General features: G+C 36.5%; 2 protein-coding genes across 2 annotated transcripts; both read right to left on the bottom strand.

Annotated features, from left to right (window-relative positions):
- Positions 1 to 31,120: 31,120 nt before the first annotated feature.
- LOC110577016 (homeobox protein MSX-2-like) lies at positions 31,121 to 95,434 on the bottom strand. Its single transcript, XM_021686245.1, is given in 6 exon segments — positions 31,121 to 31,850; positions 31,852 to 31,949; positions 60,630 to 60,781; positions 73,964 to 74,097; positions 86,820 to 86,983; positions 95,348 to 95,434. Coding segments are annotated over 6 exon segments (1,365 nt in total).
- A 28,645-nt stretch (positions 95,435 to 124,079) lies between these two features.
- Positions 124,080 to 124,669, bottom strand: LOC110577157 (protein BRAWNIN-like). Its single transcript, XM_044921201.1, has one exon. The coding sequence runs from the start codon at positions 124,667 to 124,669 to the stop codon at positions 124,466 to 124,468; it is 204 nt and encodes a 67-aa protein (XP_044777136.1). The 3' UTR covers positions 124,080 to 124,465.
- Positions 124,670 to 144,179: the final 19,510 nt, after the last annotated feature.

Raw genomic sequence — 144,179 nt, 5'->3', positions numbered from 1 at the left:
AGGAGGGCCAGGGTGACTTTTCTGCTTCTACCATTTTATCAAACTTCTTCAACTCAAAATATTCAATATGCTAAGTTGCCATATTTTAGGGTAGTGTGTTCTAAATCCCAACATTTATGTACTAAGTAAGCAAATTAGCATACATAGAAAAACAATAAGTGATTAGAGTTATTACCTGGATTTTATTAAGGACATTTTAATGGAGAAGAAAGCTTTGAGCATGGTTTTGAAGACAGGTGGAAAGGAAGGAAACAAGGTCCTCAAGCTCAACAGAGATAACACACAGCAGCTCTGTCCACCCCACCATTCCTGTTACTTAGAGTTAAGCACACTTTTTTCTCCCCCTCCTCTTCTCAACACACACAAACACTCACTCACAAATAATCTTTTTTTTCTGCTTTATTGAGATATTTTTGACCTCTGAGCAAAGAGTAAATAATGTATCTTTCACACCTTCTTTATTGGACTATAACCCAAATAATTTTATATTTTGAAATTAATTCAAAAATAGCTGAGGTGCCCGGGTGGCTCAGTTGGTTAAGCATCTGTTTTCCGCTCAGGTCATGATCTTGGGGTCCTGGGATCAAGCCCTGTGTCGGGCTCCCTGCTCAGTAGGGAGTCTGCTTCTCTCTCTCTCTCCCTCTGCCCCTCTCCCCACCACACGTTCTCTCTCCCTCTCTCTCAAATAAATAAATAAAATCTTCTAAAAAATAGCCAAATACTATAAAAAACATATTTTTAATTTTGTATAAATAATTATGAGATTTTAAAAAAATATGAAAACCTTCATAATACCATATATATAACACCATCCAGGATAAAGCAGGCGTGTGTGTGTGTGTGTGTGCGTGTATTTGCACATGTGTACATATGGTATGCATATGTGTACATGTTTGGATACGTATATGGGTGTACACACATGTTTAGGGATATGTATACTAGGATTGACCCTAAAAGGGTGGGGGCAATAAGAAACTCAACTAGCAAATTGGGACAGCCCCATCAAAGATAAGTACACTAAAAAAGAGGCTATTGGGGTTCATTCTTAACATGTGTTTTTGGCATACCATTAAAGAAAACAAAATCATACTAAGTTTTACTGATTTTCAGGAAAGGGGTAACCCCACAGTCCTCTTAAAGATCAAAATAGTTTTGTATTATTTGGTGGGGCGTGATACTTGTTTTCATATTACAGAATTTTTTTTTTAAAGATTTTATTTATTTGACAGAGAGAGACACAGTGAGAGAGGGAACACAAGCAGGGGGAGTGGGAGAGGGGGAAGTAGGCTCCCCGCTGAGCAGGTAGCCCAATGCAGGGCTCGATCCCAGGACCCTGGGATCATGACCTGAGCCGAAGGCAGGCGCTTAACGACTGAGCCACCCAGGCGCCCCCATATTATAGAATTTATTATATGATTACAACTGAGTGTTTTTTAGTTTGTCATTCAATTGCATGAAAAACAAATTCATAGTTTCATACCTCTGGGTAGATGTTACGAATCTTGAGCTATGGTAAAAATGACAATAATTTTCTTTCATACAATGGTAATAAGAGAATAAAAGGGATCCTTTGATGATAAATGCCACTTTTGCAACCTAGGTTTCTGTTCGGTACCAAAAAGCTGAGGAAAATATGTAGAACATTTTATTAAAGTGTCTATTCTTTCCATCAGTCTTCATGAAAGCATATTTTTTTTTATCTGACGTTACCTGGACTCTTCTGCCCCCTTTAATCTACTAGTTTAATATGATTGGGGTTAATTGTCCCCCACAGGACATGAAATAGTTAATAAGTTACTGGAGTTTGGTGAACTTATGCTAAATGAAAAGAGCAGCTAAGATACTTGCAGAGTTTGGGAAATAGAGTTCCCAGGAAGTACTCCACATTCCCAGATGGCTAAAAGCATTGAAACATGTGTCCATACTCAGCAGATTTTTAGGTCTATTGATGTTTCTAGGTGACTGTTGTCAAAATAATAACTTCAAATCATGGAGAAATGATGTACATCTGTGCAAATCATTTATCTATAAAAGGGACATATTTATAATGATAGTGTAAATAAAATGGATTTTTTAAAGAAAACATGGGTTTTGTGTATTTACTCCACATTAAGTATCATGGTTTGTGTCAGTCTAGATGTTGTTTAACTCTCCTCCAAAGAGGTAAATGCATGCTGTCCTCTTGCTTTCCCATCTGCACAGCAAAGGCAAATAGCTCTTTCTCTGAGAGGAGATAGAAAATGTTTCAGCTCTCACTCAGAAAAAATTTCAGCAGCAGAGATGTATCTACAGTCCTCTCCTTTCAGAAGGGCACCTGTTTTGTTAGAAAACATTGCATTAAACCACACTTATGTCCTGCCTTCCTCCTCCCTCTTGCCCTTCTTCCCCGCCTTTCTCTCTCTCTCATTTAACTTAAAAATTACATCTGTCCCTCCTTTAGTTGCTCCCAAAGTGTAGTTTTCTGAAGGTTTGAGTTGAGAAGCTGTGTAGAATTGGCTAAATTAAATTTAATGAAGGGAAAAAATACGACTTTCTCTAAAACTGGGTTCCCTAAATTTAATTTTGCACCTCTATTTTTAATCATATTCTTAATTATGCCTTATGAAAAATATAATATTCTTACAGGAAAAAATCCAGGATATGCTGGGAAATGAGTGTTCACACTATTATGTAATTTTAATACCATTTTTTTTTTTAATTTCTAAAACAAAAATACCTTATTAGCTTCAAAATGGGGACTGGGGCATTTACAGAAAAAGAATGGGGGTTTTTGAATAGACTTTTCTTCAAAGAGATTGAAAATAGCTTCTGATACTGTGAAGATGTGGGAGGGAAGTAAATGAAAGATGCTGATGAACTCGGTGTCCTGCTGGTAAGTCTTTGCCATAGAAGCTAACATCACTTTGGATATTCAGCTGCCTTTGATTGTTCACATGCTGGGGGAGGGAGGAACCAAAGGTCAAAGTTGTTTTCAGCACTGTCAGAGCATGTGCTGCTATTTTACAACATTCTGTAATGTATTTTTTCCACATGATTTCAAAAAGCATATGATGTCTTCATTTTCATGTAATGATGAAGAGCAAATATAATATCTGATAAAATAATATATATTCATAGGTAAATAACTGTGATGAGCAAATGTGGATGAAAATGTACTCGAACTCGCTCCTCATGCCCAGAGAATCTGCTTAAATAATGTGTGCAGCCTGGGAGTTAGGATTTGTTAAGAACTTTCCAGAAGATTCTGACGTACAGCTAATGCTCAGCTCACGGGTTTGAAATATATGTAGAATTCCTTTGAAGGTGACAACCACACACACACATATATAATCTCACATTATGTGCAATTTCAAAATTCTATATACCCATATATGATAACCCTCATTTAGTAATGATAATTTCTTCAGTAATTAACATCATGTGGTTAATTGTCTCTTCAATATGGCAGTTCCCAAGAAAATGTAAGAAACAATCTGGCAAATTATGATGCACATGTGTATCGTTCATCCATAGATGAAGGACCAGGGCTGAAATAGATTTCACACAGAGATTCTAGCATAAAATGAACTGCAGTGTTCAATGATTGATTTTTATCTTGGACTTGATTCTCAGGAGTTCCTAGTTTACTTATCATGGAAAGAAAATGTGTATGGGCAGATTAACAGAACACACCCTAATAATTAGCAAATTGCAGTCATTCTGTAGTGTTATTGGTTATTTTCTTATAATTAGCTTTGCACTGTTAACATCTTACTGGTTTATAACTTTGATTTTGTATCTATTCTCCTAATCAATGCAGAATGATCCATTAGAGAGTCCCACTTTAGAAAGAAAGGATTTATTTGAATTACCTCTCAAGTGGTTGTTTAACAAGTTAATTTGCTTGCTAGTTGGTTGGTTTGTGCTTGCTTGTTTACTGTTGCCTTTTTTTCTTCTGTTTTGAGCAGCATTCCAATATGTGTTAGATGCTAACCTATTTAATAGATTTGATAAAGTTTGTTTTCCTTAGAAACATTAAGCTTTGATCAAAATGCTCAATCTAGAGATTGAAAAATACAATTCTGGCAAAAATGCAGTGACGTAAATGGAAAGAATGGGGGCTTTTAAGTCCGTCAGACAAATTTCAAACTCCAGCTCTCCAGAGGCTAAGAGCATACATAGACTTGGCAAGTTTTGTAACAACTCTAATCTCCATTTCCTCAACAGTGAGTAGGGATAAGTAATATCTGCTTTATGAGTTTTTTTGTGAGAATTAGAGATAAGATAGTTCAAGTGCCTAGTACTTGGTAAATTCTCAATAATAGTTATTAATTAATATGTATCACAATGCATATTATCCTGCAATGTGCATTTAAACACTACAGTTGCTATTTGAATGTAAAAACTGACGATTTGTAAAGTGATACTTCTGTTTATTTTGTTTAAATGATAATCCTTACTTAAGTTTATGAATTTATATCTTCATTTATTTTGCTTATACTCTAATCCTTCCTAGAATTAGAATCTCAGATTTTTTTAAGTTAATACATTATATAGAACAGCACTATTTTTAAATAGCTCATGAACAGATGATTGAAGATTTTAAACATTTTTTATTTTATTTTAGAGAGAGAGAGAGCAGGTGGGGAGGGTGTGGAGGGACAGAGGGAGAGAGAGAATCCTCAAGCGGACTCCCTGCTGAGCACAGAGCCCTACTCCAGGCTAGATCCCATGACCCTGAGATTATGACCTGAGCTGAAATCAACAATCAGATGCTTACCCAACTGAGCCACCCAGGTGCCCCAGATGATTAAAGATTTTTTTTTAAAGATTTAATTAATTTATTTATTTGAGAGAGAGAGAGAGAGAGAAACAGCATGAGAGGGGAGAGGGTCAGAGAGAGAAGCAGGCCCCCCGCCGAGCCGGGAGCTCGATGTGGGACTTGATCCCAGGACTCCGGGACCATGACCTGAGCCGAAGGCAGTCGCTTAATCAACTGAGCCACCCAGGCACCCGATGATTAAAGATTTTAAAGTACTGTTTAAAACATTTATTTTTTAACCCTCCTTCATCAAGTCCAAATATGGCAGGTTTTACTAAACTACATAGGTAAATGTTTATATTCATTTATTAAACAACTATTTACTGCATACTTATATTTTGAAAACTTCTGTGCTGGAAATTCCTATGTAACTTCCATTTTTGCTTAGGAGGCAGCTATTGAACAACAAAGAATGAAATTATTTTATTAAAACTGCGGTACATGCTAAGAAAGTAATGCAGGATGGCATGAGAAGTTTACAATGGAGGGTATGACGTAATTTGGTGAGGATTGGTAAGGCTTCTCTGAGGAAAATATATCTGAACTGAGCGACCAATAATTTGTAGATATTAACTGGGTGAAATGTGAGTGTGTTGAGAGGGGCCATTTCTAGGCTGAGGTACAAAATGGACCAGTTTCTTGTGGCAAAAAGGGAAATAGCAAGATTGAGGAATTTCAAGAAGGCTAACGTAACTGTGAAGCAGAGAGTGAAGTTTAGAGTTGTTTGAGAAGGGGCTGGTGATTTTTTTCTGCAGAGGATATGTAGGCTTTTGTAATGTTTAGGATTTTTTTTTTCTTTATCTCATGAGCAATACTGAGCCATTGGACACACTGTTTTAGGCGGGGGTAAGGGAAATCTTAAGAATGGGAACAGAAAAGATATTTTAGGTGTAGCTAAAGAGAAGCAAAAACATACCAGAAATATTCAAATATAAAATTGATAGGACTCAATGCATGAGAAAAAAACGGTGTACATACTGTTAAATAACAAAAATTCAATTAAGTAAATTTTAAAGATCTAATTGGCTTTATTAAACAATTCCTGGATCTGACAGCATCCCATCTAGCCAATAGAGGGGTTCTCCAAGGAGTTGTACAAAATGGAGGATTTTTATGGAAGGAGAGTGGGGCAAGAAGGTTATTAGCAAAAGGATTGTTCCAGGCAATGTAGCTTTTCTAGGGGGGGGGGGGGGGGGGGAAGCAAGGGACCTTCACAGAGATCGCCTCATCTTTCTTTGCAGGATGGCAGATTCATTGGCATGCTGATGGAAAAATTCCTGACTGACCAGTTAAGACTACATTCCTGGGAGAGGTTGAAATTGCAATTAGATTAGGTTTTAAGCCCCGGTTTGGGAAGTCCATCTAAGTGCCACCATTCTGGGCCTGTGGTTTTCATTTTAATGCTACAAAGGGGCAATCAAGCTTGAAGAAACCCAGTCTACACATTGAAGCTCTGTCCACAACTTCCAGAGCATCAACCATCCTTTGGTTCTAGCACTGCACCCATAGGTGATATCTCTACTTTGGATGAAAAGCCCACTGAAAAGCCCCAAGCTGATTCTGAAAGCAGGCTCCAGGCACTTTGAACAGAGAAATTGAGGCTCAGGTAGCTAATGAATAGTTGGGAAGCAGGAAGCTGGCAGACTCTGGGTGGATACATACCTTTGACCCACAGACTTCTTGCCCTGTAAAAGATACAGGACCAGACAAGGACAAGAATGGGATCTTGTAAAGCATGGTGCCCAGGGCAAATGCTACTATTGTTAGGGTTATTTTAGCCATTTTGCCAGTGTGTAGTGGTATCACACCAAGGTTTTTGTATGGCATTGTGCTGATGAAGTAGACAAAATTTTCAGGTGTATTGGTCTTTTGAATATAATCTTTGAGAAGTGGCTATTCAAGTTTTGCACTTTTTTCCTGAAAGAGTGCCTGCTTTTTTTTTTTCTAATTTAATTATATGTGATTTCATTCTGGATATAATCCCTTTGTTGGTTATTATAAATACCTTCTCCCACTCTGTGACTTTCCTTTTTACTTTCTTAATGGCGCCATTTCGATGCAAACCTATTCATCACTTTCTTTCCATATGGTTATTGAGAAGCTTTTGATTTACCTTTAATACAAAAATATCATATGGAAATTATATGCCTGGAATGAATATTATCTGAACAATCAAGTTCAACATTTTCCTTCACCAGCTTTTTCTAACAATTCTCCCATATGTTGTTGAATTGCTGTGAATTGCTCTTAGATTATAACTATTCCACTTGTATCCATGTGATTCACTTGTCAAACAGCCTACGAACATTGCATTCCTTTTCCACACATTACACACACACATTTATTCACACTGCTCATAAACTCACACACACACACACACACACATATGTTCTCATACACTCAGGCACAAACCCATATGCTCACTCACATACTCAAACACGCATACACACACTCCCACTCCCACCCCCCACATACACTGTGTTTCTCAGTTTATTTTTTTGTGTGTTTCCCTAGTCTAGAGCAACTGAAGGATTATTGACTCTCAGGAGCTTTTCTCGTAACACAATTTTTAAAGATCCCTTTAATTATGAAATCATATTGCTTTTGAAAGTTGCTTCTATATAGGAAATCCCTCCCATCATTCACTCTAGTGAATCTGCTGACGTTATCAGGGGTGCTGTTACGGCCAAAGCATCAGCTCCTTTCTGAAATAGCCTTACTCTGAGGCACAGAGTATTATTTGGGCATGAGGTTGGAGTCGAGAGAAAATGTTTATATATTGCTTTTGTTACAAATGAGTAAAACTGAATTACAAAGGCAGTTCAAATTATACCATGAGTTAAGTAGGCTACTTCTGACCCATCCTGAGAATTGAACATTTTAAAACATCTTCAGTAAAAGAAAATATGTCATGATTTCCAAAACTGACTTACAAGTAGACCTTTTTTTCTATAGAAATAAATATGTCCAAAGAATAAAGTAGTTGTGATCTCAAAAGTATTCATTAAAGATTTAGCAAGTCTACATTTTCATCATTCATCCTAGAATATGAGTTATCAAGGTGGTATTTAAAGTGCAAACAGGCATTTCTTATAAATCCAAATGCTCATGAAGGGAGGTAGTGGCAGAGAAAATAAAAAGATCTAAGAACGTGGCATATGCTTTCCAAACCCGAGAGGAGACAGATTCCAATTTTCCATTCTTAAAACATCTCCTCTGTTCATATCTCTGCCTGGCCTCTTGAATTTACTACATGGATTTCATGACAGATGTAAACAGCAAGGTTAAACAGGGGCGACAGTTAGTCCTGCATTTTGTGGTAGATTGTTCCTAGAACATTTGCCTTTGTTCTGTTGTTTGATTTTGGTTAAGAGCTGGACCCTTGAGGTTCACCAAGATATGCCCCAGAGTCTGTTGTCCTTCCAACTTATCACCTGACAGCACTGATTGTATAGTGTAATTAAAAGTCAAAGCTAGCTTTTGGGATATAGACTCTAATGAAGGAGCCATCTGAAATTAGGACTTAAATAATGAAGGTTTCAGGGACATGGACGCTGGTATTTGTTATGCATTTTAGTAGCAGAAGTTCGCAACTAAATGGAGGCTAACTAAACCCCTTGGACACATTTCAAGTCACGTCAGTTAATTTTGGTCCCCAAGGAACCTGATAGGACATGCAGCTTAGTACTGCTTTTTTCTATCTTAATTACCACATTGAGTTGTGCTAATATAGATTAACTTTGGAGACATGTTCTATGATTATAGCTGGGAAAACATTGTTGGCATTTGTTTTTAACTCTAAGAACATCAGATTCTAACTCAACCTTAAAAATAATTATAAATTTGAAGATAAATTCTAAATATTTTGAAATCATTGAAAGTAATTATTGCAGATAAGACAAAAGTGCAACTGGAGTTTTCATTTACACAGAAAGGACCAGAAATTCAATCAATTTGTTTTGTTTTAGAGAAAAATAATAGTGCATTTAAGAGAAAAAAAATTCAAGGTTAATGTTGTTTCAGTTGGCAAATAGGATAATCATTTTATCTCTGTATGGTACCATATATTAAATATTTAAAATACCATTAGTTCAGAGTATGGGGCTAAATAAAAGGATGGCATTTTAAATTCTATTTAATTACATTTAAATGTAGTTTACAGATTCTGATAAGGCAGACAGTGGTTAGGATTTTCAATCCCAATGGCACTGCAAACATACTATGGACACAGTGAGGAACCAGCTTCATATTGCTATGTAATTATCTGAATGGATTATGTATAGCATATATTTCAAAAAGATACAGGGCCAGAATTGAAGCCTGTGGATTGAAGGGCCAATATATCAAAACATGTAAGTTTGAATATTATCCCACTTTCATGAAAGTGACAGATGGTTGCTAGGCCAGTTCCTTTAGTCAGTGATATTACCAGTCCAAACCCAGTTGCATTGCTCTGTATGGTGCTAATTCTCACAACTGCTTTGTGTGTATTTCTGAAAAAAGCGATACAAATATATAAAGTATTTTTCTAATTGCTAACACTGTCAATAAACCTATTTAGTAGTAGTGTGCTGATATTTTTTTACTGCATATTGACCAAGTTTAATAATATGTTAGGTTATTCGTCCAGTAGAGAGGCAGTATCTAATCCATTTACCAGGTGTTGTAGCTGAAGCGTGAGAAAGTGAATATTACCCTTCTCACTCATTTATATAGTCATGCTAGTTCAACTCTGGAGAGAAAATATGGAAAATGCATATCCTCTTTCTGTACGCTCAAGATTAATTTGGGGTTTATTTTATTAAACAATTTAACAAGTATTAAGTAAATACTTTAAATGATAGAACTATTGAGTTAATAAAAAAAAGCCATCAGGATCAAAAAGCAATATATATGTAATTTCCTACATTTGCTCAAGAGAAATATACTAGTTAACCATCTTGCTCTCTCCCTCCAAAGAGGAATGTAAATGGGTACCAAGTGTAGAGGCAGATGAGATGGTTGAATATTGTGGAATATGGTTGGCTACATCTTGTGAGGTGTAAAATACTGAACCTCTGAATGCAATCAGTATAATCACACACACGCACACATACACATATGTTATATCCATATCTATTTACCTAGCTGTACATCTATCTATACCTACATACATAGAGAGAGATTAAAGGAACATATTCTTTGTTATGTTGGGCATATCTTTATTTTGTAATGTTACTTATTTCTGAATTGGAGAAACCCAGCCAATGTTCCACACATTCCCATTTTATCTATCATGGCTTCTTTATATTGTAGTTTTGATAAACTGAATTGGACCCCATAACTGTTCACCTTGTACCATCAGTCTCGCAGTGTTAATGCAGACCTGCTGTTACTAGCCCCTGATACTGCCCATTACTTGTGCTTGAAAGAAGACATCAAAAAACTGATGAGATCACACCCCCAGCTGACAGCCCAAATGCACTTTTGAAAAACAACCCTGAGCAGAGAACCTAGTTATGCCGTGCCTGGACCTGTGATAGATGGAGCTGGGAGACAATAGATGGCTATCATTGTAAGCCACTAATTTTATGGTAATTTGTTATGTAGCAATAGAGAAACGATGCAGGTTTGCTTATACCTAACACTTTTGGGCACAACTAACCTAAGTCCACATTGCATTAGCTTAGGGAGAAGAAATTTACCAGAGGTCCCAGGTCACCATGGGAAGGACAGGGATGCTGTTCATCTGGGATGCAGTTGGGACCTGACACTTCCAGGACACATTCTGAATCCTTCACTGCTCTCTACCTCTCTTTGTTGGCTTCACTGTCTTAGACCACTTTCTTCACAGTTTCAACACCAGTGAAATTATCCCTTTCCTCAGCTTTTATGGAAGATTTATCAGTATGTTGGCCCCATCTGAATCACAGTGGTGTAATACAACTAGTCAAGTGTGGCATCAGGGAAGATTACCGGTTGACAACACTCTTGAGAACCACATGTTTAGCATACAAGCAAAGTCCTGGGACAAAAAAAAAAAAAAAAAAAATCTGTTTCTAGAAGTACAGGGGAATATTGGGCAGAGAAAAACAATAGAAACAGTAGAAGAAACAAATATTCACTCAACAAATTTTCATTAATATGTGCCAACTACTCTCTAAACCCTGAAGATACACCTCACAGATACTCTGCCATGATGATGCTGATTTTCTAAAGAGTGGAGATACATATTACACACATCAACAAAAAGAGGTATAATAGAATAACATGTATGAATAAGTCTAAGGTAAGAAGGTAGGATTCAGAGATACTCTAGGTGACAGGGAGGAGTCCCTTTTCTGTCCTGAGCCGTTTGCCAAGATTTAATTTGTGGATTATGGCTGAGAACTTCTGTTTGTTTGAAGGCAAACCTTTTCAGGATCCAAAGACTTGTGAAAGGTTCTAGAGGGGAGGGGGTAGGGGGATGGGTTAGCCTGGTGATGGGTGTTAAAGAGGGCACGTACTGCATGGAGCACTGGGTGTTATACGCAAACAATGAATCATGGAACACTACATCAAAAACTAATGATGTAATGTATGGTGATTAACATAACATAAAAAAAAAATCTAGTCTTAATATAGGCAGTTTAAATTCCACATCTACAGCTTCAAGCCTTTTTTTTTTTTTTTAAAGCCCCAAACCCAGATTCCAAAAACCAAGGGAGTCCTCTTTATAATTAATATGTGAGAGTTTAAATAATTTAGTGGTTATGAGCATAAAATCTGGAGTCAGATTAGTCTGGTGCAGCCCTGACTTGAGTCTTTCCTACCCAGGTAACCTAGGAACCTCTTGGGGAAGATCACTAAACTCTCTGACTCAATGTTGCTCATTCTAAAATTGGCATAATTGTTCTTGTTTCATAGGGCTACAATGAACATTACATGAGATGATTAATATGTGTGAACCACACTGAAAGGGGTCTGGCATACAATAATTGCTGAATATTTGCTAGCTTTTGTAATTATAAGCACAGCTTCAGTTTACCCTATTTATTATTGCTTCCCAATTATTAAAATATGCATATCCATTAATATGCATATCCAAAACCATGATTTTATTTATGTGACTCAAAACAAAATAGAAAAATAATAAAAAAAAGAAAAATAATAAAAAATAAAGTACCATTAGTATATATGAAAAAAGATTCAACTTCACTAAAATTCAATAAATGCTTATATTAAAATAACAAATACTTCCTCCTTTTCATCTGCACAAGTACAGAAGATATGTCAAAAGAGAGAATAGTCTTACCTAATAACTAATAAAATAAAGATTTTAAGTTATGATACATTCATAGATTTAAAAAACCCAGTAATTACAATAATGTTTATTATACATTTTCAAAAGTATTAGCCCATAATTATGTTATAATGGCAAATATTAGTAATGAAATAGAAAATTGTGAATTCAGTATGATCCAAAGTGCTTAAAAATATAAATTAAGGGGGCGCCTGGGTGGCTCAGTCGTTAAGCGTCTGCCTTCGGCTCAGGTCATGATCTCAGGGTCCTGAGATCGAGCCCCACATCGGGCTCCTTGCTCGGCGGGAAGCCTACTTCTCCCTCTCCCACTCCCCCTGCTTGTGTTCCCTCTCTCGCTATGTCTTTATCTGTCAGGTGAATAAATAAAATCTTTAAAATATATATATATATATATATAAATTAAAAACACACACATATGAGAAATAGTCCAAAATGTTAACTCGCTACCTTTTTTCTGAAGAGTGACATTCTTTTTTACCATTTTTATATTTCATGCTTTCAAATTTACTACAATAAATACACATTATTTTATGTTAAGAAAAATATTTTAAAAATGAAATGTGAAATGGTTCCTTACAATCTATAGTATTCCAAACATTTGGGTAGAAGTTTCCCCGACTTTGTATACTTCAGGATCCAGGTAATTCACGGACGTCTTTCATCTCAATCATTTATTCTCAAATGGAGTTATTCTAGGTATTTTAAGCAGGGTGGAAATAAATGCAGAGAATGGGTTGCAGAGAGGCAGGTTCTTCTCTGGAGGGACAGAACTGACTCACTAGGGAGGCCATCGCAGTCCTGGAGGCTGCCACAGGAGGACATCGTAACAAGGAGTGACTCCTGGAGAACGGCTGCTTCTCGGGTCCAGAGGATGGAGAATGAATGCCTACAGTTTCAGTTCTGAGATCAGATCAGGACCCAGAGGGATGCAGAAGGCCTTCTGCCATAGTTTTCTTGGCCATTAAGAGAAAGATTACATTTTTCTTCTCAAATGTTTGCTCTATGTAAGTCAATTTTTTTATTATTGTTTTTAATGATAGTCTTTTTTAAAAAATATTTATTTATTTATTTGAGAGAGAGAGAGGGGTAAAAAAAAGCACAGAGGGAGAGGGAGAAGCAGACTCCCCGCTGAGCAGAGAGCCCCACATGGGGCTCGATCCCAGGACCCTGAGATCACGACCTGAGCCGAAGGCAGACACTTAACTGATTGAGCCACCCAGGTACCCCTAATGATAGTTTTTATCAAGAAATTCAAAAATATTATTTTGATATATGTGTACACACACACCAAATCATATCCCACGATAGCCAGATCAAAAGTTGTAATGCAAAATATAGAGATTAAAATGAAGATTTGATTAAGTAATTTTGTGTAAATTATAACGATTAGAACCAAAATTACATTATGGAGTTATATCACTGGTTCCATCGACAATTTAAAAATTAGCCATTCTTTGAAATACAGTATGTTAACATTTTTTTCCTTAACTATGCTTTTATGTCCCTTCATTTATCTCTAGATTTTGTCATATTCTGCCTCCCTCTTTTACAGTTCCCTTTATCTATATTGTCCTTTTAATTCTCTGCATTGAATTCTCCAAGGAAAGGCATAGCAAGCTTCTAAATTTCCCAGTATCTAAAGATGAACTTCTTCTCCTTTGTCACTAATACCACCACTAGACAGATCACAAAGAATACACTTCTACTTCAGGTAGCTTTATCACATTTACTGGATTCTTAGTTTCCTCCATGTGTATAATACCCTTCTATATATCGTGCCCCTCCCAGCAAGAAAGGGACCTGAAGAAAGCGGAATTCACACCTTCCACACTCAACCCGTTTGGTCTCACATACTAAATAAAATACTGCCTGACCAAAACATGGCATTTCTGCAACATCTCCTTAACTTTGGACTAAAGGCAGTATGGCTAACACTCCACTGATTTCCAAGATTGATTTGGCTGGCTGATCAAGTGTAAAGGTGTCTGTCTCCTTCTCCCTTCGTTGCTTCAGGAGGTCAAGAGCAAGGAAAGCTTTCTCAATAAACAAGCTCTATTCTTCAGTCACTGGACTTGACAACCACAATCTCCTTCTAGAGCCTTCAAATATATTCTCATCAACTATGAATTGGCATAAACACACTCATAGTTTCATTAGTTTTTAATTGCTTTAGACATTACATAATCACTTACATGACTTTGTTTACATGCTAGTTTTAGGCGAGCCTGTTTATACCAAATTATGCTATAAAACATGATGAATAAATTTCAGATTTTTTCTAACAGATTTCTAAGTGTAGTAATATTCACAATTGGTTTTTTTTGTTTGTTTTTTTGTTTTTTTGGTTTTTTTAAAGTAGGCTCTGCACCCAATGTGGGGCTTGAACTCACCACCCGGAGATCAAGAGTCACATGCTCTACTGACTGACTGAACCAACCAGATGCCCCCACAATTGGTTTATTAATGACTTCCCTTAAGAGATCCACCAAAAAAATCACATTTATACATACTTAAATAATGCTTAACATAAATGAGCTCTCAGTCATTCCATACGTTTTCCCATAAAGGTATTACAATTTACTACTAGTTCTTAAAATACTATGTATGTGAACCCAAATTGCATTTGGTCTCTTGAGAATTGTTTTTAACTCAACTACATTACCTTTTCCATATCATAAGTAATATATGATATGTTGGAACTTTTATATGGCCTGGTTTCAATACTGAAAAATTTCGATCTGAAATATAGTTTTGTTCAAATAATTCACCTGGATCAACAACAAAAAAATATATGTGTTGGGGGCGCCTGTGTGGCTCAGTTGGTTAAGCAACTGCCTTCAGCTCAGGTCATGATCCCAGGGTCCTGGGATCGAGCCCCGCATCGGGCTCCCTGCTCTGCGGGAAGCCTGCTTCTCCCTCTCCCACTCCCCCTGCTTGTGTTCCCTCTCTCGCTGTCTCTCTCTCTATCAAATAAATAAATAAAATCTTTAAAAAAAAAATCTGTGTTCATTGCCTACCAGGCACTGTTCTAGGTACTGATTTTTTAAAAATTTCCTTTAAAACTATTTTGCAAACTTGTAATACTGCTATATTACATTTTTTTGTTTTATGTTGAATTAATCACCATACATTACATCATTAGTTTTTGATGTAGTGTTCCATGATTCATTGTTTGCGTATAACATCCAGTGCTCCATTCAGTACGTGCCCTCTTTAATACCCATCATCAGGCTAACCCATCCCCCACCCCCCTCCCCTCTAGAACCCTCAGTTTGTTTCTCAGAGTCCATCGTCTCTCCTGTTTCGTCTCCCCCTCTGATTCCCCCCCTTCATTTTTCCCTTCCTACTATCTTCTTTTTTTTAACATATAATGTATAATACATTATATGCTATATTACTTTTATAATTTAAAAAATGCTTATAGTATTCTCATAGTCTCTAGGGATGGGAAAGTAGGATGTCATTACTATATTATTACTGATTATACTATTATTGCTGATTCATTTTATTTTTACTTTATTCATCATCCTATATACCACTTTTGTAAATTGTGAATCAGCACTTAATGATTAACCCTATTTTTTCACAGATTTTTGTACCACTAAATAGATGCTGCAACTATACAACCAAGAGATATTTCTACATTGTTTCATTCATTATAACGTGTGCGGCATTTTAATTACTACGTAGAATGCAGATTTCCCCCAAGGGTACCCACTGTGGAAAATGTTTAAATGTAATCACAATAAATCTTCTTATCCTTGTTACTTAAAACATTCATCATTAAAACTCTGGGTTTTCTTGAAATACTGTCCCTTCCAGATCTCATTTCAGTAGTCATGCTTGAAGAGAACAACAATAAAATGGGTCCAAAAAGAAATTTTAGTTAAAAGTTATGAAGACACTTTCATAGTCTGCCACTTACCATTGTGTGTGCAGGCCATGGACATTTTTTATGATTTTACAGTTATCTAATTTACTATTTATAATATAGGGAAGTTCATTTATTCTCCAGGCATCTGAGCTTTATCTGTCTTGGTGAGATTTTTATAATTTACCCAACAGATTAAAATATTTCAGGAAGAACAAAGAATGTAATAAAGAAATAAAGGGAGTCTGAAAAATCAGAAAATAGGAAATATAGTAGTTTGAGTAAAGCAACTCTAACAAGATTATTATATATATTGTGTATATATATATATATGTCATGAACCATCTACATTCAATTTGTGGTATCTTTTTAAATAACAAAAACAACCCATAGTCACATTCTGATTTAGTTTATTAAGCTATTTTCAAATACAAACACAAACAGAAATGATAGAGTAAATAGTAATAGTATACCAGATTACTAAATACTAATGATAAGTAAGTACACAAGTAGATATTTTTAGTAAAAATCGTAAGCATAAGCATTTTCTAAGGTTATTATAGACACAATATGTAAAAAAGCTCTAGAAACCATCTGAAGGTTAGCATTGCATCAGATAATAAATTTTAAGTTTTTGCATGGCTTTGAAGAAACCTATAAATACAGCTAGGCTATGTAGTGTTACAGTGTTCATGACCTTGAGTCAGAGAGCAACCAGCGTCCACTAGTTTGGAGTTAGAGACAAAGATTTCCAAGATCTTTTTATAAATTACTCTTTCATTTCTCATTTATTAGCTAAATTTTGCAAAAATTCTAGGTCACCTGATGAATTAGTTCATTTATTTTAATGAGGTATATACAGCAATCTATGAAAGATAAAAACCCTTTAAGCATTGCAAGTTCCTAAGTATAAATGGTATTCCTGACAGCAATCTAGTAATCAAGGCTTGCAAAGCTGTAGCTTAGAAAATTTATTTCTTCCTCTTATGGACATTTTCAATTAAATATAAAGATTTTTTTGCTTCACATGGTGGTTTTAAATTGGTATTTCATCATTTTATGTATTGCTGGCACTGGCTCTGGGTTATTTAGCATTTATTAATAATTTCCATTTTGACCTTTCCCAGGTTTTGCTATTTATTAGGTGTTTTTGCACTATTGCAGAGATGACTGAGCAGAATTGGGGAATTTTTTTACCCCTTTTTAAAACTTCATACTTTATTTTTACATTGACCTTTAAAGTTGGTATATAGCTAAGATTTGAAAGTTCTGTTTAAAAACCACCCTGCTGAAACATCAGACAATCCCAAAAGTTCAAAACGGATTGGCTGGCGGATGGCTGAAAGCAAAGGAGACCAGGAAGAAGAGAGAGAAGCCAGAAAGGAACAGGGAATGTCGGGAGAGGGAGGACTTTGGCTTATTCCCCATGACGACCTGTTCTCTAAATCATTTCTGGCTTAGGAAGGCAGGAAGCACCCTGTGTATAAATAAGTTGGTTTGATGGAAAGTGATTTCTGAATATATTTGAGTGTATTTGGAGAAGGGGCATTTTATTTTTCCATTTTGTTTATTCTACCCTGAATGGATCACCCTGTTCTCATTTAGTTAATTTCATAAAACAGGTCAAATTTGTTCCAGGTTAAAATCTGTGGGATCTTTTGGTTTTCAGGATGCAGTCATTGATGGGTTTATGTTTTGTGCTTGGTTCATACTTGGAGTTCCAATGCCAGAGATGACAAAATTGCTCAAAGAATAAAAGCTGTCTGACAGGAGGTCAGAGGGTTTATAATTCTTTTATTGCTTGTGTCCAATAAAAGCCAATAAACACGACTAATTGTATTCTGCGGAATCCCATAAGATAGTGGAGTAATGCTCTTCTTCATTTGGAATTTTTCCTGACTGCTCATATTTTACTAAGGCTTGGCATCTCTAAGAACTATTTGTTACCTGCATTTTCTAATGGACAGCAATGTTCTCTTTTTCTTCATTAAAGTGTCATCCAATGAAAGATGTAATCTCGTTTTTAATCAAGCAGCAAAGTGTAGCTGATTATATGTAACAGAATAGTTTGATGATTATAGGGCTATTTAAAATAAAAAGGCATCGTTGACTGAGATAAACTATAGTGTAAATAACCCATGTGTAGTAATAAAATGGCCTATTATGTGATAGATGGTGCCAAAGAATTCAAGTTTCATCAAAGAGCTATATTTCAAATTTTAATCCAATTTACCCTCTCTTCTCCTATCTTCGAAGTACGGAGACTGTATCTTGAGTTAAGCTTAGCAATATGCCGTTGAGCCATCATAGCTAAAATCTTTGGCAAAACTGTGAAATGTATATGTTGTCTTTGTAAAAATTAATAATTTATGTTGATTTTGAGTTTCAAAAGTGAATTCTCCAAACTCTGCTAGAGTGTTCTGCCAGGTTTTGTGCTGCAGATATAATTCACAGTGAGTCACATGTAGAGTTCCTATACTCAGAACCGCCTAGGAGCCTGTGTTTATCCTCCATTAGTATTTGCTTTATCATGAAAAAGCTTAATGTTGATATTAACTTTGAGAATGTGCGTGTGCAGAAGGAGGCAGGGTTATATTTATTTGAGTGAATTAACTGTTATAATTGTAGAACTGGATTCTAATGTGCTCTGTCATGTTGTATTTTCTTTTTAAAAATAATTTATTAAGATAAAATTTACACAACATGAAGTTAACCATTTTAAAGTAACAATTAAGCAGCATTTAGTACATTTTCAGTGCTGTGTAGCTACAATCTCTCTCTACTTCCAAAACATTTCTGTCCCTCCCCAGTAAGACCCTGAACCCATTAAGTAGTTTCTCCTCATTCCCCTACACCCCAAACCACAGAGACCACTAACCTGTGCTTCTGTCTCTACGGATTCATCTATTATAGATATTTCATGTAAATGCAGTCATATAATATGTGACTGTTTTGTGTCTGGTTTCTTTCACTGAGTATAATGTTTTAGAGGCTTATCTTTTCTCCTAAGAAAACATCTATGCATTACTAAATTACGCTTATCCTCAAAATGTTTGAGAGCGGACGTAACACATGCTGTTAGTCCAGATAGACCTGGGGCGAAATCTTCAAGTTTCCAGTTACAATGCTTAGGATATAGTGCCTGTTATTTAACCTTTCTGGGCCACGTGCTCTTGCACATAATTAAGAAAGAAATATCTGTTTAACAGGATGATTTTCAGAAATAAGTGACGTATGTTTAAAAAGTTCCGGAACGTACTAAGTCCTTGATTTTTATTCCACGTGGCTTACCAGAGATAAAATTGTTACAGAATCTTCACAATTCAATGACTTGACCGATATTCACTCAAATATTTCTGTCAATATCTATTACCACGTAGGTAAGTTAATGATATTCATTTTGCATATATAAATTTTATTATTTTGATTCTATCTATAACGATATTCTAATTTTTAATATTTTATTTATTTATTTATTTATTTATTTATTTATTTATTTATTCATTAGAGAGAGAGCATCAAGTTGGGGGGGTATGGGAGGGGCAGTGGGGAAGGGAGAAAGAGAATCTCAAGCAGACTCTGTGCTGAGTGAGGAGTGTCCACAGGACTGGATTCCATGATCCTGAGATCATGACCTAAGCTGAAACCAAGATTCTGACACTTTACTGACTGAGCCACCCAGGTGCTCCTTTAATGATTTTACTTCATAAATTTTAGTAAAAGGATAGATTAATGGAAATTACTCTTAAAAAATCACAACATTGCTCTTTGGTTTGCAGCCCATTTTGCTTGAATTGTAATACTTTTTTTTTTTTCATTCTGACCCATTTTATAAGATTTCTGTGTTAATGGTGAAATTTTTCCACAGAAGACAATGTATTTATTCCTTAGGATAGAAATTTCAACAAAAGCAAAGTGATTTTAAGTCACAAAGCTATTTCTGCTTTACACTGAGATTGTTATTCAAAATTACACACACAGTTAAACTGCTTTTATCGATGCTAAAGAAAAAATCTTGGGGCGCCTGGGTGGCTCGGTCGTTAAGCATCTGCCTTCGGCTCAGGTCATGATCCCAGGGTCCTGGGATCGAGCCCCTCATCGTGCTCCCTGCTCAGCAGAGAGCCTGCTTCTCCCTCTCCCACACCCCCTGCTTGTGTTCCCTCTCTCGCTGTCTCTATCTGTGTCAAATAAATAAATAAAATCTTATAAAAAAAAAGGAAAAAGAAAAAGTACATTTTAGAGGCTTTATTATGACACAAAGGACAACAGGGTTTAATTTTTGTAAAATGGAAATCTGATATTTGGTCTTGTATATGAAAATGGTCAAGCCTCAGCCCTAATGTTGTTTACGCCTCCACAGTATATCAGAGCAAAAAGACTCTAAATATAGATTGCAGTTATAAAGAACAAACAACTTAGTTATCTGTCCTTATCAAAGGGAGCTTGTCACTATCTAAACTATAAAAAAAAAAGTCAGGGACTGTTTTCTGGAAATTTTAAATAAGTGACTCCCCACTGTGTTCAGGTATATGTTGATTTTTTTTTGTTCCGTGGTTAATTTTTATTTTTATTCCTTCTTTTTTCTTATAACTATTTATTTTAGCTCATTTCTTATTAGTTCATGACTCATTTGATACATTTGTGGAAATTTAATCTGTTCTATGTCATTTTACCTGATAATTTCATTGAAATATTTCATCTGAAATTCCTTTGAAGCCCATGAGAAATGAAATATCTTTTTTTATACTGTTTTATTGAATTTTATGATGATCCTCCCTTAAGGAAAATCACACACACACATACACACATATTCTCAAAAAAAAAAAAAAAAGCAAATTAAAGTTGCATTCCCTGATTTCTAAACTAGAAAGTGAAACATAATTTCCCTCTGAGCTTGGTCGTATGCTATCAGTTCTCAAGTCATTTTTCTTTTTTTTTTTTTAAAGATTTTATTTATTTATTTGACAGAGAGAGAGACAGCGAGAGTAGGAACACAAGCAGGGGGAGTGGGAGAGGGAGGAGCAGGCTTCCCGTCGAGCAGGGAGCCCGATGCGGGACTCGATCCCAGGACCCTGGGATCATGACCTGAGCCGAAGGCAGACACTTAACGACTGAGCCACCCAGGCGCCCTCAAGTCATTTTTCTATAAAATGTCATTTCTTTAGGATGAATGACCACCCATCATCAAATTATATTTCAAGACCACAGTTCCTTAATAAAGTACTTATCAGGTTGATTTTTAAAAGCTTGGGAAATAGTTATGGAACATATTTACTGTTGGCATTTACTCAAACTCTCAGCTCAAGATTTTGTTTCTAAAATAGAAATAATATCATGCAATGTGACTGTATACAGTTAGTAATATAAATAAAGTGTGTGATCTATCTTCCATATGTATGCACCAGATGCATACATATTAAAAATATGTTAATTTTCTCCCCTGGAAGAACATTTTATATATTCCACATCATATTTCATTAAAATATGTGTAATGATAAAATATATGTACAGTTTTAAAATGAAACTTCAAAGGAAGATTATGCTAAAACTCAAATGTCTGCTTGCTTATTATGCACTTGTCACGAATCTAAAAATTATTTAAAGGTTAGTTTTCTAATCTAATTGCACAGCTAAGAGTTTAAGGTCATCATAATGCTAGAGTTGAAAAAAAAAAAAAAAAACAGTCTTCTAGCCTTGACAGATACAAGAGGCAGAGACAGGAAGGGACTAATTTGAATTGTACATAAATACAAAGTAAAATAAAATAAATGGTCTCGTTGGTAGTACACAGGCAATAAGATCAGTTTTGATGTCCCAAGTTAGGAGAAAAAAATCTTTAAAAAGAATTAAGTTATTGGGGCGTGGGTGGCTCAGTTGGTTAAGTGGCTGCCTTCAGCTCAGGTCATGATCCCAGGGTCCTGGGATGGAGCCCCGAGTCGGGCTCCCTGCTCGGCAGGGAGCCTGCTTCTCCCTCTCACACTCCCTCTGCTTGTGTTCCCTCTCTCACTGTGTCTCTCTCTGTCAAATAAATAAATCAAATCTTTAAAAAAAAATTAAGTTATCATTTTGAATTGTAGCCAAAGAATGTTTTTCTTTCACTTTGAATAAGGCTACCAATCCAAGGAGAGTAAGATGTGAGTCTGAATTGGACTCACATAAGGTGAGATTTATCAGGGTTCCATAAAAATGGGGTTATCCAAGATTTTAAAGATGCAGAGGATAATCTCAATATCAGGACTCACAGAAAAATACTACCACTGTATTAAAATGATCCCTTAATTATGGATGCTGGATTTTAATTCCAAGGGCATTTTACAGCTGAATCCATTTTGGAAACTTATCATAATTATGTGAGGGAAAAATCACACTGTCAACAATTGCTTGTGTCTGATGAGGCACTTATCTTTTGATGTTCAGTTACCTTCTGCTTGTTAACCTTGTCGTGGAGGGCCACTGCGGAGAGCAGCAACCAAATGCAACCCCCGGTAATTACTGTAATTCAGTGAGAAATGTAGTCACTGGAGGCAGGCAGTTCTACCCCCACCGTCAACCTTGTGCAACTCAAGGAAAACACAAACATGGCCGGGCTCAGACAAATTAGGCATGAACAAATGTTTCACATTAAGTGAGTTAAAGGACCTTGCTGAAAATTACAAGGGCTGCTTAGGAAAGCGATGAATCCCATTATGGAAGTCATAGGTCTAAAAGAAAGCAGCTTGTTGGAGATCCATATATAGCTGCAGGATGTGGACACCTTGGTGAGAGCAGGTCCCATCCTGGACCCAGTTCTCCCGCACAACCCTCTCGGGGAGGAGTAGTCAAAGTCATGAGTTGGAGACTGCTCTCCTAGAAATGTAATTAGAAAATAAAATGCTGTTTTGTATTACCTCAAGCAATTTTGCTATGAAAAACCAGGAAGAAAACAATCTTACATTTCACTCTGAGTTTAAAAAAGCTCTATCTTTCTGGCAATGCCTGATTTGAATTCATAGACTGCACATTATAGGGCATATGTGGACATTTATACCTCTATCAGAAATTATTTCCATATTACGATAAATAGGCTTGGGATATGGGTACTTCTAAATAACTATCTTTATGAAATATATTATTTTAATATGCATTTTCCCTGCCTTCCACTTCACTGGCAGGTGGGCGAGAGGTTCCTATTCTTTAAACACGAATGAGACTGGGCAGTGCTCCACTTAGCTCTTTCTCCTGCTTCAGTGATAATGTAATTCATAGGAAATTCTGCCTTAACTCTGCTTTGTAGTATTTTCTAACGCTTGCTACACTCTGAAAAAGTGCAGTTTTATTCAAGTCCATTCTGCTGTGGAAAAAAAAAATAAAATGGAAGTGGGGAGAGCAGGAATAAAGATAGACATAACACACAAGCAAAAATATGTTGATAGAGGGGTTTAACAGAAAATGAAGTCAGCAGGGGTCTGTGTTATGTACCACCATGAAAAAATAGAAGACAGATCAACACCACCCTATGCTTTGCAGGCTTCCATTAAGGGAGTTTGTGTGTGTGTGAGTAAATGGTCTTTAAGTCTGAGCCTTTTTTGTGGTTTTGACTGTAAAAAGTGCTGGTGAGGATGTAGAGAAAGGGGAACCGTCCTACACTGTTGATGGGAATGCAAACTGGTGCAGCCACTCTGGAAAACAGTATGGAGTTTTCTCAAAAAGTTAAAAATAGAACTACCCTACGATCCAGCAATTGCACTACTGGGTATTTACCCAAAAGATACAAAAATACTCATGCAAACGGGTACATGCACCCCAATTTTTATAGCAGCATTATCAACAACAGCCGAATTATGTAAAGAGCCCAAGTGTCCATCAACTGATGAATGGATAAAGAAGATGTGGTGTATATATGCACAATGGAATATGACTCAGCCATCAAAAAGAATGAAATCTTGCCATTTGCAATGACATGGATGGAGCTAGAAAGTATGATGCTAAGTGAGATAAGTCAGTCAGAGAAAGACAAATACCATATGATCCACTCATGTGCAGAATTTAAGAAAAAACAAATGGGAAAAGGGAAAAAAAGACGGAGGGAGGCAAACCAAGAAACAGACTCTTAATGATAGAGAACAAACTGATTTTGTGATGGGGATTAAGGAGGGCACATGTTGTGTGATGGGGATTAAGGAGGGCACGTGTTGTGATGAGCACCGGGTGATGTATGGAAGTGTTGAATCACTGTATTGTACACCTGAAACTAATATTACACCATATGTTAACTGGACTTAAATAAAACCTTTTAAAAAAAAGGATATATAGACATTGTTCCTGCCCTATGATTCTAGTGCTGAAATCAGTCTAGTTGATGCTCTCTGTTTCTAAATGTATTGTAAAAAGTAAAAAAAAAAAAGATACCTGTTTAATACCATGAGTTTTATACTAACATGTTATATTTGTTAATGGTAAACTGAATCAGAAGGAAAAAAAGTTGAGTGAAAAGAATTGATTACATAATCTATCCCAATTTCATCAGTTGCTCATTGGATATAGGATACAGTCAATACTTGTGAATGTCTCTCTTCCTTTTTTTCTCTTCATCTGTGGGCCCTCTTGGTGAGCAAAAAAAAGCATCCACCTTTTCTTCCCATTTTCACATTTCAGTTAAAAAATCTTCATGATGAACATGTTACATCTATCTTTTATTTTTTATTTATTTACATTTAAATACTTTATTTATTTGTCAGAGAGAGAGTGCGTGCATGAGCAGGAGGAGTAGCAGGCAGAGGGAGAAGCAGGCTCCCTGCTGAGCAAGGAGTCGAGATGCAGGACTCGATCCCAGGGCCCTGGGACCATGACCTGAGCCGAAGGCAGACGCTTAACTGACTGAGCCACCCAGGTGTCCCTACTTCTATCTTTTAACGGAATATAGATTACTCACATTTGAACTGGCTTGAACTTGTATGTCAAAGTTTAAGTAATTTGAGTCCATAAGTATAGTTGATGTAAAATACATTGCTGTAAGTTTAACTAATGACCCACAGCTAACACACATATGTTTCATTGGTATGAAATACACTAATAGTAATTTATAATCAAAAGGCAAGTACAGGAGTAGTAAAACATTATGTGACATCCTCAGAAGCACATTGATGATACCCGAATACTAGAATCGCCACTATTCTTGGGCCTGCATGTGTGGGAAGCGAGATGCTCCTTTGTCAGTCATTGCTAGGCCACTACGTTTCCTAATAGGATGTTTTTATTAGCTTACTGAGATATCTTTGGCAAATAAAATTTATATATACTTAAGGTGTACAATGTGATGATTTGATATACATCGTGAAATGATTCTCACAAATTAGCAAAGACACACCTCACATAGTTACCAGTTTTTTTTGTTTTGTGTGTGTGTGTGTGTGTGTGTGTGGTGAGAACATTCAAGATCTACTATCTTAGCAAATTTCAAGTATGAAGTATGGTATTATTAACTAGAATCACCAGGATGTACATTCGATCCTCAGAGCTTATTCATCTTATAACTGCAAGTTTTTACTCTTTGACATACATCTCCCAACTTCCTCCAGCTGCCCCAGACCCTGGCAACCATCATTCTATTCTCTGTTTCTGTGAACTAGACTCTTTTAGATTCAAGCAAGATTACATGGTATTTTTCTTCCTCTGCTTTATTTCACTTAGCTTATTGTCCTCCTGTTTCATCCATGTTTTCGTAAATGGCAGGATTTCCTTCTTTCTCACTGCTGAATAATTGAATGTATATACCGCATCTTCTTTATCCATTCATCTGTCTATGGGCATTTCAGTTATTTCTGTATCTTAGCAATTGTGAATAATGCTTTAATGAACATGAGGGTGCAGCTATCTCTTCGATTAGAATTTCATTTCCTTTGGATATATAACTAAAATTGGGATTGCTGAATCATATGGTAGCTCTATTTTTATTCATTTATTCATTTTAGTTAACTCCATATTGTTTTCCATAATGGCTACACCAACTTACATTTCCACTAAGAGTGCACAAGGGTTCCTTTTTCTTCAAACGCTCACCACATTTATCTCTTGCCTTTTTGATAATAGCCATCCTACAAGATTTGATGTGATAGCTCATTGTGGTTTTGATTTGCATTTCCCTGATGACTGGTGATGTTGTGCGCCTTTAAATATACCAGTTGGCCCCTTGTATACTGGAAAATATCTATTCAGGTCCTTTGCCCATTTTTTTTTAATCAAGTTATTTGGCTTTTTGCCACTGAGTTGTAGTATTATGTATTTTGAATGTTATCCACTTGTTGGATATGTGGTTTGCAAATATTTTTTTTTCCCATTGTGTAGGTTGCCTTTTCATTTTGTTGATTGTTTCCTTTGTTGTGCAGAAGCTTTTTAGTTTGATGCAATTCCACTTGTGTATTTTTACTTTTGCTGCCTGTGCTTTTGGTATCATATCCAGGAAATCTTTGACCTCTTTCTTGGGGGCATGTCACCCCTGTAATCCATGTGTCCCTTCCATCCACAGAGCACAGAAGGCACACAGAGAAATCCTTTGTCTAGTGGATTTTTCTTGTAGTAAATTATTATTACTAATTATATTATGTAACCTAACCTTGGATGGCTTCTGCCTATCTGAGGTTTTTCTTGCTCCTTCTCTTTTTATCTAGAAATTTGTCTACTGCTTATTGTAAAGAGTGTATGACCACTCGCCTTCTTTTTAAATTTTATCTTGCCTGCCACTCTTTGGTGTGTAATAGATTTCAGTTGAAGTCTCATGACCAACTTGGACTTTGAACTCTCCCATTTTAAGTAAAGAACTATTAGTTTAATCAGTTAGAGCTCTGGTACCTAATTTGTATCTTCTTACAGATTTGAAGAGGATTGTCTTGCCTTTCAGGGATTTCTTTCAATTTGGCCAAAGTTGTATTGTATTTGACTGTTATTCTCCATAGACTCTGGTCAGGATTGTGATGAACTGATATTTTTCTTCTTGAAAACTTGAATTTTGGGGGGTCATTTTGTGTACCATAGGAGAGAGAATACTTTTTCTCTACCATATTCAACAAAAATGGAATTCTTAAAAATACTAAATTTACCACTAAAATCAATGAAAAAGTTTTTGTGATCCTATATTTTTTACAAATAATACTTATTATTATTTATGCCACATAATATGAGTCTATTCTTATACATATTATACCTAAACCTCTCCTTAAAACTCTGAAAACCATGTCTGATTTTTTTTATATTTTATATACTAATGAACGGAGGCTCAGTGGAACTAAGTATCTTGCCAGCGTCTAATTAAGAATTAAGATACAATAACCTGATAGACAAGTAATTTATCATCTTTACCCAAACTTCCTCTTTGGTCTAACTTCTTCTCCCTCTCTCATATGAGTGATCCGTTCTTGATACAATGAATAAAAACAATTCTCTGAAAGGATGATCTCTCATGAGTACCTGCTTCAACATAGCCCCTAATGAACACTAAATCTAGTAGGTGATGTTTTCCCTTGTGCTGCATGCTGTATCATTTTAACAACATAGCCAAAACCCTTTTATCTGGCATTTTCAGAATGTTGGGCTTAATTTGCCCATTCACTTGGTATAGGCTACATCATTTATTCCTTAAAACTTTTTACACTGCTTTGAATAAGCAAGACGTTTATGTCATTGGTGCAAGTCCCAATTATTGTGTCTGTTTTGTCCAAGTTTATTAGCATTTTGTGGAATCTTCAAAGGATTTGGTTAAGATCATTTAATTTGTTAATTAATGTTATATTTTGATATTTTTATGCTTTGTAACACTTTGTTGCTTCTTTGCTGGTGTGGACATTTTGGTTCTTATTCTATGAACACTTTTACCTCATTCTTTTCAACTCTGGTCTTATATGATATCAAAATCCTCACTTTTCAGCGAAGTCTTCTTCTGTGCCACAAGGGCAGATGGGATTTGAGACATAGCCTGCTTTTCTTGATATCTGTCATCTAAACATAATATGAAATCAAGAATCCATGCAGTTGTTCTGACTTAATTTTACCTTGTCTTTTTCCCCCCATAAGTTATAAATAGATGAGCTGCCTAACATGAGCTGAGAACAAAAAGAGGAGACGAGGGTTACTGGTGCTGCGTGCTTGTGATGTGGTTACTTGAGAATCAGAAAACTTATATTCTCATCCCATGGGATCTTAGGGTAGCCAATTAAACACTGTGGTCTAATGTTTCTTTGTAGGAAAAATGAAAGAGGCTGGCTTAGATTACTCGGAGGTCTTTTTTAGTTAAAAACAAAAAAAACAAAAAAAAACCCCACTTTAGTTTCATTTTTTGTATGTAGAAATCTTTGAAAACTGTGAGGTTGAACTGGAAACTATAAAACATGAAATACAATGTGTCTGGGGCATAGGATGAATCTAGCCCAGAGTGAGGGTTTAGTCTGGTCTAAGTAGGCCAGGACTTCACTGACAAATCTTGATGATTTTATGGTAATGGGCAGAGAATCATTAAGGGTTTTGAAACGAGTACTGACTAAAGGAAAATGAAAATGATACTTTAATATCTGGGCAGTGTGGTGTAATTGAATAAGAAACAACTAGAAGTAAAAAGAAGAAGAAAGAAAGACTATCAAGTATTATATGGAAAAACATCCACAAGGTTGAAATCTAATCATTTCCAGCACTTTCTTATCTGTTTTGCAGATAATAAAGAATTCTGAGAAAGTGATGGGAAATACTACCTAAGCAAACAATATGACAGAGCTGAAAAAAATAGTAAGTTGTAGGGGCATCATAGAAGATCTTTAAGAACTGGGCTCCCACCCACCCAAATAAGTAAGCCCTTTTAGTAATATCATACTAGTAAATATTTCTCTCCTCCTTTTTCTGCACCTTACTCACAGTTCCCCAACACCAATATAACAGGTAATGATGCTAAGAAGAGTCAACTAACAAAAATGGGCCAAACAATAGTCTTTCTTAGGAATAGGGACTACAAAAAATGACTTTTGTTATTAAGTTTTTGGATGATTAAACTGGGAGAAGACGTAGCTGTTTTTTTGTCATTTGCAGAGGGAAGCAACTATTTCCTGGATATAAACAAGACCAAATTGGGACTAGACTCAGCATAGTGTCACTCTAAAATAAAAATATTACAAATCCAATCCCCAAAGCAAAGAAAACCAATGTAATACTTTAATACATGTCCTTGTAGGTGCCTGGTGGGGAAAAGGATTTTACTACGTAAGAAATTTAGAGACTTTCTAATCACCTCATTTCCACACTCTCTTCCCAAAGTGACACTGATCATGTCTATAGCTACAAATCAATCCTCCCTCTCCCTCCATCATTTTCCAAGATGATTCTGTGCCACATGGCTGTAGCTCCATTATTAATTCTTCCCTATGCAGCATCATTCATATAAAATGCTCTAATTCTCAAGACTTTATCAAATCTTTTTTCTTCCTTGTTTCAATAAACACAAGGAAAGCTCTGTAAGCTACAAGTTTGGAAGAAGCGTATTTGTCTTCGTGGGTTGGAGCTGGACATGAGAAGCGGGGCATAGAGAAAACTCTCATAATACATTACATTTGTTTTACCTGACCCACAGAGAAAAATATGTCTAAAGTAAGAGGATGTCATAGAGCAGGTGCACAGGGAAGAGGGACCCTAAGACTCAAGAAAGAGAGTAAGAGGTTCCTTTAATTTATGACACTTCACCCACAGTTACATTCTTACTTTTCTGAGGCCCATCTGGACTTGGGGAAGAAAGTGAGACACCCTGGACTTATTTAATCCCCACCCCTCCTGGCTCGTGACTCCTAAAATCAGAGGTGTTCAGTTACTCATGATATAAGAATTCTTTTTTTTTTTTACTGCAATAAAACAAACGTTTAATTTAATTCAGAATAAGAGATAAGAAATAACTCTTCAATAAAATATATAAAATTATACAAGGCACCCTTTCAAAGGGAAAAAAGGTTACGGGGGGGGGGGGGGGGGGGGGAAAGATGGAGAGAAAGATGAAGTACCAGGGAGCTAAATGGGCTGTTTGACAACACCATTTTTAGCAAGTCAAAACATGGCTTTACCCTCTGCCCGCAGCATGTTAAAAAGTATATAAATTTTTCTAGTAAGTTTAGCACATATGGTAGGTACACACACAGAGAAAGCATGATTTTTTTTTCTTTCTGGATCTATTCATTGTTCAAGAATATTTAGCATATAGGTAATGGTTACAGTATATATATATATTTTTTAAGCAGAGAATTAATTACACTCCCCGCCCCCCAATCACCTTTGCAATGTGTGAGGACTGACTTGTACCTAGTATTTCACAGAAACCATCAATTCCCCTGACATGCTTTAACTTTTTACTCTCCAATTGTCTGAAATGGAGTTAAGCAACAGCCTTGAGAGGAATTAGGAAGTACTTCCAAGTCCCACCTTACCCCAAGGCATTCTCAGGATTCTTCCCATCCCCCTTTTATTGATCTTACCAAAAAAAAAAAAAAAAATTAAAACTTTAACAATCTGTAACAATGTGGACAGAGGGAAAAATATAAGGCCAAATATGGTAGTATCTAATGAGTTTTAAATGCATGTAAAAATGCAAAAACACGATGTGTCCTCGTCATTTTGAGGAATCTCTCCATATCTACTTCCTATGCATCGTGCCTAATTCTAACCTTTGTTTTCCATAAGCAAAAGTCAATCATCCCATCAAAATCACCAAATGTCAGCAATTTTAGCAAATAATTGGTCTCTCCTATAAGAAAAAACAAATGGACTTAAGCAGTCTCTTTTAGGAAGGTGATATATAGAAAAAAGTATACATATGTGCATATAAATTTTGCCTTTCAAAATAATCTGAATTTTTATGTCTGCTGTATAAAAATGTCATTATATTTTATTATATATATATATATTTATATAGAAAAACCATCAGAGCCAATCTTTGTGAAAGGAGGAGGGGGCATCTAGAAGATCACACCAAGAAAATGGGGCTTGGTGCCTCCAGCCTAAAGAACAAATTCGAACTATGTCTGTGGCCCTGTGGGCCTAGCCGCTTAGGGTGGCGCATGCAAGGTTTGCAGAGCAGGAGCACAGGCTTGGTACTGCCTTCTTGGAGAGGGAGGGGTGGATCCATTTAAACAAACATCCATCACGGAGTCTATGGAGCTGGTCTTCCTTAGGATAGATGGTACATGCCGTATCCGACTGGAGTCGCATAGAGTCCGACGGGCGGGATGGGGAGCACAGGTCTATGGAAAGGGTAGGAGGCTCCATATATGGATGCTGCTTGCAGGGGCGAGTTGATGGGGAAAGGGAGGCTGAAGCCAGAGGGCAGCATAGGTTTTGCAGCCATTTTCAGCTTTTCTAGTTCTGCCTCCTGCAGTCTTTAACCCTTGGCCCTTCGGTTCTGGAACCAGATTTTGACCTGGGTCTGTGTGAGGTTCAGAGAGCTGGAGAACTCTGCACGCTCTGCAATGGAGAGGTACTGTTTCTGGCGGAACTTGCGCTCCAGAGCCAGGAGCTGGGACGTGGTGAAGGGCGTTCTTGGCTTCCGATTGGTCTCCTGCTTCGGCAGGGTGCAGGTGGTGGGGCTCATGTGTCTTGGCGGCGGCGAGTATCTGCTGGGTTCCTGCATCCATGCGGCTCCGTCTTCTGAGTTTTCCGACTTGACCGAGGCGGTCTCGAAGGGCTTGACCGGCGGCCCGGGGCTGTGAGCTTCTCGGGCGCCGTGTCCAGGCAGTAGCAGTGGCCGCAGGGTGGCCCTGGCGGAGGCGCTTTGGCCTGGCAGTGGGGACGCCTCTTTGGGCGGCTTCTTGTCTGACATGAGCGCCTCCACGCTGAAGGGCAGGCTGGAGACCTTGACGCGGCGCTCCTCGGCGGCCCCCTCTGCTCCCCCAGGCCCCGGGAGGCCCAGCCACCATCGCCGGGCCCTCCTCATGACTTCTCTGCCCTACATAGCTTCCTGCGCGCAACTCCCCGTATAAGAATTCTGAGGCCAGCTTTCTCTAGATAGAAGTCTAAAAGTTTATCTTTCAAAACTGGAGAGATTCAGGTACCTCATGAGCTGTAGTAATTATTCTCCAAGTTAAAATCAACTATTAACTGCACTTAAATCAAAGGAGAAGTAAAATTAAAACTGAGACCAGGAGGAGGAAATAACTACGTCATATAGACGACTATCATAACCTTTAGCACCTACCTTTCAGAGCAAATACAATCTATGTATAAATCATATATTTATGAAACTGCTTTCCTGCAAAATTTAATATAAACTACATAACAATAGCCACTCATCTTTTTTACATGCTTTCCTAATAGTATACTTGAAAATTTAACAAATTTTATCTTAAATGTTTGAGGGTTTTTTTTTTTAATCATGGCGAGACTAGAAATGTCATTATATTGCTTACTTAATGCTTATATTAAAAGTTTGCATAACAGAATTTTACAATAAGCTTATGTATTGCTTATATATGTGATTAAAATTATCATCATCATGGTGATAGAACTGCTACAAAACTATCATGATTATCATCATAGTGTACTATCTTTATTCACTTAACAATATTTAAAATTATCTTGTTTGCATATTTTCTACCTCCTTCCACTTGACTGAGAGTTTTGTGAGAGCAGGGGCTTTGCCTGCCTTGTTCTTTCTTTTTTTTTTTTTTTAAGATTTATTTATTTATTTATTTCTTAGAGAAAGAGCATGAGAGGGTGGAGGGTCAGAGGGAGAAGCAGACTCCCCGCCGAGCAGGGAGCCGGATGCGGGACTCGATCCCGGGACTCCAGGATCATGACCTGAGCCGAAGGCAGTCGCTTAACCAACTGAGCCACCCAGGTGCCCATGCCTTGTTCTTCCTATTCTTCATACCTAGAACAGTTGCTAAGACTTACTGAGGCTCCATGTCAAATAGTCCTAAAAAGATAATAGGAAAACCAGTCATTGTGTGTTTCTGATGTTATACTATCTATCTATCTATCCATCTATCTATCTATCTATCTATCTATCTATCTATCTATCTATCTATCTATTTATCTCTCTATATATATATCTAAATATCTATCTGTATATATCATACAATATATGAAGTGTTCTTGCAAAAATGTTTAATTGAAAGGTGACCACTACATCAAAAACTAATGATGTAGTATATGCTGGCTAACTAACCAAAGCTCTAGATTTAATTTCCAATTTACAGAAAAACAGAGCATATAGACACTGTGGAAACACTAAATACAATGTGGAAACAATATATAAATATAGAATAAGAAACATTCCATTAGGCAGATTGCCTGGGATCCCCTAAAATTAAGTGTTTTGGGGAAAAAGGTGTAACTCTATTTGATTTAAAATGACTAAAAGTGGAAATATAACATATCAAAATTTATGGGATGTAGAAAAAGAGATTCTAAGAAAGAAGTTCATACTCAGAAATGCCTACCTCAAGAAAAAAGAGTCTCAAATAAACAACCTAACTTTATACCTGAAAGAACTAAAATAAGAACAAATGAAGCCCAAAGTTAGTAGAAGAAAGGAAATAACAAAGATTAAAGCAGAAATAAATGAAGTAGATACTAAAAAGACAATAGAAAAGATCAGTGAAACTAAGAGCTGTTTCTTTGAAGAGATAAACAGAATTGACAAGCCCTTAGCTAGGCTCACCAAGAAAAAAAAAGAGAGAGCTCAATAAATTAAATCAGAAATGAAAAAGGAGATATTACAACTGATACCACAGAAATGTAGAGGATAATAAGAGATTACTAAGAACACTGATAGGCCAACAAATTGGACAACTTAGAAAAAATGTATCAATTCCTAGAATCATGAAGAAATAAATCTGAACAGAGCAATTACTAGTAGGGAGATTGAATCAGTAATTCAAAACCTCCCAATAAACAAAAGTCCAGGTGAAAGCTCTACTGTTGAACTCTACCAAACATTTAGAAAAATTAATACTTATCCTTCTCAAATTTTTCCAAAAAATAGAAGGAATTCTTGTAAACCCATTTTATGATGCCAGCATAACCCTGATACCAAAACTAGACAAGGATGCCACAAGAAAAGAAAATTGGGGGCCCAAATATCCCTGATGAACATAGATGCAAAAATCCTCAAGAAAACATTAGCAAACTAAATTCAATAATACCTTAAAAGTATCGTTCACAGCGATCAAATGGGATTTATCCAGGAATGTGAGGATGGTTCAACATCCACAAATCAGTCAATGTGATACACCACAATAACAAATGAATGATAAAAATCCTAGGATTATCTCAAAAGATGCAAAAAAAAGCATCTGACAGAATGCAACATTCATTTATGATAAAATCTCTCAACAAAACAGGTACAGTGGGAATGCACCCCCAACATAATAAAGGTCATACATGCCAAGGCCACAACTTGAGTACATCTTATGAAACACTCAGTAAGAAGTACCCAGCTTAGCTCTCTTGAATTTCTGACTGCTGAGCCTGTGAAATAATGAATGTCTATGGTTTTAAGCTGCTAAGTTTAGGGTAATTTGTCACTTCGAATAGGTAACTAATGCAAACCCTTCAAAAAGTACTTTGATTTTCTGCACTAGATTTCCTATGTAAAGCTTCTGAAACAAAGAATGTTTATTTCTTTGATATTTTCTAGAACACCAACAATTCCATCAGTCTTGTATAAAACTGTTCAAAAGAAGTCTTATTTACTTACTGCATGCCTATTAGGACATCCATGACCTAAACTGAATTTCTAGAGAGGAACAGAAGCATAGAGTAAAAGGAATAAGGAGGAAAAGGCAACAAAATCAGAAAGAATTAGAGAAAAATAAGTAGGCAAAACGAAATGAGGAAAAATGTTCAGAGAAGTCAACAAAATGTTTGTCTTTGATGATAATTGCTACCAAATAATTCACATTACTCTTATTTTATTCTTGAGCCAGACATTTTTGCTTTGTATTACTTTATGTTATTTTTTTACCTGCCTCAACTTTTACAATGAAAATTTAAAGATCCAATCATTGAAGATAAATAAATAAATAAATAAATATCCAATAATTGGTCTCAGATAGGAGTAAAGTAGTAGGTAAAATATTTGTATGTTTATACGTATATAAACATATAAATGAAAATTTAAAGATGCAATAATTGGTCTCAGATATGAGTAAAGTAGTAGGTGAAGTATTTATGTATTTATATTTATTATACTTATTTACATTTAATATTTATATATTCACCATTTTAACTTCTGGTTTGTAATTGGCAAATACACATTTTTTTTAAAGATTTTATTTATTTATTTGAGACAGAGAGAATGAGAGAGAGAGAGCACTTGAGAGGGGGGAGGGTCAGAGGCAGAAGCAGGCTCCCTGCCGAGCAGGGAGCCCGATGCGGGACTTGATCCAGGGACTCCAGGATCACGACCTGAGCCGAAGGCAGTTGCTTAACCAACTGAGCCACCCAGGCGCCCGGCAAATACACATTTTTAAAGCTCCATAATTTCCTTTAAACTCTTAATGTTATGTTTTTCCTAATGGACAATGATAAGATCATCATTGCTCACAATCTATACACGTGTGGCATTTTATAAGAGAAATGAAGCATTCACCTTGTGTTTCCTTGAGCTTGCAGGGAGTTTGGCAGTGTTTGCACCAGAGACGAGCATTCCGTTTGGGGACTGAATTCAAGACTGATGTACTTTTCTTAGCCTTACAGACCAGTAGAAATATCTACAGGGTAGGGTGGAAAATTGATGGGTAGGAGTAAAGGTGCCACCATGACTCCGTTTGCTTGTAAGTGTATGTGACATCAAATTTATTTTACTTCCACAAAACTTAAAATTAATTCCTTGGTATCTCCCTGTTGTCATTTCTTTGTAAGACCTTATATGGAGAGGTTAATGAGGAAAATTGTGTTTTCTGAAATGATTAGGTCAGCAGCATAGATAGAATAGAAATAACTTCTCTCACTCTTCCAAGTATAGCAGTCTTAACATTTCTGAAAATGGTAAAGACAAATAATTTGAGTACACTCTGAAGACTCAAACAAGACAATACATGTAAGTAGAGAAAGGTCATTTGTAACTTCTAACCATCTTAACTGGTTTCAATTGCATCTCCTTAATAAAGGAGACATTTGCTGAGGGTAAGGCACTGTGGCACATGAAGTATAGGGACTATATCAAAAGAAAGAATTTCAGTGAGCTATTTTTATTATTAATAATATCAGACAGGTGTTCTTCAACATACCCTCTGTTGTTTTCCTAGAACTAATATGAATGTTAATTTAAATATTAATCTAATTAACGGGGTGTGTGCGTGTGTATGTGTGTGTGCATGTGTGTGTGTTATGCGGTGTGCACTTGGTGCAAGGAGAAATGGTAAACACAAAAAGAAGTCAGGGCTTTTTGTTGTGTTTTGTTTTTTCCATTTAGATACGATTTCCCATAGAAATGACAGTATGTTTCTCCACAAATACTGCTGCTCGCTCTTCCTTGGCTCCTGTGTCCAGGGAAATATCCAGCATTTTATCTGGCCAGAGTTTCACAGAGTAGATTGAACTGATACAAGGGAAGAGCTTTCTAAAGGCTATTTTTGGTCTGTAGTGCCCCGAGAGTCCATTCCAAGGCTCACTTCATGGATTTTGAAGGCAGCAAGTCAGAGAACCTGGTCTAGCTTTTGGAAACTGCCCTGTTTGGAAAGGGCATGGAACATGGGACTACAAGTTGCTTTGTGAAGGGCTCTGGGGAAGATCCTGCACGCATGATTCTTTGCATTGCTGTTTTCACTTTCTGGACCAGGGTTTTCCCACTGTCACAAGGTGGTTATATTAAAAAGGGCAAGATTTAACTGTGATCTTCGAGAGTAAGACCCGTGTTTGGTGTATACTACATTTATACCACAACTCTAAGCTTAGCCTAAACACGAGTTTCCATTGTAAGGTTTATTCTCAAATGTAGAAAACTGTCCTGCCAACTGAAGTTAGTGCTTCGATTTGCAACTGATTATAGAACCTCTGTATTTGGTGGAGGGGAAAACTAAGCCAGTCATCAGAGTCCACAAACTGGTCCACTAATTACACTGAAACGGTAGTTCTGAGCACATCCCACCAGAACCTAATGGTGCCACATGAGGAATATTTTCCTTCTCTCCTGTACCCTGAAACGAAATGTACATTTTTCTTACTGACTAGTTTCACTAACAAGGCCAAAAGGTAGTGAAAGCCCGTCTCTCTCTGAGAGAAAATCATCTCTGATCAATAGTTCCCCTCTGATGCTCGCTCTGTAATGTATATCAGAGCCCGGGCTGCAAGAAGCTGAGTAACCTGCTCCCGCCCACTGTGTGGCCAGGAGCCAGCGAGGCACTTAGCGGAGCTCTTGGTCCTCCACCAGCCTTTGATGGCATTTTATGCATCTGAACATTGGGAGTCTTTTTGACTTCCCCAACAGCAAACATAAATTTCACTCTAATGTTGTTACAAAAGAAAGTCAGTTAAGAACACAGCACTTGTATCAAAATGTTCAAACTGACTTTTAGTGTGTAGCATTCTACTCCAAGAAATACAGGGGTAATTAAAATATAACCAGAAAGGTGATAATGGAATACAATAGAATCCAAAATCATCCTCTATGACACTGAGCTTTGTTTTGTTCTTGATAGGGTATACACAAAATCATAAGTAACATCTGCTCTTAACTGAATGGAAAAGCAAAAGTTTAAGTTATGATATTTCAAATGACACCAGCCACAGACAAGCCAAGGAAGATAAGATGCTGGTAAAATCCTTGGACAGTATTGGAGGAGAAAGATACATTACCAGTGAAAGAGCAACATTTTGAATACAGATGAAATTTGTACACCCACTTGCCTCCCCCGCAACAATAACAAAGCAAATGATTTTGCTGAGCATTACTTAAACCTTGCTTAAATTATCACTTCTAAGTCATCAAATCCATTTATTGTAATAATGGAAAAAGTTATATCCGGCACCAAAATTTGCTTGTAAAAAATAATCTAATAGTTTTCTATTACTGTTTTTGTGGAAATAATGATTTTCATGGCTATTAATATCTGATATATTGGCTTTATTTCATTCTACTTTATTTAACAATTAAAATGCTGTTAATGCTATAAAATAGAAAACTCTATCTGACTCTGAATAAAAATCACTCACTACCTTCCACTGCTTCTTTTGGTCCTTTTAATGTGAGGATATTTACCTTGTGATTCAATAGACAGTGAAAAATATTTCCTTTTTTCTTCAAAATTCTACTTGAAATGTCAAGAGTCTTTCACCTTTAACTGACAGGTTTCATGACCAAGCAAACTTCTTACTGTTGATTAAGAGTGGTTCCAAAATATAGTGCTTGCTGTACACGCGCACGCACATACACACACACGTACGCACACATGCACGCACGCACACACACACAACATAAACGTATGTAATCACCTCTTTCGTTTGTAACATGATGAATTCAGTGCAAGAGTAAGGTATTTCCTGTCCCTCCTAAACTCCTACAGTGTGAGACTTAAAATAGCTGTTATCACTAAAAGATTTTATAATGTGACACAGTCTTATTTCATAAATTTCACTAGTAAATAATATTTTATTGTATGAATGACCCAAAATATATTGATCTAGTCTACTGAAAATGGACATCCAGTGTTTTGTGTTGTGTCTGGGTGCATGTGAGTGTGTGTTTTTTTAGTATTAGCAATGCTTCCAAAAGGGACGTTATTTAACATGTCATCTGATGAGCATGTGTGTATTCTGTAGCATGTATGTATACATACGGATGTGTATACATGTGTGTGTAGTGTGGATGTGTGTATATATGTATATTCCTATATTTAATTATCGGGTTGTATTTATGTGCATGTTTAACTTTACTAGGCAATGCCTCACGGATTTCTAATGTGGCCGTATCATTTTATATGCCCATCAAATGTAGATAAGTGATCCCAGGGGTACCCATCCTTGAAAACACTTGTTACTATCAGATTTTAAAGTTTTTGCCATAGGAAAAGTGTCAATTTTCTTTTTCTTTTTTTTTTCTTTGTTTACCAAGATAGTTTAGGGTGTTTAATGGTCATTTTATTTCCCATTCTATAAAGTTATATTTACACCTTTATTCACTTTTCATCTGGTTTATTTGTCTTTTTTTTCTAATTCATAGAAAGTTTTTATATATTCTGGATATGAGTAAATTGTAGGCAAAATGGGTTGGAAGTATTTTACTTTTTTTAAGGATTTTATTTTTATTTTTTGTCTTTTGGTATTTATTAATAAACAGAATATTTAAATGTAAGATTGTGAAATTTATTAATAGTTCCCCTTTTCACTTAATCTTAATTAAAACATCCTTTTAAACCTACTTATAAAAATACCTCTTCTGTTTTACTCTAGAGATATTTATTCTAGCTTTTATATATAAATTCCTCTAATTGTTAGAGTAGGCAGTTAGTTAAGTTCTAACAGGATGCCTGGAGGCCAGCAAAGAGTAAGGCATGGTTGACTATGAGGACGTCAGAGGTCCATGCTGGCAGCACTCTAAAACGAAACTGTAAGAAACCAGGTCAAACCAGACAGGCCCAAGGTGGCTGACAAAGTAGGCCAAAGTTCACAGTGGTCCTTCATTATACTACAGTGCCTACTAAAATCTCCTCCCTAAGGGTGCCATGACAAGAAACCTACGACCAAATAAGGAAGAAAAAAAACCCAGAACCCACATTCCTGGAAGAGACCACCCTGCTTCCAAGAAATCCCTACCTCAAGTGGTGAATATTCCATCCTTTGGTTAACAGTTGTCAAAAGACAGAAACCCAAAACCCAGTGGGCAAAACTCTCCCTTCCGCACCCACTCTCACATCTCCAGAGCTTACTTTGGCTTTAATAAACTTTCCTGCTAGGACTGCTCTTCCACTGTGTTATGTCTGTCCTTGAATTCTTTCTCCTGATAAGACAGACCAAGGGTCTCCTGCAACATCACTTGGACTGGCTGGATCGAGGCCTCAGGGCCTGAGGTTCTCTCAGTCCACCTGGCAACAAAATCATTTTAGTTGTTTGTATGTGTGCTGAAAAGTTCAGTTCATTTAAATCACATTATAAGAACTGTTATACATGATTTGTTTTCTACCATAATGTTTGTTTTCTGTTTCCTTTTTTTTTTCTTCTCTCTCTCTCTTTCTTCATTTTGGCCATTTATTTGGATTGAGTTTCCCTTCAATATTTCATTATTTTTTCATAACTAATATGGAAGTTATACTTACTATGTCTTCATAATTTTGTGGTTGCCTTTGGAATTTTAATATTCACCTAAAATGTTCGAGCATAAGTATTTTTACCTTTTTTTTCTGGACAACACAAAGATCTGAAAATTATTTCACTCCGAAGCCCCAGCTCTCCCCTCCCCCCTCCTAATAACACACAGTGGCTCATAATCCTGGACTTTAGTTCTTTCTACCTTGGTTCCTTTAACCACAAAACCTAGATGTTTTCTTTGTTGTTGGGATTCATGCTATGTTTAACATTTACATTATTTACCATCATTTCATACATATAATACTTTCTTCCTGGTTTACTAAGACCCAGTTTTTAGAATCCTAGATACAGACAAATAAACACAGGCAGATGCTAATGGCATTGTTGTTCACCCTCACAAATGTTTGTTATTTCTGCTGTCAATTTTTTTTTTAATTTCCAAAAGTTTAGCTATGTCTTTTAAACTCATGTTGTTAATATATTATCCAGAGAGGAGTTGGTCTTCACATCTAGTTTACCATTTGGAGAAAAAATGGAAACAAACCCAGCATCTTGAAAGAAAAGAATGGCGGGTAAATTTTTCAGAGGAATATTTATTGTGTAAGATGCCAATATCCATAAAGTATTTGAAAATTTGGGGAAATAAAACAACTTGAAAATTTTAGCAAAAGGTAGTGTGTAAGTTTCCGAAATATCCCTCTGACCCGACGAGTTGGAAATGATGTATGGCAGGGGTGGTGTAGACACTTGGGTATTACCAACAGAGGAATGTCTGTAAGCAAGGCATCTTTGGAAAAATAGAAAGTCCCCAGCTTATGAGAATTAAAATAACTCTTTATATATTTGAAGGCCTGTCACAACAACATAAATTTCATCAGTAAGCAGAGTTTAAAATACCATTTTCTCTGAGTTGATTCGTATTTTGTTTCACTGGTCTGTCATAACAATTACTGATTTCTTTACCTGACAATGGCCATTGATATTAAGGCTTAAGAATGGGATTTTTTTTTTAATGCCACTCGTATACATTCAGAAGGAGATAGAGTTGAAAGTTAAATGTTTCTCACTGAAAAAAAAAAATTCCTTTAATTTTCTGCCCACTAAAGTGTTGCCATCTCATGTCATTTTAATATGCAGTTAACCAGAGGATGGAAATGCTATGATTTATTGTGACAGGGTAAATAAAGCAATAAGAGCAAATCTAATTTAAGCATGCATCACTGAGCATGCCTTTTCACTCCCGCTTGATAGCTAACCAAAATGATCCAATGAAAAATAAAAGGCGAGCTGCATTAAAAGTGGGAGACTGACTGGTTTTTGAGCGCACTAAGAGCCTGTTGTGTAGTTAGGGTTCTGCACCTCTTCCTGACTTCTAGCTGAGAGCTGGGAAAGGCTTATCATGATCTTCTTAAGCATTTTTTCACTTCCTGCTGCTCTTTGAACCATTGAGCGCAGCTGATTCTTCTTTCAGGAAGCCTAGATTTGAAATTTATCTCTCCCATTTACTAGCTGGGGGTTCCTGGGCAAGTTCTTTAACAAGCTACACCTCCATTTCTATGTCTATAAAATGGAAGTACAAATCATGTCAAACTAACACAGGTCTGTGAGTGTTGAATGAGATAATATGTGTAGAGCACTTAGCGATTGTATAGTAGTTATAAAAGCTCAGTAAATAACTAGTCATTTTTATTAATATTAAACTTAAGTATAAGTAAAAAAAAAATGCCTTGAATAAGTGGAGACACTCAATTTAACACCTTTCTCTCAAACAGAAAAATAATATGAAAACAATCTGTCTTCCAACTGCCAATTAACTAGATTCGGGGGGTAAATATTTAACACTCTATGTGAAATGTGTATGACTTTGATGGCTCCCCACATTCAATCTGGCTGGGGTCAGTCTTTATTTTGAAAGCCACAGAAGGTGTTTCCAGTATCACTGTCCTTGTTTTCTCCCTTCTCTCACGTGTCTACCCCGAGTTTTCTTTTCAACATTTTCTTGATAACCTTAATTTCTCTTATCAAACACCTTGAGTAAAGCATTACCACAAACAAAAAAAAGAAAGAAACAAAACAAGATTTTCTCTAAGAAGAATTCTACTTTTATTTCAGGGTCAACACACTCAAATTCTATATGGATTTTGAAAATCATGCTACACTTCCTCTCATTACAAAAGACTGTTTTATGCATGCCAAAAAAAAAAAGAATAGTAAAAACACACTTTTCAATGTAGGCCAAATTGTGTTATTGTGGTGGCTGTTGATGTTCTTATTGAGAGCCTAGAGCATAATTTTGGCTTTTTCACATTCTATAAATGATTGGATAATGTGATAAGATGGTGCTTTCAAGGAACCCTATGGCATTAGTGAATAGAAAAACAGGGCAGGACTGATAAGGAAGGCTGACATGAAATGCTCACCGAGTACCAGGCCCTGAGCTAAGTGGTTTACAGACATTTGTTTAATACAACAACCAGATGAGAAATGTTAGTAACTGGATTTTTTACAGAAGAAACGTTAAGGAATTTGCTCAAGGTCACACAGCCAGAACTTGAAGCTAAACTTTGGACTCATGTTAACTGCTGCTAGTTCTCAGTATGCTAATAATGTTTCCATCGAGGAGCCTGCATTGTTACTGAAGAGAAAACCACCCAGGCCTTAATAGCTAACCTTCTAATGAGTTCGCAATCTCATGAAAATGTGTTGCTTAAACAAATGCTATGATTTGAGTCCATACACACGTACACACCAACTTTGTTCCTACAGATCTTGGTTTTTGTTTTTGTTTTTGTTTTTTTTGCTGCAGTTGTGGTTGATCAAATGTTTCAGTTACAGAAAGATAACTTCATTTACTTCCATATTCCGAATAACATAAGTACACTAAAAATTCTGCTTCACTGAATTTACTATCAGTCTTTTAATGTCCTGATTTTTAAATTTTATGTTTAATGTGGAATATGGGTTGGGTTTCAAAATAAAATCTGAGAACTAGTTCATTTTTTTTTTTTAAAGGATGAAAATACAAAGTAGCTGAAATCATGTAAGTTGTGACACATAGGTTAATGTTCATGAAGCTTTCCAAAAGGAACAAGCCAGAAAAGGAACTGAAAGCAAATACCATCCACTCTCATGTATTTGGTACTAATTCTAAAATGTGTAGAATGCATTTAGGTATTGAAGAGACGATTTACTATTGTATTTATATATTTATATATTATATTGCAGTGGCATCTACACCCTGGTGGCCCAGTAGACCAAATTGCTTATCTCCCAGTGCAAGTCTCAACACAGGAGAGACTATTTACCCATATTTCCTAAAGGAATGAATGTGTGGCTAACCAATGAATGAATGAACTTCTGGGTTGTGTGACTATGAGCAGATATATTTTGCTTTATTTTTCTGTTTTCCACATTTTTACCACCAAGTTTGTATTTTTTTATATAGAGATAATAAATTTTATTTTCAAGAGTCCCTGTGCTTGGAGAAGTGAGAAGTCAGGTTGAATGTCACTAAAGGGAGTATACACATTTATCTCCCAAAGATCCAAGCCCACCAAAGCTGTGATGCTTAGTAACTCAGTTAGCTCAGTTTACACCCTAAATCTCCTCATTAGCATTCCATACGTGAGGTGTAGCATGAAGGGGACCTTCCCTTTTCTAACAGAAACATGAAAAGGAAGGGAGATGAAAAGAGCAGTGAGAAGGAAAACACTTCACTATGAGGAGAAATGCCCTCGGCTAGAGTTCATGATACTTACAAGAAGAATCTAAGCATAATTATGAAAACATCAAAAAATGTATATTTTAACATTGTTTTCACTCCATAGGCCATTTGATGATGGGTGTAAGATTTATTGAGGAAAGATTTAAAAAATTACTCATTAACAACACAAGTTCATACAATGAAACCTCTTCTGCATCTTTAAAGTCCTAGGGTTGTTTTTATCATTACTTTTCATTCTCTTCTTTGAACTCACTGTCCTTTGTCCTGTTATTAAAGAATATCCAGGTCAAATATTTTGTCACTTCCTTTGATGAATCACTCTTATATTCCAGAAATTCCACAGAGCCAAACAGATTTCTCTCTGTGCGCGTATAGATCATTGTATGTGCGTGTGTGTTTTCCTTAAACTGTTTGAGAATATAAAAATAATATTTATTAAGATATTTATTTAATTTTTACTGCTGGTGTTGACAATTAAATATTTAAATATTCATGACGAATGAATGAAAGAAAATACTGCCTCACTTGATAAAATTGGATTTAGATTCTGGAAGATTTTATGGTGTTTAAACACACCTCTGAGACTAAATGCCCTCTGAATTTCTGTAAAATGGAAGATGAAGTAAATTGTTCAAGGTCACATGACTAGGAAGTGGCAAAGCTCTGTTTCCAACTGAGGCAATAGGGCTCCAGCGCCCATTCTCTTTAGCATTATGTGATCATTTTTGTGAAGGTTAAATGAGACAATGCCTATAAAATAATGGTATGTATTTTCTAAAATAAATAAGTTTTATATCATTATAGTTACATTTTTTAAAATAATGCCTGCCAGGATAGAAGGTGTTTGAGGAATACAGCAAATAGATTGGCCTGAACAGCAAATACAGGATGCATAAGAGGACATTAAAGGTAGTAAGTTACATCAATGTAGAAAATACTGTTGTGCTAGATAACAGAGGCTCTTAAATGCCAAATTTAGTATCTTTATTTTAAATGCAACCAAGAGGAATATTTAACATATTTTGTGAAGATGCACCATGGGCTTGAAGGAAGTTATACAAACAGCATGTTTGGGGAAGGGAGGTGACAGGATAACCCATTGATTTTGCACTAGTTGAGGTATTTACATGATTAGTGGCAGTGGATGTGATAAACAGAGGATGAATAAAAGTGTGTACAAATGGAAAGCTGTATGACAATCAAGAACATGTAAGCAGGATTAAAATTCATTGAGTGACTTTTCTATCCAGACTTTGCTAGAAATTCTACATTAAATCTCACCGGAAGTTTATCATATATTTATGGGATTTATTTTCTTCCCATCTTACAGTTGAGAAAACAGTCTCAAAAAACATTAAACAAACAGGTCAAGATCATCTAATAAATACAAGGTAGAAGATGTAGACGTTTGACTCCAATACTTGTGATCTTTCTATCACCCCAAATGCCCCATGCCACATAATACTGGGGAAGGCAAATGTAAACTGACTAAGAAATTCTAAACTTGTTTGAGGAGAAGAATGGTGGCAATTCTAACCAAAGTAGGAGATGTAAGAAGAGGAATACATTTTGATGAGACAACGAAAAATCTTGACTTAAAATTTTGAGTTTAGTGCAGAGATGATTGCGGGGGTTAGACCATTCTGGTGCATATAGCATGTAACTGTAGCTGTACCATATGATACCACTAACAATTATTATGTCTAAATCCAAAACACTTAAGGAGATTTCACATCATTATTTACAGCAGACCCTTGACAAAAGAATAATTTGCCATGTACTTCAACTTGACTCAATAACAAAACTCTTCCCTCCTCCAAAATAGTACTGTCCACTTTAAAGAACATAATGAACAATGAATGCTTTTATTGCCATCTCCAAATCATCAATGAGAGCATGTATATAAATCCTGCCAGTTTTCATCAAACCCAGTTACTGGTTGCTGTGATCTTAGGAACCTATGGATCATTTTTGATAAGCAGATCAGTATGGGAAAAAGTTCTGTAGAAAACATGAAGTTCTTGCAGTTTTGTCAGTCCTTTGCGTGTGTCCATAGGTCATGACATTTTTGCTTAGCCTCTGTGATATTCACAAGTCAGAGGTTCAGGTTCACATTTTTTAAGTGGATCATTTTTTCATTTTTTCCCTCAGGTTCTAGTCTCAGATCATTTGCTTGGTCGTTAGCAGTTAGAAACACACATTTAAAGCTTTTGAGAGAGAGGGTTCTAGAGGGGAGGGGGTGGGGGATGGGTTAGCCTGGCGATGGGTATTAAAGAGGGCACGTTCTGCATGGAGTACTGGGTGTTATGCACAAACAATGAATCATGGAACACTACATCAAAAACTAATGATGTAATGTATGGTGATTAACATAACAATAAAATAAAATTTTTTAAAAAATAAAGCTTTTGAGAGAATACAACATAGCAGGAAGATTATTATGATGACTGTAGACAGCATAATTTTCAACATTTGGAGTGCACTTTGAGGCCATGGTCCCCCAGACCCAAAAGAATCAAAATCAAAGAAGTCAAAGACAGACCCTGCTGAAAGACTCACCTTTTTTTTTTTAAAGATTTTATTTATTTATTTGAGAGAGAGAATGAGAGAGAGAGAGAGAGCACAAGAGGGGGGAGCGAGAGAGGGAGAAGCAGACTCCCCGCGGAGCAGGGAGCCCGATGCGGGACTCGATCCTGGGACTCCAGGATCATGACCTGAGCCGAAGCCAGTCTCACTCAACCAACTGAGCCACCCAGGCGCCCAAAGACTCATCTTTTTAAGCCAAGTGCCTTGCTCCTTGATTTCATGTAATTGAGCTTTAACTTCCCTAGAAGTGTCCATCCAGACACAGCAGGTGGTATTACCACAGCAGAAACCCTGCTCAGCTAGAAGATACTCAAGGGCTAGCCTCCTTTCAAGAACTTTGGCCAGAGAGTCTAAGGATCTTTGCTGGGAAGCTCTTGTCTTAACAACAGATTCTGAAATTTTAGGAACTAAGAAGTTCCTGATCATAGTCTTACATTTCCCTAACCAGGGAAGTAGGGACCTGCCAAAGGGAGTGAATCCTAAATCATGAAAGCCTCCTCGTAGGCCTTTTCTAACTCGATGATGTAAATTAAGGGGAGTCAACCAATGAGTTGTCTTATTTTGCTTGTGAAAAATTAGGGGCATGTTTAGATTTTCTCCTAGCCTGAAATAAAAGGTTGGTCTAAATTCCAGAGGTTAACCCCACCCTTAGTAGTAGGAGACACAAATGAGAGCGTTATCATTCTAGGCCAATACCAGAATAAAGGAAAGAGGAAAGGGTTTTACTAAAGTATGAAGTCTTTATCTGTTGTTTTGGGCAGAAGCAGTCTACCTCCATGTCAGTGCCTTTCCTTCCACATCAATTTGATTTGGAGGTCTTCAGCATCTGGATAGGACCAACTGTCAGCTGGTGCCTTTTTTAGCTGTGTGATATGCACTTAAGGCTTAATACCTTCTGGGAGGTGGTAACTGAGAGTAGTACCCTAAATTTTGATCACATCTCTCAGTTAAAGCTGAGCATTGATTAAAAGGGCACAATTCTTTTCTTTTAAAGATTTATTTATTTTACAGAGAGCACGAGAAGGAGGGGCAGAGGGAAATGGAGAGAGAATCTCAAGCCGACTCTGAGCATGGAGCCCAGTGCTGGGCTCGATCTCATGACCCTGATATCGCGACCTGAGTGAAAACCAAGAGTCAGATGCTTAACCGACTGCGCCACCCAGGTACTTCTAAGAGGGCAGAATTCTTAAAACCACAGGCCCAAAATGGTGTCACTTAGGCCAAGTCACCAAACCTCAAGTTCTTATAAATTTTATAATCTTGATATCTTGGTGTGGGTGAACATGTACACACACACACTCTCTAAAAGTTATTTAAAAATTTAATAATGAGGGGCACCTGGGTGGCTTATTTGGTTAAGCATCTGCCTTCGGCTCAGATCGTGATCTCGGGGTCCTGGGTTCGAGCCCTACATTGGGCTCCCTGCTCCAGTGGGGAGTCTGCTTCTACCTCTCCTGCTCCTCAGCCCACTTGTGCTCTCTCTTCTCATATAAATAAATAAAATCTTTTAAAAAATAATAAAATAAATAAATATTTAATAATGACTATCTACCAGATTTGAAGCTACTTCTAAGTCAATTATTAACAAAGTATGTAAAACTAGATGAAAGTTATATGGAAAACCAATGCATTGAAATAATTCTGTAACTCAAAGGTCTCGATAGGTCCTATCCAATTTTGCTATTTGGGGTAAGCAATTTCTTTTCTCTGAGTTTCACTCCCTTTTTCATGTGATATGAAAAGCAAAATAATAATGCTGTCTTCTGCAAGTTGTTACACAAGTCATATGAGACTATATAAGCAAATATGCTAATGATATACATATTTAAGACATTTTTCTTATTGTCAATATCATGTTTTATTTATTTATACCTTGCCTTTCTCTATAAAATTTTGAAGCGACTTATGAAAATATACTAATAAAGCATAGAAATGTAAACAATATTTACATTCAAAGCAAAGAATAATAAAAGTCAGATGGACAAGACCAAGATTATCGCATTATTACTATTAATAGAAGCATAAAAAGAAATAAGGAGGGGGTAATTTGAGTTCTTCAATTTCAAAAGCATTTTATTTGCCCTACTTTGCTACAGCTCTATTTTATACACCCCTAGAGTTGTGCAATCTATAACACACAAAGGTTGGTTTATGGGTCAAGAGGCAGCTTCATTAAAAAAAAAAATTCCCTTTAATGTTGGTGGAGGGCAGTTGTTACCTAGGTCTTATTTTATTATTTCACTTTTCTAGTAGAGGAAAAAATCAAGATCATTCTAATTTCTAATAGCATAGGGTTTAATATCATGAAAATAACAAAAACAAAACTAGAGACATTGCAGTGGTTATACCACACACTACTTTATTAATACATGATGCCAGTCGCATGCCCATTTCCAGAAATTTAACAATTGCAAGGAATGTAAACGAGGATTTTTTTAAAAAACAACCCATAACAGATGTTTGCAAGATTTTTCCCCCTACTTAGAACATAATAAACATATGGAATGGCGCAATTGCTGAAGCAAAACACAAGGATCATTCAAGAAACAATTAGATCCTGTTCTAAAGAAATGGAATACTTAAAAAGGATGAGTCCTGATGGGCCTATAGTCCTGATGAGCAAATACCTCCAGCTAAACCCTTCATGATTCTATCTCCATTTGAATGTAAATATCACCACAATGTACTCAGATCAAGATGTGGGAGCGCTGTGGAGATTTTCCTCTTCTGCAAGAGAAGAGTGAGTGTTGATAATATTCCCTGTCTATGTTGTAAAACGCCCACATGTGGTAACATTGTTTGCATTCTCTTTCATATTAAAAGAAAGAAGATGTTTCTCATCATCTTAATGTCTTCATTTTTTAGACAATGTTTAGTGGAGCTGAGATTTTTTTAAAGAGTAAAATCAATTTTAGGCATATTTCAAAGCATATATTCAGAGCTGCATCAGGAAGTAAATTTGAGAAATAAATCAGGGAGTAAATAAAAATTATGAATTTACAAGACAGAGTACAGCATAACAGCATATACAAAGAAGAAACCTCTGGAATTCAATGCCACATTGAAAGTGGTTTGTCCTTGAACAACTAATTTTAGTGTAGCATGATTGAACATGGCCCCAAGAAAATGTAATTTTATGTATTACTGTATAAAATAATAGTCTATCTGTAGTTGGGGTGCAGGGGTACATGAGCACCTGGCTCCAGGGGTCCCAAACAGATGGGTTTTGGCCACTTACCACCGACAAAATCTAAAGGAGAGAGGTGTGTCGGCAAAACAAAAAAGGAATTTACTTCAGTGACGCCAACACAGGACAGCGGACTAGCATTCAAAGACTGTCTCCAAAGTGCTGAAAATAATAGGTTTATGTAAGGAAACTGTGGGACAAAAGGGGATGGGTATGTGCAGGTGGGCAGTGAAGGTCAAATGGATCACTGATCACTGTCTTGGAGTCAATCATGCGGTCGTGCAGGCTCAGGGCAGACCCTATTGCTTGAAGGGCTAGTTTCAGTTCCCTTCCAGGGATGCTTTGCCCTGAGCCAAGAGACTAGCTGGAAAGAAGAACCTAATGAGAAACTGCGAGGTCAAAATGGAGGTGGTCCAAGTCCTCTTTCCTATCCTTACAGGAAAGGCCATCTCTTGCATGCATTTATTGCCTGCTGTGTGGCTGCTTAAGAATGGGCCTTGGGTCTGAAACACTTTCTTCCTAAGAGGTAAAAAGCTCTCAGTCTGTGCTGGGCTTACAGCCTTGTGGAGGAATATCTTTTTCTGTTCCAGACCCAATGTGTGCTCCTATGTTTGTCCTAAGTGTGTGCATAATATGGCACCCAGCCCATCCCAACTAGTCTGTCTATTCCCTGAAGGGTGGGGACAAGGTCCTTCACCCGCATCACAAGAGGGATGCAGATGCTCACTATTAAAGGTGATCTTGCTCTGTCTTTCCCCAATTCGAGTAAATCTTCATTCCAACCAGGGCTTGTGGAAGTCATGTCTTGCTTAGCCACCTTGACACATGCAGTGGGTTGACATCCTGAGACAGTTGCTCTCGGTGGCACACATTGCTGTGCTCTCTGCTATCCTCCTTGAAGCCAGACTCCTCCCCTGGAGATGGGACTGGGTGTTATTCAACAATCCTAATAGTACATGCACTTTTCTTTCTTTATCCCAATGTGCTTTTTTTAGAAACCTAGGATTTTACACCATCCTAAAAAATATAAATTTACTTAATCTATGGTCCATACCTGTCGGTCATGAAAATTTGGTTGAATTATTTTTGTACAGTGTATATTATGAAAATGAATAGCTCTGTGTTTTCCAAAAATTAAAGTAGTATTTGAGTGTATGTGTTAGACTACATATGGCTACCATTCTAAGATCTGGCTGTGCTTTCCAGGGGCTGCTAATTGTTCCTTCTCTTTTCCTGTTGAGGATTCATTTACCTGACTCTTAACATCAATATGTATGATCGATGTATTGTTGTAGATAACTATGATAATGACGTCTAGAAAAGGATTCACTAATCAGATAAAAGATATTAGCTGTTCCGTAAATTATGAAGATAAATCAGTTATTTCAATAAATACCATTTTTATGTATCATTCACATGGTAAGAGGTAAGCCTTAAAATAGTATTAATTTGTAATATACTCTGAATTCTCCTTTGTTTTGTTGCTTAGTGAAGTTGGATCAAACACCAAAATAGCATGAATTGTATTTTCCAAGTAAACTTAAATTGACCAACTAAGTACTTTCGTGAACTATTGTTAAGTATAGAGGGAAGAAATTTTAGTTTTAGCTTAGTCAGTAAAAATTATTAGTTTGGGGTGCCTGGGTGGCTCAGTCAGTTAAGCATCTGCCTTCAGCTCAGGTCATGATCCTGGGGTCCTGGGATCAAGCCCCATGAGGGGCTCCCTGCTCAGCAGGGAGTCTGTTTCTCTCTTGCCCTCTGCCCCTCCCCCCCACTTGTGCACTCTCTCACTGTCTCAAATAAATGGATAAAAACTTTTTAAAAAATTGTTAGTGAATGTGTTTGTCTCTGCACTAGAAATTAACCTCTTGAGGGAACAGGCTTTGACCTAGTCAACTCTATGTCTCGTACATAGCATGTTATCACAAAACGCTTGTGGACTAGAAATTAATTGTTAATGCAAATTGGTTTAACTTTATTGATGTATCTTGCTGAAGCATGCACCTTTACCTTATTAAGCTTCCTCAAATTAGATGCTAAGTCTAGAATGGCAAATTTTAAGCTTGTCCTTGAACATTTGCTTCTCATAATTTAAATCCACTTTGGCTTAATGAAATATAGTCTTGTAGGGCCTCCTTGTTTCAACCCACACAAACTCCGTTACTTGATGCCCTTTAACTGCTAATTGCTGTGCATTATTCACATTCATCTGTGTGAAGTTTTGGCATATGGTCAACAATTAAAATACACACACACATGCACACAAGGTATGGAATATATTTTTCCAAGATTCAATCTCTAAAGCTTGTAGGAGACACACTCATAGGATATTGAATTGGTATAATATTAAATATCCTGCCTGATATCAAACATAATTTTAATCTTATAGATCCAAATTATATGCAATTTGATTAATTGCTTATTTAGGCATATTTAAAAAACATATATTGTGCACCTAATAGTTACACAGATTTGAGTCACCCTCTTGCAATTGGGCAATTAGGTTAAAAAAATCTTTTTTTCTTGACACACCTATCTGGCTCAGTTGGTGGAGCATGCAACCCTTGATCTCAGAGTTGTAAATTCGAGCCCCATGTTGGGTATAGAGATTACTTAAAAAATAAAATCTTAAAATTTTTTTTCTCTTTTAATAAACTTGGACTTTATTATTGTAATAATGTGTTTCCTAAATTATATTATAAAACAAGTATTTGTTCATGTAATTAATACTGTAGTGATAAATTTACCAAGTATTTTTGATACTCACCATTCACAGAATTAAAAGAAAAACTATTCTACACTAGATTTCTTAATTTACTGAAACAGGGTTTTTGAGCTCCAAACATGAGATATTGCTATGAAAATAAGCCAGATTAAACAGATCATATGGGTACATTGTGGTCCTCATGAATAACTGGCCCACATAGGGTCAATATAATGTTACTGACCAAGATGGCTTTAACTTTCTCCTGAACTTGACAAGCTTTAGACAGGCTTCTTTCTGACTCCAGGTCCCTGACCACATTTTCCTTAGATCATTTACTGTAGAAAATTTGCAATTGAAAATTCTTTCTCTACCTCTTCAAAATACAACTACTTTTAAAAGATATTGCCCATTTGACATCTCAGGAATGTCTTTCTCCATGTCCAGAGATCCATCCCTGAGAAATGTAATCGTCAAAGAAGATGCCCCTACCTCCCATTTTTCATGGGAGAACAGGAGCCTAACTTTAGCAGGTACCTTGATCCAAGTTATGCAACTACTTCCTGTTATAAAGATATGAGGAAGGTTACTTTCCTTTGGGCAGAGATAATTAGCAAATGCAGATAACCTGAGATTACCCAACCTCATCTTCAAAAACTCTCCAGTCCTTTGTTTCAGTAGAGTTGATCTCAGACAGAGTTCTGACCTCTGTCTCCCATTGCAATAGCCTTGAAAAAAGTCTTCCTTACCTGTTTAAATATATCCAGTACAATTTTGCTTTGATATTACAGATTAAAAGCAAACACATCATTCAACAGAAGAGTGTTTACTCTAGTGTTTTAGCTTCACTAAAATATGGTTCCCTGTTGAAAGGCTTAAAGGTTTTGTTTTTAATCAAGTGAAGTTTAAGTTATAATTTTAAATTAATATATGTATAAACATAAAATTGTTATGAAGTCTCTATGCTTATAGGCTTAGTTTTATTCAACTTTAAAGCCAAACCAATATGTGCATTAAGTGTTAAGCAAAATAAAAATACAAAACCAATCAAATTAAAGTTTACAACATTAATGTGATCCAATAGATTGTTTTTTCCTGTAATTGAACTGCCATTTATAATATGATTCTGCTAGTGATAACCAAGTCAAGACAATGATTCTTCGAAATCTGGACACCTCTATTACCTATATGCCAGCATTTTGCCAAAGCACTTCTCCATCCATAACTTTATATAATATGCTGTGAGATCATTTGGCTTTCACTTGATCCAAAAATACGACAATCTGTGTGATAATGAGCACAATTTTACTGATATGATATCAAGCCCAATTGAAAATTCCATCACTGAAATCATATGGTGGTCATCGGACATAGAAGAGTGAAACAAATGATAAGTTTCATTTATGTAGTAGGAAAAGCCTTGTTCTTCCATTGTGGACCTTCCATGGCTAGCCCTATTAGGAAACACCACAATTACTCTCTCACCCTCCCTTCCATTCATCCTTGGAGAAGGCTTAATTATTTATTGGTCTGTTCATCTGTTGGTTTATTTGTTTATTTATTTATTTAATACACAATTATTTATTTGCATTTATCATTGAGAAAAATGCTTCACTCTTCCTTTAGGTTCCTAGCATAATTGCAGTTATGAATTTATGTTTGGGAAGCCAATGGCACAAAGAACTTGAGTTACTGTCCCACCATTCTTGCTTCCCACACACAGACATGCATATTCTGTGTCAATAAACACCCTGAAATGGGAAAAGAGAAAAGTTGATCTCTTTTCTGAGATCAGCTCTGTGCTTAAAATAATGACAATTTTATTAGCCCATGTTTCTGTGGGGTGATGGATTACAGCAAGGATTTCTTTTGCAAGTCTTGCTAAGGGTTTCTCCTGTCATTACATTCAGATGGTGGTTGAGATGCTAATGCTCTAGTCCATCTGGGATGTCCAAAATGGTTTCTCCACTCACAGATAAGGTGACATGTGGCTTCTCAATGAAATCATTCTCTGACCTTGGTGTCTCCTTCTCCAAGATCTCTTTCCAGCAGGGTAACTGGGGTTCATACATGTTGGGACAGGGCAATAAGGGCTCAAAAGCAAAAGCTGCCAGGCCGTTTTTAAAGCTGAGGCTTGATGCTGGCACAGTGTCCCTACCGTCACATTGTTAAACTAAGCAAGGTACAGTTCTGACCCATATTCAGTAAAGTAGGGCATTATACACGGCATGGAGATAAGGGCATGGAGCTACTTTGAGGGCCATTTTTTTAAAGATTTTATTTATTTGTTTGTTTAAGAGAGAGAGGAGAAGGAGCTGCGGGAGAGGGACAAGAAGACTGCACTGAGCACTGAGTACAGAGCCCAGCATGGGGCTTGATCCCACAACCCCAAGATCATGACCTGAGCTGAAATCAAGAGTCGGTCGCTCACCCGAGCCACCCAGGCGCCCCTGGGGACCAGTTTTGAAGACCAGCTACTGCAATGTGTTTCTTCAGTTTTGGGAATTTCTCTATTGTGATCTCTTTAAAAATCATTTCCTCCCCTTTCTCTTGGTAACTTCTGCCTGGAAGGGCAATTACAAGTATGCTATACCTTCCAACATTTCTTATGCTCTTTTCTGTACTTTCCATCCCTTTTTTATTCTTTTCTTCAGTGTGTATATCTTCTATTGACATGTGTTTCAGACCATCAATCCTGTGTTCTGCTGTGTTGAATTTGTTGTTAATCTACTGGGTTCTTAATTTTAAAACTCTTATTTTTTTCAGTTCTAAATTTTCAGTACAATCTTTTTCTATATTCCAAGTTTCTAATATAATTCTCCATCTCTTTATCTTCTCCATCTTTTCCTTTATTTTTTTTAACAGCTTGATCATAGGTTTTTTAATGTTCTGTTCTGCTAACTAAATATCTGTACTATCTCTGAGTCTGTTTCAATCATCTCTCCTGCTCCCTTGGTTTTGGATTTTAGGGACTGCTGGCTTGCAGTTTGGGTAATGTTTATTTCCACCTCTAACTTATCCTCCCCTTGGCCAGAGTACCTTCCATGCTTTCAGATGAGTGCTTGGTGTTATCTCCATGACCCTCTCCTGACATTAAATGAAGTTGGGCATTGTCTCCTCAGCAAGGCTGGAGTTGCCGTTCTGCTTTGCAGAGGCTCTGTTCAGTCTTTTTAGCCTCCTCATCCTCCATGAAGCCGTGGAGGGGGAAACAGCTGTGTACTTAGGAACCATCACATTTGCATTTTCTTTCTGGTCCCCTGAGACCTCCAAAAGCTCTACTAAATGTTTCTCCTCCCAGCAGCAGACCTCTTCTGGGGCATGGCCTACATTCCCAGCCTCCTCCATAAAGGCAAAATCAGCAAATTCCCTCAGGGAAAAAACACTTCTGCAAAAGTCAGCTCAGTTTTTAGAGGTTCTCCTCTCCCTGGAATTCTGCTGTCTCTAATTATCCCTGTTTCAGCATGTCTCTGATGCTGTAGGCCTGATTTTTATATTTTATCCAAATTTTCTAATTGCTTTTGGTGGAAGTATTGGTCTGCTCTCTTTAACTCTTCTTTACCACAACATTTAGGTGTCACACACTCTTGACTGCCTGGCTGCACCTTTCCTCAAGGGACTGTAATTCTTTCTACACTTTGACATGCTTATTACACAGAATAAGAGTGTTTGGTAGGCTAACTTTCCCATTAGACTGTTTGCTCTTTGAATAGAGAAACACTGCATTATTCATCTGTGTACTCTTGGTATCCAGCAGTTGGCATCTGAGAATGTATAAGAGTTCTTTCTTTTTTTTTTTTTAAAGATATTACTAGGTCAAAATGGATTCTTGTCAACATATTTGAGGTTATAAGCTAAATATTTTAAGAGGGCAAAGTTCCCATAAATATATATGGCATCCCTAAGTTAAGCATCTTGGGATATTCCAGAGGAATCTGATAATGTGAGAATTATCAACACATTATAGCTTTCAAACAATTTAAACTTTCAATAACTTTTTTTAAAAGATTTTATTTATTTATTTGAGAGAGAGAATGAGAGAGAGAGAGAGAGATGAGAGGGGGGAGGGTCAAAGGGAGAAGCAGACTCCCCGCCGAGCAGGGATCCCTATGTGGGACTCTATCCCAGGACTCCGGGATGATGACCTAAGATGAAGGCAGTCACTCAAACCAACTGAGCCACCCAGGCACCCTCAATTTTAAACTTTTAAAGCAACTTTTAGTTATAACTTTCTGAAAACTGAGGAAGCAACTTTTTTTTCCCTCTGGATTCCATAATAACTCAAGTGCTGTCATTTGACCTCTCTTCACTGATAACTCTTACCAAAACACGATACCCTGGATGGTAGGGGAGGAAAGTCCTGAAGAAGCAAAGTGCACTGTGAATTAAAAATTGATTTATTTCTTTGGTTCATTATATATATGGTTTAATGATTTACCAGTGACATAAACAATATCATGTTTTTGTTTTAATAAAATGGTGTTGTTGAAGATTGTGTGTCATCTGTATTTTTACTGTTTCTCCATACTGCAGTTTAGAACCTTTACAAGGGAAAAGGAAACATAATAATTATAGAAATACAAGTAAAACCACATAAAAATGACAAAGTTGAAAAATTGGACAAATTTTTAATCCTGACCTTTGTAGAAAAGTAATAGCTTTAAAATAATTTTTAAAGGTAACTATGAATGAATGACATTATTATTGAGTATAGTTTCAGCTTCTTCAGAAAAGAAGCTTTTCTTGGGATTTTTTAAAAAGATTTATTTATTAATTTTTAGAGAGAGAGGGTACCCATGAGAGTGGCAGGGGAGGGGAGAGGAAGAGGAGAGAGAGATCCCCAGCAGACTCTCTGCTAAGCCGGGAGCCCGCCGTGGGCTCAAGCTCAGGACCCATGAGATCATGACCTGAGCCGAAATCAAGAGTCAGTCGCTTAGCTGACTGAGCCACTCAGGTGCCCCTTCTTGGGCTTAATTTTATAAAAAGAAATATCGGGACGCCTGGGTGGCTCAGTCGGTTAAGCGTCTGCCTTTGGCTCAGGTCATGATCCCAGGGTCCTGGGATCGAGTCCGGCATCGGGCTCCCTGCTCCGCGGGTAGCCTGCTTCTCCCTCTGCCCCTGTCTCTCTCTCTCTGTCTCTCATGAATAAATAAAAAAATAAAATAAAATAAAATCTTTAAAAAAAGAAATATGTACTTTGAGATGTTCAAATAAATGTATATATTTATTTCTAAAAAAAACATAGATAAAATTAGATGAACATTGAAGAGTTCTATTGTTGGGATAAAGATATATTTTTCCACCTGAATGAAGTAAAACATTAATTTTGCTACTTATGAAAGATAGAGTTTGACTAGCTATGGCTATAGTTTTGAGGCTCCTCTGTGTGGATAATTTACACTTATAAGTGTAATATTACACCCCTGATCATGCATGTTGTGGTCGTGTGGATTATCATTTTCATTATAAGGAACCCTTTAAAATATTGATTTAATTTTTATTATGGTGAGTTTTTATCAAGATTCTTTGTTGGTGGGCACCTGGGTGGCTCAGTTGGTTAAGCGACTGCCTTCGGCTCAGGTCATGATCCTGGAGTCCCGGGATCGGGTCCCGCATCGGGCTCCCTGCTCTGCAGGGAGCCTGCTTCTCCCTCTGACCCTCCCCCCTCTCATGTGCTCTCTGTCTCTCTCATTCTCTCTGTCTCAGATAAATAAATAAAAAAAACTTTATAAAAAAAAAAGATTCTTTGTTGGCTATCTTATTGTGCATAGCACCACTGGCTAATATTATTAGATACATATTTCATATAGCATCACATACTTTTAATGCTAAAATACCATAAAAACATCCCATTGCTTTTTGTCTTTATTTACTTCCTTCTTGAATAATTTCACATTGGTTAATATGTAAGCTTTTATAGAATATATTATACATATTTTGATTCATCTGTTTATAAATGTGACAATACATTCAGAGAAAATGATGTGACAGATAATGTACTTCAATGAAAATAACAAAATAAAATAAAACAAAGGGTGTTTGTGACAAGTATCACAGCTCTAACTTTCAAAGGAAAATGAAAGTAGGGGATTTGTCCTTGAAAACTGGTATTACGACCTTTTATTTTATAAGCATTTACTTCATGTTTAATGAGAATATGGCATATTTTCTCTCAGGTTAGGGGAAAATAATAGCTTTAGACATTATCTTTGACCCTCAAACTATAGAGGGGATATGAATAATGATGAAGCAGGGGTAGAGAGCATTTTAAAATAGCCTACTATGTCTCAAAAAGGGGCATTCAACTATTAGAGCTAAGAATAACTTCTATAACTTTGAAATAGCTAGCATAGGTCATTTTCAAAAATGGATTAATTTATACCCTTAGAAGTTTTTTTTTTTAATTTTAATATAAAATCTTTGGGCTACAAGAGACAAGATAACATGTTAATCCATGCACAGGTTTTGCAGAAAAGAAACTGAGGCCTGGAGCCATTAAGTGATTTTCCCCAGCCATTTGCATAGAGGGCACCATGTGATATTCTCATCTCTGTCCCACTGTGTCCACCCTCCTCATTTCTACTTCATGATTTCCCCACACACCCTTTTTTGAAAGAAGTTGATTGGGAAGAATATTTAGCTGGAGATCCACTCTTTTGTCTATACAGTGGTGCAAAAAGAACTTCTCTCAACTAAAAAGCCATAGTCCTCATGTCATTTTGACAAAGGTCACCCAATCAGCATGAAATCATGTTTTCTACAGGGTGAGTGAGACCTACCCCATGGACCTATTACCCAAAGCAAATGTTGAGCCTTGAAAGCACCCTCTGCTTTCAGTGAATAAACCAAAGCCCTCAAGAGGGGTTAAGCTAAAGATAGTAGTTGTGGTTTCTGGTTATTTATTACTTCTGGGACTCAATTTTTTTATTAAGTAAGCTAATGGCTGTAATTAATATTTTAAAACATTATTTGATATAAATTATTAACAACTATTTTAAAGGCAAAACATCTTCTCGAGACATAATGAAATTGTGAGTACACATGAAATTTTCCTTTTTTAAGAAATAAAGTGCAAAAAAAGACCACCTTAAATAGATATATATTACAAATAAAGTCTTATTTTTAACAGTTACAAATACAAATGCAAAATATGTAGATTAAATTAATTGTTCAATGAGTTACATCTTAATTATTTCATTGGCAACATAACTTCAATCAGGAAATCAGAATTTTATAAGATTAGGCTAAACATTACTGCATACGTACATACCTACATACACACACATTTTTATTGTATAGAAAGGTCACCTGCATTATAATAATCCTATTGGCAAAATTGTGGGATAGATCAAGCTGTTACTATTTCTGTTTGGCACATAAGGACACTAAAACATGCAAGGTAAATTACTCTCCTAAAAATTTCACAAGTGAATTTTAAACCAGAGGTGTTCTTGTTGCATTCTCTTTTGATTCTGAGCTCCTTCCATGTTTGTAAATTTTAACAATAATGAGTATTCTAATGACAGTTTCCGTAAGGATTCCAAGTTGAAATGTAATTGCATTATGTTATGCATGCTCTTTTCATTTCTAATAACACCTCAAAAGAGATTAAGTGCCATAATTCTTTCTAAAAGTATGTGTGAGGGGTGCCTGGGTGGCTCAGTCATTTAAGCTTCTTCTGCCTTGGGCTCAGGTCATGATCTCAGGGTCCTGGGATCGAGTCCCGCGTCAGGCTCCCTACTCAGCAGGGAATCTGCTTCTCCCTCTCCTTCTGCCCCTCCACACTCTGCCCTTCACTTGTGCTCGCAATCCCTCTCTCTCTCGCAAATAAATAAATAAAATCTTTAAATAAATAAAAGTATGTGTGAGACAGTGAGAATAAAAAATCTATTTATTGACATATGGCCTAGAAAATTAAATAAAATAAACAACAAATTTCTATTGCCACCATCTAGACTTCATATTCTAATTTTCTGTTTTATTCCTAATTCTTTTTATTCCCTTTAAGTTGTCTCCACTTGTAGAATAAGGAAAGGTAAACATAAATGAAAAGTGCACAACTCCAGCAATATAAAGCATGTATCTGAGAACAAAATACCTAGAGGGTCTTATATGCCAACATTGTGGAAGTGGTAGTATTGCCCAGTGAAGAAATGTGCACATCCGAAGGGACAAATGAATACTTTAGAGGTCTTAATATGAGAACCATTTGTATTTTGTGGATCAGGAATTACCTTTAGAGGTCTAACTGTGTTTGGTCTCCGGCATCCATGCCAGTGATCTCCCTTGTTCATCAGTTTGGCCTTTGGACCAGCAGAATCAGCATAACCTGGGATCTTGGTAGCACAGAATCCCAGCTCCCAGCCCAGACCTATTGAATCAGAATCTGCAGTTAACAAGTTTCTTAGGTGATTTGTGCACACATTCAAGAGTAAGAAGCCCTGAGCACCCCATCAAGCTTCTCTACCTGTCTGCTGACTTACTATCTGTTTGTAGTTTCTTCAGGGTAGGGACACCTGAGCAGGTTTACCAGGATGAGAAATTAATGATCTAAACCCCTTGTTGCACCTGTAAGGGGCCAAGGTCAAATCACACGCTGAACTGTTGCAGACTAGAGACAATGAACTAGATATAGGAGATAGATTACTGTATGTAAGCAGGTGATACTCTGCTTCCAGTCATTGTATCACTCCCTATAGGTGGCTCTAGATAGTCAAAAGGCTGTTGCTGACATAACTAGATACAGATATATAAGGTCATTATGAGAAGGCAGGTACTACATTGACCTAATGGTGTCCGTGACTTAAAAAGAAAAAAAGAAAAAGTCTATAACAAAGGACTGATTTTAGTAATAGACAATACAGTAGAAATAAAAACACTGACCAGAAAAACACCATTCTCACACATAAGTTCCAGTGGCAATAATGATATCCTAAAACTCACCTTTAACCTTTTACTAATGTGAATTCAACAAGAGTTTAATTTAGTCGTATTATGCTTTCTTCTAGAACTCTAATTCAAAATTTTTATCATTTATTGGTGAAAACTTTGCTTTCAAAATTGGACTTCGATATGCATGTGGGCTGGGTTTCGCATATATTTTTCATAGTATTTACTGATCTGTTTCCTGATAGTGTTTGATATAGATACTAAAGACATACTGAGACAGAGCAAAACAGAAATTATTTTTAAACTATTTTCTTACTCTGCTCATGTTACCCAAGGTATAGAAACTGAAAGTAAGCTTAACTTTTAACATGAAAATATCTTTATTCAGAATGAATGCATATCAGCAGAGAGAATTTCTGAAAAAATAAAAGGTTTGATTTATCTCCGTGAAATAATGGCTGATAACTGAAATACTAACAGACCATGTTTGTAGAAAAAGAGGGCCCTCTAAAGTATCAACTCTTAAAAATACAGATGACAAATCCATTGAACCTTTGATAATATTGACTATTTTCACAAAACAAATTCACATAATTTTATCTCAACTACACACATTTCTAGGCAACAAAAGACAACAATACTAATAAAATCATCAATGATAACAATGGCACATATATTGTGTTACATGAAATTCACATGTAGGTTAAGCTATGAGAAGAAATGGTTCCCGTGGTAAGTGTGAGGCTCACAGAAGCACTTAATGTGTCCTTCTAAAAGAGGCTGTCCTATGAAATAAATCTATCCTGTTCTCAAATGACCTTAAAAGGAAATTTGATATTAGAAGAGAGTCACCATATATATAGCCCCCATGTGGTTAGAGAGAAGGAATAAAAATACACAGACATGTTTCTGGTCCTCTAAATTATGTTTATTAAATATTTAGCTCTGGGGCGCCTGGGTGGCTCAGTCGGTTGAGCATCTGACTCTTGGTTTTGGCTCAGGTCATGATCTTGGGGTCCTGAGATGGAGCCCTGCGTGGGGCTCTGCACTCAGTGTGGAGGCTGCTTGTGCCTCTTCCTGTGCTCCTCCCCCTGCTCTCTCTCTCTCTGTCTCACAAATAAATAAAATCTTAAAAAATATTTAGCTCCGATTGATCCATACATATGTATGTATCCATACACATGCAAACATAAATATAATAAAAGTACATTTTTATTCTTTTTGCCATGTTTATTATATTTTATTTCATGCTAATAAATTTTCAAATTCTATCTCAATTTTAATCTCTAAGGGCTATGTAGTAGTATTTCCTCTAAAATGGTAAATATGTATATATATGTGTGTGTATATATATAAGTTGATAATTATTTTTGTTAAATAAAAATACATCATCTACTTTTAGTATTTAAAATTATCATCTAAAATATCTAATGAAATTTAAGAAAGTAAATTATTTTAGAAAATATAATACTTTGCCTCATTAATGTAAATATCCAGTTCCACACAAGATTGGCTAATTGACCCATAATTGGTCAATTACAGCTATAATTATATGCAGTTGCTATCTTGTCTACACAAATAATCATAGGTGACAAATACATACACATTAAAGAAGTAATCATTCTTAAAAATAAAATCTTTCTTTTTTTTTTAAGATTTTATTTATTTGACAGAGAGAGACAGCGAGAGAGGGAACACAAGCAGGGGGAGTGGGAGAGGGAGAAGCAGGCTTCCCGCCGAGCAGGGAGCCCGATGTGGGGCTCGATCCCAGGACCCTGGGAACATGACCTGAGCCGAAGGCAGACGCTTAACGACTGAGCCACCCAGGCGCCCCAATAAAATCTTTCTTAATTTGTGTTCTCCAAGGGCATGTGGATGCATGAAATTACAATTGACAAGCACACATATTTTATACATTTTTGAAGAAATTTTAATCACCTGGAAAAATACTTTCTATGTTACAATATAGACAGAATAACGAGCAGTTGCTATCAAAATCTGATGTGTCTAAACATCTTGTTGTATGAAAACCCATTTGCCTGAAGGGTGCCTCTCACCTGTAACACGGTGCCATTCCCGTGGGATTGATGTCCTCCCTAGTTGAACTCTGGGCTGCTTTGCTATAATGGGAAGTTAACAGAGAGCTGACATAGTAAAAAGAGCTATCACCACCGCTAGTCAGGGTGTGATCTAGGGCAGTTACAGAGCAAATCTAGAATGAATAGCTTACAGAGGAAGGAAGAAGGAAATCTGCTATTTAAGCTTCTCATACCTTCTAGATTATGGCCTTCAGGACAACAGAGAGACCTTCTAAAATTAGCATTTCTTTTTTGACATAACATAAATCAAGCGAAAGTAGTAGTAACCTTTGTTACCCTGTAGTTTACTGAAATATAAAGCACCTCAAAACCACACTGATTAGCAAATACCTTCTGTTTCCACAGATGCTAAGTACTTATTGATTTAGTTTTACCTGCTAGTGGTCATTAAGGCCGGGGAAAAAAAATGACCACAACACCATAAATCATTATCATGCTGAAGCATTGATTAAGTACCTGTGCGTACATGAAGGCATTTGGCCAAAGGAGACGAGGAGAAGCAAGTAAAAATATGACCAGTGGGAGGATGTGATGATGAAAGAGAGAATGTGATACAGCTGTGGGTTCAAGCCAAAATTACGGCTCAACAGGCTCGACAGGCTCTGTGTGGGCTCATCAAGTCTAACAGAAGAAGTGCAAGCACCCCCAGGTCTCAGTATGTGCTGCTGTCTGCTATGGGATTTATCCAAGCAGATTGTTAAGTTTGGTCTTACAGCAAAATGAGATCTGTCTTCAACAATCTGTGCCTCTCCATAGAAAATATTAGCAATAGATTTATAATGTATTTTTGGTCTTTTTTGGTTTAAGTTCCCTTGATTTTAATAAATTGGCTAGAAAGTTTAAAATTATGAACCAGAGGCAGTTATTTTGTGCTGTTTTGGCTCTTAATCCTTAAGAGGGCATGGAATTGTCTAGAATGTCTAGCTTCCTCCTAATTACAGGCAGGGAGAGGGTTCTGTGGAAACAACAAGAACTGATCAGTTAGAATGACCTAAGAAATTCATCTCTGTTTTTAAGGAAGTTAACATAACTTCAAAACCATGGACAATTGCAAAATGCCTTACCTGTGCTATCCCTTACATAATTTTCCCTTAACAACCTGAGACTAAAGGAGAACTACATGATTTCAAAGAAACTGCAGCTCTGCCCTCATCTTCAGAAGAGCCGGAGAACACTCACAAGGGCAAGTGCTTTTTCTTTCCACTCTGCCCACTCTGCACCCTCATTGGCAAGTGCAAGGCCACACACCTTTGAGCTGATTGAAGCATAACAAAACTAACTACCTGCTCCAAGAATCAGACTCTGGCTTTGGGCTATAGCTCAGAACAGAAGTGATCTTTGCTGAACAGAAAGAAAAACAGATGCAATCCTCAGTAACAATCAAGAGAGACAACACTGATGCAGGAGAAAAAAAAAATTATAAGGGCAAGCCGACATTCAAGCAACTGCACAGACACTGAACCCATAAACTAAATGAAGCATTAACAGGTTATACAATTTCAATTTGAGTTTGGGGATGAGTGAAACTTTTTGTAAGGAAGACTCAAGGAAAAATATAGACCAAACTGAACATGGAAATCAAACTTTCGAAAGCCTCTCTTTCACCCTCTTCGGAAATGGGTAAGATTTTGACCTTCAGTGATCGACAGCCGTATGTGCCATGGGAAGAATTTAGTAAGGATAAATGTTTTATGTTTAAAAAATGAATGTCCTGACTCATGATTAAAGCAAATGAGTGAGTAGAATCAAAATTTTCAGGCTTCTAAAACATATTACTGGTTCAAAAAAATATTGGCAATACTTTCTTAGCTTATACATTAATTTGTTCAAACATTGATTGATGCCCATTATATGCCAGGGGCTGTATTAGGCACTTGGTGCCTAAAGGTGATAAGCACCTGTCTCTATAATAAAGAAGCTATGGTTATAAATAAGTATTAAAATAAGGAAACATCAGCAGATAATGATGTAATGATGAGTGTTATCATTTTTTAATATCTACCAGAAGATTTCTTAAATTGCTAGATTTATGTACCATGCCCATAGCAAAATTAAAAAAAAATGATTTTTAAAATCTCCTATTTAAAATGGCATATCTATATATAGATATATATATCTTAAACTACATCACACATAGAAATAGCCTGACATTCCGGTGTTCCCCAATAATTCTTCAGATGGCAAGGATTCATTATATAATGGTCACAAGTGTTTTGTTTGTTTGTTTGTGCTAAAGATCGACTCTTTTGAGCATAGGCGAATGCCTGCGCTGGCCAGGGCCTATCATGTTGAGAGAGCAGAATACCACTCTTGGGCAGCAAGCAATGAGCAATCCTCTTCCTGTAGATAATTCTGTGGAACCAAAAGACTTTGTTTGGAGAAATCCAGACCAAGAAATGAAGTTGTTATCTTTCTCTTGACTGAGGACAGATACTAAGGTAGATTTTAAGAAAACAACTAAAGTCAAAGGTAAAGAGCTTGATTTTCAGGAGCAATTATATCATCCTAATTTAAGTATGTCAGTAAACTTAACTTACACAAATTGAACTATGAGAAGTACCCAGAGGTCTAGAGTAGACTAAGAATAACTGCAAGAGGAAATCATTTTTTTGCCATAAAAAATAAGCTTGCGCCAAATGAAATGAAAATGTTTCTAAGAACCCAGAAATTCGAACTAAGCAAGTCTTCTTTTGATTTTCTTTGTCTTTTCAAACTATACTATACGAGTTTCCATAGAGATTCCTTTTGTAAGCATCTGTTACCAACACAGAGTAGGATGTGTTCGGTTCAGTGTTCTCCCTGGGATGAGTGTGACATCAACTCTTGTTTTAGCTTCAAACCCATTTTAGCTTTAAAATGGAAAACTCTAGCATTCAGCAGAAACTGGGAGACAGAAGAGAGATTCTGAATCACTATGGAATATTTTACATATTTTTTTCATGCCAAGGAATTCTGCTCTGGGGTCTCATTTATGTTTTCATAACCTCAATTCCCAGACCACCCACCTCAGTCTGATTATTTAGCAACCGCTATACTGACAGACCTCTTAGTGGTCACGAATGACATTCAAACTGACCACTGGACACTTTTCAGTGTTATTTTATTTGAACTCTCATTATCATTTGACCCTGTTTACCTCTTCTCCCTTTTTGAAATTCTTCTTCCTTTACTTGGATAGCACTATATTCTTCTGGTTTTCCCTACTTCTATCAGAACTCTCTTTTTAAATGTGCCATCCCAAAGTATTCATTATGTCCTCTTCCCTCTAATTATGTGTACTCGTTGGGCAATGTTTGTAGCCTGACCAATTCATGTTTGTCCTTCAAGAGCCATGAAGTACATCTTGGAAGACTTCCCTCTTTTGATGCTCTAGCTTGATGCTGAACAACTCACAATTATTCCCCTCGAAGATCCCATATCATCATGCACAAATTTCTTAGAAAACCACAGGGAATTATAATTTTCCACTAGTTTATTTTTCATTATCTTGTTTTTCCACCAGATTTTAAGATTCCCGAGACAGGGGTCTCTGTCTCATTCATCATGATATCTCACCTCATTCCCAATTTTGTCAGAATTGCTGGATAAATGATGTAATGTTTGTTAAATGGACGAATCAATTAAAACCGAATAAGCTAACTTCAATTATTGCCAATTAAAGGGTGTGTGATTTTCCTCAAATATTATGGGAATCTGAGAACAGTTCGTATTTTCCTTAAGTTTTTGAGTAGAAAACAAGCATGATGACATATTTCATCAATATATTCTGCTCTGCAGCACATGATTAAACATATACATTTTCCTATGCATGTGATTATATGCAAATGTATAGAAAATGTTTCCAACTGTACTGCTCATTGCATCTTATCTGCAGATCCATGCTTCATGTTGACAAGGAATAACTCAGATGCAAATATTTTACAGTTTCTGCCCAAAACAATATGGATAAAGAGCTAAGAAATGTATTGAATAGATCTCAGTTATGTACACTATACTAAAGCAAGAGTCCAATTGTCTAAAGCATTTGAAGAAAAAAAAAAAACCAGCAAGCTAACACCAAACCAATTAAAACACAGGGCATGTGTTTCTCAAATTAAAATAGGGGCAGGCTTTAAACAAATGAGAGGTTCAGTTGGAAATATGTTTCATGGAATTACTGCATATCCTTTGAAAAGGAATCACATTTGGTCTCATCTGGGCCAGTAGAGAGAAGCATTGGCACAGGTAATAAATAGAAAGTCATACATCATGGCCAATTAAGCCAGCACGTAAGGTAGGTGGAGCTGTGGGATCCCAAGCCAAATGTAGGGTGCAACTAGGTAGCAAGATATCCAGAGGGTATGTAACCTTATGTCAAATAAATAAATAAATAAATAAATTTAAAAACAGCATAGAGCTTAATCAAAATGCCTGTGATCAACATGGACAAAATGGAGTGTTATTCCTAGGTGCAGTTCACAAATACTCATAGCTCATGAAAATGGTTGTTGTAACTTACACAGGTGACACTGGTTTAATGCAAGGGGGTCCAAGATATGAGCAGATGAAGGGAGGTTGATTTATTATTTATTTTGCAATCAATGGCAAAGGTAACATGATTCTGATTTTGGTTTCTTTTTTTTTATTGCATTTTTTTATTATTATGTTATGTTAATCACCATACATTACGTGATTAGTTTTTTTTTTTTTTTAAAGATTTTATTTATTTACTTGACAGAGAGAGATAGCGAGAGCAGGAACACAAGCAGGGGGAGTGCGAGAGGGAGAAGCAGGCTTCCCGCCGAGCAGGGAGCCCCATGCGGGACTCGATCCCAGGACCCTGGGATCATGACCTGAGCCGAAGGCAGACGCTCAACGACTGAGCCACCCAGGCGCCCCACGTGATTAGTTTTTGATGTCCAATTGTCTAAAGCATTTGTTCCTAAAGTAGTGTTCCATGATTCATTGTTTGTGCATAACACCCAGTGCTCCATGCAGAATGTGCCCTCCTCAATACCCATCACCAGGCTAACCCATCCCCCACCCCCCTCCCCTCTAGAACCCTCAGTTTGTTTCTCAGCGTCCATAGTCTCTCATGGTTCGTCTCCCCCTCCAATTTTCCCCCTTCATTCTTTTGTTTGCAATATATTTAGACCACTGGGTAAAATTCTCACATCGTTTTTTGTTTTTTGTTTTTTTTTCAAAAGGAAAATATTACTTGGGACTATCCCCCAAATCCAAACGTAATAAATCAGTCAAAAAGGGTCCTTAGTTGTGAATAGGTACATATAAACAGAAGGGTACATATGAAAAGAAAGTGGACACAAGGAGTGGCAAGAAAGCAAAAATAAATCATCCAGTGTATTTCAGTGTTTAGGAGTAAGAACAGTTCTGGAGACCGCCTAGTTGTAGGTATAAGGGGAAAAAAATAGTATGGAGTAGGCAATGCTTTAAAGTTCACGTGTGAGGACAGGACTCAAAGCATCCCCTCAGGAAGTACTTTTGATAACTCGTTGTGGCATCCTTGTTTACTAGAGTACTAACAGAACTGTCCCAAGGAGAAATCCAGCAAGCTGGGCAAAATCATAAATGAATCTAAGTGTGAACCACGTCACCCTGTTCATCATTGTCCCTCTAACACACACACAGACACATACACATACACACACACACCCTCATACACACATGCACAATGCTCAATAAATGTTTGTGGAATGAATGAATGAATGAGTTGAGTTAATGAAGTCATGTAAAAGACAGACTTAAGCTGAAAATATCTGCTTGCTATTCAATTCCAGAAAAATAACAGGGACTACCAAGAGTTTAAAAAAGGAAGTGAAGAATTTGAAAGTATCATAGGGAAAAATATAAAGATATTGGGAATTATTTTTCTCACCTCCAAAAAGAAATGTATAGTGCAGGCCCATATTTTGCCAAAGCTAATTGTTAAAAGATTAAGGAAGGGCACCTGGGTCGCTCAGTTGGTTAAGTGTCTGCCTTTGGCTCAGGTCATGATCCTAGAGTCCCAGGATCCAGTCCCACATTGGGCTTCCCGCTCAGTGGGGAGTCTGTTTCTCCCTCTGACCGCCCCTCTCCCTCCTCTCATGCGGTCTCTCTCTCTCTCACTCTCTCAAATAAATAAATAAAATCTTTTAAATAAATAAATAAAAATAAAAAATTAAGAAAAAGGCCACCTGGGTGGCTCAGTTGGTTGAGCATCTGCTCTCAGTGCAGGTCATGACCTCAGGGTCCTGGGATCAAGCCCCGTGTGGGGCTCCCTGCTCAGTGGGAAGTTTGCTTCTCCCTCTCCCTCTGCCCCCCTCCTCACTTATGCAATCTCTCTCTCAAATAAATAAAATCTTAAAAAAAAAAGATTAAGGATAAGTAAAGGAATTAAAAAAACACACATCATATTTCTACCCTTTTATATTTTACCACCTACTTATGACATAGGACGCAAACTTGAAAACTGTTATGTAACAACCATGTTCGGGGGTCATTAGGCTATTTTTTCAAAGCGGGGTTACATTTTCTTTAATGTGCAGTCTGTGATGATTATTGCCCTCACCTGTTCACATAAGGATTTAGCTCTTAAAAGTGATCTCCTGACTATTTCTGAAAGCCCTGTGAAGCTATTTCCTGTGTTCTGTGACTCTGATACCCTCCTTCCAAATCAGATCCCCTTCCTCTGATGCCTGTGGTCCTGAGAGGTGCCATTCCACTGAACACAGTTTATCTCTAACGAAACTACAGCTGTCGCAAAATGTTGACCTCTCCTTTGTACAAAACTTTGAAGTGTACTTTTCTGAATTCTACCCTGTACACAGTTAAAAATCATAGTCAGACTTAAGGAAATGATCAGAGATCAAAAAGAAAGTAAACTGCAGAAAGGCTCTACAATTGCTTTTAGATATGAGTGCTTGCAGAGCCCAGAGTTTCTGCCATTTGGAAATGTGTGGTTGACTTCCTGTAGGCCAAGGAGGTGAATGGGGGATGGCGACTTCTGACACTTGTTACACGGGAATTGAGCGTTAATTTATTGTGGAGTTTTTCTAGGGGTCGGGAAAGAGAAATTAATTTTGAGTAGGTACCATCAGATACTGTTAGGTTTTTAAAATATTATCTAATCCATATACATTCATATAAAAAGTTGTCTGTGAATGTTCATGGTGGCTTTTATTCAAAAACTAAAAAGTTGAAATAATCAATATGTTCTACTGATGGATGGATAAACTAACATGTAGCTTATCCATACAATGAAAGATTATACACCCATGTACAGGAACAAAGCACTGATGCATGTTACAATGTGGGTGGCCTTTGAATGCATTCTGCTAAACAAAGAAGCCGTACCCCAAAGACTGCATATTGTATAATCCCCTCCATTTGAATTCTCCAAGAATATAAAAATCCACAGATACCGAAAGCAGATTAGCAGTTGCCTAGAGATGCAGTGTGATGTGTTGGGAAGTGGGGGGATTCTTTTTTGGGGTGATGGAAATGTTCTGGAATTAGATAGTGGTGAGGATTGCACAATATTGTGAATGTACTAGAAGTCAGTAAATCATATACCTTAAAATGGTGAATCTTAGGTCATGTGAATTTTCTTTAAAATGGTGGGAAAATATGAACTAATCCAATATACAGTACAATGCTGTAAGGTAAGTATTTTGAAGATAACTTTTAACATGAGAAAACCTGATGTCAGATAAATTAAATAATTTGTTCTTGAACAGTACAAGGAAACAAAGTGCGGATTTCAAGCTTTTACTCCCTTTATACCACAATGCTCCACTAGATGAATCTTAAGCAGCTTCCTAGTAAATGGGTCAGTCAATAATATATAACAAAGGTAACCTTAAATATGTCCTTCCTGTATTTTCCATCAATATTTTCATAATCCATATTTATTTGAAATTGCCAAAGAGTTCCTCCAGTTGGCTTCCACTGTATTTTCTATTACTGTGTTTGAAGTCTCTCTAGGACAGGCATCTGATAGATCTCTCTTTAAATTCCCAAAGTGCCTACTCAAGTCACACTACACTACATATTTCTTGTATGAAATAATGCTACTTTTTATCGACATGCATTATTTTATGTTAAGGGTTTAATGATCCCCCTTAAGTAACTTTCTTTCATGGGGTTTATATGACTCATATTCTTTTTAAATATTTTGGTTTTATTTATAGTAATCGAGTATGTTATGAGATTTCAAACATTAGCATTTTAATTTTAAGAAGTTTTTATAAATAAAAGTAACTTGTGTTATCCAAACTTAGGCACATGTTTCTTATCCTTAATGTAGTAAATGCATTTGCAATCAAACACACAGGTATTTTGTTTTGTTTTTTGCTCGGAACCTCTCACTTCCAGATTCAGAATATTCACTTGACCTTGGAAATGTGTTCTTTCTCCTGTTTAGCTCTTTGTAGAATAGGATAACATTGAGTTCCCAGGAAGTGATGGTAATGTCAAAAATTACAGCCTCATAAAAGCTTTAATTCTCACCATAAAAATAATATATAAAGTAGAGAACTATGAGGGTGCCTCGCATATTGCAATGTCAGGTTTAGGAGCACTACTATAAAATTTATAATACCTATCTATTTGATAGTAGGTAAGAGTACAAGCAAGTGTTGCTTAAATATAGCTAGGTTATAAACAAGTGAATGCTTTGGGGAAAGAGAGTTTGGGACATGTTTTGTGGTATGAAAAAATGTCAAAGATCTGATGTTTAAAGACCCTGTTTCTTTAAGATGCCTCTCTAAAAATTAACATTTATCATTAAAACATAATGAGTCAAAATTATAAAATATGGCATGGTGTATGGATATATGGGGGAGTGCAGAGCTGTGATTAACTGAAGATGCAAAAACAAAGGATAGAGAAATGAATCTACCAAAACCACAGCTGGACTGGCATAAACAGAAATGGACTGAGCAACAAAACATCTGTAAATTCAGTGCACCACACACCAGATTAGGCAGAATTAGCTCTGCTTGGCCAATGATATGCCTCAAATCCCAGGTTGTTGAGGGGATCTGGGTCCACTAGGATCCCTTCCCTACCATTCTGATTCTAGCTGGAAGAAACTTTGTCTTCAAATTCTGTCTGTGCATTATTGGTACACAAGACCAGGTTTTGAAAGCGCATGATGGCAGATAGGCAGGTGGGACGGTTCCTGGTGCCTTTCTGTGGGCTCTTGTCCTCCACGTGGGCAGATTAACTGCTTCCTCATAGACCATTCAGCAACAGGTCTTTTTTTCCTAGCACTTTACCGACAAGTGTCTTTGGTGTTTTTTGTTTTATTTTGTTTTTTAAACCTTTTTGCTATTTCTAAATAATCTGTTTTGGACAGATTATTATAAAGTCTACTGTTTTGTTTCGGAGGGGCTGTCTGCTACTTGTGAGTTTTTCCTTTCATCCTGCATCATTTTGCTTTCTGCCATTAAATACTTCACTAGAAGAAATTTTCTTTTTTTCTGCATATCTTTTATTCTGTCTACTAATTTGAAACTATTTTTCCCCAACTTATGTTCCTATTCATGTATCTGTGCCCCAGCCCCCCCGTGCCACCCCATAGCAGCTCGTGTACCTCAGGGAATAGACCATAAACTCTGTAATAGTCCAGAGGTGGGTGTCAGTAGAAAAGCAAAAACAAAACAAAACAAGCAAACCAACTAACCCCAAACTAATTTTCCTTATTTGGGTTAAAAAAACCTATGACCCAGCCTGGTCAAAGAAACTTCTGGAAATTTTCTGAATATTTTGGGAAAAGTTTTTCTCCATTTTGCATTTCTCCAAATGCAAAAGCTTGTATTTCTGTCTGCTTCTGCTGGCCATCCCTCAACAAGCATAGTGACTAGACTAAGATGAAGTCAACCATGTGGATGCAGAGGAAAATAAATCTGGAAGCTCGATGACTTCATTAAGCCACTGAATCGATAAAACCTGATCTTCTCTTTAAAGCTGTGTATTCTCTTATGAAAATTAGTTAATTTTCATATTTTCAAAGCTGGTTTGAATCTGATTCTCTGTTACTTGCTCCAAGAGCATATGATCTGATATACATATGTTCATATTTATCTTATATCTTAATAAATTGTACATATTCAGTCATTAAATAGTGACATCATACTTATTGGATGATCAGAATTTTTATTTTATTTAATTTTTTTAAAGATTTTATTTATTTATTTGAGAGAGAGAGCACAAGCGGGGTGAGGGGCAGAGGGAGAAACAGATTCCCTGCTGAGCAGGGAGCCCCACACGGGGCTCCATCTGGGGACTCCGGGATCATGACCTGAGCTGAAGGCAGATGCTTAACAGACTGAGCCACCCAGGTGCCCCCAGAATTCTTATTTTAGAGCATCTGGTGGGCTCTTGTTCTCCACGGCCAGTCTCTGGGCTTTTTCTGAGCACATTTTGCCCTACTAACAACCATACTGAGGAACTAGATGCTTTGTTGCCATGTTATTTTCCTCCAGAGTGTGGTACCTTAGGGTTCACCATCTCCAGCCTTAACATGCTGCCACTGACTGAATATTTAAAGTCACAAACAGTTTTTCAGTGTATTCTATTGCTGGGGTGTATTCACATACTGAAGGCTCTTTCCTTCCAGGAGTTTGTAGTCTGTTGAAAGATGGCGCCATCACGTCTGCATGGCTTCACCTCATTGCCGGGTGACACACCACTTACTCGTCCCCAGAACACCACAGAGATGGAAAAGCGTGAACTGAAAGCAAAATGAAAAAGAAAATCTTACAGTAAAATAAGCCAAGTATATTAATTGTAAATTTCATCCTCTGCAAAGAAACAGATAAATGATGGCCTTCCCAGTCTATCAAAGTCACAGAGTTAGAGCCTCTTCTGGAGAGCTGAGGATTCATGTGAATGTCGTTTGCATCACAGAACCGAGCATTGGAGAAGCCCTTCTTCCCGCGCACCTGGGTGCAGGTTTAATATGCTGTTGAGTTCTTGTTTTGCACAGGAAGGCAGTCATGAAACACATGCCATCCTGAACACCTGCTCTCTAGCCATATGAATATTTTTGAACGCTGCAAAAATAGGCAGAGAGTAGGTGCAGATACAATTACTGCTACAGATTTGTAATTTTCGAAGGAAAATTGCAGCTTTCGTGACTGCTGTCTAAATTTAGACGAATGAGAGCAGAATCAGCAAAGTAAGTTTTTGATGTATATATGTATAAATGAAGAGTTTGCATCAGAATCTAGGTTTTCCAGTTTTCCAGTTTTCTCCCTTTAAAAAAAAAATCTTAATACGAACATTTTAGAAGATGGAGACTGAAGAGTAAGTTCTAAAATTATATACATCATGTTTTATTCCCTTGATGTGGTTTATTTAGCCATTTTATATCTGAGAAGTGAATGTAACACTGAGCCATGGAATACTGGAGTAATAACCCCTTCCTTTAAGTGGGATTATTTTTACACACTGTTGAGAAGCCGATGAAAGCTATAGAAACTCTCCTCAGAAAAATAAATAGGCACGCCAAAACTCCCACACAATTTTAGGTAATTATGGATTAGTTCTAGCTATTTAATATTTGATATACTAAACAGCCTTCCCTCCCTCAAAACATAAAGTAAATAGAAGGAAAGATGTACTTTGAAAAAAAAAATAGATCCAAAAGTAAATGTAATTGAAGAACTATCTTCTTAGCATCTTCTAGCAAATAAAACATTCTTAAAGAACAGAATTTTTTCTTTATACCTAATTAAGCACTTAAGTGTAGGATATTCAAGGTTTTTTTCAATTATGTGTATACACAGAAAAATTCAGCAAATATACACTTTTTCATAAACTTTACGGTATTTAAGATGTCATCTGTGCATATGTAAATATATTTGATTGCATTTAGGATCCAAATATAGTGGTTTAATGAAAAACATGTTTCCTCCTCGCCTTCCAGGAAGCCTTTCTGTTGACATTCCAGAACCAGCCAAGTGTCTCTACATCATGAGTATCTCAGGATCTTTCTTCTGCTCATTGTCTTTGACAGGAGACTCACATCTCACAGCTTCCTGCAGTCACAACAGGGGTGCAGCCTTTGGCCTGCACTGAAAGCAGGAAGGAAAATACGAAAGAGACCTGCTTCTGTGGAAAGCGGACTCCCTGGCCAGAACTGTGTCACTAGGACGAACCCAAAGCCAGGAAACATATTCTTGTAGGTAAGTGCATTACTGCTCCTCATGAGATGGCGATCCTGCTAGGAGACATGACAGTAAGGATTGATATGGAAGACAACGGGCAGTTTCTGTAATAACTGCTAATATTTTCATTCTTCTTCTTCAGTCACTTTTTAGGTACCTAGATATGAATTACTGCATATTCTGAAAGTAGAATCTTAACAAGTGGGCACATTTCCTAAATTGACAGTAACAAGAGAATAATTTAGGTATAAAAGTTATGAAGGATTTGTGAAGAAAATACACCTAATTCAAGTGAAAGTGGGTGAGTTAATTGGAGGATATTCATCCACATAGTTTTCAGTCACAAAGAATGAGGAGAGCAGTTTTCCCAGAGGTCATCATAACATGACCTGTCTTTATGGTGTGCTTACTATTTGCCAGACACTGGGACTGAATGTCTTATGCTTTATTTAGCCCTTGCGACAACTTTACCAGGTAAGTGCTACAATTATCCTCACATTAAGATTAAAAAACAAAACAAAACAAAACAAACAAAAAAACAGCTGTTCAGAGAAGTCAAGTAATTTTCTCAAGAACGCTCTGATATTATTATGTTTTGCTGAGAATTTAACACAGTTCTCTCCAATGCCAACCACCCACACTTCTTACCAAAATGTAGCACTAATTTATCTATAAGCAAAACTGTGGAAACATGGAACTGCTTTCGAGGGGTGGGGAATTTCAAACAGTCCCGTGTTGCTAGAAAATAAGTAGACTCATGAAATCTCAAGAGAAATGTTCAGAGAGGAAGAATAAGCGAGCTCACTTAATAATTTAATTCAGGAGAATCTACTAGAGGATTTATGCAGGGAGATGTCACATAGCAGTGCTTCTCAAACTTTAATGTATGTACAAGTCATTGGAGGAGATTATTAAAATTTAAACTCAAATTCGGGGGTGCTAGAGTGAGGCCTGTGACCTCATTTCTTTCTAGGAAGTCTTCCCCCCTCCCGCCCCCCTCCCCCCCGCCGCCCAGAGAAACTCGACTGCTGTTAATGCTGCTGACCTTGAGAAGGAAGGTCACTGATCTCTCTGGAAGTACTGCAGAGAGGATTTTGAGGGAAGCTCAAGACATATTTGTTGAAGAACAAGACAGCTTTGAGTTAGGGATACCAGTTTATAAGCTTGTGGGTGCCTCACCATGTTTGTGGGATGAGGATGAGACAGGATCATGTGCAGAGACTGCAGTGTGTGTAGATTCAAGCTGTGGAAAACAAAGATGAAAGAGGCTTTGACTCCATAGAAAAAATTGAGTCTAACAAGAAGTATATGAATTGCACTTTCTTTGCCAGCAATGATATGGAACGTAGTGGTGTCAAAGATTTGAAGAAATCAAATCGCGTCAATCCCCCATTCTCCTGTAGTCTCTTGCTCCTTTAGAAGGCAATAATGATTGTGTATGTCCATTCAAAACAAGCCCTTCTGATTTATAAGGAGCACTTTCCTCATATCAACCATAAAGTAACACATTTTTACCAATGCTATTCAGAGTAGACCATTGCAATCGTTGTAAAGAAAATATACACATGAAAGTTTCAGCTAGGAGATGATAAGTATCAGAGCTAATGTGCATGGGCTGAGCAAATTTCTGGTAGGACAAATATGAAGACATTTGTTGTAAATTAGCTTATTGAAGTGCATAATTGGGTAATGGCAGAATAAACGGGCACATCTAAAAACAAATCCAGTAGCATAATAATTTTTATTTTGTGTAGTATGATGCAGGTAAAATAAAGCAGAAAAACAAGAACAAGAAACTGTCTCCTGGCCACAGGGACTATGGTGCTCTTTGTGCTTATGCCAAATTTTTAGAGTTTAATGAAGAAAAAAGAATATAAATGTCTCAAGTAGTGTCTTTTGGCTTCAGTGTACTCATAACTTCTCTTAATTAAAACAGAACCCGGCTAAAAGCAAAATCTGCCTGTTCAACAACATTCATTCATCCGTTCATTCAGAAAATATTTATTGAGTGTCTGCTATTATCAGATACTGTAAAAGGTTGTGTGACTTCAGCAATCAAACAAGACTGAACAAGGCCCCAGCTTTCCTGATGCTTACACTTGAGTGTTGGGGGGGATGGGGAATAAACAGAATTGAAATAAATAGAAGGATAATTTCAGATAATAGTAATGAAATAAAGCAGGAACATTGAAGAAAAAAAAAAGATCTGAGGCAAGAATCTAACTTAAATTTGACAATAATAAAAGCTTTTGAAAAACTGCCAATTCAGGTGAGATCTTAATGATGAGAAAGCCACTGTTGAAAGATCTGGGGAAAAGTACATGTCATGCAGAAGAAATAATGCCTGGGCTCTGAGGTTTGGGTAAGGTTGGGATGATCAAGGAGGGGAAAGAAGGGTAGAGGCTGAGTAGTAGGAGAGGCCCCAGGACAGAGTTAAGATACAGGAGTTAAGTCACACGGTGTACTGGACATTAAGGCAAGGAGCTCACACTGGATTTTAATGTGACAGGAAGCACGTGACAGGTTCAAGTTTAGCAAGAAAAGTGATCTGAATTTCATTTTTAAAGAAATACTCTGGCTATTGAGTGGAGAATCGTTTGGAAGAGGATGATAAACAACAGAATAATAGAAGTCTTCAAACTGTTCAAGGTAAACTGAAGAGTTCTGACATGGTCAAGTTGATGCTGAAATGCCTATTAGATCTCGAGGGGCGATGTCAACTGGGCAGTTGTCGTTAAGGGAGGTCGTGTTTAGACAGCTATCTGAGAAACAAACGTAGATGGTTTTTAGAACCACTGAGGCCAAAGAGAGAACAAGAAGTCAGCAAAGGAGACTGAAAAGTATGGGAGGGAGTGGAGAAAATCCACCCCCCCCCCACCCCCCGCCAGAATGCAGCATCACAGAATGAAAGAATTCACTCTTTCAATGAGGTGCAAAGAGGGAACTGTGCAGATTTCTTCTGGAGCTCAGTTATGGGCGAGACAAATGAGTGGTCACCGACTTTCACCATCTGAAGCAGCTGGGAACTCACATTAAAAGAGTTTCACTAGAACCATAGGATGGAATTCCAAGGGAAGTGAGGTGCAAGGAGAAAGTGGACTGAATAAATTAAAACATATTTTTATAGGAAAGTTGCACTATAAAAGAAAAGAGAAAAATAAGGTAGTAGCTGGAGCAGGGTGCACAACTGAGGGTGAGGTTTATTCTCCAGATAGGGACACATAAATCATAAATAAAGTTAACCCTTAGATTATACTCAATGGAACAAAAAAAAATTCAGAGTCTTAGAGCTTCCACTTCTTCCATAAATATCATAATTTCCACCTATCAATAAATTTAGCAACATAAATCAGATCTCTGGGTAAGGAATTTCTTGACAGTAATTACCTACAGACAATATTTAATGTGACTCCTTTTTTTGGAGACACTACAAATATAACACACAATAGATACAAATTTTAACAAATTTGTAAATATCTATTTAAAATGTTGCCACATTTGATTTCTTTCCCAAATGCAGTTGAAATTGCATTTCAATTTCCTTTACTCTAGAAAAAATATTAATTTGTGAATTGTTAATATTTCAAAACTACATTTCTGAAACTATCACTTGCACAATCTCCCAACTCACAGAAACCTGGAAAGACAATTCTAGATAGGTCATAACTAAAATTTGGGGGATGAAAAGCTTTTTTATGTTTTAAAAATCTCTCAAAAGGAAATCCCAAATTCTTATAAGAACCTGTTTGAACACAGCCAAATGTTTATTAATATATGTTCTTTAGTTTCTCAGTGCCTCCATCATAATCACATAATACAATTATTTTAAAAGTGACATGGTATAACTGGGTTGTCTTCTTTAAGGTTGACTAGTTTATACATATCTAAAATAACTTATTTTCCATAACCCTGCTTGCTCAATCAAAGCGTCACCTAGACACGCAAGGTCTTAACTGTTAGAAATCACTTTTGATCAGTGATTTTATGTTGTTCAACACATACCTTAGGAAAATTATATGTTGGACAAATAGATAGAGCATCCTCAATGTAATGTTCTGGAGTCTGTCTAGTATCTTTGTTTATGCCAAGCACCTTTATCTACCAACTGAGCATAGTGCTCTCAGGGCTATTAATATTTGAACACAAACAACACTGAAGGAATGATGCTCTAATGAGAACATTTAAGCATTAGCCAGGAAACAAGGGAGTTACTGGGATAGGACAGCAAAGTTATCTCTGGTTTTGAAACATAGCTATTCGTCTATAAAAAGTGAGTTCTAGAAATAGTTTTCTTGATGGGAAAGAATAAATGACATTTTATGGAAGTATCATTTATTCTCCTGATGTCACTATGTGTACCAACTATGACCATACTGTTACACTGTAATTTATAAGAAGTTTGATGACACTTGATGCCTTGAATAGGCACCCCAAAACATGCCAATTACTGGAAAGAGTATAGGAGGATATGGTTCTTATGAGGTCTTTTGAAAAAATTTGTTTTTTTAAAGGTAATATTGGTATAGCAGATTGTTGATAGTCTTTCAACTACACAAGATTGGCAAAGAAAAAGCTCTTATTACTTTGAAGGTTAGTTTTCATGATTCAGTCTGCCAAAGGGTCAGTTAAAAATTTAAATACAGTACCCAGATTACTCATGTTTTGCCAGCAGCCTACTTGTTATTACACCCATATTTGAGATGTCTCACTAGCTTCCAATTATCCAATTTGAAAGAACTGCATTCTGCTTTCAATTTTTAATGCCTAACTCCTGTGGATTTCAGCATGAGATCTGTTGGTAGCAAAGTGTCAGAATATACTGACTTTAAGAGGGCACTTACAGTTTTATAAGGCAGTAAATGACATAAAGTTTCCGTATGTGGATATTTTACTGCATGTTAAATTATTAAAGGTATACCAGCTTGGCGTTCCATCTCAGAGCTCTATGGCAGTAAGAGAATGTTGTTTGTGGTTTTGCTTTTTTCCCTTGTGACACAATTTAAACTTCTAACCCTTGAGAAAAGTAATTTTAATGTTTCATCTTATGATTAAGAATGGATATTCTAAACCAGATTTTGAATGGCAGGTGAACTAAATGCTCTCCTTCAAGACAGCTTATGATCTCAGTTTACATTTTATATATCCAGTAGGTCTTTGCTGTTTTGGGGGATCTTAGAAAAGGGGCATTTTTATTGTATTCTGAAAGCTATTCCGGTGAAAACCAAAAAAGTAACTGTGAATACACAGCTGTAATTAAAGATCTGATTCTGTGTTTTTGGTTTTTTATTACATCTGGAACATTTAAAAAATATATGAACAAAGGCACATAATAAAATGTGTTATTTACATAAATTTTTCATACATTTTGAACATAATGTCTGTTTTGTAAATTTGTAATAGGTTTGTTTCTGGAATTATGATAAACTCATTAATTAACATATTATTAATTCAATAAATAGATATCTAGTGGATATCTTTTGTCAGGCAAAAATATTAGTAGTCATGGGTGATGCCAAACAATGTGAGCATCTCTTCTCAGGAAATGGAAGAAAAAAAACCTATAAACATATACACTATAAACATATAAAAACTATAATAAAGGTCATGAATTTGCTATATAAGAGAAATACAAATAAAATTTCAAAAGAAGTTCCTTCTTATTGATGTTGGGGAGGAAACATTTTTCTCTACTGTTTATGATTCTCCTGACTAGTCTAAGAATTCAATTGACATGGGACAGATTAACAGAAGAAAATCAAATTTAATTCTATATGCATAAAAAATGTGAGAGATTCTTCAGATAGGCAAAATGAGGTATATATGTCACTCTGGACTGAGGAGAAAGGGGTAGGGGTGTGGGGCTTCAAAGGGGAGGAAAATATTCCTAAGAAGAATGGAAGGAGTTTGATACAAATGTTTGCTGGGCCATCTAGAGACAATGGGACATAGAGAGCGCTATGATGAAACAGGCCTTGCTACACTTCTTGTCTACTACACTTAGTTCATTGTACTATAGTTATCTATGGTGATAGTTCCCTTTTTGGAGCAGGTTCTATTTAAAGTCTTTTAGGCGGTTAGGGTGAATGTCAAAGGTTCTTCCGAAGCTGTCTACCTCTCAAAAACAACTGGCCCCAAACAATCCACATGCCAAAGAGACACACTGTGGGGTGGCAAAACCTGTTCCTTCACTAAGGATATTTGAAGATAACATCACAAGAACAAAGGCATGAAATGGGAGAACATGGGATACTACTATAGAATAAAGGGTAATCCATATGTAGCATTTTACTCTGTGCGGGAAGGGAAGTATCAAGAGATAAGCCTGAAAGGGCAGAGTGGGAAGGGTTCTGAAGGACTGTTTTGTGACACTAATAATAGAAAAATACTCTGTAAGCAACAGGAATCCATTAACTGGTCTTGAGCAGTATGATTTTAGCAGTGTTTAGGAATATTAATCCCCATTATGGGTAAAATGAATTTAAAGAGGATTATAATAGAAAGGGGTAAAAATCTGATACAAATAGTTTCATATGGTTTAATTTGGACAGAATGATGGTGTGAAAAGAGTTGAATGAAGACTGGTAAAGACTTGAGACAGAACATGGTCAAAAACTCTGCAGAATTTGAAATCTAAATGCCAGAGTACAATAAGGAAGAAAAAATAATTTTCCCAAATCATTGAGCATGATGACAGAATCAACAGAATGGGAAATTCAACAGGAGCAAAAGCAGATATAGAAGAATAATAAAAAATGATTTTGCATGTTATTCTTAAGGCCTTGGTAGAAAACATGAACATCCAAATAGTGATGAATAACAGGCACTGTGAAAACCTGGCCTGAATTTTGGGAAAGATTTTGAGTGGGAATATATCAGTTTATATGAAGAAGGCAAAGGTTGCAGTCACACGAATGGATGAAACTAATACAAGTAAGTGTACAGAAACTTAAAAGTAAATGAATGTATGCAGGATATCCTCACTACCTTGCTAGAGCCCACCCTCGTGTGAAAAATAACCATGGCAGCCTCTTAAGGTGGCCTATAATCCACACCTCTGAGTATTCTTGCCCTTGTTTGAGCTCCTCATCTTGAGTATGGGGGGGACTTATATATAACTCAGCAGTATCATCCTCTTTTTTGGTGAAATATGCTTTTTTTTTTTTTTGTAGCTGTGGAAATAAATATAGCATTTGCTGTGGATTAATGTACCAATATCTACATGGAGAAATAAAATCGTTAGTAATTTGTCAGGAGATTTCATGGTTCTACCCACCTATTTCAACATATTTTTAAATCAAATTAGAAAAACAAAAGGAATACAGATAAACCTGCATTTAGACTTGGACATAACTGAGAGACTTTTCTCTCTCTTAACCTCAGCTTCTAGCATTCACCATTCCTGCAAATCTCAACTCCACATAACTTTTTCTTCTGCCCCACTTATAATGCTTAAATTCAGGCCCATATTTATTACATGAGGAATTTCAGTAGTTTCAAATTAACATCCTTGCCTCCAATCTTGTCCCTCACATTATGATCTCTTCACTATTCGCAAAACTATCTTACTAAAATGCTGATCAGAAACAACGCCCACGGGTCAAAGGTTTTATCTGGTTTTTGTCATTACCGATTTCCTAGCACTTACCACGATGCATTATACTCAGTAAATTGGGCTCAATGCATATGAATAACCTCTAAACCTTGGCCCTCATAGAGAAGGCTCTTTATGATCTGGTCAGTACCTCTCAGTATTCTATCTGATTTTATTTTAATTTTTTTGAAGATTTTATTTATTTATTTATTTGAGAGAGAAAGTGAGGAAGAGAGAAAGAGAGAGAGTGCACAAGCGGGGGGAGGAGCAGAGGGAGAGGGACAAGCAGACTCACCACTGAGCAGGGAGCCCAAAGACCAGGACCAACTGCGGGGCTTGATCCTGGGACCCTGGGATCATAACCTGAACCAAAGGCAGATGCTTAACGGACTGAGCCACCCAGGCACCCCTCTATCTGATTTTAATGTCACTCACTTTTTCCCTCCACCTATCATCAAGCCACAGAACACACAGAAGACATAGAAGTCTTTGTAATTTCACCCTCACATCATCAGGTTCACACTTCCTCAGTTTTGTGCAGAAAACTCTATGCTTGCTTCTATAGTGATTACCTAGAAACATAATACCAACCCGTCTTTTAACATCAGGGGTTAAGTTTTTTTTCTAAACCCTTAGTTGGCCCATCCTCAGAAAGTAAAATTGTGCATCAGCTTCTATTAGGCCATAGTCCACATTTCTTAAGATGTGCATTCATCTATGATAGTCCTAGCAAAATTTTACTGCATTTGTTTGTGTGCATACCTCTTTGCTTTTCATGCTAAAGCACCTTGGTTGCAGAAACCATGTTTTGTTAATTTGCACATCTGTAGAAAACTACAGATTTGGTCTGATTTTTATTTATAAACTAAGGGTAACAATACCTACTTCAGAGAATGTGGGTGTCGATAAAAATGAGAAAATTATTTTGAAATGGCCATTTAAACATGTTTATAAGTATTTGTAAAGAGGTTTGTAAGTATTTTATTTTGCAACAAAATGAAATCCCTAAGCAAACATGTGAGTATTATCATGATAAATTGAATGGTGTCTGAAGGAAGGCAGGATCTTGAAATGGAGTGTGCCTGGGAGGGATGACTTGGGCACAAGAGAGTCAAATCACGGACAGGGAGAGGAGTATGCGACAGTCAGAAGTACAGATGAGGGACCGTTCACACTGACTTGAGCGGGAACACACTTGTAGTGTTTATGGTGGCTCTCTCTGAATATCGAAATGATTCGGTAGAAGACATACTGAATGCAGTTGATGACAGTTTTGGATTACAGGATGGAAATTGTAGGAAGACCCATGTGAGCTCAAGATAAGGAAGTATTTTCTAAAAATTAGATTTATCCACAAAAGGAATCGGTTTCTTCATATGGAAGTAACATTTAAAAGCGCATGCTAAATGCACTCGTCTTTGTGATGCCAGAGTGTTATTCTATGAAACAGATTCTACTTGGCCAAATGAACTCTAAAATTCCTCTCAACTTTCATATTTTGTTATAGCATTTTCCTCTTTTTATCGCACTTTTCAGTATAATCTAAAAAAATAAACCAATTGTTTCTGTTTTCTTACTAATATACAGTAATTGGAGATAGATACTTACCATGTCTTCTCCTCACCTATCATTGTATATGTGACAACCAGCATGACTAATTTTACTAGAGAAAAAAAAAATTGAGGCCATCCCAGTTTTAGAACATCCAGCTTTGAAGTTCCTTTAAGCATGGGTTGATTTTTTTCTCCTCTTTCAGAAGCAATGCCCATCAAAAGGAACCTTTTTTTTTTTTTGAAGCTTTTAAATGAGTTTTGTAATTATTATTTTCATGAATGATTAATCTCTAGCATAAGAAAATTAAGAGGATGCAAATAAGCCTGTGGAACTGACTAAAACAAAATGTTGCTTGGTGAAGCAGCAGGTGTTGACTGTTTCACAGTATCCCTGATCCTGGTTGTGGGGTTGTGCCAGGTCTGTGATGACAACTGAAGCACATATTTTTCAAGCCCCATTGAGACATTTGATCAATGTTCAAGTGGCAGATGAGCCTCATTATTACAGTGTCCGGCAGGTGTAGGCATTCAGGAGGGGGCTGTCATTAAAGTATTTTGTATGTATCTGCTAATTATATTCCTCAGTTCCAAACAGCAGCCCTGACATCCTTGTCGCATTTGTCATCCATGCAGCAGGTAGCAGAGGTACAATGAAAAATAAAATACTGTCTTCACGGTCATGTGGAGTTGTGCTAATTCTGGGTAAGGGATGATAAGAAAATCTATCCTTTTCTTCCAAAATGCCATTAGAGAAAAGCAAGGTAAGTCAGACAGGAAGGTCCCATGAAAGCCGGGTGTGTGTGTGTGCTTATATATATATATATATATATGTATATATATGTGTATATATATATACATATATATGCTTTATTCATTGTTTAAATTAGTAATAACAGTTTTACTTGTATTATGTTATTAGTTTACAAAGCATGTACATATGCTATTTTATTTAATACTTAAAAAGGACAGTACATTTAATTCCATGAATTTGGAACTAAGATAGTTTAAATGATGTGTCCAGACACCGAGCCACAAAGGGTAGACCCAGAATTTCACTTGCGGCTTTTATTTCTAAATTTCCAGCCACTTTCTGCCTACCCACATTGCATCTTGTTCGGGCTTGTTACCCAAACTTTAAATTGAAATAACTGAATAGAAAACATTAAAGAAGAAATAGAGCAATATAAAGCTTTGTGAGATGTAACTGGATTTGCCCTGTGCACACCATCAATAGTCAATTTGTTTTATTCGTTCTGAAATGTGCTCTGCAGTCAGTTTTATGAACCACTCTATTGGCTTTTAGATAAAACAACAGAGTCAAATGTCCAAACAGCTATCAGCAACATAACTTCAAATTTTAGATCATTTCCCCTTCAACACTTTCTTCTGACCTGTCTCAGCTAGTTATATTACAGAATTAAAAAGAAATGAAAAAATGCACTTTGGAAAATTCTTAAACTATAAAACAGCTAGATTGTAATATTCCCTGAAATTCTGACTTCCAAGAAATTACTTACTTTGCAAAATAAGATTCTGATTGAAATAGTTACAAAAATCACTGTGTTTAAAAAAATAACTAGGATTTTAAACACCAACATTTCACATAATAAAAGAGTGATTTTGATATCTTCAAGTTTTAGATATTTTTGTAAACTTAGTTGTAGAAATTAAAAATATATATATTTTTACCCACCATATTAGAATCTAAATTAGACCACAATTCTATACCCATAACACCCACTTTAGTTACTTTCTCTGTGTTAAACTTGCTTAAGTTATAACTTTTTAAATTCAATTAAGGAATAAACTGACCGTATGATAATTATTGTCTTTTATATTTTTATTATTTTATTCTTTTAACCGTATTGTTAAAGGGCAATGGATTTGGGAAATTAGCCCATTATCCTCCAAAGAAAACAAATCTTGACTCTTTCACTCTTGTCCTTTTCCAGTCCTTCTTCCCAACGGTAACCAGAGTGATTTTCCTAAAGTGCAGATCTGTTCATTTAGTCACCAGCTCATAATCCTTCAGTAGCTACTTATTGAAGATGATATAAATTCCAATGTCTTAGCCCAACATATAAGGCTGTTTACTGTCTGACCTACTCCTGTTGTTTCAAATACAGCTCCTGCCATTTACCTTGATGTAGATTTGGACCTTCCTGGCTGGCTCAGTCTCAAGAGCATGTGATTCTTGATCTTCAGGTCCTTGAGTTCAAGCCGCACGTTAGGTGTAGAGATTACTAGATTACTACTCCTTAGTGGTTCATCCTCAATTCCCATACTCCTTTTTTCCCCATAGTGCTAGAATTATAGAATTATTAGGTGGAGCATGGTTGCCTTCAAAATACATTTCCCAACCTCCTTTGAGGTTAAGCATAGCTCTGTGGTTAGATTCTAGACAACGGTATGTCTGATGCCATGTGGCATCCTTTTGAAACTCTCCTGAAGTGACAGTTGGCACGCATCCTCCATCCCTCTACTTCGTCATTGTTTCCCTACTGCTTTCTAGAACGGAGTAACTGAGGGTAACACCAGGATGAGACACCAGACTGTTAATAGAGAGGTACCAAGGTCATCAGGAATTTGTGGTGCAGAACCCATAGCAGCCCTGAATCACCAACTTCCAAAATCAGTTTAATAGAGAGAAAAATGTCCTTCTATCTTGTTTAAATCGCTGTAATATTTAGGTCACTTGCTGTAGAACCTAATTCCAACCATATATCGTTTTTCAAGATCAAGCTCAATTTTAACACTATGAGAACTAATAATATTAGATTGAGCTACATACAATTGCAATTTCTGTAGGTCAAAAGCATCAAATATCTTCAATTTCATATGGTCCAATTTAATACTGCTAATAGCAGTATTTTTTACTGTATCTTGTATAATCTTATAACACTTATATCTTTCTCAATTATACCATATCATATTTAGTATTGTAATTATTTCTTTACATTCCTATCTCTGAAACAATCGTGAATGCTTTAAGAGAAAACACCAGACTTAGTCTCAAATTCTCAAACTATAGCATAATTTCTATTTCTTAGTAGACATAAGTACTTTTTTTTTTTAAAGATTTTATTTATTTATCTGAGAGAAAGAGAATGAGAGAGACAGAGAGCACATGAGAAGGGGGAGGGTCGGAGAAGCAGGCTCCCTGCCAAGCAGGGAGCCTGATGCGGGACTCGATCCAGGGACTCCAGGATCATGACCTGAGCCGAAGGCAGTCGCTTAACCAACTGAGCCACCCAGGCGCCCGACATAAGTACTTTTTAATGGAAGGAATGAATCAATTAAATATAGTATTTCTATGTTGCACTTATATAACTTTTTAAATTGTTAGCCTTTTGATATCAATTTCTATATATTTTCGCAGCTTCTTGAATTTCCAAATATGCCATTTACTGATTATTTTCTCACTCAAGAGTCTGTGATTTGGGAAAAGATGAGTGGTGTTTCGTTGTGGTTCATTGTGCTAAGTACTTAAAGACTTTCAAATAAAATCTAAGAGTCCATTCCTTCTCAACCAGTAGATCAAGGGTCTTTGTTTCCATAAACCTTAAGTTTTTGGCAAGTTAATTTATTTGTCAGTAAAGTCAGGAGTAAGGGAGATAAGTGATCCAGACTTTTCATACGAAAGAAACTAATCCATTACACATAATTGATACTGTCTAAGGCATCAGAGCTTAAATCTCTCCTGAAGCCACTGTTGAGAAAGGCTGTCTTCGACCATTGAGAAACAGCTAAATGTAATTGTTAAATTATAATTATTTTCATGGCTGTTGGTAAGGCTTTAATTTTTATATAAATTATGGTTTACTTCTCTTTGAAGAACAATATTCCATGTTCCACCTTTTACCTGCATCCAGCCAGACTATATGAGATCTAGAAAGGTATATCTACAGTTTTATAAGTGTTGAAACAATAATTTAGTAGCACCAACCTTAGCATATTTAGCTGCAGAGAAATACAAATATGAATTGCTGATGAACACATTGCCATCTTATGATGCCCACTGCATAATTCAACATTAAGCTGCAAGTGGCAATTGGCTTTTGGATGTCTCCTTTTCAAGTAGTATGTTACATTTTCAAGAAGATATATGTGAGCCTTTTCTGCTGACCCTTTCCACTGTACATCAGGTAACTGCCTTAGTTTATATAAAAATAGATACATGTATTGATTTGGACAACGTGCAGAAAGATCCTCTGAAGGGTTGTTTTTAATAACCGTCCTATCCATTCTGTGTAACTCCTTTGCTCTTTTGGCTGATTGGCAACATGTGGGAATACTCCAGTGTTAAACAGAACCTTTAGCTGATATGAAAGTCTTCCACTGAACCACCCATAATCAAATCCACCAGGACAGAGAGAGAGAGAGATCTTTTCCTACAAGTTAATTGTTGCTTTGTATGTTTCAAATTCCTGCAACAGTCATCATTCTTGTCCTCTCTTAACATTGTAGGTAGTGAATATTTCTTCATCCTCTCTCATCCAATACATAGCTCTAATCTGTTGGATAAAATGCACAAAATACACTTTTTAGAAGTTTCAAAAAAAAGACATTTTAAAACTTGGTAAAAATGTATTGCTTGTGCAAATTTGGCATAAGCTTAGGCCCTGAAAAAAATCAGAGGACACTGATCTAAATGACAATTAATATCTTAAATTCCTATTTTTCAACTCATTTCATTTGGTTCCACAGTAGCTCTTTCTGTGTATAAGATCTGAAGCGATTTTCTTCATAGGCTTTGGTTCTTTTAAGTGTGTCTCCAAAACTCACAACTAGTAATTCTTTCTTTCTCAACTGGTTCTTAAATTACAGTCTTTTGTTTGCTTGTTTGTTTGTTTTAACCAAACTGTAATTGTTTGGCACTGGTACAAGAACGAATCAGAAGAATTCGATTCGACTACAATGAAGGGATGCCTTTGCTGACCATGTGAGACCAGAATGCTGGGTGTTATTCACTGGTTGCTATGAAAAACAAACAAATAAAACAAGCAAACATACCAAACAAACAAAAAAACAAAAAACACTCCCCTAAATATTCCAGGTTAAAAAAAATCAACAACTTTTTTTGTGTGTTTTTTTTTTCCTGATTTTAGTTCATTGTGGTAAGAAAATATTATTTGTATTATTTCATTTTAAAAATAATGGTCTAAAAATGGTTTAAAAATAATGGTTCCTTTGTGGTCTAATTTATGGTAATTTTTATGAATATTTTTAATACTTAAAAAACATGTTCAGAAATTGCTACAAATCTATAATAAGCCTATTTTATTCATTATATAATTTAAATCCATATCCATTCTGTTTTTTAAATCTTGAGTGGAGAGTAGAGAATTGAAATATTCAGTTTTGGGGGTGTTTTATTTATTTCTCCTTTCATCAACTTTTTTGTCCTATAAAAGTGGTTGCTGTGCTGTTGTATACATAAATATTTATAATTCATGGTTTGTTTGTTTGTTTTTAAGATTTATACCCTTTAGCATTACAGGAAGTTTCTTCACCCTCTTTGGTCTGAATTCTGGCCAGTTCTTTTCCTTGGATTTGCCTAACATATCTTTGTCTATTATTTTTTAAAGAAATGTTGTGATCCCTCTCTTTGTCCTTAGGCATGCTCCTTGTGTTCTTCCATATCCCATTTGTATGAAAATCTGATTTTTCTCTTTTAACAAATTAGTTAATCCTACTTATTTCACTGATACGATTAGAGATTGCTTCACCAATATTTTGTTATACATATAAATATGTATGTGTATATAAATATCCATGTGTACCTCATTTGTGTGTGTGCCCAAAGATTGGCAACCTCACTGAGTGAAAGGAATGGAGACTTAAGTGGAATTTGGAGACAAAGTGCTAGAGGGAAGATAACCATAGGAAAAGTGCTCCCCAATTCTCCATGGACGCTCATCCTTGGATTCTTGGCCTGCTGCTGTCACAAACAGACTCAAAGCAGGATTCTGAGAGCTCCAGTCAAGAATGGTTTCTAAGAATCTGAAAGCTCAAATGATATTTCAGAGTCTGCACAGTGTTGAAGAAATAACAGCCAGGATTTTTCTACATTTGATGAAAGACATCGTCCTACAGAAACAAGAAATTCAGTAGGACATGTAAAGAAAATGATCTCCAAGTTTTGTTTACTTGTTTTTTGGGGTTTTGTGTTTGTTTTTGGTCTTGGTTTTTTACTTACAGTATTATTTTTATGATCATGATAACATACACCAATCTTTCCTTTTTCTGTGGCTCATGTTTGGTTTTTGAATGTGTCCTCTATTTTTCAATTTTCTGAAAGAATTTATATGTGATTGAAACTCTATTTCTTACTTTGTTCTTCCTTTCCCTTTATTTCCATATTAATATCATCTCTTTTTACTATGTTATATGTATTTTCTTTTTGTTTACACATTCTCAGTTTAAAATGTAGACTTACTTTCTAGTTTGGGATTTTACAGCTTTCATTTCTAGAAGTCTTATTTTGCTCTTAAATCCAATTGATCAAATTTTTCATAATTACACTGGCTACTAATATTACTTTTAACCTATTAAATTCACAATTATTCATGATCTTTGATAAATCCATCTTATGTCTTTGTAGGTCTAGTTAATTGTTTGTTATTTCATTATTGAGAGTCCACTCAGAGAAACAGAACCACTAGAAATTGTATAAAAATGAGTAAGAGGTTCATAATAGCAATTTGGCATTCTTAAATTGCAGTAACTGGTAAAGTACACTGAGTTCAGCTATTTGTTCTGATTCTGGAGCCTGATGTCACAGAATAGGTGGCTAAGAGGAAAAAAAAGATGAACCCAAGTGAGGAAGAGCGGAGAAAACTGGAATCCTCACTGACCTATTCCCAATTCCTAATGTGTATCCTTACTGTTTTGAATGGCCCATAGCACAAGGAAATGGCACTGTTTCCTTAGAAACTCATTGGTACCTTGCAGGGATTTTAGAGAGAGAGTGGGTGGGGAAGAGAGAGAGAGAGAGATTGAGAGAGAGATAAAAAACAAACAAAACCCCAAAAACTAAAAGAAGAGACACCATGGGAGCAGGGGCTGTGGGATGGGTTGCTGCCCATGCCAACAGAAGTTAGCCTGAAGATAACCAAACATGAGTAAGACTATGTAATTGACCTTTTGGGAGTAGGCATCCACTGCTCCACTTTCAAATCTCATGCTAAGCTCTTCTGTGTTCACCACTAACCAAAAGCATAGAGAAGGAAATCATGGGCCTTATTTCTTCTTATCTAAGTTGGCATGTTACAAAGCCATCAGAGTTGTGTATACTGACTCTCATTCATGGAGGCTTGTTTACTAGTACTTTGTGTTTTTTGTTCATGGACCATTGGTTCTCTGTGCTTTGTCTTTGAGGCTTCTTTAAGGCTTGGATTGGTTTGCATATTAGCATTTGTTTGGGCCACAGAGGTAATGATAATTCAGGACTTGAATGTTTGGAATTTGAATCATAGATTTTTTCCCCTTTTTCTTCATTTTATCAAGAGTCAAGGCTAAGACAAATATTTGCCCATATCTCATTTTCTTATTCCTACCTACCCACTGAGGGTGCTGTTTCTTAGGGATCTTAGCTTAATATACACCATCTTCTTTGACCTCTCAATCTGCACAAACTACCGACATTCCTTCTAAACTCAGCTTGAAAAGTGCATTAAAGTACATGCTCTAATATATCAAGGATTAGCAGATATCCCCATCCTGAAGCAGTGCTTTATTATTCTTCTGGATTAGAGCCACAAAATCTCTTAGTTTCCCAACAGTTTATCAATGAATGATTTTAGGTAATGCAAGATTAGCAACATCGGCAAGTCGTTTCCACCCAAACGTTAGAACAGAGGGATAGGAAGGATGGTATTACTGATGCCCAGGGGACACATCTGTCCAGGAAGCATTAGAGACACTAAGATACCAGCTGTTGTCAGTGATACTGCCCAAAGCAGAAAGGTACAGAGAGAATATCTGAATTCTTCTTTTCTCCAATTTTCTAATGGTGCCACTCATTGACCTAACCCAGCCAGAACCTAGCAGGCCTGGCAGTGTGGGACTGGACCCTGAGCTATTCTGCCTCCTGCCTTATAGAGCAGAGCACAGAAAGGTTAAGGAATGGATCTGAGGACAAACAAGCCCAACAGCCTGCCCAGAGCCTTAATATTATTTTATCTTGATTTCAAAAAGTACAAGGAATCTAACTATATTTGGAACCAAATCTGTGAAGCAGTAAATTTTACATTTATAACTTTGAAATTTGGTGTGATTATATTCATTTTACAGATGAGGTAAAAAACTGAGGTTCAAAAAGGTTAAATGTCTGAGTTCATATAGCTAATTAATAATAATGCCTGGAATAAAGTTTCTTTAACCTTTCAACTGCACTGTCTTTGTTTCTTCCTTTTTCTTTTGGTTAATGCACCAAATTACCCAAATTTCAGATGACTGGTATTTAGCCCCCTTGCCACAGAATCTCATTCAAGGTAAACAGGGAGATAAGTTGCACGTGAAACTCCAGTAATAAGTATTAGGAGGATCGCATGTACTTTTCCCAGCTTTATTCTTGAGATACTCTCTGGGGAGATTATGAGATCCTAAAGAGGAGTAATGTTTGTTGTACAGGTATTTGCATCTACAAAAACGCCTTTGATCCTGACTACATATGCAAATATCCAAAAGAAGTGAGCAGTGGTTCCTCCTAGTAATTGGGATCCTCCAGGGATTTAATTAAAGCAGAATCCAAGTTCATCTGCCTGCCATATTCTCCAGAGGCTGGTATCTATGCTGAATTGCATAGCAAATCTGCCAGCTATTCCCAGGAAACACTTGGCTATGGAGACTCGTATTCTATTCAGTGATGTATGTAAAGGATGGGAAAAATAGGAGGCTCAGTTTCAATTGTTATCATGGCTTTCCTGTCTAGGTAAGAGAGCTAGATAGGCTGCCACTCCCTCATTCGCAGACACTGCATACTATTGACTTCATGCCATGATTGTTCTCCTGAACGCAACATCCTTTATAGTATGTAATCATTCACTTGATTGGTCCGATCCAGTCTCATTTGCAAGAAATGTGATTAGATCATCTCAAGGGTTCCTTTCCACTTTGAAAGCCTGTGATGCTAGACTAACATGTGCTTCAACTTAGACTTCAATCTATAAATAATAGCGTATAACTACCGTTACTACTGAGACTACTGCTACTAGAAATAATAATGATGTAACTTCCTCTTTAAATACTGATTTTCAGCCTATCCATTGCTTTCATCAATATCATCTAATTTTATTGCTCCAATAATACTGTAGCCTGGCAAGGCTAAGAAACAGAGTTGATGAGTCTAAGGCCAAAGAGAAGGAACAGGTGAAATGCTGTTGAACCCTAATTTCGTGAACTGATAGAGACATCTCTATAATATCAATTCAAGGGAAAATTCTTGACCACTAGAATGAAGGAAAGAACATTTAATTAGTCTAATACAGAGATTTTTGTTTAACAAAATTGTTAACAATAACATTGTTATTGGTTTTCCTAGGTAAGTTCATGTTTGAGACTCACAGGTCACAGGATCTTTATGTTTCAACTCTTTGCTCTCTCTGGAATGTCCTGATTCTACCCTAGGTTTTCTTGGCTGGCTCTTTTATGCCTACCCCAGCTTTAAACCAGCTCTTCATACCACTTATTATAACCTGGTGATTTGATAGATATCAAATCACCTTCTATCTTAATTATTACCATACTCCTCTGTAATGTAAACTCAATAAAAGCATCGATTTATTTCTGTAGTCATAGCTATATGCCCAGAGCATAAAAGAGTGCCAGCAGTATAGCAAAAACCTGATCTTTTTTATTTAATTACTAAGCTATTGAATCTATAATAGGAGAAATATCACTGAAACATTTTATATTATCTTTATTTTAAAATGGGACTTCATCTGCTACAACTAATTAAACTTCCTATAATAAATATGTCATTATCAAATATAGAAGTGAAATATTTCTTATTATCTGGAGTCACATGACTCTTTTGTTGGAAAGCCTAAAATCAAATCAAATGGGCTTTCCTAAAAATTAGTAGATTTAACAACACCCACAAAATTCTGAGAAATAAGTGAGTCACAAAAAGGCATTTACTGTATAATTCCAGTTATATGAGTTATCTGAAGTAATCAAATTCTTAGAAGCATAAAGCAGAATGTGGTTATCAGGGGCTGGGAGGAGGTAGGAAAGAAGAAATTTTTGTTTAATGAGTATAAAATCTCAATTTTGCAAGATGAAAATGATCTGGAGATCTGTTTCACAACAACGTGAATATACGTAACACTACTGAACTGCACACTTCACAAATTTACCCAGTACTGTTATTTGCCTTATTTAGAATCATTTCATTACTTAAATCCATTATAGCTTTTGAGGACATATTAAAATGCAAAAGCACTTAAATTGTGAGCAAAGATGGAGATGAAAGTGTATCATCAGATTAGAAATGTACTTTTGTGGCCCAAGAGACCAGCGGTTACAAATGAATTCGAACATGGCTCCAACTATGTCACATGAGACCGTGATTCAGTACAAGCTTTGTTAAATGATTTTCCCTTGCAAAGCTGGAGTGTCAAAATCACCGACAAACTTAAAACATCTTTAATAGTCCTCCATTACCTTCAGGATAAAGTTCATTCTTGGTTTGCCTGTAAATCTGGGCCCTCCACAGTCTCCTTCAGAATTCCCAACCGCTTTGTCTGCCATTAGCACGCCCACTCTTCCCAGACACATCTGGTGACACCACCTACATTCATGCCCTGCCAAGTTCTCAGTTCAAAAGCCTCCTTTCCTTGCTCTCTGCTATTGAAAGAGTGTCTTTCAGTCCATTCTCCCATCTGTTTAAACCCTACTAAAAAGGAACTTCCTCAAATCATTTCTTTGTAAAACCCTTCTTTATGTATTCCTCCCTATTCAGACATAACTCTACAGAAAAGTTAGTTTCTCTACTAGGCCCCCAAAGATCTAGCAAACTGCGGATGGGAATAAGGGTGAGAGAGTATTTGGCCTGGCCAGTGACTCAGGACCCCAAACACTAATGGTTTCCTCCACTACTAGCCGCTCTCCAAGAGATTCTCATGATAAATTATTTCAACAGCAGGCACCAAATTCCTCAGGGAGAAGAAGTCAACTTCAAGTGTGAACCTATCTCAATATTCATGGAATAGGAGTTGAGTTTAGGAGAGCCACAGCAGGGATAACCTTGGAGTTATCTGTATTGCTAAAATATAAACATCTCTTCCATCTCTACATCATGTCCAACCTACCAGTCATCTAGGATACTGCAAGTGTTTCGGGTGAGCATGCTCGTATGAATATATATGTGCATGAACGTACATACTTATTTTGAGAAATTAAGGGAGTTTTGACCTTCATATTTGTCTCATATGGTATGAAACAGAAACAACACACAAATAGGAGTCCTGATCTATAATTGACCTGCAGAACAGAAGCACCCCAACACAGGAATCTTTGGGCATATTATAAAAGAACATGGGATTTTCAAAAAGCATAAAATAGCAACACCAACTCGTCTTTTAGTCTTATATTCTTGGAAGATCGACATCTGATACTTAAGTAAAATTTTGTAATGGTATTGAGTATTTTTAATTTGTGTTCTTTTTATAAAAAGAAATTAGCCATTCCACTGATGTGTACCTAATGGTGGTTTTGATTTACATTTATATGATAATTAATGATATCGGTCCATTTTTCATATGCTTATTGGTTATTCTCATGCCTCCTTTGGTGAAGTGTTTTTTCAAAAACTTTGTTCATTTTTTAACGCATCGTGTATTAACTTATTGGATTTTTAAATGTTCCTATATATATATTTTTTAAAGATTTTATTTATTTTTTAACAGCGAGAGACACAGTGAGAGAGGGAACACAAGCAGGGAGAGTGGGAGAGGGAGATGCAGGCTTCCCGCTGAGCAGGGAGCCCAACGTGGGGCTCGATCCCAGGACCCTGAGATCATGACCTGAGCCGAAGGCAGACGCTTAACAACTGAGCCACCCAGGCGCCCATGAATGTTCCTATATTAATATAACAATTTTTATTAGATATGAATTTGCCAATATTATATTCCAGGCTGTAGTTTGTCTTTTGATTTTCTTAAGTGTCTTCAAAGAGGCAGAAATATTTGATTTTGATGAAATGCGATACAGCATTTTTTTTTTATGATTTATGCATTTTGTACCCTAAGAAATTCTTGCCTAGCCAAAGGTCACTGTATTAGTTTTCTATTGTTGAATAACATTGCCACAAACTTAGCAGCTTAGAACAACAACATTTATTAGTTAGGTAAGTTAGGTAAGTTAGAAGCACATTATGTCCTGGTTCTCAGCTCAGGATCTCACAAGACAAAAATCAGGGTGGGCGCCTTGGTGGCTCAGTCGGTTGAGCATCTGCCTTCAGCTCAGGTCATGATCTCGGGATCCTGGGATCGAGCCCCTCATGGGGCTCTCTGATTAGTGGGAAGTCTACTCCTCCCTCTCTCTCTCTCTCTCTCAAATCAATAAATAAAATCTTTAAAAAAATCAAGGTATTAGTGAGGCTGTTTTCTCATCTGGAGCCGGTGATCTTCTTCTAGGCTCCCATGTTTGTGGCAGAATTCAATTCTTTGCAGTTATAGGACTGAGTACCCCATTTCCTCACTAGCTATCAGCTGGTGACCACTCTCAGTTTCTAGATGCTGCCCGAATTATCTGCTGCTGACCCTCTCTATTTCCAAAGTCAGCTTCGGGGAATCCTCTTCGCATCAAATCTCTTCCATGCTTTAAGTCTGTTTATCCAGGAAGAAGCCAGGTGCTTTTAAGGGCTCATTTGGTTATTTCAAATCCACCCAGGATAATTTTCATATTTTAAGGCCAATAAGATCCAAGATATTTGTTATAAGTTCATAATCTCTTCCCAGCAACTCTTAGAATAGTGTTTAATCAATTTAGAAGGCGCATATATATGGGGCTTTATATCTTGTGGAATCATTTTAGAGTCTGTCTATCTCATTCCCAAAGATTTCACCTATGTTTTTCTAATTTTTATAGCTCTTTTAGCTATAAAATTAGCACTACAATCTATTTTGAGATAATTATTGTAAAACTCCAAATTAAAGGATTATGTTCATTTTCTTTTAATTGGATATGGATATGCAGTTGTCCCAGTGTCATTTGATGAAAACACTACCCTTTTCCCATTGAATTAATTTTGCAGATTAAAAAAATGAATTGATCATAAATGTGTAGGTCTATTTCTAGACCCTATGCCTTTCTATTTATCTATGTGTCTCTTGGTACTTTAATATTTCACTGTCTTACATATAGTAATTTTGTGTTAAATCTTTAAATCACATAGTTCCTTTATTTTTCTTTATAGAAGTGTTCTGGAACTTCTAGGTATTTTATATGTCCATAAAAATTTTTGAATCATTTTGTTTTATTTTATAAAACATGCTGAAATTTAATTGGAATTATATTGGAACCCTGTGTCTATTTGGAGGAATATGGTACTTTCAGAATATCGAGTCTTACAATCCATGAATATGGTGTATATCTCTCCAATTATTTAATTCCTCTTAGCAAACATATTTTTTTAGTTGTCATGGGGCAACTTTTCTGTTTTTTTTTTATATTTATGCCTAAGTATTTTCAATTAGTTGATGTTTTAGTAAATGCATTGCTTTATAATTCAAATTTTCTATCGTTTGCTGTTAGTATGTAGAAATATATTTGATTTTGTATGTTGTCAAATTTTCTTAACTTACTTAATAGTTACAGTAGCATTTTTATGAATGCCTTAGGCTTGTTTACAGAGGCTTTCATGTTTGCAAATACAGCTTTATATTTCCTTTCCAATATATATAACTTTTTTGTTGTTGTTTTTTCTTTATCCTGTTTCCTGGACTAGGACTTCCAGCAGCATGTAGAGTAGAAATGATGAGTAAGAAAGAAAATTCTTTCTCTGTTTCTTATCTTAGGAAGAAAGCTTTATTCCTTCATCAGTTAGCATGATGCTAGCTCTATGATTTTAAAAAATGGTTTTCTATTAGGTTGTTTTTTTTATTATTTAAAGATTTTATTCATTTATTTGAGAGAGAGAGAGTGTGAGAGAGAGAAAGCACAAGAAAGGGAGGGTCAGAGGGAGAAACAGACTCTCCGCTGAGCGGGGAGCCTGATGCGGGACTCGATCCTGGGACTCCAGGATCATGACCTGAACTGAAGGCAGACGCTTAACCGACTAAGCCACCCAGGCACCCGGTTTTCTATTAGGTTAAAGAAATTCCCTTCTCTTTTTTCAGTTTTTAATTTTTCTAGTTTTTTGTTTTTTTTTTTTTTCTTTTTCAACTAATGGAGGTTGAATTTTTTTCTTATTTTTTTTTTTCTGGCTATATTGAAGAGATCATATAGTTTTCCTTTCTATTCTTTCCTATAGTGAATTGCACTGATTAATTTTCACATATCAAACCAACCTTAAATGCTCTAATAAACTCTTCTTGCTCAGGATATAACTGTGATGTAATCATGCTCATCATGTGATATATTTACATGCATACACACACCTATATACACAATGTACACACACATATTCACACATACATGGCTTTACTTTGCTAATATTCTCCTAAGAATATTTGGATAGTTTCATGATGAAAAAATGTAGTTTTCTCTTTTTTGTAATAGCTTTGTCATGTTTTGATATCAGAATAACTCTGCGAAATGAATTGGGAAATGTTTTCTCCTCAATTTTCTAGATAACTATTGTAGAATTGGCATTATTTGTCTTTAGATGTTTTATTGATTTCACCATTGAAACCATTTGAGCCTGGAGCTTTCTTTGTGGAAGAAATTAAACTACAAGTTCAATATATTTAGAAGGTACAAAATTACTCAGTTTATTTCTTCATGACTGACATTTGGAGATCTTAACTTACAAATTTGTTTTTCCCCAAATTATCAAATTTATGGGCATAAAACTCTTAATACATACTTATTTTCCATTTACTGCACGATCTAAATTAAAGTTCTATTGTTCATGTAAGCTATGTTTAATTTGTTTCTCTTCTCATTTTCTTACAATTCATCTAGGTAAAAGCCTACCAAAGTTATTCATATTGTCAAACCACCTTCGGTTTCATTTGTGCCCCTTATTATTTTCATACTTTCTAAGTTAATGAATTTAGTGGCATAAAACAATGTATATTTATTATATCACCATTTCTGTGGTTCAGGACCTTTTTCTTCATTCTTTGACACTAACTATTATTTTCTTATTCATGTATGGCATGCCACATATTGAATAATTTTTTGAAATTAATTCATATTTTTACTGTTTTTGGAGGTGTAATTGGCATATGTTAAATTGCATATACTTCAAGGTTTAAATTTGATATATTTGGATATATGTGTGCACCTTTAAAAACAGCCTCAAATTAAAATAAATCTTCCCACCACCACCTCATCTCCAGACAACGAGGGATCCATTCTCTGTCACTCTAGATTAGTTTTCATCCTCTATAGTTTATATAAATGGAGTACAACTACATGCACTCCTGGTCATCTGGCTTCTTTCATTTAGCATAATTATCTTGAGATTCATCCCATGTTGCTGTTTGTATCACTAGCTCATTCTTTTTTATTGCTGAACTGTATTCTATTTATAGATATGCCAAGTTTTATTTATCCATTGGATACCTTATGGACATTTGGATTGTTTTCACTTTTTGGTTGTTGTGAATAACGTTCCTACAAACATCCGCATGTAAGTCTTTGTGTGGACATGTGTTTTGTATTTCTCTTGGGTGAATTCGTAAGTGGAATTGTTGGGGCAGGTTACAGGGTAAATTTATGTTTAACATTTTAAGAAACTCTAAGTCTGTTTTGCACAATGGCTGCACCATCTTCCATTCCCAGCAGCAATTATGAATGCTCAGATAATTTTAAGTGTTCCCGAGGATGTGGCAAAGCTGTCACACTGACACATTGCTGGGTTCAGGGCTATGGGTAGAGCTTAGCTGAATCCTCCGTCCAGGAGACACACACTGCAATCAAGATGGCCAGGCAGGCTGTATTCACAGCTGTAGTTCAGCATCCTTTCCCGCACGTATTCAGGCTGTTGGAAGAATTCATTTCCTTGTGATTGCAGGACTTGGATTCTCAGCAACTGGAAGATACCCTTCTCCCAAGCCAGTTCACAACACGGCTGCTGGCCTTTTCAAGGTAAGCCAGAGAGAGTCTGCAAATTCTAGACCCTCTTTTCCAGGGTTCACCTGTTTCAGTCAGGCTTACCAGGATGATCTTTTTCATTGCATTAAAACTAATCAGGTATCTTAATTATATCCACAAAATCTTCACCTTTGCTACAGAAAATAGCATAATCCCAATCATGATAGCTCACCTTGGTTCAGTCCACACTTGAGGGGCGGGTATTATACAATGGCATGAATCATTGGGGACCATTTTAGTATTCTAACTACCACACCCTCCTTCTGCTAACTTTGGACCTATTTTGCGTTTTATTATTAACTTCTTGAAGTTTAAGGGTGCCTGGGTGGCTCAGTCAGTTAAGCATCTGCCTTCAGCTCAGGTCATGATCCTGGGGGCCCAGGATCAAGCCCCATGTCAGGCTCCCCGCTCAGCAGAGAGTCTGCTGCTTCCTCTGCCCCTCCCCCTGCTTCTCTCTCACCCCCTTACTCTCTCTCTCTCTCTCTCAAATAAATAAAATCTTAAAAAAAAAAAACCCAACAACTTCTTGAAGTTTAAGCTTACACTATTCATTAAGAATGTCCTTCCCCGGGCGCCTGGGTGGCTCAGTTGGTTAAGCGACTGCCTTCGGCTCAGGTCATGATCCTGGAGTCCCTGGATCAAGTCCCGCATCGGGCTCCCTGCTCGGCAGGGAGTCTGCTTCTCCCTCTGACCCTCCCCCCTCTCATGTACTCGCTCTCTCTCATTCTCTCTCTCTCAAATAAATAAATAAAATCTTTAAAAAAAAAGAATGTCCTTCCCCTCCAATAATAGGCATTTAAAGCTATAGGCCTCTGAACACTACTTTAGCTGAAGTTTACATATTTTGATATAGTAATGTTTTCATTTTCATCCAGTGCAAATTATTTGCTAATTTTTCTTATGGGTTATTTCTTGAATTTTGGGTTTAGAAACATCTTTCTTAATATTACAATATTTGAGGAAATTCAAAATATTGTTATTAATTTATATGTTTATGCTCTTGTCTCAATGGCACCATTTGTAGTATATTAACTATTTTTAATTTATTGAGAATTGCTTTTTGGCCCACAATATGCTCAATGTTGGTGAATATTCTGTGTGCACTTGAAAATAATGTCTATTCTGCTGTGGTTGTGTGGACTGTTCTAAAATTTTTAATCAGGGCCAGTTGTTTGAGAATATTACTGAAATCTTTTTATATTATTACTCATTTTTATCTCTCAGATCTCTCATCTTATCTTTCTGATAAAAACCTGGTAGAGCCACATGGAAAAGAGTGGCAAGCAGGGACAGACCACCCCCCCTCCCCGTCGTCAGAGGCTCTCAGGGATCATAAACTTTTATGCTCGCCCGCACTTGTCCTTTAAGAATTCATTAAAATTTCATTTGATTTTTTCTAACGGGGTCTTATGGTTGCCAACTCTCCCACCAACGCTCTGCCAAAGGTGAAACAATTTCATGTGACCCGTGAAAACAAAGGGGGGGGGGGCTTTTATCACCTTTAGAAACCAGTTCACCTTGTGAACTTCACTCGGACAGAATCTGAAAAATGATTTTCCCCCTTTTTTCGGGTGGGAGCGATCTTCTCTTGTGGTTTTTTTTACATTCTAAGTACGAGCAGACCTATAACACGTTGGGGCTTTGAAACTGCCCGCGAAGTTTCTGCCCCCTCCCCCGAAAGTAGGAGCCGGGCTGGACTAGAGAGGCACCCCACAGACCCCTGTGCTCCTCCGAGACCGGCCCCCACTCTGGCAGCTGATGGGTAAGTACATTTTGACAGATTTAATATTCTCTAAACAGTGAATAACAAAAACGAGACCTTGCCGATAAGTGTGGGGAATGATAAATGATATAATGTTGGAAATCAGTGTTGTAAAAAAAACCCTAATATTTATCCCACAAAATGTAATTCTTCCTTTCTCTACAGGTAATTCAGAGGGCTTCTGAGAGGAGAAGGAAACACCTGTCACGGGTCATACTGTGTGGCCTAAGGTGCCACCTCTAAATCCTCTAGTCTGTTGTCGTTGGTCGTTTTCATTAGAATAAAAGAAAGCAGTGCAAAGACCTTCCGACAGATACATGCTCAGCACTAAATCAGCAGCCAGCTGGGCCGGCTTGTTATTTAGTGATTATCCATGCCTATATATGTGTGCGCATGTGTAAAAGTGCACTGTGCAAGGGAATGAGTCCCGATGGAATACTCAGTACCTATTTACAAAACAAGCAAACACCTGTTAGCTTTTAAAGTGAGATGCGTCCCGGATTATATATTTATTTAGAATAGTTTATTTGTTCTATTGCTCTTTAGAGTGCAGTGCAAATTACCATAAGTAATGTATTTTTGAGAACAGGCACACAACTTTAAATGAAAATAATAATAAATTATGAAATCTCCTAAGCCTCTAAAGGAAATAAAAAGAATGCACTAGCTTAGGACAGAAAGGGCCACGGAGAGCAAACCTCGGGTTCCTTCAGACCTCTGAGGCCACACTCCAGCCGAAAAGACCTTCTTGTTCTGTGAGCCAATCCAATCCTGATTATGCTTTCTATGTGCAATTTGTTTAAAAAAAAAAACCTAATCATCCTTTCCTGCTCCAGATATAACCTCTCCGCCCCATGTGGTTTATATTATGTAAATGGAATCAGAAATGTAATAGCTCATATTTGATTATAGCGGCTTGTTGCCCATGATATCATTAAAAGTGCAAGTTGACACATGAGCTTCTAGTTTATGGGACCGCGTGCCTCGAGCACATTAGTTAAGGCGGTCACAGCTCCTGCCCGATTTTACACCACGACTGGCAAAAGACTTATCTGTGGAATATGCTAAGTGCCCTAGCAAAGAACTTCCAAATCTCAGTATCTGATGTGACAAGTGTCTTACCTGCGGCTCAGAGGTGGGTAGGTTGGCAGGAGGCGGGCGGGGGGGGGGGTTCCTCAGGCTCTGCCGGTCCCTGGGTCTCCCGGCCCTTCACTGGGTCCATTGGCCTCTGGTGACCAATGAGCTAGGAGGACTGTCACAGAAGACTTCAGGAGCTGTGCAGAGAGGCCTGCCAGCCGCACCCCTTGACCACGTGGCCAGTCCTTTGGTGGGGGTGGGTGGGAGGGGGTGTGTATGTGTGGAAAGGCTGTTCCCAGCATGACATCCAGAACAAAAAGGAAACTGTCAGACAACCTGTTAGGGTTTTCATCTGAGGGTGCATAGTAAATGAAAAAATAGCTAACATAGAACATGACTGGGCCCCACCGGTGCATGGTTAATGGAGACCGTTTTCCCGTAGGCCAATAAAATACAGACTTACCGGGGAACTACCTGCTAAAAATCATGTTTTACATGGCTAGTTTTTTTAAGCATTTATCAAAAAACATTGTTTAAACATAATGAATCATCCGGCATGTACAAAGGTGACGTTAGAAGTGAAAAATAATTTTAAAAGCTGTAAATAAAAAGTTTTATTCAATAGATAATCTTACCTTGATCCTCTAAGAGTCACTGGAGAGTAGCAAGGTGGCAAGCAAATGAAAGATGAAAGGAAAATCCTGCCTATTTTTTTACCGTCCTTGGTCCCAAGGGCAGATTTTTCTAGCAATTCTGCGGAGATATGACAAGTCATCACAGAGCCACTGCAGGGATTTGGAGTATTTACATTGCTATAGTTACAGGACCAAACATCCACCCCTTAAGCTAGACTCTGTGAGGACGGTTAAGCACATACTGACAAACAGACTCCATTTTCCCCCCCCGGTTTTTACTATGTGTGTAACTTTTGAGCTTAGGGTATTAGTTTATCTTCCTGCACACTATGAAACAATAAAAGGAAATTAGATAGGTCATTTTCTGGTCACTCTGCTACCTCTTACAAGTGGAATAATGCATCAGGACATAGTTTATCTTGTCAAGTTTATCTTGAAGAAAGACCAGATCCAAGTTGATGAAAAGCAACAGATGCTGGAGCACATTTTGTGACTCAGCCGGACTGTTTTTAAGGGCAAGGGATGGGAACTGAAGGTATATTTAAGACTGAATTGCAAGCCTTGAGGGGGTTGCTAATGATTCACAAAGAACTAGAATCAGCTTCAAGTAGAAGAACCACTTGTATTATATGTCTACACTTAATATTGAAGTGTACTAGGTTGTCCATATCCATTGCTTTGTGTTATTATTAAAACACCCCAAATGTATCTTCATCAACATTATATATCACAAATTATGATAGATCTCAGTAAAGGATGAATCTACATATTTCACTACACAATAAATCTGAGGAAACACAGAAGGACCAAGTGTGACATAGAATAAAATAGCACTAAGGATCCCACTTCATGGACACAATAGTTAGCATCCAGGAACGTATCTTTTCAAAATACTTTTCTATATTTTAATGTGATCACACTATCTGTTGAGGATGATGTCTTGAGCAGTCCATTCATTTTATTATCTATTTCCTATGGTAAATTTATTTTAAACATTGTTAAAATCAATTTGATTTATTTTTATGTAGCATATCACATAATTCATTACTTATCTTTATACAGAATAGACCTTTAGAAAAAGAGGGACTGAGACCTTTATTCTAAACTTAGGATTTCACAGGTGGAAAAAAAAATGAGTCACATAGATCCTGAACTATAACATTCCTCTCCTTCCAAAAACACCATTTCCCATTTCCCTAGGCTGTACAGAGCACATAGATGCCTCAGAACTCTCCCGAGTTCCCAAGAGTAAAATGTCTACTTGGCCCCTTTTTTTTTTTTTTTTTTTTGAATTGCATATTTAGTCACGTTTCTAGCAATCACATTGTCATTTACAAATGGAGTCTCATAAATATTCCAGTTTGCACTGTCTTGCGTACAGAACATTCACATTTGATGGTGTAATTTCGTTTTGGTTAAGAAAAATTTTATGCATTTGGGATCCTTTTAGTTCGCAACATGATTAAACCTAGTGTTGTAGCTAAAAAGCTCTTATGGCAATTTATCATTTGTTGGCTTAAAGAAATTTTCATTACTTTATCCCGTGACATCGCTTTCTCTCCTAGTTGCACAACAGATTTTTCACTTAAAGACACTTTCTCTTCTCACTCTGTCTGTTACTGCCCACATCCTCTCTCCTCTCAAATGTTTTGTTTTGTTCTTTTCCCTCCCAGCAGATCCAAGAGAGAGTACTTCTACTTAGAAAGAGACAGCTTCTCCATTTCTGCTTCTGAACCTTGGAATTAACTGTACAGAATTCCTTAGTCTGTCCATTTGCTGGGCACATTGGTAGTTACAAAAGGCAATCTATTCACTCACAAATACAAATAAATGAAAATAATTTTCATTTCCCAAAGCCTCTCAGAAACTTTGATTTATTTTTGGCACTTGAAATTAACTATAGAACTTAATGTTTGCAGCTTCTAACCTAGAAGATTGCTCATTTTAATTTATAGAAAGGAAACTGAGGATATAAAAGTTTCTGTAAATTTTCTGGGGTTCAAATTCTAATAAGTAGAAGTGAATTTTACTGCCAGACTTGACCTACTCCAACTCTTCAATTACCGCCCTGCCATCTTGTCTGGCTCCAAAACACCGGACAGAAGACTTGTTAGTAGGGAAAGAAAAGAGGGAAATAGATGATAAATTTAAATAACTGTGTCATTTATTATATCTATTACTATTCCTTTCTCAAACTATCACAAAAACTTGACAACTGCCTGTAGCACATACTAAGAAACTATTTTGGGGTACATATGTGACTTGCTGATTACCTCACTATGATACCTATCTACTTATTTTTGAGATAGAAATGGTAACAGTTCCTTTGAAAATAATCTTAGAATGCTTTACAAATAACTCATTTTTTAGACTTGAAAAAAAACTTTTTTCCAATTCACAGAAAAACTGCATATTTGTTTATAGTTCATTTTGTCTTTAGCCCGAGGGCAGATATGGTTTTCAGAACACACCTGGTCTAGTCCTTTCTCTCTGTTAGCATAGTTCTAGTACTCATTTTAAATACGGTAGGATTTATTTGTTTGTATTTATATTCCAGCCGTTTCCCACCTTCATTGTTGATTTGATTTGATTTTTGTGTATGAAACATTGGCATGATTCTAAACGTTAGAACTCTATAGGAAGGTACACTCAAAGCAGTGTCCCTCTCTCATCTTTTTTACCCATTGTCCCAAGCTCCCTACAGAGAACCGATCCCATTGGGTACAGATTCATCCTCCCTGTGTTTCTTTTTTTTGCACAAATGAGCATATACAGGTGTATTTCTTATCCCAACGTTTTTTGTTTGTTTGTTTGTTTGTTTGTTTGTTTACACTAAAGTTAGTATGAGAGATAGTCCTTTGAACTTCGTGTTTGTTCATATGTGGCTTCTCTCCCTGCAGCCCATGGGCCAAATAAAGGCCGTTGCCTAGAAGCTAAGAATTTTTACCTTTTTAAGGGTTGTTGGAAGAAAAGAAAAGAAAAAAAAAATGTTACAGAGATTTTATGTGCCTGGCAAGCCTAAAACTTTAGAGAAAGTTTTCCTCCCTGTGACTTAGCATCATGTATTTAGGTACATCTATGGTGTAGCTTACACTCATCGTTTATTCCTTTTTATTGCTGAATGTTATTCCATTGCTTGGATATTTCACGTCGTGTTTATCCATCTGTCAGTTAATGGGCATTTGTATTATTTCCACTTTGGAACTATTATGAATAATGATTTTATAACTATTCATACATAGAAATCATGTGGGGGCATAGGTCTTCATTTTTCTTGGAATTGCTGGGTTCATGTTCAAGTTTTTTCAGAAAATTCCAAACTCTTTTCCAAAGTGGCTGCAACACTTGCCACTTCTACCAGCAACACATGAGGGTTTCCCTGATTTCTATTCTGGTCAGTTTTTGTTATTTCCGTTCTTTTGTACTGTTGCCACTCTAGTGGGTGTAAAATAATATCTCCATGTGGTGTTAATATTCACTCCCCTAATGACTAATGATGAAATTCTTTATTTTATTTTATTTTTTTAAGATTTTATTTATTTGAGAGAGAAAGAGAGCGTGAGAGAGAGAGAATGAGAGAGATCACAAGCTTGGGGAGGGATAGAACAAGAAGCAGACTCCCCACTGAGAAGGGAGCCCGATGCGGGACTCGATCTCAGGACTCCGGGATCATGACCTGAGCCGAAGGCAGACGCTTAACAAGACTGAGCCACCCAGGTGCCTGAAGAAATTCCTAAAAGCACTTTTAAAGTACATATGGGTTGGGTGTCTTCTAAGTATTGAGCAGAAGAAGTTCTTCATGTATTTTGAATACAAGTCCTTATTCAGACTGTGTGTTTTGCTATTATTTCCTCCTTGTTTATGGAATGGCCGTGGGCACAGGACCCACTGAGCTGTCACCCTCACTCTGCTCTGCCACCTGCACCATCCAGTACCTGGAGAGCAGGTAAGATTTAGGAAGAGTATGTGTCTAGCCTGTGTTACCTTAGCTGCACACACTCTGAAACTGTTTGGTGTCCATTAGAGTTGCTTTAGGATCACATCGGGTTCTCCCACAGTCACTTCATTGTGTCCATGCCTTTGGTCTAAGACTTTTAGGATCATGACACTCGAATTTAGGGTCATGTGCTTTCTGCTTGAATACTATTTTACACTTGTCCTCAGGCTATTTCCTCGCACAAGTCTAGATTCTTCTGTTTCAGGAGGCTCAAAAGTATGGTAATAGTTACTGTGTGTGTACTTATTTGTTAAAGAGAGTTTTAACTTATTTTTATTTTTGTTAGTGTGATTTTGAGAGAGTGAGTAGTACCTTTAAAAATGTTCTTCCTTGACTTTCTTTGCAAAATTTAGGAAGGGATACTTTCTCGATGAGGTGGGTGGGAGTGGGGGGAAGGGAAGAAAAAGATAGAGATGCAGAGAGATATCCAATTTACCTTTCCATTGTATGAAGCTAGTTTGTATACACCAAAGTGCCTATCAGGTTATCTCTTCTTTGCCTTTTCTCCACTTCTTGTAGGTTTGTTATTGTTGTTGTTGTTGTTGCTACCAGAAGAAATACAGTGGTTTTGAGTCTCAGAGTAAGAGCATTTCATGTTTTTTATGGGCCACTAAGTGTTAAATTCACATTCAGAATAGGCTTGGAAAGGTTCTATATAGCAATAAGTCAAAAATTTTAATTTTGTTTATTTTCCTTTAGTCTTTATTTCTAGTTTGTTGAACAAATTAAGTTTATTTCTTCTGTTGGTAATTTGTCAGTTTTAATCAATTTTCATAAGATTTGTTTTATGTGAACTCCAAGGGCTTCACACTACTGTGTTTGTACTCCATACAACCAATTACCTCAATATTAGGTAATATTTACTTAATTAGAATTATAATAAAATGATAAAAATAAAATGATATTTATGTGTTTAGAAGTAATATGTTTTCCTAAATGGAATTTTAGACTATATTTATTATGCCATAAAATGTCTTAACATCATTGTAAATAATAGTGACTTAGTAATTAACTGCTTTTGTATAGTCCCTAGAGAAAAATGAAAATGATAGGAAATGAGCGATCACTTTAGTAATTTGTAATCCAATAATTTATTGGAATTTGGTGAGATTATAAATTAATATTGTGTTTTTAGTTATTTGCAGACAGAGAATCTTGCCAAAACTATGCAAATAACAGGGGTGATGAGATGTTTAAATATCATGTCCAAGTCTGATGATATAGGCAATTTGAATATTAATGGGAGCAGGCAGGCACAGTAGAACATCAATCTAATGAAGTCAGGTCACCTTGACAATGGTACTTCTGTGGTTATGAATCATGCCTTTCAGTTGATAAGTCCTATTTGCTGATTCACTTCTGTTGGGCATATTTCTGCTTGTGAGATTGATAAGAATAAGAATTTCAAAAACACAGAGTTCACCTGACGTTAATTTTTTTTATTAAAGTTTTTTTATTTATTTGACATAGAGAAATAGCAAGAGCAGGAACACAAGCAGGGGGAGTGGGAAAGGGAGAAGCAGGCTTCCTGCCTGGCAGGGAGCTCGATGTGGGGCTTGATCCCAGGACCCTGGGATCGAGCTCGATGTGGGGCTTGATCCCAGGACCCTGGGATCATGACCTGAGCTGAAGGCAGATGCTTAACGACTGAGCCACCCAGGCGCCCCTGACATTTACTTTTGAAACAGTACAGATGTAAGACTTACCGCCTCTGGTCTTAATAATGGAATGAGTTACATTTGTAAAATATTTTTAATTTCTCAAATACTTAAAAATTTGAACATTGCTGGGGCACCTGGGTGGCTCAGTGAGTTAAAAGCACTGGACTCTTGATTTCAGCTTAGGTCTTGATCTCAGGGTTGTGAAATTGAGCCCCATGTTGGGCTCCATACTCAGCAAGGAGTCTGGTTGAGATTCTCTCTCTCCCCCTCTCTCTCTGCCCCTCCACTACCCCATGCTAACTCTCTCTAAAATAAGGAAATAAATCCTTAAAAAAAAAAAAACAGGTGAACAATGCTTACTACTTGCTACCTTAATATATATTTGAATTTATTATTTTTTTCAAAAGGACATTTTAGTTTTAATTTTGTTTAGTTTTATTTGCTTGTTGATTGATTTAAAAAAAACACTTGAACACCATAGATTATCATGTAACATGACCATCAGTATTATATTAAAAGATTATTTCAATCAAAAAATATGAAAAGGACATATAGGGCTCATCTAATTTCAAGTTCTAATCAATTGACCATTATCCCTTTCTTTGATTCCCCTCTAACATTAAACTTCCTTCATTGTAGCTGCTTTGGTTCTCTGATCTGTATTTTCCCAAATTTCTACAGATTTGAGTAACTCCATGAAAGGGGAGAATAATAGCCTTTGTGCATTTTCTGACTGCTTCTATCAGTCCTGTTTTTAGAATGTCGTATTAATAAAGTACCATAGCAAATCATTCATGTCAGAGATAGATTTCAACTAATGTGGTCCAGTGATAAAATTGGGACCAGATCGTTATTTTGTGGTATGAATCTCAGAAAAAGATTTAGTTAAAAAAATAACTATAATATAATTGTATTAAATACACATGTAAGTGCATAAAATTTACATTGATATATTTTCAATAAAAGAATATTTATCATGAACTAATATGCATAAAACAAAGAATTCTCATTGTAAATATGTAATTTTCAGCAAACTTTTCACTATTCATTACAAGATACAAATGAGCCTAATAAATAATATAAATCTGCATATCTTCATCAAACCCTGTTTCTTACCTCTTTTGGTCTCTGCATTACTGAGCAGGAAATTCTCACTTTCAATTTGTAAGTTGTGACAACTCTGAGCATTCGATAAACATGTTTCAGATGTTGATTCACAAAAATTAAAAAAAACACAATGATTCAGAAAAATTTCCTTGACTTTTATTAGATTGGAAAGCTTCCTTGATTTTTCCGACAAACTTTTATTAAAAAAAAAAATCGGTAACCTTCAGCAGACATTCAGCAGGACTTGACAAAGTTTTGATTGAGGAAAGATTGATTCTCTAAAGTTTGAGTGGTCAGACATGCACTGAATTTGTTGTGGTTCATTGCTATATCCCAGAAAGGATTTCTAGCCATTCTCGCCTAATGAGCTTATTAGTAAAAGGCTGAAAGGATCACAGATTGTCTATCAAGGAAGATTGTCAGTCGCAAGCTGTTAGCAACTCTGCTGTGATTTATACACCATGAGTAAAGAACAGAATGGTGCTAAAATGCTGCTTATTATGTCCCCCAGCTTGTGCAGTAACACAAATAAAGTATGTGGAGCAAAGGTTTAAAGGGAAAAAAATAAGTTCTGAAGAAGAAAATCAAAGGAAATGAGACAGAATAGTGCTTTACTACCTCCCATTTCCTTTAGTGGTAATTATAATGCGGAGGAGAAATCAAGGCACCTGCAGCAATAATAGTCAAAGTCCAGAATGATGCTATTCAACTCCTGGTGGAAAAACAACAAAACAAAAAATAAATAAATAAATAAACCCCCACAAAACCTAAAAGTGTGATCAACTGCTGTTAGCAACAGGTAGAACTAAATTTTCTCCTTGGAGATATGTTTTTTTCCATATATTTTGGCATCTTCCATTGCACAACCCTTCATTTGTATCTTAGTTTAGCTTTAAAATCAGTATTTTGGCCATGTGTTGAATATGATGATCTATTTGTGAAATATAAGTATATGTATGTATGTGATTCGCGATATAATTATAGAAAATACATACACATGTATGTATGTAATTTGTGACATAACTGTAGAAAATACATGCATGGAATTTGTGATATTATTACAGAAAGCACACACAAAATACAGGCTGGAAAACATGCACCAATATTTCCAGTGGCTCCCTGTGATATTCGTTATTTACCGAGACTTTCAATGACTATATATTCTCCTAGTGTCTAATATTTTTAGATAGGCAGTATGTTTAATTTTTTGGTAATAACATAAAAATGAATGCCTTTGCTACACTTTGGCTTTATGAGTTTAGCAACGCTCCCATTTATCTCACTGTGAGTTATGCTGTGTAATGTACATGAAGCCCGTATAAGAGTGGGAGGAAAATGGTTAGATGCGCCCACCCCGCTCTAGTGGCTAACTGAGAAGGATTGGCAGTGAAGCCCGGTCTTGTGGGACAGTAAACTATCTTCACTGAGGGGTGTTGAATTTCCTGATAAAAGAAGTCATCAGCAAAACCTGCCTCAACAGCAAGCACAGTAGAGACAGTCCAGGAGCACTCAGGGCAAGACTGGAAACAGAAAGCTCATTTCTCCCAGTCATTTCCATTCTCGTAACTGTTGGCCGGTAGGATACTGCACTACCCTGTCATCGGGCATTTGACAGAGATCTTTATTAGAAAGCTCTCCTTTAAATATAGTCGCTAAAAGTCCGTATGACTACTGCAGAGACTTCGGATTCTCTGAAATCACTAGAAAGGAACCTGACCAACAATGAATAAAGGAATGAGAAAACAAGGAATAAAGTGAAGACAGCTGATGATCCCCGTGCATTATGTGGCGGCTTCATCATGGGACACGATAATAAATATTTGATAAACCTGGAAAACTTGAAGATTGTAAATTTCATCAGTTCTATAATATGTGCTAGGCAAGAATTTGGCAGTCTTTGTTTCATGTATATTTCCTGAAAACTCACAAATGATTGATGCAGGTTACTTTTGCAGGAGAAAAGGCATATTATTAGTATTAGTGTTAGTATTGATACTTTTTACGCAAAATGTTAATTGAGTATATAATACAATTATTCAGGATATAGATAATCTTAACAGCAATTACATGCACAAAAGCCTTTTTAATTATAAATTTTTCTACAAGTAGAAAACCTTTGTAAATGCTGCTCATCTCATGTAAATATCAAGAAATAAAGTGTACATTATAACATTTCTACAATTAAAATTGTATGTGGTTTATTTATATTTGATGGAAATACTTCCTCTATTATGAGCCCCAGGCTCCACAGTGTATAAAATGTGCTGGAAAGAGGGAACCAGGTTTAGCTAATGGACTTCACTTCTAATATCAAAGGCTGACAGTAACGAGAGACTTCGCAGAAATGACGGTCTTGAAATTTCTAAAGTGGAAAGAAGAGTTGGCACCTTTTTTCATCTACCAGAGTCCTGACAGCATCAAGGGTTTCCTGATGACTCTCCAAAGAGACACGATTGCCCTTCTCAAAGCTGTTAAGCTCAAACTAGTTCCACTGGAAATAAGAAAGCGAGAGATAATCAGAGAGAACATAAATAAACAAAAATGAATGTTTGATGATAAAAATCAAAGTTTCTAAAGATGGTTAATGAGGTGATCCCACTTGTTGATATAGCAAATAATAATAGTCATTCTTAAACAAAAGATAAATTTAACCTCACTCTTGTGAATTTTAAAGTACTGATATTCTGTGTGACAATAAAATGAATATACAGAATATAAAAAATAGGTCAAACTCTGAAGAAATATTGACCTTTTCCTACTTCAAACTAATGTTTTCTGGAACACATGCCCTTAGTTGAAATTGAGTGTTAGCTGTTACTTTAAGTATTGATTTTTTTACCTGTTTCATTGATATAAAACATTCATAACATATTTTACCTTCTCTATAATTAAAATTCATGATTTCGGTAACTTTTAAAATTAGTTTCCTGGTTCTCAGCCTTCTTCTTGAAATTACTTCTGAGATATTTTTCTTTTTGTGCTGCATTGTTTTCTTATCTATTTTTATACTTGGAATTTTTTTTTAATTCAAGTAGTCATTTTCCTAAAAGATTTTATTTTTTTGAAATACTGAACATTGAAAATGCGCTACAGTTGATCATTTGAATTTGTCTCCCTCTTAACAGAAATAGCTTCCTACACATGTATCTAGACACATCTTCATTTTAAATTGAACGTGGAATAATATTATTAAAAGACTTCTTCAGTTAGCAAAGTCACCCACAGTTGATTACTACTCATTTTGTGCAGAATTGTGTCCCTCTAAAATTCACATATTGAGGACCTACTGACCCCCAATGTGACTGTATTGGGAGATGGAACCTGTAGGGGGTAGGTAATCAAGGTTAAATGAAATCACAAGGGTAAGGCTATTCTGAAACTAAAAAACAACAACAACAAAAAAGAATCCGTTTTCACCATTTCACCATGGGTTCTTGAAAATTCGGAGGGAAAAAAAATTGATACTCTAGTATTTATCAACTGTTGGTGGCTCAAAATCAATTCCTTGTAGCACACTAAGAGAGAGGAGAGATGGCGGTGGCATCACTCAAACCCTGAACTCACACTAGGTTAGCATGCGATTTGCACAAGCACCATATGTACAATGTGTTCCTTAATGTGCTCCCTGTTTTCGCAAGTGGAAATTATATACAACATAGAAAAAGTATGTTTGGGGGCAGACACTTTTGTAGGACTGTATGAGGTTAGAGATGCGAGTCACAGGCCTAATGCAATTTTGCAGTAAGCAATTTGGGGGTCTCTAAAGTGAAAACCGAAGAGGACAATTAACTCTGCATTGTTTGCCAGTGTTTTTCGGTGCCTAGACACTCTTCACACTCTCTTATCTCAACTGTGCCTCGAGATAACAGGAGCATATCTCTACAACCATTATTCCAAGTTCCAAGTCGTTATTACCTTGAGGAAGGGCCTCTCTTCTGAGTAGCTGAATGTGGTGGCCACCTGTCTCATGCACACCTTTCCTTGACATCTCACTGGCAACTCAATCCATAATTCATAATTCATAGTTTTCTTTAAAATCTACATTTGCACTGAGGTTTCATCTGTCTTATCACCGTGCACCCAGCTACTAAAACTTGAGCACTCTCCTCTTTACTCCACATGTTCAGTGGATCAATCAATTAATTCAGCCGCTAAATCTCTCTCAAATTATCTACTGCACACTATCTCTGTGCCCAAATCCTGGTCTACATAATATCTGATTGAGAGCAAAAATTCTGAAGACAGACAGTTTATTGTTCTCTCCCAGTTCGTCCACTTACCCGCTTTATGACCTCGAGCAAATTATTTAGCCTCTCTTGAGCTCCAGTTTCCCCATACATAAAAGAATGATATGAGCAGTTTCTTTTTTAAAGTTACTGTGTGGAAATAATACCCCCCCCCAAAATTCTTTACACACTGCCTGGCACATAAAAATTTAGTGCTAAACAAGAGTGAGCAGTTACAATTAAAGTGCCCAAGTCATTCATAGACCATTGCTATAGCTTCCTCACTGATCTACCCTGGTTGATCCTTTAAAAGAAAATGCGATCCTTTTACCTCCTTTCTTAAAATATGCCAATGGTTTGCAATCTCTCCTGGCATAAAAGCAGAGTCTGGAAGACAGCCAGCACCCGGGCTCCTGCGGAACTGTGTCCGGAGCATCTCACACCGCGCTCGCGGTCCTCAAGCCATGTGTTTTCATGGGCCCCACCTGCTTCCTGAGCTCCTTCCCATCTCAGGCCTGAGACACGTGTGGTTTCGTCTGCTGGGAACAACTTCCCCTTTACTTTCAAACGTATATGAGAAACTTGTAGGTGTCTGTCCCCCAGGATAATTTAGGTACCTCCTACTACGAGGTGACATAATCTCTGTAGTTCTTTACTGTTGTCTGGAAGAGTTCATCTGGTTAATTACTAATCTAATTGTGCTCACTCCTTCTGGACTAAGGTGTTTGAAGTTAGAGACCATGCTGGCCTTGTGTCCTGCTAAGTGCCAGCACCTGTTATAAAACATCCTACCGATTAAGCAATTGTATGTATCTTTTAAAGGTATAAATGAATGAATGAATGAGAGTTAGAATGAATGACTGAATGAAGCAATGATGTTCAGTGCTAACCTAGTATCTGCAAAACTGCCAATGTTTCCAAACTTTATTTAATCACAATTATGAAATAGATATTTTAGTTGTCTTCCAAAAAATATCTAAGGAAGGAAAATTTTCTCTCAAATGCCTCTTTTCACAAATACAATACAATCTGCAATGAGCCAAAAAGATTCTGTGACTAGCTTAGGGTTATAAAATAAGCTCCTTCGTACATATATGATTAATAATACCCTGCTTCTAATGCAGTCTGAAATCCTTATTTTTATGATTTAATACAGTTACTCAAATATATTTCATACAAAAACTAGTTAGCAACTATTTTAAGAAAAAATAGGGAACAGTTGCAGCCTTGCATTTTTTGTCTACTATTACACATATCATAGTCTAATAATTTTGGAAAGCACTATTTGAATTAGTGCTTTAGTTAGCAGGACTGGAAAAGGAAAAGAAAGACCAGCATAATAGAGGTGAAGGTTACAACATTTGTCATTTATATGGCATATTTTTTACTTCCTAAGGCAAATGTTAACACTTTTCTTCTGTTACCATTCAAAGGGGACAAAAAATCTTTACCTTGAACATGTATTTTAATTCAGACTTATTTACAGAAAAGATAATCACTGCTTAAAATGAAGATTATTTGAGAATTTTTCACAACGACACCTTGGACAGTTGCTATTTATATTTAAAATATAAAGAATTAGGGGCGCCTGGGTGGTTCAGAGTGTTAAGCCTCTGCCTTCGGCTCAGGTCATGATCCCAGGGTCCTGGGATTGAGTCCCACATCGGGCTCCCTGCTCAGCGGAGAGCCTGTATCTCCCTCTCCCGCTGCACCTCCCCCTCCTCATGCTCTCTCTCTGTGTATCTCTCTGTCTCAAATGAATGAATAAAAAAAAAATCTTTAAAATATAAAGAATTAGACATAAGCAAATCCTAAAATCAATCCATGACTACATATTTTTTTGGAAATCTATTTATTTAGAAGTCCTACTGAAGAAAACAGATTTTTGTTTTCTCATATTTCTAGATCACTACAGCCTCAAAAATAAATACAAAAATTGACATGTCTGTTATTTTAAGATAGTAAATTTAGCAACAGATCATTTTACCCTTCTCATTAACAACTCAGACATTATAAAAAAAATATGTATATTCATGTGCTGTATGCATGTAAGTACCCACACACCCACAATACACACACATATTAAAATTAATAGATGTATCTGAATCAATATTTTAACCTCTATTTAAAGTATCATCAATTTAAAAATTAAGGAGTAGACTGAACCAAAGATTTGCAACACACATAGCAGGTAGAAGACTGTTGTCCAAAATATACAAATAAAACCTACATAATAATAAGATTAACTAAACATCCCATTGTTAAATTGGCGGGAATAGGGACACATGACATATGTATCATTAAAAAATTAAAATACAAAATAAAATTCATTATTAATTGAAAATGCAAATTAAAACAACAAATCAAAACTCGTGAGATTGTCAAAAACTAAAGTTTATATCAAGTGTTGATGATTGTGGAGAAAAGGAATACTTTCTTACACTTATAAGAACAATTTGATTGTAATCTACTAAAATTTGGAATGTGCATACTATAATATACAGCATCTCTACTCATTTTGTATCTACACTAGAGAAAAAAATATTTAAACAATGAGACATGTGGAAAAATATCAATAATGCATTGCCTATAATAATACAATACTGGAGGGTGCCTGGGTAGCTCATTTGGTTAAGCTACCGACTCCTGATTTCAGCTCAGGCCATGATCTCAGGGTCATGAGATCGAGCTCCACATGGGGCTCTGTGCTGAGCATGGAGCCTGCTTGAGATTCTCTCTCTCTCCCCCCTCCCTCCCTCATGTGCACTTGCCCTCTCTCTCTAAAATAAATAAATAAATAATAATAATAATAATAATAATAATAATAATAATACAATGCAGGAAGTATTTTAGAAGTTCATTAATTGAGGAATAGCCAAATAATTTATGGTATGTCCATAATTAAGATATACCATGTGTTAATTAAGAATAATAGGATAGTCTATAGACTTACATGAAAAAATCTAAAAATATTTAAATTTAAGTAAAATAATGTAATAAAAGATTTTAAAAGAATTTTTAAACTAAACAGTATTATGTGCATATAGTACACATATTAACTAATTTAATTCTCCCCAAAATCAACAATCCAGTTATTATTTTTATCTCCATTATGGAAGCAAGGAAATGGCAGTAGGAAAAAACCTATGTAACATGCCTGCTATGTATGTAACAACAAGGTAACATAGCTATTAAGTGATAGAACTGAAATTTAAACCCAAGTACATGGGCCCCAGCATCTATATGCTTCAGCAAGCTGTAGAATTATAAATATCCTAGAGGAATAATGCAAACCACATGCAAACAAATAATGTATACTTCATATATCTATATTCATAAATATATATTTAAGCATAGCTAAAGAATAAGAATATTATATATTTTAGGGCACCTGGGTGGCTCAGTTGGTTAAGCGACTGCCTTCGGCTCAGGTCATGATCCTGGAGTCCCAGGATCAAGTCCCGCATCGGGCTCCCTGCTCGGCAGGGAGTCTGCTTCTCCCTCTGACCCTCCTCCCTCTCATGCTCTCTGTCTCTCATTCTCTCTCTCTCAAATAAATAAATAAAATCTTAAAAAAAAAAGAATATTATATATTTTATTGATAACAACTAAAACCTCTGGGAATGAAACATGTCAGAATTTGGGTAAATTGTTACCTTTATTATTCATGTTTTTATCAAGGACAAGGAGACCATACTCAGATACAGTTCTCTGATTAGAACCTAGTAAGTGTTAATTAATTTTAAATTGGCTTAGTAGTAAAGTAAGTTAATGCAATTTATTTTCTATTTTTGAGAAAAAGTTAAGGTATATTTTGTGCATATAGAAGAAAGTGGAAAATTATTGAGAATGTGACTTTAACAGGTCTTAAAGTGAAAAGAATTTATTGACTTAAAATTGAGCATTATTTGTGATGGGTATAATACATGATTGGAAATTTAAATCAGTGAAATCAATGAAGGGTTTTTTTTCCCTTCCCTTTATAGCAGTCCAAAAAGATACTATTTCATTTATAGAATTAGGTATTTCTTTTATCTAATGGAAGCTAAAAGAGAGTGACAGTGAGTTCTTAACACTACTAATTTTAATGTACAAAAATTTAAGGCATAATGAAATGAATCCTTAATTACAATTCTTTTGTTTATAAGTAAAAGGAACAAAACTGAAAGGAAGCTTTGGGAGGAGTAAAAATAATTTATTAATAGACAATCAAAGTTTTACAAAATCAAAGGTAGGAGAAACATTAGTTTTTAGGAATGAACTCACACCTACTTCTCATGTTTATTCTTAAAGCTCTTTTTTTTTATTAATTCTATAATTTTTTAAAAGATTTTATTTTATTCATTTATTTGAGAGAGAGAGTGAGAGAGAGAGAGCATAAGAGGCGGAGCGGTCAGAGGGAGAAGCAGACTCCCCGCTGAGCAGGGAGCCCGATGTGGGACTCCACACCGGGACCCCGGGATCATGACCTGAAGCAAAGGCAGTCGCTTAACCAACTGAGCCACCCAGGTGCCCCTAATTCTATAATTTTTTGTTTCCCTCTTTCTCTGTAGATATCTTCCTAAAATTAGATTCATATACAAGAAAACACAGTGACTTATATAACCACCAGATAGAGCAAGGGCTAGAGAGAATTTTTTTTTCTTCATCTTAATCACAGGGTAGGGATGAAGACCAACCAAGTTTGCAATAGGTCCTTATCCCTCTTCCAATCTACCTTAGACAGGATGCACTATACCTTGTAAAAATATATGTCAGATTTGATCACTTTAAATCATAGGGATTAGGGGCTTGGCAATTTTCCAGAAAAAGGAGCACTCAGTAAATGTCTCCTGCACTTACAGAATTCTTATTTTTTTTTTAAAGATTTTATTTATTTATTTGACAGAGAGCGAGCGAGCAGGTGTACAAGCAGGCGGAGTGGCAGGCAGAGGGAGAGGGAGAAGCAGGCTCCCCGTAGAGCAGCCTGATGTGGGGCTGGATCCCAGGACCCTCGGACCATGACTGAACTGAAGGCAGATGCCCAACCGACTGAGCCACCCAGGTGCCCTGGAATTCTTATTTATTTTATTTTATTTTTAAGTAAGCTCCATGCTGGGCGTGGAGCCCAACACGGGGCTTGAATTCATGACCCTGAGATCAAGACCTGAGCTGAAATCAACTGTCAGACCCTTAACTGACTGAGCCACCCAGGCGCCCCAAGAATTCTTATTTTTTTAAGAAGACACCTTGTTGATCACTTTGGAAGGACAACTGAAAGATTCAAAAGACCTCCATATGTAAAGTCACATTTGGAAATTTAAATCCTATTCTAAAGTATTATTTTGTTTTTAAAAAGTAAATGCTTTCAAAAATTACTTTAACAAAAATGATGCTTTATATTTTAAATCTAACTTTTCTATTTAAAGAAAGTTTTCTAATGCAGAAACATGATAACTTATTAGATAGGAAATGAGAAACAATAAAGCCCTAAGGAAGTAATGAAATTGTAACAAAAACAGCTAATGAAATCATTGTCATTACAAGTACCCACATCCATATCTGAAATTCTGAGGTTGAATTTATTCACAGCAAATGAAAATGGATTATCCCTCCATCTAATGACTTCCCAAGTAGAGTGCTCTCACAGCATGCAACGCATTGAGTTGTGGAAGGAAAATATTAGAATTGATTTTCATACTTATTGCATATCTAACATTAGAAAGAATTTAAGCTTCATTAACATTTAATAAGTGATTGACAACTGTTCTCTCTTTTTCTGTACCTCAGATGGTTTGTCTTGCCAAGAAATTCCACAAAGAAGGATTACATGGCTTTATAGAAAACACTACCTCAAAATATGACAAATTACTTAATGGATTTTTGCAGAACTCCCACTTCTGGCCATGACAAAGTAACTGATTCTGCATTTGCCTTCCAAAAAGTAAGTATCAAAGTAGAGACAGCATATAAGTTGATTCTTTACAAATGTTGAACACTAGGTGAGTTAGGATTGCGATAATTAAGAGAAGTGCGGTGAGCCCACAGTCACCCCAGCTATTGGCTCATCTCGCTGAGCACTCAACTGAGATCACAGGAAGGTCACAGTTTAGAAAGAAGATCAAACAACAGAGGAAGAGCTATCACATAGGACTACCTTCAAAATTAAAATAGACCTTATATAACAAGTTTTTGGGTTTTTTTTTAGAAAAGGGCGGAAAAAGCATGGTATACCTAAAGTAATTTGATGCCTCCTAAACAAAAATCACTGAATTAATATATGTTATTATACATTAATAACATAATATATAATTAATATATATATTTTATATATAGAGAGAGAGACAGACAGAGAAACAGAGACAGAGAGGGAATACCTACACTTACCATAACCAGTGTGTAGCATAACATTAAACAATTACTAGCCATGTGAAAAGACCAGAAAATATGACCTAACATCATGAAAAAGAGCAGCCAATAGAAACAAAATGACCCAGGTATTGGAATTAGCAGATGATGTTTTTTAAGGAAGTTATAATAAACATACTCCAGGTATTAAAGGAAAATAAGGTCATAAAGAGCAAAATGACTGAGAAACTCAGCAGGAAAGTGCGTTCTTAAAAAAGGATAATGGATATCTGAGATCTGAAAACTAAAACAAGTGAAATGAAAATTTCACTTATGTTTAATAGTAGATTGAAGACTGCAGAAGACAGTATTAATGAACTTTAACTCAGCCAAATATAAATATAGGATATAACTAAATCATTGGATACAAATAAATTTATGTCTGTGTATACATGTATGAAAAAAATAAGGAAATTTAGAAATCCATGGTCTAATTATATTTCTTAGGGAAATAGAAAAAAAAAAAAAAAAGCAAAATAAACCTAAAGCAAATGAAAAGAAGGATATCATGCAAAGAAGGGAAAAAAAAGTGCAGAAATTATGGAAAAAAGAAAGCAAACATAAAATTAACAGTCAAAAGTTGGTTTTTGGAAAATATTAATAATAGTAATAAGCTCTTAGCAAGGCTGATAAAAAAAAGAAAAAGAAAAAATAAAGCACATATCACCAACATCAGGAAGAAAATTGAAATATCTTTATACATAATAAAGATATTTTTAAAACTATACATTGTAATTTATGTTGTATACATAAACACATAAACATATGTGTTTATAAACAATTTTATTCCAACAACTTAAATGAATTACAAATTCCTTCAAACATACAACTTACCAAATTAACATAAGACACAATTAATAAAATATTTTCTTAAATATGTTTATCTTCAACAAGTTGAATTTGAATAAAAAACCTCTACCCAAAGATAAGTCCAGGCTCATTTGGTCAATTTTTTTTTTTTTACAGGATAAAAATTTTTTTCAGCTCTGTTGACATATAATTGACATAATATTGTGTATATTTAAGGTGTACATGTGTTGACTTGGGACACATATATTGCAAAATGATTACCACCTCAGCAGTAGCTAATACTTAGATCATGTCACCTAACTACCATTTCTTTTTTGTAATGTGTAACATTGAAGATCTACCCTCTTAGCAACTTTCTAGTATATAATACAGTATTATTAATTATAATCCCTATGCTGTACATTAGATGCCCAGAAATTACTTCAACTTATAACTGGAAGTTTGTAGTCTTTGACCAACATTTCCCCTTTCTCTCAACCTCCCAGACTCTGCTAATCACCATTCTTTTTTTTTTTTAGGCATAGATTGGTTTATTTTAACATGATTTAGGCATCACAAAATCTTTGCAAGGCATATCAAGAAGGTGATTATTCTTATATTATGGATGAAGAAAATGAGAAATGTGGAGATTCAGAGGTAGGAATTTAAATAAACAACTTCAGACAAGCTATAATGGCTAAAAGCAAAACTGTCCTCTTTGAAACCTTGTCAATCTCCAACCCTATCCAGGAGTCCAGTGCATCTTGGTTCCTTAACCAACATTCATTGAGCACCTAGGATCTGGCTACTCCTACTATAAGCTAACCACCATTCTAATCTCTGTTTCAATGAGTTTGTTTTGTTTAGATTTCACATATAAGTGATATCACCCAGTATTTCTTTCTCTGGCTGACTTATTTCACTTAGCGTAATGCCCTCAGTAGCTTACTTACTTTCTTTCTTTTTTTTTTTTTTTAAATATTTTATGTATTTGACAGAGAGAGACACAGCGAGAGAGGGAACACAACCAGGGGGAGTGGGAAAGGGAGAAGCAGGCTCTCCGTGGAGCAGGGAGCCCGATGTGGGGCTCAATCCCAGGACCCTGGGATCATGACCTGAGCCGAAGGCAGACACTTAACGACTGAGCCACCCAGGCGCCCCTAGTAGCTTACTTTCATAGAAGAAATAATACCAATCTTTCCAAACTCTTTCATAATATAGAAAAATAAGGGACATTCCTAAATATATTTTGTGAGGCCCGCATAGAAAATATATCAAAGCCTAACAAAAATATTAAAAGAAAGAATAAAGCTGTACAAGATACAGTCAAAGCGATGATGTTACAAAAACAAGAGCTATAACATTATTTAGAATATTTCAATACTTTGCACTGAGAGGAAATGGCTGTGAAAGTATTTTATTAATATCCAGAGGTTCATTGATCATTATATGGCAAAGTGTGTCTCTACATACCTGCACATTTTATTTTATTTTTTTCATTATCAATGACACTTTTATTATAGTTAATTTATAATTCCCATTTGTCACGATAGTCAAGCTTATTCAGAGAAATAAACCAGAATTATAAGGGCAGCAAACACTGTAAATACTCATTCTCACATGATATCCAAGACTAAGTATCTATTCCAATACATTCAAAAAGCTGATGATACAGACTTTGGCAGTTTTCAAGAAACACTGGTCAATCCATAATTAAATCTCAATGCATCCCCTTAACACCTGGCACCTCTTGCAGTTAGCATTGCATTAGATGCTTAAAGACAACCAGTTTGACGCAATAAACTTTAAAAATATATATTTAATACTTATAATATTATTCACGGAGTTGTTGGCAGAGTTAAGTATTTTGAGGTTTCTATTGTTGAGAAATTTGAGGTTCATGTTGTCTCTTTTTCGGTCCCAAAAGCTCCGTTTTGAGTACTCCAGGCTTTGGTGGAATTTCAGGTATTGTTAGGTCCGGCCGGTAATACTTGTGCACGGCTTCGGCCCCGGCGCACATGGTCAGGAGGCTGGCAGCGGACATTCTCAGGTAGGTGGCCCAGGACACGCCCGCGGGCATGGTTGGGGGGCGCAGAATGCACCGGCGATCGGCGGGCCAGAGGGCAAGCGGCCGGCCAGAGGGCGAGCGGCCATACCCGCACATTTTAAAACTATCCACCTTATCTAAACTGTTTGAAAATCTACTGAATGGAAAATTTTGATAGAGCTGAAGTTTAAAATTTCTAATTCACACAATTTACAAGAACAAGAACATCAGGAAAGAAAGAAGGAATTATATTAATCAACAACAAAACCACTAAGCAATGTAGATATTAAAGCTAAATATCAATATTAACCCACATTTAGACCTTAACTTGTTTACATCAGATCATTAAATTTTCTTTTTCAAAATTAATGAAGTATATTTAATCATATTTTTCTTTTCAGAAAATGTTATTGATATGATTTGAATCATTAATGTATGAAGTAAAAGTATTTAAATTATTGTTTATGAAATTTTATTCTCATTTTCTTAAAAACTCCATGTTTATATATGCATTTGATATGCACAACATATTGGGACAGTGTTACATATAGGAAAGACATTTTATCATTTTCATGGAATGAGAATAGACACTTCATTATATGATAAAGATGATGATGATGATGATGATAATGATGATGATTGGAAAGTCCTGCTTAGCTTTATGATCTTGACATTTTTCAGATATCCTCTTTCAACTACACCTATCAAAGGAGTAAATAATATAATAAAACACTTAAGAAAACATAGCTGCAATTTGAAGAAATTATTAATTTCTTGTTTTGCTTCAATTTGGAATTCTATCCATTCAAAGGGGACATAGTAAAGCTCTCATTTGTATCAATAAGTTTATTTCAAGATTCCCACTTTCTCCTCCCCAAACATAGTGGAAACTAATTAGCAGCTTTTTAATTTTTTGATGTGTCTAATTTTTTCACTTATACCAAATTAATTGGTTAAAAATGTATTAGGCATTCTTAGCATGTTGGGACTTGAATACCATTGAGATAGTTTAAAATACAAAATATTGTACTGTGTACCTACAGGTTTCTCCCACTCTCCAAAAGTAGAGTGTTCCTTTGAAACTTCCTAAGCCAAAATGGTGTAAAAGCAAAGAAGCAATTACCATTAGTATATACGGAAAAATTTTTTTAGCATTCCCAGACCACAAAAAATAACCTATCTTAGGCTTTTCTGATACCTTAGGACACATCTTGCTAATGGATACCCAAAATAAATCCAGATAAAGCCCAGATGCTCACAGACAGCTCACCGCTCTGGTGGCTTGCTGCTGAGATGCTGAGTGTAGTTCCTGGGGAAGGAGCTGGGGGGGGGCCAGGCTCACGGCTCAGGGTGCCCTCTGCCTCTGTGTGAGGCACCGCAAATAAATGCTGAAGATCTTTTTGCTTTTCGCCTTTTTTTTGGAAAAGTGAAAACCCTTTTTGGATTTCTTTCCGATAGTGAAAACAGATACTATGTGGGTCTTTTATAAAAGCAAAAGGACATAACAGGAACTTTGGAAAAGCAGGGGATACCCGTATTTGAAATGAGGAAATCTGCCATCAAATTAGAAAAAGTTTGGCCAAATAATAGAAGTCCTTTTATCATGGGAAGAATTGTTTTGTTTTGTGCTTTCTTTTTCTTTTTAGAAGACAGAGAGATAATGCATAATTTAATGGCTTTTAAAACACTATTGGATTCTTGACTTAGCTTAAATAATTCTAATTTCTAAAGGTGCTTTTGCTCTTTTCTGCTCTTAGTTATATTTCAAGCTAAAAGTAAGCTTCTAAAATGAAGTGAGTTGTGCGCTAAATCTCATGGTATTAATTTTCCCTTTCTCCTTTCATATATACTCTTTCTGCTCCTTAGACTAACGGGACAGTAAAATCTTCCTTGTTCAGCCTCCCTGGGGTGACAGCTACTGGACCATCTATGGCCAATCTATGGCATGACTCGGGGAACAGACGTTTAAACACGTGAATAAAGCAGCAGTGGTTCTCATTATTCTGGTATATTCTTCGGGCTATTTCAGGCTTTGCCCACTAAGTTCATCCTTGCGAGCTGGTACCAGGGCAGCCTGTCTCCTAAGTGCATAGGCCATCTCAGAAAGCCACCAGCTTCCTTTCACTAAACCGTATGCCCATCACCGCCCAGATACGTTTGCCCCCCTGAGAGAAATGAAATTAACGGAGGCCACACTTTCCCTCAGCCTGATGACAGTAAGAATTGAACTCCCTCCCTCCAGAGAGCACCGATTCTATGGGAAAGCTTTCTCACTCTGTCTATGTGTGCTGTCATTTAATTCAATTAAATCCACAGCTTTTCACCTTTTAGCTTTAATGAAGTATTACCCTTTACCTCTCTCCATACCATAATAGCTCCAACCCTGGGTAATTCAACACCTCTTCTCACCAGGGCTTACCTCCAAGGGCTCCTTGATTCAGGGAAAGGGTTTTGGTCCTTGAGGTATTCACTCTTTCATATTCCAGTTGGCTTGAGTAACCCTCCTTCTATACTGGAAATGAAGGATAAGAAGAAGAAAAATTATAGTTCAGGAGAGCTAAAATTAAAATATTGATTGCTATATAATTTATGTGTGAACACAGAGCCATCTTTCTTATTTCATTACAAGTCCAAAAGATTCAAATTGACACTACTTTCCCATACACTTCATGCTGTATTTCTCTTAAATGCGAGAATCAAGTGCTCCATACTTCCCATCACCATCCTTGAAGGACACTCCTGAGAATAAACACACTGCTATTTTACTTTGTTTATTAATTCTCTTCTGCTTAAGGGAACTGAACCGCATACTCCCTATATTGCATAAGCACTACTTTATTTGCAAACCTTTATGAGATTTTCACTTAATAAACCTTGACACATTTTGCAGTCAGTGAAATTAATAGCCACCTGAGAGCAACTTCGGGGGGTCCTGTTTGATGGAACAGTGACTCCCACTCCAGGTTTGGCGACACTCCTGAGTGTCCCTAATTATCACGCAGGCTCTTGTGAAATTCTAAAATGACTCTCAGAAGAAAATTAATTTTAATTAGCCTTAATTTTGAAAAATACATCCTGTACAACACTTTGCATGGCCGAGATGTCCGCAAGCAAACACGGAATGTCAGATTGCTGAAGCCATATGTCGGGAGGCAATTAGATTCTGTTGAACATGGTTTGAGTACCTACTTTGTACAAGGTCCTGAATCAAGCCCAGGGAATGTTCAAAGATGCAGTAGAAATAGTAACTGCTACTGAGAACTTAAACCCTTATGGGAGACATAAGCAAATAAATAAGTAAACCATGAGAAAATTAATTTGCTAAATACAAGTTTTGCCATGGGAGTGCCGAGGAAGGAACAATTAATTCTGATGGAATGTGCCAAATAAGGCCTTGAGGAGGAAGTCAAATAGCATCAAGACTCTGAAAAGTAAACAGGATGCCAGTGAGTTGATAACGGACGGGAGATACTGTGAAAAGGCTTCTGTTTCTAAATGAGCAAATGCAAAGACCCAGAGAATTTATAAAATTATGGCATAGAAACTTACAAGAATATGACAATTTTGAAAAACGTAAAAAATGATTTTGTCTTTTAAAATTAACATGAACCATGCATGCGTGGGATAATTGACAATCAAATATATGTCTTCCCCCCAACATATCTATTCAGCCAATATCCAACTTGATTGGAGAGGTTCTGAAGTGTGGGCAGGAGTTCTGTGACCTGTGTTAGTAAGTGGAGGTGTCAGCATATATTAACGCTATTAAATATATTATTAATTAATTAATCATCAAAATGTATCCTGAGCACCTCCATGTATATAGCACCATCTAGGAGCTATTTATTTTAGATAAAGATATAACTCCACATGACGTCCTCTGGCTTCATCCTCTAAACCCAGACTGCTCCTTCTGCCGTACTTTATGATTGCCTATGTATTTCTTCATTCTGACAAAGTATCATATTTGATTAGGAGGCCAAGTCACATTGCAAAGGAAAGAATATTAGTTATTTATATAGAGAATTTATTAACACATATAATGTATATTAATTATCATGAACAAAATAGAGATTCCTAATAGAGGCCCACAGGAGTTTATTGTAGGGCTCTGTGTGTGTGTGTGTGTGTGTGTGTGCGTGCATGCGTGTGTGTGCATATGTTGTAGGCATCCTCAAAATCATGGGTATGTACCATCTCCATTCCATTCTATTCATCTCAAAGGAAGGGCTAGTTGGCCAAAGGAGAGAAACCCAGGGAAAATGTGCATAGCAATGTCCTTCAAACATCTGAAAGACTATTAACGTGGAATATGTTGATTAAGTAACAGTCAAATGGAAACACATTCTGGCTCAATAGAGAAAATCAATTACCAATAGTTAGAGCTATGAATCAATGGTAAGTGGAATCTCGTAAAATAATGTCTGCTGCTGTAATATGCACAGAGCCTAAGTAGTTACCAGCAGAGGCACAGGTGCAGGGATTCCCCCAGTTTTCTCACTGGGGAATTGGCCTTAAGTACCTGAATATGAAATTCAACTACAACATCTCATAATTTTATGCTATGTACATTTTTACCTATTATCTGCCTATATCGTTGGAATGACAATCCCTTGTAGCTGGTTTGTACGTAAGCAGATACTCTTCTTTGTGTCACTCACCTACAACCCAGCTTCTGAGTTGACCCCAGCATGGCATCTGTCTCTGAAGATTCCTCCCACTTTGACTTCCGTGCAATACCAGCCTTGGTCACATCAAGACTCAAGCCTGTCTTCAGGCTCTACGGTTGATATTCTATGTTCTGAGGGTCAGATCTAGCCTGCTGCCTGTTTATATGAATAACGTTTCACTAGAACACAGCCATTTCCATTTGTTCATGCGTTATCTGTGGCAGAGTTAACCAGCTACAACAGAAAGGGTATGCCCCACAATGTGAAACATTCTCTCTGGCAATTGACAAAACATGTTTGCTGACCTCTGCTGTAAACCACATCTCAATGCTTCCTCAGAAATGATCTTCTAATTCTCACTCCCGAATGTCGCCCATTGCTAATGCTTCCAAACTCCCAGGAGAGTTTTGTTGATATTGTTAAATATGAAATTAGATAAATGTGACTCCTCTCCTTTTATTCTTTCTTTCCAATCCATATCCTAGAATAAGCAAAACAGCTTCACAGCAAACAAACGTTGAGTGCACCTGGGTTCTGATACTGAAATTCACTTCCGGGGAGATGCCATGCGCGGAGAAGCATTTCTGTTACTCCAAGTAGTAGAGCCCCATGCCTTGTCCAATATTATCATAATTACAAGAGTCAGTTTAGTTCTATAGTTTTATTTGCTTAATGTGATAATAGAGGCAGAATGTCCACATTATTCTCTGTATTTCAGTGTCCTAAAGAAATTACAAGGTCATACTTAATGAGACAAAATATAAAAAGTACATACTTTATAAAATGTGACCAAATATAGTCGTCAGCCATTCTTCTAGTAGTTGGCATATTTTGCTGTGAGGTATTGTGTCTCTGTTGCAAGGAGAGCTGTAATTCCCTGCCCTGGGTAGGAAGATGGACTTGGAAGCTCCCCTCTTTAGCTGTGCTGAGCTGTGCTTAGAAAGATTGCCAACAGTTTCCTATCAAACTCATGCAACTTGTTCTGCATCCCCAATTCCCACTACAATAGGATATAGTAATTTATGACATGACCTCACTTACACAATCCAAATTACATGTTATTATCACATTTTAACACTCTAGAAATAATACAGAACACAGCTCGGAGATTTCTGCAGAGGCTCTTGCGGAAGGAATGCTAACTCTAAGTGCCGGCGTCCTTCTGAAAAGTCAAGTGGTGTATTTTTATAACCAACCCAGTCCCTTTCTTCTTCCTTCAGCACCCCAACCCGCCTCGCCCCTTACCAAAGGCTATCAGGCTGCTCTGAGAGCATGTGATGGCTCTGAGTGAGCAATTAAGCCTCGAATCGAGAAAGGCTGTTTACGGGGATTCTGTTCTCCCTCCGCCCGACATAAACTTCGCTGATACTTCAGGCTCTCTCTGGAGTTTTATGCTGACCTTGGAGCACCACAAGCAATTAGGTCAGTGTATTAAAAATAACCATCTGCCTTTTGGGATTTCAAAACAGGCCAGCACTTTGGTGCTAGTGCTTCTATTTTTTTATTGCAGTGCGATGAGGAAGGATAATGATGTCGGAGAATTCAATACCCTTCCCAGTGAGACGCGACTCTCTTCCCTACCTGGTGGCCCTTCTGTGAAAGGAGAGTCTCTTCTCCGTGAGCGAGAGTGTGGGAGGAATCACTCACAGGCTTTACAGCACACTGCCTGGGCTCACACGAAGCTTGGCTCTGGGCAAGTTTCTTCACCCTGTTGTGCCTCAGTTTCCCATCTCTGAATGGGACCATAGTGCGTACTTCAAAGGGTTGTTGGTATAAAGATGAAATGAGCTGACCCACGTGAGTGCTCATTCAGTGTCTGGCGCTAAGTGTCCAACTTAAACTATTCTTTTTTTTTTTTTTTTTTTTTTAAGATTTCATTTATTTATTTGACAGAGAGAGAGAGAGCCCAAGGAGGGGAGCAGCTGAGGGAGAGGGAGAAGCAGGCTCCCGGCTGAGCAGGGAGTCGGATATGGGGCTCCATCCCAGGACCCCAGGACCATGACCTGAGCCAAAGGCAGACGGACTGAGCCACCCAGGTACCCCTCAACTTAAACTATTCTTTTTTTTTTTTAAAGATTTTATTTTATTTATTTGACAGAGAGAGAGAGACAGCTAGAGAGGGAACACAAGCAGGCGGAGTGGGAGAGGGAGAAGCAGGCTCCTGGCCGAGCAGGGAGCCCGATGCGGGGCTCGATCCCAGGACCCTGGGATCACGACCTGAGCCGAAGGCAGACACCTAACGACCGAGCCACCCAGGCGCTCCTCAACTTAAACTATTCTTATCATTGTTATTGTTATTCCTGTCGTGAGGGAATTGTGTCCTTGGATCCCTTAAAGTTTGATTGCTTCATTTCTGTAATGGGAATAATACACCTACTTTGAAACAATTATTTTGTATAATAAAATCTAATGGGCTATAGAATAAATAACCACATGTGAATAAACAGGAGCACAACCTGCCAGAAACGGGTGGAGGGGCTTGACAGGGAAAGACAGCAATCCCCACTCTGCTTATTCTGTCATAGGAAGAATAAATACTTCTCTCAGTATATAAAAAGTGTTTCTTTTGTGTTGACAACAATCTCAACAGTGCCTCAGTGGTCCAAGAATGGAGCAGGTTTTATTTTAACATTTTTCCATGTAACTGAGCTAGGAGATAAAGATGTGTCCAAATCATCTGGCATTTGAAAATGGGAACCATGTTCATTTGAAATAAAGTTGAAATAAAGTTGACTGAATTTGAAATTTGAAATAAATAAATTTGAAATAAAGTTGACTGGAAAACGAAACCGCCACCAAAGGTTTCTATGAAAATGCCCAGTTATGTTTTTTTTCCTAAGTAATTTTGTTTATGTATAATACAAAGACTAATAAATTCTTATCATTATTGGAAGGAAAGTATAGGGCTTCTCTTTCGATCATTGTTTATGTGGTTCTCTTGTTATAAATTTATCATTTGCTTATGATGAGCTTTTTGCAAAACTAGTGTTTCAATTCAGAAATTTTTCATATTAGTTCAGCTTCAAGATTCACATTTATATATGCATGTGTGTAAACATATATATGTACCTATGCAACTGATAAGTACATAAGTACTTATGTGTACTTATCATACTTTTCTACAAGTTTCTTTTTTTTAAGATTTTATTTATTTATTTGACACAGAGAGAGAGAGAGAGAGCACAAGCAGGGGGAGAGGGAGAGGGAAAAGCAGCCCCACCTGGCTGAGCAGGGAGCCCGATGCGGGGCTCGATCCCAGGACCCTGAGATCATGACCTGAGCCAAAGGCAGACACTTAACTGACTTAGCCACCCAGGGACCCCATACAAGATTCTTCTTTTTTTTTTTTTTTTGTAGTAAAGAAAAACGAAAAAGCATAGGAATGCTATAGGAGGGCATATTAGCTTTACTTTGCAGAAGGAAATAATAATTAAGTGGTTAGCTTATTTGTTGTTACCACATTGTTACAACCTCCTCTTTCTCACTTCCTGCTTTCTGTTCTAGGCAGATTGGCCCTTCCTTGCTAATCAGTCTCTTCCGTCATGCCTAAGAGCTCGTCATGCCTAAGAGCTCTTTTGCAAATATTTCCTCTCATCAGCCCAACTTTCCCAAGTCCCATCTGTTCTTCCCTTGTGCAAGTCCTATTCTTCCTTCATTAGAGAAGACTCCACAATGCCCTTTTTAGAAAAAGTTACCCTGTGGCCTAACACAGAAGCTAGATTTCTTCTTAGATCTTTTCATATGAGTAGTTGCCTATCACTTGTGTCATTTCTTGGTTAATGCAGGGGATACATATTTATTACCTGGATATATTATTCATTAAGGAAATGTTTCCTAACTCTCTTGGCCCAGAACCAACCACATTATTTCTGTTTACATCCCTGAGCAGGAACTATTAATATAGAACTATCCCGATGCAAGGGAGCTAAGCCTCTGAGCTATAGCTCTTATTTGGGCAGCCACTTCTCACTCACTCTTCCTTTATGGAAACAAAATGAATTATTGGAGGACAGGAATATTGGGCAGCAGTTTACTAATGACTAAGATTAATAAAACCTAAAAGAAGTTATATGTGATAGAATTACTGCTGAGCAATATAAGAAACACAGTAAATAACACTAAAATTAGGTCTTAAATTTGTGTTGGGCTTTTGCTTTTCAAATAGATTTTGCATTCGCCACCACATTTCATCTTCTATAAAACAAGGAAGATGATTTCCAGAAAGATTAACAACAAATCCAAGATTATTGGTACTTGAACTACAAGATTCCAGATGCAGTTGTTATTACTCTTATAATGCCCCTTTCTAAAGGAATTCAGTTAACTTTCCTTCTAAGATTAGTCATCATGCTTCTGGACCCTGAGAATTATAAGACAGCCACTCTTCTCTGCAGCAGAACAACACATGAGGGATGAGGATCTAGAATATATGACTCCATTGAGGCTAGTACTGAGACAAATCCTGCCTAAAAAGTCAAATGAATACAGATAAATAACGTTTATTTTATTTAAAAAAAGCATAAATTATTAGTAGCCACATTTATGCATTGGGAAACCGAAGTTCAGAATGCTTAAGAATCTAGTTCAAGGGACGCCTGGGTGGCTCAGTTGGTTAAGCATCTCAGGTCATGATCTCAGGGTCCTGGGATGGAGCCCTGCTTTGGGCTCCCTGCTCAGTGGCGAGTCTGCTTCTCCCTCTCCCTCTGTGATCTCTCTCGCTCTCAGTCTCTCTCAAATAAATAAAAATCTTAAAGAAAAAAGAACCTAGTTCAAAATCACATAGTTAAATGAGGAAGTTGGAATTCAAACCCAGCATTTCCTGATTATGAGTTTGACAGACTCCCATTTTACCAAAAAGTGGGGGATTTATTATCCTATATACATAGGACCAATGTTTTTTTTCTAATATTTGTAACTTCATTTTCACTTAAGGACAGCATTTGAGCATAGAAATCCTTTGGATTACATGTTCAGCACATACTGAAAGATCTAGGAAAGCAATAACAACTAGACTCAGTAGTAGATTTATGTAGATTTACATCTTCTTCATTGCTCTTTTCTTGTTAAGTATTGGACAAGTGGAATCGCTGTAGTTCCATGAAAGATTTTAGAGGAGTAGAACAACATAGAGATTCTTGTTTACTCTTAAGGATTGCAACAGTTAGCTATTCATAGACCAGTATGCAGAAATTTACTGGTATAATAAAATTAGTGATCAATGAAATGAAAGTAAATTAGCTACAGTCCAAATGAAGATGTTTAGGATGTATAATCAGCAAGCATGAGCAAATAATGCTACCAAAATCATGAGTAACCTTATCTCGTCTTTTAAGAACAGTCAGGAAAGATAAACTATGTGGGCATTGGATTTGCAGATTCCCTAGACGAGGAAATCTATACAGATTTATAAAGTTAATTTGTACGAAATTAGGAACTCTGGGCTTGTCCTATGAGAGACAGTGGTATTTCTAGTGGGTCTTTTTGCAAATCCTCAATGATTAAAGAGATTTTTGACTCTGGAACATTCTCAGTGGCCCACACATCAAAAGTTAGAAACTCATCATCCCCTTTACTTCACATCAGTGAATGGGAATTTATAAATATAAATTGAGAATGCCAAGAATACCAAACAATTTCTATGACTGAGTAAGATCCATGGAAGAAAAGGACTTTCTCAAATATATTTTTTTATAGTTCATTAGAATTTCATCTTAAACCATGTTAATAGTCTAGGAATCAGAAGACGAGAGCTCTAGCTACTTAATCTCAGTTTTTTCATCTTTAATGAAAACACTTGCCATGAATTATCTGGATAACTGGAAATTATGAAAATCACAGGGAGGGCACATACTTTAACCAATTAGAAAAGTACTCTGATTGAGTACTGTACTCTTCACTGCAGACACTGGCACCCAACCATGATATGAAAATGGGCAACACTATTTATTTTCCACATTTGAAAATGCATTTTCTTGGGGCCCCTGGGTGGTTCCGTGGGTGAAGCATTAACTGTGGCTCAGGTCACGATCTCAGGGTCGTGGCATTGAGCTCTGCATCCGGTTCCATGCTCAATGGGGAGTCTGCTTGTCGCTCTACCCCCCCCCTCTCGTGCACTCTCTCTCAAATAAATAAATGAAATCTTTAAAAAAATGTATTTTCTTTTTTCAGATTACTTTTAGAGCAATTTTAAATTCACACAAATTTGAGATCAAGGTACAAATTTCTCATATATATCTCCTGCCCCGACATGTGCATAACCTCCCCCATTATCAACATTACTCACCAGAATGGCACATTTTTTACCAAGGATGAACCTACATTGATACATCATAATCACTCAAAGTCCATACTTTATCTTAGGATTTACTATTGGTGTACATTTCTTTGGGTTGACAAAAGTATAATGATACATTGTTAGAATATCAAAGTATTTTCACTACCTTAAAAATCCTGTGTGCTCTGCCTATTAATCTCTCCTCTCCACCCCTGGAAACCACAGACCTTTTTACTGTCTGCATAGTTTTGCCTTTCCCAAATGTTATGTAGTTGGGATCATATAGTCTGTAGAATTTGCCGGTTAGCTTTTTTCTCATAGTAATATGCACTTAAGTTTCCTCCATGTGTTTTCAGGGCTTGATAGCTGATTGGTTGATTGATTGATTGATTTGATTTGATTGATTATTTTTTAGCACTGAGTAATATTCCATTGTCTGGATGTACCCCAGTTATCCATTCACTTACTGAAGGACAATCTGGTTGCTTCCAAGTTTTGCCATTATAAATGAAGCTGCTATCAACATCCATGTGCAGGTTTTTGTGTGGACATAATTTTCAACTCCTTGGGTAAATACCAAGGAGCATGATTGCTGGATCATATGATTAGGGTACATTTAGTTTTGTAACAATCCATCAACCTGTCTTCTAAAATGGCTGTACCATTTTGTATTTCCACCAGCAATGAATGAGAGTTCTTGTAGTTCTTCCTCTTTGTCAGCATTGGTGTTATCCGTTTCCAGATTTTAGCCATTCTAATATGTGTATAAAAGGTTTTCATTGCTGTTTTACTGTGCATTTCCCAGTAACATATAATGTGGAGCATGTTTATTTGCCACCTCTCTATCCTCATTGATGAGATGTCTGTTAAAGTCCTTGGCCCATTTTTAATCAGATTATTTTTTTCCTTTTGTTAAGTTTTAAGAGTACTTTGTTTATATTGGATAACAATCCTTTATCAGATGTTTTGCCAATATTTCTCCCAGTCTATGGCTTGTGTTCTGGTTCTCTTGATGCTGTCTTTCATAGAACATAAGTTTTCATTTTAATGAAGTCCAGTTTATCAATTATTTTTTCATGGATTGTATCTTTGGTGTTGTACTTAAAAAGGTTTCACCATACCCAAGGCACAGTTTTTAAAACTAGACTATGAGCTATCACAGAGTGTCTATTTTACATATATTTTATGTCACTCATAGCACCGACCAAAGTTTTAAATGCACAGCAGATAGCAGTTGTTAATTTTCCCCTATATGTTGATATTCCCAAATAAAATACAAATGAAAATAAAAATAATCCCAACTGAATCCTTTCCATTAAACCTCAGATATTCCCCTCATTTTACATTCAAGGAAGCATTTTTTGCAAACTCCTTTGTTATTTACTTTTTCATTCTTTCTCATTCCTGTCCATACATATATTCCCAATTTATGACAAGGTTAAATCTTTAACGGGAAGGTTAACAGTTGTAGGCGCCTGAAAAAAGACTGATTATGAAAGGCAAAACAAAATTGCAAAACATTCAGTATCATACAAAAATACCATGTGGATTCCTCACAACCAGCTTTCTGTGCCCTGGGTAGATATATTTTGGAACAAAGCAGTTGGCTTAATAAGAGATCTGGCACTAAATAAAAGGTTTTTCAACCTTCAGGGTGTAGCATCTGAACATACTCTTCAGGTGCCAGATTGGCCTGCCCTGCAGTTGATGGGGATTTGATGAACCTGTATGTATGTACAGCATCAATGGATGAAGAGGCAGGGCCTGGAAGCAGGAAAAGCCACTGAGAGAGAGAAGTGATGGGAAATAGCATCAGAATGTACTGTAATATGACAAAATTCAGAAGATTCAGAGCCAGCCCATTAAAAAGCAAGGTTTGAGCCATCAAGCTGAGACATCTGGCCATTTCAGCTTAGCCGCTGATGGTGAAATAAAGACAGGCCATCCTGGATTAAGCAATAATTGGGATGACCTCAGTGATTCCTGATATTTCCATTTCAAGAGCATATCAGAATAGTTCTATGTTTGATGTCTACTTTTCTGTTCATTTTAATCAATTTTAATAGTAGGGTTATATATTTTGGTGGCATAGCTTCCCAAGTACAGAGGTCATCTATCAAAGAGAAAATGACATTAGCTTTTTCCTTACAAGAGATTAGAAATAACGACTAAGATGGCCATGTCTAAAAATCTTTTCTAGTAAAACAGTTGGAACTTCCTCCATCTAAGGACTGCTTGCATTTAAGTCGAAAGCCCAGTGGATAAATATTGGGTAAGTCTTATAACTTGGGCTTGCTGTAAATAGTCCAACTCTTGTTAGTTTGTGTTCTCTGAGGAATGACTTGTGCCTGTCAGAGTTTGTACTGTGAAGTGTTGAGAGCCCTGATACGTTGTCTTCTCACTGAGGACCTCAAACTTGGATGGTAGAGAAAACAGCCTATGCTTTAAGATTTCTTATAACTGTGAATTCTATGATCTCATTTGGAAAAGGACAAGTGCAAATAATTTTGAATGTTTGGGTTTAGGATATTTTAGGATATTAGCATATACTATTTTTAGTATAAGGCCTTTTAATGGTCAATGAGCAAAGCCACATGACTATTTTCATTCCTCATTTGCATTGAATTATGGATTTGCAATCAATATAAATCAGTTGAATTAATAATGATAAAGTACACTATTTATTTTGAGTAGATCTAGAAAAGAAATAAGCCAATGAAATATAGTCTTCAGTTACTGGTGTACTAGCTTTGGAAGTGGATGAACTGGTCTAAAGGAAACTTCATAGATTTTAAAGAATGAGCTTGAATAATGAGCCCATTCTTGAGCCAGTAAAGCTGGCTTGGTGGTGGGTAATCTCATGACAAGATCTGAATTAAGTAACTGTGGGAAGGATTGCCCCTTTTAAATCATCTAATCATCTGAAATGGGTTTTATGCAGAAAATTAAAAGATATATTTGTTCTGTTACCAGAAATAAGAAAACATTGGTTTTGGACAGGCAAAGTCATAACATTTGTATTTAAATGGAACAAAAAACAAAAAACAGATAGGAGAGTGGTTTAAGGGGTACCTGGGTGGCTCAGTCATTTGAGCCTCTGGCTCTTAGTTTTGGCTAGGTCATGAACTCATGGGTCCTGAGATCAAGCCCCTTGTTGGGCTCCTTGCTTAGTGGGGATTCTGCTTGAGATTCTTTCCCTCTGCCCCTCCCCCATGCTCTCTCTCTCTCTCTCTCTCTCTGTCTCTCAAATAAATAAATAAATCTTAAAAAAAAGGAGTGGTTTAAAAATTAGAACAGTTTTTGCTTTCAACCAGGTAAATTAGAAGCATTTTATATTTTCATTAAGTTATTAAGTATCCTTTTTGGCTTTTTCTTTCCAGTATTATGTTTGAATAAAGAATTAGAAGAAGTGCTATGGTGAGTGCTGTGAATTGTGTAAGACTGATGAATCACAGACCTGTACCTCTGAAACAAATAATACTTTAACATTATATGTTAAAAAAAATAAAAGAAGATAGCAGGAAGGGAAGAATGAAGGGGGGAAAATCGGAGGGGGAGACGAACCATGAGAGACTATGGACCCTGAGAAACAAACTGAGGGTTCTGGGGTGGTGGATGGTTTAGCCTGGTGATGGGTATTAAAGAGGGCACGTACTGCATGGAGCACTGGGTGTTATACGCAAACAATGAATCATGGAACAGTACATCAAAAACTAGTGATGTAATGTATGGTGATTAACATAACATAATAAAAAAAAGAATTAGAATATTCCAAATAATGAATTAATCTACATGAAAAATTCACAGTGATATAAAATTGCATTAAAATTTACTTTATAATAACTTATCTTTATGGAAAATTAATGGGGCTGTCACCAGAAAATGCAGCATTTATACTTGCTCACTCCCCAATGGTAGAAACATCATTTTCTTCCCATTCCAATTTTTTTACCTTAAAAATGAGTCACAGGAAAAATACTGACCTTGCTAATTCAGGAGACTCTCAAATATAGAAGAATCTCTATATAGAAGAATCCAGCCTCTTGTTACAAAAATATGGCATCTATAGTCTATCTCCTATTTGTAAAATTACTTGTTAATTTTTCATAACATACACTCTAGTAGATCAGGGAAAGAGGGGTATTTGTCCACAGCATCTTATGTAGTCATTTATCACAGCTCCTCATTGAAAAAATTAATCCAACAAGTGTTAATGGAGTACCTAGTATATTTTAAGCAGTGATTGGCCCTGTGTTAGAACACCTAATTACATTTTATTGTAAATGTTTTTATTTCTTTTCTTAAAGGCTTTTACTTCTAATTACTTCTAATTCTAAATCTACAATTTTAAGAAATTTATAAAATATCAAAATCAAAATCATAATCAGGTTATTGTGTTGTATTGCTTTATCATCTATTTGTCCCTAATATGTTTTATCAAGTTAATTTACTGCCTCTATAGGAAGACTTGAACAAGGTGATACTGGTAGATTTTTTCATTTGATACTGAGAACTAAGGAGATTTTGGCCAGGGTCAATTGTTTATGAAATGTGGAGGTGCTTTTATGTTTTGAGGATAGGAGTAGTTAACATCTCAAAATTCACACCTGTGCCTTGGAGAGAAAAAAACACTAATGATCAGAATATAACCGAGTCCAGGATTCTCATACTTGGGCTTTATTCCATATATTACCTTTTTTTTTTTTTCTTCACTATTTAACGAATCAGTTCTTCTACTTCAGGCATTTACAATTTTTCTCTTCTCCTTTATAATTGCCCCCAATGCTAAAAACATCCCCAACCCCTACACAGCAATCTGGCAAGGGCTGGACTCTCCTCCATTCCATGGTTGGAAGAGAGGTATTTGTCACACATTTGGGCTTCAATGGTGCGTTCCTAATATCATAGAATGATTCTAGTCATTACTGGCCACAAAAATTTCAATGTTCATTCATCCCTTTCTGGTATTCATTACATGATTTAATTTTTCACAATTCATTCAAAACACTATAAGTTACCAGTTTAATTTCAAGAAACTACATTTTAAATCTTATTTTTTATTTTCAATGTGTATTTGCAGGATTGATTCTAGAATATTCAGTAACACATCTTTGAAGTTCATTTCATGACTTCCTGATTATTTTCCCTCTTCTGACAATTGAGGATCTTCTTATAATCTTTTGTTTCCTAAAATACTTCTATATTATTTTATATATAAATAGGTAATTCTTTTTCTGATTATTTATAAAATGAATTTAACTTGAAAGTGAATATAACAGACATTGAACAGAATTGCTGGAATAGAAGGAGAAAGAACATAAGAACTCAGACCACAAAAGACAGGGAGTCCGAGGTATTCCAACCTTTTGTGCAGAAAACGAGCTGTTTGATTTTCTTATCAATTTTTACACTTCGTTTTTATCAACTTAATGTTTCAAAAGCCTCCTGCTGTGCTTATGCATTAAAAAGTTGAGTTAATGATGTTGGTGAAGCATTAGGGGTTGGTGAAGAATATGAATTTAAGTTATTCAGAAATGTTAAAGATCGCAATGCAAGTAGTGTATACAATGTAGGAGAGTAATGCAAATGAAAATAAGGTCAAACCACTTTACGTATTATAAATAAATACTTTCTTGGCATTGATGAAAGTGTCCGAAGCTCAGTGTTATTTATTTTTTCCTATAAAGTCAATTTCTGCCAGTAAGAATTCCAGAATATTACAAACTAATATCAAACAGCTTTTAAAAGGAGTCAAAAGTCACATGAGTTAGTAAAATGACATATCAATTTTAATTATAACTCTATATGAGATAGCTCAATGATGAACAAAGGGATAGTCAGGAGTTTTAGAGGGAGGATAGCAGTTTACAGAATTCCTCATAGCAGTTACCTCTTCTTCATTCTCTCTCTCTCTCTCCTTCTCTCCTTCTCTCTCTCTTTCTCTCTCATCTTGGTTGGAAGGGGAAACCGCTTCCATCCCCCAATAACAACATTACCAACAAACCACCATCCATACGTTAGATACTCCAAGAAGGAGGACTTAAAAACCTCCTAGGGTGTGCAAAAGAAGCATGTCAGTTCTATGATCACCAGCAACGTTCCTCTAGTAAAGAGTTTATGCAGAAAATCAGTTTTGGTGTCAAATCTCCAGATATTAATAAAAAGTCACTCTGTTTGCCATAGTACTCTTGTGTTTGCCTTTCTCGGGCTACCCAGGAAAGGCCAAAACAGGACACGTCTTAGAACTAAGGATTTAATCAATCTCTATTACCAAAAATATGACTCACAAGAGCACTGGAAATTGAGATACTTTTGAGTGGTTTGGACACATCAGCTTATATCACTGGTTTTCAGTTTGCTCATTAATAAATGACAGTTTAAACTCAATGATGTCTAAAGCATTTATAGCCCTAAGATTCTAATCTACTCCCTCTCTTTTCTGTTATTATGTTAGAAAGTTTTCTCTTTTATGTTTATTTCCAAATGTGTATTGAATCAAATTTCCATATGCTGTTATGGTGGCAGTAAAATGCAACATAGTGAAACTGTATCAGTTTGTATAAGGGAAATAATAGTCACCAGGAATTTGCTAAGAATTATCTGAGTAGAGACTGCCATCTATATTTTCATGGCAATTGGAACCGTGCGTTGTGAGATATAAGGAGTGGTAGCAAGTGTAGATCGTACATTATGGTAGGCAGTGGAAATCCATACTGGCATTTTCTGTCTTTAAATCACTTTTTGGTGGGGCCCCTGGGTGGCTCAGTTGGTTGGGCGACTGCCTTCGGCTCAGGTCATGATCTCAGGGTCCTGGGATCGAGTCCTGCATCGGGCTCCCTGCTCCGCGGGAAGCCTGCTTCTCTCTCTCCCCCACTCCCCCTGCTTGTGTTCCCTCTCTCGCTGTCTCTCTCTTTGTCAAATAAATAAATAAAATCTTTAAAAAAAAAATCACTTTTTGGTGACTTAAAACACAAAACAAAAGCAAACAAAACAAAATTTTGGTTTTTATACTATTTGCAAATAATGTCACATCTCTTAATGACATTCGAAATCCAAAGAAGTTCATTTCCATTCAACAGTGGCATGGAAATAATTTCAGATCAACTCTGGGACAGCAATAGCAAAATGTTGTTTTGAAGTCAGAGCATGGAGAATCATGTCTTACGCCATCTGTTGACAAAATGGAACTCTGCAGCCTGGAAGGCTCCAGAAAAAACCTAAGGAGTGTATTAGTGCTAGAAGCTAATTTAGAGAGGAGAAAAACAACAACAAGTCAGCAACAACAAAAAGCCATGGGGTGTCCTCATAAAAAGGCAAACAAAAGAAAGATCAAGAAGTGCAAACCCGGAGCTTAGATGCTTCTTTATTTGCACACATCTGCTTACTGAACACATTCCAATTTAATTATATAGCCAAATTACCATCCCCTTACAGAACTATTGTCATGGTTCTCAGATTCTTCCAAGTGTCAATTTCAGCGTAACTCCCTGTATATTTCAAAACGATGCCTGGAAATTTTCCTCTCTCTGCCATTATGCAACATCCGAAGATATGGGCATTTTTTCTCATCTAATCACATTTTTCATGTTAGCTCCCTAAAAGCACCTCCCTTTATGTTACATATCTGCCTAGGTCATGTGTCCAGATTTTATTTAGATATTTTAAAAAATCAGTTGCAGGGCTAACTGGTTATGAAGATTTTACATTCTGTTGATATTATAAGAACTTGATTTGCATTAGCAGGAATAGATCCAAATTTTGTCTGGCCCGAAGTTTATACAATTTTTAGTCTTTCTAAGCTTGTCACCTTCAGAGTAAGTCCATCTCTGTACATCACTCCTCTCCTCATTTAGAAACAGACTGATTCGAAATAAAGAAGAAATAAACATGACTTTTAAGTCTTGTAAAAGAGAGCATAAGTCTGATCCAGATCTGAACAATGCTTAGGTTATTGCAAAGACTACATGGTACCCTGAGGTGTTGGGGAAAACAGCGAATGAATCCAGGCAGAAGCCCATCCATTTGGCAAATAATTGGTTTCTCCAGTGGAGGCAGCTGCTTCCCTACCCTTCTGGCTGAAATCTACTGGAAAAAGGTCCCCACAGATGAAAAGGAGCACAAAAATATGGGTGATACAGGAAAAATCTAACAAAATAAGTACCTAAAGCCAAGAGAAAAGCAGTTTATAACAGCCTGTTTAGGAAACTGGGCCCAGATCTGTTCAGAGAAATGCCAGTTACCTTGTCTTCCTTCAAATGTGTTTTCTACTTTTTCTGAGCTAGTATTTAAGAGTATTTAACCATGAGCTCTCTTTCAATATTCCAAGGTAAGAAGGAAAGCTTTTCCTGCAGTGATTCAGTCATGGATAATTGCTCAGCAAGTAGGAAGTTCTTTGGTAGAGAAAGAGCATCCCTCATTGATCAGCTGGGCAGTTCACTTTGTGATCATTTACATAAAAGCTGTCATCCATACAAATTTCTCAGAAGAGTTTGTTGTAGAACCAATTAGTAATTTGAACAAATGAGTGAATGAATGCCTAAACTCTATAATGTTCGTTGTGCTGTTTCATGTATGACTAGGTGATTCTGAGAATGATAAA

The sequence above is a fragment of the Neomonachus schauinslandi genome, chromosome 14 (assembly GCF_002201575.2).
Source record: "Neomonachus schauinslandi chromosome 14, ASM220157v2, whole genome shotgun sequence".
NCBI lineage: Eukaryota > Metazoa > Chordata > Mammalia > Carnivora > Phocidae > Neomonachus > Neomonachus schauinslandi.
Note: the sequence above shows the minus strand (reverse complement) of the source record. Positions and strands in the feature narration are given on the sequence as shown.

Coding starts and splice junctions, on each gene's coding strand:
- LOC110577157 (XM_044921201.1), bottom strand. CDS start 124,669: ATGCCCGCGGGCGTGTCCTGGGCCACCTACCTGAGAATGTCCGCTGCC.